This window comes from Sardina pilchardus, chromosome 19 (genome assembly GCF_963854185.1).
Source record: "Sardina pilchardus chromosome 19, fSarPil1.1, whole genome shotgun sequence".
Taxonomy (NCBI): Eukaryota; Metazoa; Chordata; class Actinopteri; order Clupeiformes; family Clupeidae; genus Sardina; species Sardina pilchardus.
The window spans coordinates 25731211-25861210 of record NC_085012.1 but is presented as its reverse complement, the minus strand read 5'-3'; the positions used below and the strand labels follow the sequence as shown (position 1 = coordinate 25861210).

Sequence of the window (130000 nt, the reverse complement as noted above, 5' to 3'; positions counted from 1 at the left end):
AGTCCCGAGCTTTTTGGCCAGCAGTTAGCCCTGTGAAGTGAAAAGCACTCCAGCGAGCTACTTTACCAAGCCCCCGTTCTCTCTGGCATTCATATTGTTCCTGAGAGGAAACTCTTTTCTCTCTCTGTGTGTGTGTGTGTGTGTGTGTGTGTGTGTGTGTGTGTGTGTGTGTGTGTGTGTGTGTGTGTGTTTGTGTATGTTTTGCTCACACATCACACGGAGAGACAAGATCCCCAAGCATAGGCAGTAAAACACTGCCATCTAAAGAGCGAAGCTTGATCACTCTGTGGGTGCACTGGTGAGGCATGTAAGGTTCAGTGAACCATACACACACACACACACACACACACACACACACACACACACACACACACACACACACACACACACACAGAGCAGCAGAGGATTTCAAAGCCTGAAAGACATGTCAGTCAGCCTATTTGGTCCTCTCTGAACACCAGTCAAGCTTTTTATGGACGGGTTCAAATTGCTCCTGTTGAAAATGTTTTTGTTTTATTCTGGCTGTTAACTCTAATTGTGCATGACTGTCATTTAAAACACAACAGCGAAGCCAGTCATCATGTGGACAGGCAAAGTGCGGACCAATTACTGTTGCCACCGACTCATTGGGGAATGAGTTAGCACGGCTCCGGATGGAGGCAGGACCAGGGAATGGAATCTGATACGCAGAAGCCATAGAGGTTTCACAGATTATTAAACATGTGTTCCGGGGGGGTTCCGATCGGGATGAACATTTAGCTTCTGGTGTTCTGGCATCCTTTCTTATGTGGGTGAGAGGGCTGAACGGTTTGGAGTTGAGACGCTTTGATAGTCGATAGGCGAAAGGCTGAAGAAGTCGAGGCCGTTGCTCCGGGAGACGCGCAATTTGATGCATCTGACGAAGTGTTGCTCATTAATTAGTTTGGTTTATTTGCTCTGCCGCTGCCTTTACAGGCTGACGGAGCCTTAATGTTGCATCTGTAGATTAACACTCACCAGATGGTGTTTGGTGCGGGGAGAGAGAGAGAGGGAGAGAGAGAGTGAGAGATAGGGAGAGATGGAGAGAGAGAGAGAGTGGTGGGTTTAAATGTGTCCCTGAATTAATCAGAAAGATATATCCGTCTACGACACACACAGCCTCCTCTTGGCTCTGCTCACCTAAATCAGTTGGAGGGTGCAGACATTTCCTGAATCCTGTTGCAGTGGGAACCCTCCCCCCCTCTCCTGTCCAAATCCATACTCTTTCCGATAGGCTTGCAGATTCTGGAGCAGAAGCTGAACCAAAGAACTACCCTTGGAAGAAAACAGAATGACTACTGATGTACCCTACACACACACACACACACACACACACACACACACACACACACACACACACACACATACATACACACATACACATACACAGTTGATGTTCCGATTTCTTCCTTCAACTACTTTCTCTCCTGTGCCTCCTATCTCCAACAATCTGACAGTATGAGAAACGGTAGATGCTATTGGATTATAGTGTGTGCTGTAATTAGTAGATTCTTCTATTATTAAACCCGCACAAGCATATTATTCACTCGTGTGCATACACTGGGCATTCCTTTAATCAATATTGATGTGGTGAGACCAGATGCACGTGCAATGCCCTAGTGAATGGATTGACTCAAAGAGGAAGGCACACTCGCAGCTCCACAGCAATGTTAATGCCGTTATAACCTGAAATCGGTTCATATTGAACTGGCCCATTGAGGTTGAGCGATGCAGTGGTGTGTATGGGCGTGTCTGTCTATATCTCTCATGCCGTCTCGACCGATTGATCAGATCTGGACAAAGGAAAAGCCTCCGATTCATGGATCACACACAGGAGAAGCTGCCGTATAGTGAAGAGAATGGAGAGAGAGATGGAGTGTAAGAGAGAGAGAGAGACTTAGATGGAGAGATGAGAGGGTACGTAAGGAGACGGAGACGGAAAGACGGGGTGGGGAGAGACTCAGAGGAGGCTGGTGGGAAAAGAGAGGGGGAGGAGAGAGAGAAGAGAGAGAGAGAGAGAGATGCTGCAGTGGCTGGGGCAGTGGTCTAGTGGGGGCCCAGGCCATGGGGGCTTTGGGGGCCTGGGGCTACACTGTGCACCATGCTGATAGAGCTCCTGCTTGCTTCAAACACTCCAGCCAGGGAGCGAGGGAGAGGAGCGGAGGGGAGGGGAGAGGAGAGGAGAGGAGGGGAGAGGAGAGGAGAGGAGGGGAGGGGCTGATCCGTTTAGGCATTTAGGGGATTGGCAAGAGTGTTCTCTCTTGCTCTCCCCCTCAATCACTGTGTCTCCATCCCTCCCTCCCTCTCTCCTCTCTTCAGCTCTCTTGCTTGTTCTCCCTAAGTCTCTCTCTCTCCCTTTCCCTCCCTCCCTCTCTCTCCCTCTCTCCCTCTTTCCTTTCCTCCCTCTCTCTCCCTCTCTCCTTTCCTCCCTCTCTCTCCATCTCGGCCTGGCTGTATGACTGTCCTTCCCCCAGCTTTGCCAGCCTCTGCCGGGGTAAACAAATGTGTGTGTGTGTGTGTGCATGTGTGTGTGTGTGTGTGTGCATGTGTGTGTGTGCCTGTGTGCGTGTGTGTGCGTGTGTGCATGTGTGTGCGTGTGTGTGTGTGTGTGTGCATGTGCGTGCGCGTGTGTGTGTGCGTGTGTGTGCGAAGGGGTGGTGGTGTTCTCCTGAGCCACAGTGGCAGCGTGGCAGACAGGTGTTTACAGCAGGAGATTTGTGTCTCCTCCGCAGCCCACAGCCTCTCAGGCAGACGAGGGGAAAAAGAGCCACTGCTCACAGCCCTCTCAGCAGCCACCGCTCCTCAGGATTAGGACTGTGCATCCTGGGAGAGAGAACGGTGCTCACAGCATACAGTACATACTCAACCAGTCCGTGCTACGCACACTCTGCATACTACCCATCAATACTACTGCACTGTTGTCAGTAGCAGAGGGAGTGGTGCGCAAAGCATACTCAACAGTAGTATATTTGGGAAGTAATACTGAAATGTATTAACACTTTAACAATTTATCAGGTATTTTCTATTTTAAGGAGGGCTCTGCATGCATGTTTTGCATCTGTAATTATTTATAATAACATTAAATTGCACATGAGTCAGTGCCTTGCCAGTGTTTTCGTAAAGGACCATCAACCTCCTTTGTAATGAGAAAACACTGGCTCATTATGATTGCTCTATCTGCTATCAGTATTAATAGAGTATACAGTCATTATGTTTGTTGTAGCAACAGCCAATATCTACGTACACACAGTATTAACATAAATGTCTTGTTTGTGACCTGCACATGACTAGCCAAGGACTATAAGAGCATGGCCCTCTGTGATAGGGTTTAAATAAGCATTTGATAAAGTTGATGTCTATAAGCACTTCCTGAGTGCAAGGCACTGCTTGGGGGAGTTTGCCTGTGTTGAGTGAGACTGATTGGAGCTGATGGAATCACCTTCAAGCTCACACACCTACCGCACAGCACTAATGAGGACTAATGGATCCACACACACACACACACACACACACACACACACACACACACACACACACACACACACGCACACTTCTGTCACCTGCACACACCAGCATGGCCGTGAGAGAGAGCGGGTGAGAGAGAGAGAAGAAAGGGGGGAGGAAGAGGGAGAGATAGGAAAGGTGAGAAGAAAAGAAGAAGGGAAAGGGAAGGTGAAAAGGAAGAATTGATGGAGAGAGAAAAGAGAAGGAGCAGAGTGAGAGAGTGAGAAGAGTTGTGGGAGAGCATATGTTTTCTTCAGAGTCTAGGCAAAGAAAGAGAGAGAGAGAGACAAGAAAAAAACCTCTTCCCAGTGTGTGTGTGTGTGTCTGTGTCTGTGTGTGTGTGTGTGTGTGTGTGTGTGTGTGTGCGTGTGCGTGTGTGTGCGCGCCAAGGCCGGCTGTCCCATCACTAATGCCAGCCACTTACTGTCTATTATGTGGGTGACGTGCAGCCAGTGCCCCCGCCTCGCCCCGGGAGATGGTGAGCCTCAAGGAGCGCAAGACCGACTACGAGTCCACTGGCACCAACGCCAGTTACCATGGAAACAAAGGCGAGCACACATCCAGGAAAGACGCCATGGCGGGTAAGCAGCACACGTGTTTGTGTGTGTGTGTGTGTGTGTGTGTGTGGTGTGTGTGTGGGGGGGGGGAGTCATGTGAAGTGTCCTATAGTTGGATCTCAATCTGTCATCAGCCTGTTCCCTTCCTCTTCAGATCTCACACAGCCAGTGCACAGCATAGGGAACTTCACACACAGCTATTGTGAGATAGGGTGTGTGTACTGTAGATGTCGATGCTGGCGTTTGTGACATTGATCATTCACGGCCGATACTTTATTTCTCCGATGCCGAGCGACAGGTTTTCATATTGATGAATTTAAACAAGCCAAAAATAAAAAGTGTGTGTATTAACCCAGGCAGCAGGTGACCTTTTCAGTCAAACTTATTGTCTGCTCGTATATGTTCCCTTCAAACCAACTGACAGCTCGCTCAAGTTCACGCTGTGAACACTGTGACATATTAATTCCCAGAGAAGGCTGTGGCATTTGCTCTCTTCTTTGTTTTTGAGCGTTCACACAGATCTTTCTCTTTCTCTTTTTCCCTCTCTGTCTCTCCTCTTTTCCTCTCTCTCTCTCTCTCTCTTTCTTTCTCTTTCTCTTCTCATCTCACAGTGCAAATCTCCTGTGGAACTTCCACGCTGTACCAGAACGCCTACACAGCTTCTAATGAAGAGATCAAACACAACCAGGTGAGGGGAACAAACAAGCCTTTTATTTCAGCTCGTCCTGACTCCCCACCAAAAACAACGATCACGATCACGATCTCTACACGTCTTGTACTTTTTTTTAAGGCCTGTCTGTGCCCAGCACAGAGGCATTGGAGAATGCATCGAGTTCACATCAATCATCGACTTTTTCGTGTCAAGTTCCGGAAGTATTTTGGGTGATTGTTATCACCCTGCTGAGAAGAATTCATAAAAAAGTTGAAAAAAATGAATACTCAGCAGATGCTATGCACCGTTTATGGCACATTATAAATCCTGTGCTGTTTGTGAGGATTTGCATTTTGTGCGTCGAGGGAGCCCGTAAAAAAGTCCTCGTTAGTAGATAATAAGTGGGCCAACTGTCTGTCTCTGTCTGTTAGTTAAAGGAAAGGGTCAGATGTTGCTCACAAGACTTTATAGATTCAATTACACCAATGAATTCATGGCTCCATATGCCTCCATTCGTTTTTATGAAACATCTGGTGCCAACTCAGTCAAGCTCTCCCTGATTTTTACGTTTTTGGAGCCTGTTTGATTTTGAGTAAGTCTCCACTATCACCCCCCACCCCCTTCCTGCCCCCCACACACACACACACGCACAGAAACACACACACAGACACTCTGTGTTTGGCAACAGTCTAATTCAAGCCCTATAATGACTAACTGATTCAACTAAGATGGCTGTTTCTCTTGGCAGCTGCAGGAGGAGGGAGAGAGGGAGAGAGAGAGAGAGAGGAAGGGAGGAAGGGAGGAAGGGAGGAAGGGAGGGAGGGAGAGAGGAGTGAGGGGTCTTCTCTGATAAGCCCAAGTCTGGCATAGACTCATCTCACAGCTGCCACTGATGCCTCGAGCCCGTCTTGCACTTAACACACATGCACACATACAGCCATCGGATTCTGCTTCCTTTTAGTGGTCTAATTCTGAAAGTTCATTGCGGGTGCTCCAAGTGTCTTAAAAAAAAATGCATTTGCTTAACCAATCAAAAGTGCCCTCTCATTTTTTTGTATATTGATATATGCAAATGCAGCAGATTCTTGTCAGCTTTGAGCATTGATGTATAGTCTTTTAAGTACTCATGGCTACATTGCTATGGCTACTTCCCATACACACCAGAGCCATAGCCGACATTAGAATAGAAACAGACCCACACATTTGACCTCTGACCTCTATGTGTCTCCAGGTTACCGCTGCGCAACCTGCCCCTCAGGAGAGCGTTGTCCGCAAGGACTACGAGACGCTCCCGCCCTTCCAAAACTCCACGCGGAGCTTCGAGGAGGCGTTCCTGGAGGACCAGGTGCACCGCGCCGCACCTGCCGCGGATCTCAGTATGCACCTGGGCCTCAAGTCGACCGGGAACTATGTGGACTTCTACTCCGCCGCCCGGCCCTATAGCGAACTCAACTACGAGACGAGTCACTACCCGGCCTCGCCAGACTCCTGGGTCTAGGGTCTTGGGAGGTTGTGCGTGGGTTTTGTGTGTATGTGTATGTAGTGTGTTTGTGTGGCCAGGGTCGGGGGAATGGTTGTTGAGGGTTCGTGGGTGAGGGACACAAGACTGTCAGCTGAATGGCCGGTCTTGACAGGTGGGGGAAGGGAGGGGGGGTGGCTGACTGTGCATGTGCATGCCACAAAACATCTTTTGTTGAGTTCAGTTTGTTCAAAGCTGGTTTTCCTGGGGTTTGGGCTTCGAGCTACGGTTTAGGAGTCAAGTGATATCAGTGAGTCGAGAATGTGCATGAAGGCAAATAAAGATTTCCAAGAGAGGTGGGGAAAGAGATGAGCAAATGAGAGATAAGAAAAGGCACTTAGCATGAGAGTAGAGTCGTGAGGACATCCCGTTAGCGTAATGAGGATGGAGAGAGGATGACATGATGCTAGTACTGCGGCAGAATAAGCGAGACGAAGCACAAGAGAATGAGTTGTTTACAAGCTTGGTGGGAACAGCTTTTCACCGTTTCTTTCTTTTTTTTGTACACCATTCCTTTGAGAGGTGAATTAAGGCTTCATCTTAAACTGACGGAATGTCAATCTGTACAAGAAGGTTATTCCCCAAGCCTTTTTGCTCTATATTTTTGTCTTTTTAATTTTTGATTTGTACTTTTTTAATTTGTCGATGTAAAGTATTTGGTGTACATTGCAGAGATACAAGTGCATTGTGTATATTACACGGATGCCACTGTCATCCGGTGGCTTTGGACATTGTTTATGGTACAAAAGTAAAGAAAAAAAAGACTTCAGAATATGTATCAATCATCAATGTCCCCTTTCCAGACAAAAAGTATGTTTTAACAGCAAGAAGGACATGCATAGCAGTATTGTTTGTTCTGATAATGTGAGTTTGTGGCAACTAAACAAATGCTTGAAGCAGTTCAGAGACAGTCCAAACAGCATCATTCCACCCTCTTTGTCAATGAAGTGCTTTTTCACTGCCTAAAAAATTAGATGTAGATATTTGAAATAGATCCTATTGATTTTCACTTATATCAGATCTTTTTTTTTTCTTTCTCTATCAAATGATAGTCTTAAAAGATAATGAATACAAATGTTGGTCATCCATATTGGCATAAAAAAAACCTGTCTGTTCCACCAGTATCTCAGTTTTTATGTGCTTACACAAGACAACGACTGACATTGTGCCAAATTTTTTTAAACATCTGGATGAGGACTTTGGAGAGTTGTCGGGGTGATCTGACATTTCCTTTCCACAACTAGGTATACAGTAACCTCTGCACACTGTCACTTCTTTTATTGGTTTAAAATTGTGTTTTAATGCTAAGTATCAGTATGTCTACGCAAACAAAAGGAGAAAAAAAGACAATAACCAGGAGGGCAAAATCTTTAAGAGCTCGATTCCCTCTGAAAGATGTACAGATCTGTCTCTTGTTGTTAGTAAGTGTGTGCTGTATGTTGAAACGTTTTGGAAGAGGTGTCCTTCCCAACAGCCGACTTCTACTGTTTGATTTTCCATGACAAAAACAAAGTGAGGTATTAGACTGCAATGTTAATAGAAAATGAGAATTATATATATAAATACATGCAAATATAAATATATAAATATATTATACAAAATTATACATATATAATTTTTATGTGCAGATGTCAGTGTCACCAGAAGCAAACGAGAAGAAGTAAAAAGAGACTTGTGTAAATGCACTCTGTTTATCTCAATCATTCCAAGCGGGAATAGAAAACCAACACTTGAAGATGTTGACCTCCTGGGTTGAGCTGTGCTGCTTTTTTTGTTGAGCTTCATAGATAATCACTCTGGATTTGGACTCTGTTCTGATGCCAGGACAATAAATAATTCTCAGAAATCTGCATAGCTGTCCTGAGCTGATTGCCATCATACAGAAAACAAAAAATGTGTGAGAATCAACACAACATGTATTGTAAATCTGAACTACAGATATGGGTTACACTTGTAAGAGGATGCGTTACACTTGATATTGTCAACAGAGATAACCGGTATTGGGGTTAACTGCCTCACACCTTTTATGTCTACAGTGTACTATTGGAACCAATCCAAAAGAAACATTTGTGAGTTAATGGTGAGCTTAATGATGAGATGCTTAGCAGTGGCTTGGCACAGAATGTGTATAGCTAAAGAGCCATTTCAAATGCTGTGTTTTTCATGAGAACGCATCATGAATCGCCACTATGTATTTCATTTTTACTTACATGACTTAATTTGTCTTTAAACATCAAAACATTATCACATCTGAAAATATAGCATATGGTCGTATGCTAAATGTTCTAGCTATTTGTTGCAGGATTGATCAACCTGATTCCATCGTTTGAATGGTCCACTGTTTTTATCTTGTTTCTGGTTGGATGAAATAAAGAGGGTAACCTGTAGATATACACACTCTCCCCACCTGGTCTTACTCTTTCTCAAAATGGTCAACAGGAATTGATCATGTCATAAAGTGTGGTTTTACTGTTCTTCTACGGTAAAGCATTTACATATTTAGTTGGCCATTCTAAGGCCTTGGTTCTGAAGCATGCTAGCTCACAAATCCAGCTTGTTGGCACTCTCCATATAAGGATTCCATTCTCTGAACCTGGAAGGAAACGCTTTCAGATTCAACCAGCCTGCCAGCTGACAGTGATCCATCCTGCAACATGAAGATACATTGTTATCCACTCTTCACTCTAAGCACTCCTGATAACTCCCATGCTGCACACACTGTTCACTTATGACTGCAGGGTCACACACATCTCCAGAACCATCATCAAGTTCACTGATTACACCACCATAATGGTCTGCATCACACACGGAGAAGTCTGCCTACAGAGCAGTGGGGGCAATGTTAAGATCATGGTGTCAAGGCAACAAGCTGCAGCTCAATGTTAGTAAAAACTAAGGAGCTGATGGTGGACTACAGGAGGCTGCAGGAGCAATGACATCAGGCACAGCAGTGGAGAGAGTTCCTTGGGATTAACATCAGCGAGGATCTGAGCTGGTCCCACCAGATAGGTGTAGTCACAAAGGCCGCAAGACCAAGGCTCTATTTTCTTCAGCAGCTGTGGTGGTTTGGTTAGGACAGCAGTATGCTGAACAACTTCTACTGAGAGCATCCTGACTGGCAGCATCACAGTATGGTGCAGCAACACCACAAAGCTTTGCAGAGGGTGGTCAGGTCAGCTCAGTACATCACAAGGACTGAGCTACTAACCATCCAGGACCTGTACAGCCAGACGATATAAGAGTATTCAGACCTGTACCACCCGATTCAGAAACAATTATCATCAGGATAATTAGCTGTCATTGACACTTATTCTGACAATATTTCACTATTAAAACAAAATAATACATATTCCATATAATCACCCAACACACTTTAGTGTGTACAGTGGCTTAGTGCCTGCTTATACCCTCTTATATTTTTCTTTTTGCATTAAGACTTATATGACTATTTTTAATATTGTTACTCATTATTTCTATTTAACTAACTCTGTGAAGTTGAGCTGGTGTCTGAGAATTTCATTACTGGTGTATTGATGTGACATCTGTATTAAGTATGCGACAACTTGAACTTGAACTATACCAGCACGGGCTCCACATTCCCTGAAAGGACCAGGGCACAGTGAGGAGGAGCGTGCCACTGTGCCCAACCCTACGGCCGATTTGTGTGAAAGTGGGCATGCTCGGTCCTCTAGCCATACCACTCTCTCACCTAGTCTCTGAAAGTGTTGCCCGCTGCATCTTGATGACACTGGGGAGCGGATGCCTGCAGCCAAACCACACACACACACAGTCGCACAGTATGGTACTGTAGCATTTTATTGGCCCTGGTGTTCAACCTCTGAAAAGGTATATTGTAAAAAGGGATATCTCAGAATTGCCTTTCCATTTAAGGGCATTTGGATTTCTCCCCTACTGCCTCGATCTCTCAGCATACAGTCTTATACTGTTCAAGCTCAGCTAAGAAGCTCGGCATAAGTAACAAAAGACTTTTCAACTGGTATCTACAACATGACATTTCATTTGTTTATACAGTAACTCATTAAACTGATCATTTTAAGAAAGTGTTCTGGGAAGATGGCAGATTTCAATGTCGGTTAACCGCATGAATAGACTTCTGCATTGAACAGGTGTGAATAGAATCTAGAATGTTGCAAATGAATGAATGTCATCTTTTTTTAAAATCTTCAATCAAAAGTACTATGCGGAAAATCCATCTTGTGGATTTGTTCCCATGCCAGAAAAAAATTAAATTGGACAAATGATTTTGAAATAATTTAGCTTGTCAGCTCAGAACTTTGGGAGCACTAACTCAATACTTATTTTTAATTTGTGCCATACAATTGACATAAACACCCAGCTGTTTACTGCAGTGCCAATGTGTGTGTCTTAGTAGATTTTGAGTGGAGAGGTTGATGAATAGAACAGAGAGACCAAAAGCGACACAGGGAAAGACTATCTCTCTAAGCTTGAAGGGGAGATTTCTCACACCTGTCTCATGCCTAACTGCAGTTTTTCAGTTTGCCTGCCATGCAGACTCTCATTCAGTGGCCAAGTAGTGGTACAATTGCACTGGATCTATGTTCCTAATCACCCAATTCCTGCCACTGCCTTGGATGATTATGTATGGTGGTTTTAGTGAAGTTACTTTTTCTGTCGAAGGAACTTTGTGTGGTGTGTGTATGAGAGAATAATCTAATGTGGCATGAAAATGGGTCTTCGGTTTAACAAATGTGATCCATTTGAACTTTGCACAAATAGAGCAGGAAGAGGAACTTTCTTCTCCCTCCTCTCTGGCTAACAGCATGGCTGCATGGCTCATCACAGCTCGGGCCGAGCTGGGGATTTGGCGCCTGATCAATTTCCGATTAGACAACGCACGAATGTAATTCGGCCAAGACACTTCAGACCTCCAAAACAGAATTATTCATGGGGGGAGAACAATCTCATTTGGAGATTTGCTGGAGACATCACATGCCTTATGGCTGTCAGTGTTTGAGATTCGAAGTAATTGTGCGTGTTTGATATTCATTATCATTGTGTAATATCCACGACTATGCTGAGACAAAGAGAAGGCACAACAAGGCTTGCATTTCTAAACATGGCAGGTTGGGGAAAAGGATGGTAATTTCAAGCATCCCTTAATATACTGTATTTATGTTTTTATATTCACATCATGTTACATTAGACATAATTATTCAGAATTTGTGAAACACAAAACATTCCTTTCACAGTTGTGATATCTTTGCTCAGTCTCATGATCTTTCTGACATACATGAGTGCAAGCATGTGAGCGCGCACACACGCACACACACACACACACACACACACACACACACACACACACACACACACACACAAACACACAGAGACACAGACTACGTGGCCTGTCATAATAATCTCTGCTGCTGTGCCATCAGCTCCATGGGAAAAGTCAAAGTCAGAAGTCAAAATCTTGGGCCTGTCAATATGGCGTTACATAACCCTAGCCAGCCCAGGTCATGTGACAGCACGGCAGAGTGGAGGATAGGAGTGCTGTGTGTAAGGGAGGTGTCACCTGTCTGAGTGAGTCAGGGCTTCTGTCACTGTCAGCCTGCCTGCCTGCCTGGGTCATCTTGAGCAGACATGACTTTGATGTCCCCATGCTGTTTTCTTGCACATCACCAGATCCTTAACTGACCCCAGAATGGATGCTTCTTCAGCCATGTCTGCTCAAGAGGTTGAACCTAAGGATGAGAGACATCTCAGCCAGTACCTTGAGATGAGATTAAGACAACTGTCAGTGTGAAGAATGAGTTCACTTCAGGTCCAATTAGTGGCAAAAAGAAATCAACAAAAATTTTTTTTTGATGTCTTGAATTCTCTAAAGAATTGAAAAGAATGTTTGGTTCTCTTGGAATCATGCGGTCATACAGTGGAATTATAAGTGCATGTTCATTAAGGGACAAGCCTCCCCTCTAGTGGTCACATGTCACCCGAGCACAAACCACTTCCATCCGTCTTTATTCGCAGTGCTGTGCACGTTTCCATGACAATCTACCCAGTAAAACAGTGTGACTTTCTTTCACGCTTGTCTGCAGAGGGAAAAAAGACACTGCATGTTAACCAATGCACTTAAACATGGCTGTCTATTGATGTTTACCAATTCATTAGTTTTGTTCCCAGGAACGGGTGAGATGCACAGGCATCTATTGAATTTCTGACTACATTAATTAGATTATTGGTGGGCAACCCAATACATTGGTGAAATTGAGCAGCAGAAAGCAATTGTACAATTCACTTCACCTTCTGATGGCTTAGGACCGAGGGGGGGGGGGGGGGGGGGGGGGGTGTTTTCAGTCTCTTTTTTTGAGCACACACCCTAGAGGTATGTTATTGAGTTCCGCTCACCTGTTAATGTGTAGCTGATGTGAAGCGGTATCAAGGCAATGAGTGAAAATTCTCAATTCATTCATTGTGTTGGCACATCATTTACATGCCATCACTAACTAACATTGACAGCTTGCCAGGATATAACACTAAAGACAGAACGAAGCTTTTTCCCCGTGTGCAAAGAGAACATTTCTCTAGAAAATCAATTGGAGGTCCAAAACAACCACTTGCATTTAGTACTCTACCAAAGCACACAAAGCGCTTTGCATTGAAGGAAGAACCTCAATAGACTGATTATCAATGCATTTTCATATAGCCTAATTTTTATTTTGATAGGCTACTAGATCTGATTATCTATAAAGACTTTAAAATGAAAGCAGTGACTCTGACCATTAAGTGTAATTTCAGCAAAAGCTGAGTTTATTTAGCTTCTTTTAAGAAGTCTCCTCAACATCTGTCTGAGGGGAATGCAGGTAGTAGTCTCCTCCTGAGCAACTGGGCAGTCCTGGGTGGCGGTGGGTGCCGTCCTCTTTGCACACCTGAACCTGCTCCAGACCCTTCTCCAGAATGGCTTGGAGGTCCCCTCGGTCCTTCCCAGGGAAGTGGGGGTCTCAGGCACAGTGAGGGTGTCAGGTGTGTCAGGTGCATCAAAAGTGAAGGACATTGTCTCTTCATGCACCATCTGGATGCCGTTGTTGAAGCTTATGATCAACAACAGCGACTGATCACCTGTTGAAACATCAGTCTGCACAGTGAGGCCACAGGCAGAGCCCTCCAAATCAAGTGCCGCAGCGCGGTCCGAGGTCTGAGCTCCAGCGAGACAGACATCATCCATCAAGACGTTGTCGTGATCCTGCAGGACTTGGGATGTCGCCTCAGTGTTGGCAAGGGGCTCATCCTCCACCTGCTCTGCCTCCGGTTGGGCAGCCTCCTCTGGCATTAAGGCGTCCTCCTCAGTGATAAAGAGGAGAACGGGGGTTACCTCACCAGACCTGGGCGCAGGGATTGGGCTGAGGGCCTGGGAGGTGATCTCCTGTGTCTCGGCCCAACAAAGGCGGGGGCTAGGAGATTTGCTCGCTGGCATTGGTGACTTGTCACCAGCACTACTGTCTTGGTCGATGTGTTCCATCGTTTCTCCAATAAAATATCCGTATAGCAACTTCAAGAAGAAGTGACAAACATCACGTCGGGCAGCTCTATTTATAGCCCATCGCTATTGTGACGCAATCATATCGAAGTGTAGAATTATGGATGTATTATTGCGTCATTGAGCCTATAGGCCTACACGTCCCAAACACCCTTGAGCAGATCCCAAATAAGTTTGATTAAAAGCATCAAGAAATCATCAAACAAATCAATTATTCCAGTAAAACATTTTTTCAGAGTTCATACGGATCCATTATGTAAAATGGACCGATTATGTCCGCTGGCTGTTCCTATGAGCCTGTGCAGTCTAGGCTAGGCTACTATTAACGGCCAGGCCGCCATAAAGCTTGACGATGTAATCTGGAAATTTGTGCAAATAAACACAACTGGGTCATTCCGTGTCAAATCAGATAAGATTGTTGCTGCACCGTCTCAGATTTTGTTCAAACTTTGTGTATATCATCAATGGGTCCTAAAACCAAGGCCTGTGAAATATTTCTGTGGAAATCATCTGTCTTCATATCTTTTTTAGACCTTGAAATTCTTTCATTTTTACAGCTTGAAAAACACATGCCATGTCTGGGCATTAATATCTTGACAAATATGTTCCCTAGCCTCCCCAAATTTTCTAGGGTGGAAGATCAACTCATAATAAGCATGTGTAAACAATTTAAAGTCTGTACTAAATGTCTCTTGACTCTCGAAAGGGCCCTCAATTTTGGAAAAACGTGCATTAAGAGTGATATTAAGGGTATTAAAAAACTGTTTATCTTTTTCACTTGGTATCAGTCACTATTTCCTCTTCAAATACGGCAGTTAATTCATGTTTTCCCACAATTTGAAGTCTCCACAACAAATAACCATGACAATAATAACAATAAAACAAGGCATGTTTGTATTTTGTGTCATTTTCATGTAACTGAAATGCTATGTGGGATAGGTAGTAGGATCATGAAAATCTATGTGGAAATAGAAAAGTATATGGACATGTAGTGTGTAAAGTTCTAATATTGCATCGAAGCCCCGTTCACAGAATAAATGCATGTAGTTACAGGTGTTTTGGTAACACCAGAATAAACATTTACAATAAAAAAAGTGAAGTTTGGCACCCCCCTCTGGCGAAACAGTAGCATTTTGCTACTTTTACAAGGCATTAACTCTGGTAGCTATTTGAATGGAATGGAAAGGCTGTATTTTACTTCCCGTATTCAAAAAGAAGCAGAAATTCCTAATACCTTGAAATTGAAAAGGATGCCAAATACACCGAATTATATACTTGAAATTATGTTTTAACCATTAATCTAAAATAGGCCTATCATTAGTTGGTGGCTTTTTTGCTATCCTTTTCAATATCAAGGTATTAGGAATTTCTGCTTCTTTTTGAATACGAGAAGTAAAATATAGCCTTTCCATTCCATTCAAATAGCTACCAGAGTTAATGCCTTGTAAAAGTAGCAAAATGCTACGGTTTTGCCAGAGGGGGGTGCCAAACTTCACTTTTTTTTTATTGTAAATGTTTATTCTGGTGTTACCAAAACACCTCTAACTACATGCATTTATTCTGTGAACGGGGCTTCGATGCAATATTAGAACTTTACACACTACATGTCCATATATTTTTCTATTTCCACATAGATTTTCATGATCCTACTACCTACCCCACATAGCTTTTCAGCTGCATGAAAATGACACAAAAATGCAAACATGCCTTGTTTTATCCTTATTATTGTCAAATTCATTTGATTTGGAGACTTCACATTTTGGGACAACATTAACAAAGGATTATATTTCTATAGAAAAGACTCATTGATGGCAGGTGTGTCCCAATAAAAAAGTTTTGAGACCCTCAATATCACTTTTTTTGCATGTTTTTTCAGAAACTAGGGACTTCTGTACAACCAATGAGACTGTGGTACAAACATTTAATCATTGAATCTTACTGAGAACATGCTTGTCTTCCATTCTATAAAGTTTAGTCAGGCTAGGAATGATACTTTTTAAGATATGAGTACCTTAACATGGCCTCCAAGATAAGGTCATTTAGAGAGTGTAAAAAGGCAAGGGCAAAAAGACAATGAAAACAATAGAATTGAGCACAAATATTTTACAGATTTTAGTTATGGAACCTAAACATTGTGTAGACAAACTTTGAAGAAAATCCGAGTCGGTGCTGCAACCATTTTCCTGGATTTTGTCTGATTTGACACGGAATGACCCAACTGTCAGGGCCTCTGAAGTGTGAAGCTCATCTGATATCCTTGCATTTAAGATATCATGTAGCTCAGGGACCTAACACATAATCTGACAAAATAATGTCTCTAATAGCTTAGCCTACTGGACAAACACTGGATTGAATAAATGCAGGCCAGTTGAGAAATTAACTCTGTGTAGGACCCAGTGCTGTAGGCTGGCTGGGATGGGCCAAATTTGGCATTTAATAATTTAGCATATGCTGAGCAAGAATAAACCATTGCGTGTGCATCTCAAAATTACTCAGAAAGTCTAAAGGGATAGGCCTATTTCTGTTGACTATATCCTGAACAAATCAAATTAAATAATGTCTGCGAAATAAAATGGGTTAAAATCATAGACTGTAAAGGTTAAAATGCGATTTCTTCAGTTAGGCTACTCTGCCATGTGCAGTTTAGAAGCCTGGCCCCGTGCCCCGTGCTGACGAAAAAGGCTGCCTCATGTGCTGTGTAAAACTTGAACTTGAACTTTAAGTCGATAATTGGAACATAACAAGGCTAACAAATAAGATAATGTAATTACTTCTTCATTCAATGAGACTTCGAAACTGCAATATTCATAGAGGCTATTTCTTTTAGTTCATGAAATTTAATCCAAGCCACGATTCCCTAAGAATTAACGTCACATTTCAAGAAGCCTTCCTATTTGTTAGGGAAAGGATCTGTCGTCATCACGTACCGTTGCCAAACAATGAGCAGGAAAAAGCCACGTTGACGACGAAGTGGAGTGAAGTCAGCATTAACGTTACCTTTTGCTTGAAAAACGGGAGTATTTCCCTTGAAATATATAGCCTTGGCTTTCTTCTTAACTAACTAGAGTAAGAATAGAGATGTCTTCACCTCCTAAAGAGAAAATCGAAACCAAAGCTGGACATCTCCCTGCTGGTATTTCCTTGTATTTTTTTCATTACTGATGAGAAATCACTACTAGTGTAAACATCACGATGGTCATTCGATAACAGCTGGCAATTTAAAGCTAACTAGCTAGATTGGTAGTAAGCTAACTGCATGTAGGTATGTCTTAATCAGTTGAAGTGGCTGTGTGTCTTGTCAGTAGAAGTGTAACATGCAGTCCACCAGGGTCTTAACGTTACTGGTTATGCCATCTATTTGTCAGTATAATTTCATGCACAGTTACATGTAGCTGGCTAACTCAAGCTAACATAGCTGGCTAGCCAACAACTGTTTCATCTTAATCTACAGCGTGCAAGGTTAGAATACAGTTTTGACATATAGCTGCTAGATTGCTATTCAGCGGAGTGAGTGCAGTTCGGGTTTTAACCCGAGTTAGCAATATAATATACTGTCAGAGGTAAATGAGAGTGTAGACGCCAATGAAAATAAACAGATTATCAATGGAGTTGTGCCATGTTGAAAATAAGCATAGACAATCTTCATTGCTTGCGTTTCTGTACATTAAGTTCGTTATTGGGTTAGTTAAGATCTATTACCGTTTCTCCTTGACTGGATAAGAAATCAGATAACGGTATGAGTACGTGGTCTAAGCATAACTAGGTCACAACAGCATACTGGGCAGGTGGAGGAGGCGGCCTGAACTTTGGCATCAGGTGTAAGTTACCTTGTATGGCACGTTGACTGCACACTTTGACCAAACACATATCTAGTTACGTTGTTTTACAAGATCAAGAAAATACTATTACACTTTCATTGTAATAGCATTAGAGAAGCCCCTCATGTGTTTCAAAGTGCATTAGAGTGGTAGAGCTCTTGTGTTTGTGCATGGATTAGGCTAGGGTTTAACGTCAATAAGATATCCAACACCAATAAGACAAAGCTAAAACCTTCTAATCACATTATTTTCATCTCACAGTGAAAGTGGGAGGTATGAGGGTGGTTCAGAAGCACCAGCCAGCTGCTGGTGAACCAGCTCCACCAGAGAAGAGGGAGGACGACGACGAGGAAGAATACGTCAGCAGCAGGTAGGAATGCTGACGCTGGCCTGACCATGTGGAACTGCACACTGTAGAGCTCTCCTCTTCCATTCATCTCTCTCTCTCTCTCTCTCTCTCTCTCTCTCTCTCTCTCTCTCTCTCTCTCTCTCTCTCTCTCTCTCTCTCTCTCTCACTCACTCACTCACTCACTGGCACACTTCTGCTCATTCTTTTACTCACTCTTTCTGCCTGTCTTCTAATTATATAGCAGTAGTTCATTCTGTGTCAAATCAGATGAGGCTGTTTTTGCCCATCTCAGATTTTGTTCAGACCTTGTTTATTTCATGAGTGGGTTCCAAAGCCTGTGAAATATTTCTGTTCAAATCTATATCTAGCCAGGCCAAGCTTTGTAGGACAAACATGTTCTCAGTATGACCAAACCATTCAAAGTTTGTATGGCAAGCTCATAGAATTTCTACCAGACCCTGTATTCAGAAAGAAAGTGACATTAAGGGTATCACCAACTTGTTTTTTATGGTATCAATATTTTTGCTTTAAATATGTATTTTTAATTCACATGACAATATCTGAGCTCTCTCGAATTGTTTCCCAACTTTTTGTGAACTAAGCTTATTTGCCATCAACTCAGAGTTAAATGAGAAATAGTCCAGTCTGACAGCCTGGCTAAGTGATCTAACCCACTTGTAAATTGATCTGGATTAAAGTGTTTACTGGATAAGTCTTGTGAATGAGATGATAATATGTTATGTATACCAAACCATCTTTCCAGCCAATGGCATGTTTAAGTTCAGTCTGCTCAGCTGGCATTGCATACCGTATTTGGACATCTTCCAAGGCAGTGTGCTTTACAGATGAGCCCCACCACCAGGCAGTCAGGGCTAGCACGGCTGCCTCTGCATTGACAGTGACAGGTGCGCTAGGCGCGTCCGCCACCAGAATGGCTAATGTGCTCTCCAGCAGTAGCACAGTGAGAGCGGAGGGCTACGCTGAGACAGTGAAACAGGTGAGCTTTTCCCAGGGGCCCCTGTTGTCACGTGGGCCAGCAGAAGCACTAGGTGCCGAGCTCAAAGGAGCGCCCATCTGGTGCGCTTTGCGCAGCTCTCACCAGCGTTGTCGCAGCTTTCTCTGGAGTTGGGTGGGGCGGAGTGGGTGGTGTTTCCCCCCCCTCCGTCTTTCTTTCTGAAACAGGAGTGTTGCTGATGGTCCCGCCACATTGAGACATGAAAAGCCCCATCTGGCTTTCACACTTCCCTGTAGAGGGATGGTATGATGATTGTGGTGGTCGTCTAACCCAGTGGAGTTGCACAAACTTTACTCTCCAAAATGGTTGCCGTTTTGGCTGGATCCCCAGAAAGTTGCATTGCAGTCTAGTGCGTTTTTTTTTTTTTTTTAAGAAGTAGAGCTGTGGAGTGAGTGAGTAAGAACTTCTGCTTTATTTTCCTGAAGGAAAGTCTAAACCATGCACCATGTTTTGGTTATGGTCATGGGTGTGTCCCTTTGTGGATGAGCAGAAAGAAAGGCTTCCTTCTTCTCTTTTATTCTCTTCTCGTCTCTTCTTTTCTCTTCTCTTATCTTCTCTTCTCTTTTCTTCTCCTCTCTTCTCATATCCTCTCTTGTCTTATAGAATAGGAATCAGCATTTTCTAGGACGATACGGTATTCTGTATTCTTTTCTTACTACAGCAGTCTACAAAATGTCACACTACCTGTTTTTTTATATTGCTCTCAGTTCTTTTCTGTTTTATTGCTCTGTGCTCCAAAAAGTCCATGGCAGCACTTTCCCTCTCCCGCTAAGGTTGGCTGGGCTATATAGCTACAGTATATGTCGATGCTGACCTGGTGTTTACACAAGTGTAAAAGTCAAGTATATGTTTGTGTGTATGTGTGTGTGTTTGTGTGTGAGGTTGGTGGGGTGTCCACAGGATGAGCCTTTTTCAGGAGAGGTGGTTACAGCTTTAACCCCCACACACCGCCACCCATCCACCCCCACCCCACGTTAGCCACCCCTCCCTCTCACCTAGGCCTCCAGCAAGGCTTTAATATCCCATCAGTTGGAGCGGACAGCTGATTGCTGATGGCGATCTCCCGCAGAGTGCTGCCGCAGGTGCAGGGCCTTATCAGTGTGTGTGTGTGTGTGTGTGGGCCGCTCGCCTGCTCGCCCGTCCCATCCACTTTCGGCTCGCTCCGTACCGCTCTGCACCGCTCCGCTCCTCTCCACGTGGTGCCGGCATCACAGCGGCGGGAGATCGCGATAGCTATCTCTGGCTGAGCTAAGAGAGGTGACGCTTTAGCCTCTTTTTTTTCCACCCTCCATCTCTTTCTCTCTCTCTCTCTCTCTCTCTCTCTCTCTCTCTCTCTCTCTCTCTCTCTCTCTCTCTCTCTCTCTCTCTCTCTCTCTCTCTCTCTCTCTCTCTCTCTCTCTCTCTCTCTCTCTCCTTGGTCTCTCCTGTAGATGGTGACGAGTTTAAAGCAAGCCTCAAACTCAAGGTGTGCAGGATTAACCCCATAGGGGGAAAGGCTTCATCTTAAAAGCCCAAACCCACCACACACACACACACACACACACACACACACCTTAAGTGTGTGGTTTAGTGTATGTGGGGCTTGTGCTTGAAAAGTTGGAGAGGTAGAGGTAGTGACATGCTAAAGGTCAACAGCCTAATGCTACACTATTCTGTTCTCGTTTAGATTCTAAACACTCTTGTTATGTTTGCACCTATCATCTACACTAGTCCAGCGTTTTCAACCTCCTGAAATGAAACAATTTGAGAACTCTGTCACGGGTGTATTCATTTGAAAACTCTGGCTTTGGGTTTTAATGTGGACAGGTAATAAATGTGCAACATCTGAAAACTATGACGCAAGTTCCCTTCCTGATTGGACCATGTCAGTCCGATCTGTGGTGCAGTTAAATTCATTTGCGACATTTGCGTAAATGGGTGATTTGCAGTCTTTTGATCTGCACTTCAAAAATGGAACAGTGTGGATGTTTTGATGCACTGGCACTAAATTGGTCTTCCTTTGGGTCAAAGTGAATTTTGGGGGCACTGTAACAATTGGCTGCTATACCCTTGACATTCCTTTATAGTAGTAGTATTTTAGTAAGATTTAGTAAGTGTTTTGCGCTTTCTAAACTGCCTGATTTTGGAATCACAGACACAAAGGGAAGCATAGTTGTGAGAGGGATATTATTAAAAAAGTAATATACACACAAAGTCTCTAATTTCCCATCCTAGTGATGTATCTGCCAAATACGCTAGGCTATTAGCCTGCCTGTTATTCACTCTGCTGGCTGGCTGATGGGGATGCAGACAGTTCTGAAATGATGTGGGTCAGGTGATGGAATGTTTTGCTTTTCTGAATTTCTGAATTGGATATATGGTGACCGTCTACCCTGTTGTCAAGGATGAAATTAAAAAATAATTTTGCAACAAAATAGAATGTTGCCTACTCCAGATTCCAGGGAGCAAACAGACAGGTAATTATTGTGTCATTTGGCAGGTATGAACTGAAATGATCATGTCACATCTGCCAAACAGCACAGCTGCAGCCAGGTTTCTCTCTCTCTCTCTCTCTCTCTCTCTCTCTCTCTCTCTCTCTCTCTCTCTCTCTCTCTCTCTCTCTCTCTCTCTCTCTCTCTTTCTCACTCTTTCTCACTGTCTCTCTCTCTCTCACACACTCTCTCTCTCACACACACACACACACACACACACACACACACACCATCATATGACAAATGCCCTATTTGCTATTGTCATGTCATGCCTAAAAAATTACTTTCTGGGAGGTTTGTCATGAAATGTGGGACAGGTAGAGCCATCTGCAGCAGCTCATCCAGCTCCCACCCCCATCATCTCCTGCTCCCGGCCCCCTCAGACCCACTGTCCTCCCGCTGAGGAGCCTGGTGTGAGCGCTAAGCAGGTGGCTTCAGCTAGAAAAATTGCACATTTGTTGCAGCTAGTCAAGCGGGCTCGTCTGGGGAGCGGCTGTCAAGTGCAATTTGGGCCGTGTGGATGGACGGGGATGGGGCCGGGGGAGGAGGGGTGGGGGGAGAGATGCCTCCTAAGAGAGAGGAGGCGATGTGATGTGCTGGGTGAACTCTACACGTGCCTACAGAAGTGGAATCCCTCCCCCCATTCCCCACCACCAGCACCCCCCCGCCACACACACACACACACACACACACACACACACACACACACACACACACACACACACACACACACACACACCATCCCCAGATTCAACCCCCATCCCCACCTGCCACCCCCTCCCCACGGGCCTCCGCCTCTTCTTCTCCATCTCCTGCCTGACTGCCGTGGTTCTCTCTGTGTCTGAGGCCGCGAGTGGGAGCTGATGGCACAGCGAGGTGGGCATCCGCTCATGTGATGAGTTGCCCTCGGGGGGAGGTAGGTAGGGCAGGTGACGTCGGGGGCAGAACGAGCCCACCTCATCGCGAGGCCGCACCGGACGCTCATTCTAGCTCGTTCCGAGCGGGGTTTTGCGGCCCGAAGGTGGCTGTCGGCGGGGATGTCAGCTGGGTGACGAGAGGGCCCAGCTCGCCCTCTTCCCTCTCATTTCGGCCCCTAATGGAGGTCAGGAATTGGGGTGTCGCAGGGAATCTCCCCTGTGTCGTACCACCCCCGCCACCCAATTAGAATCTCTCTGCCGGCGGCGAGTCTGGAGGAGGGAGGGACAGAAGACGTCTGCCAGCCGGAGCTGGCTGTCAAGCATACACTTTATCTCACAGGGAGGTTGAACCCCTTGTGCAGTGCCATGTTTCCTTCCTTTTTTTATATATATTTTCCAGATGGTCACCGAATCAATCTAGTGGACATTATTCTCCATCACCTTAGACATAGTGTGTGAGTGTGTGTGTGTGTGTGTGTGTGTGTGTGTGTGTGTGTGTGTGTGTGTGTGTGTGTGTGTGTGTGTGTGTGTGTGTGTGTGTGTGTGTGTGTGTGTGTGTGTGTGTGTGTGTGTGTGTGTGTGTGTGTGTGTGTGTGTGTGTGTGTGTGTGTGTGTGTGTGTGTGTGTGTGTGTGTGGCTAGGGGTGGTGTACGCCCTTGTTATGCCTTGACACACATTGTAGTCTGCCCATTTCCTCGTTAGATTGTGGAATAAAGTAGCCACCCTGCTGGTGTGACACAGTCACACAGCTCCAGCACCTGAAGTGCTCCCTGTATGTGAAGAGTTTGTGAATGGGCTGTATTTCAGCAGGGCCGCAGCAGTAGCTTGGAGCCTCCACTCCACACTGCTCTGTCATTCATGAGGAACAAAGGTCATGCTCACCGTTCGAGAACACTGGACTAGAGCACCCCGCGGTTCTACCTCAGACGCTAAACTGAAGACTTGATCCGTCACACGGGGCTTAGAGTGTGACAGGAAGGTGAAATGGAGAGCAGCAGAAGAAAAAAAAAAAACAGCGGTCCACAGCGAGTTGTTTTTTGGTGTCTTATTTTCAGACTGTCAAGCGGCAAGGAGCTGACGGTGCATAATTTTAGAATAATGTGTGAGTATGGTTTCAAATGTGCGCGTGGTTTCGTCGCTGCTGGCAACTCCCCACACAGCATCAAGCTTAGTTCATTAGCACAAGTGTCTTTTGCCTCTTTTTCATCTGTCAATCAAAGACACATTGCCTTTGTAGGAAACATATAGTCATTTGTCAGGACCTGTCAAAGCCGGTTTCTTACCTTGGCATACAAGCGAGGCTTCAGATGCGTTTTGGGTGATGTTGAGGTCTTTATTGCCTAATCTGGCTGGCACCTCACCAAGCCCTGCGCGTCCTCAGGTTAACCTGTCACACCCAGATAGAATTGCCGATAGCAAAAGCCGCTCTGGCCCGGTTGCGGCCCACATCCTGCAGCCTGCCGCACCACTCTGTGCTATATCACTATTCCACAGTGTGCTGTCGTTGAGGCAGCCGCCTTTGTGTGCACTCAGGTGAGCTCCAATTCAGCGCGGAGAGCCCAAATCCCTGAGATGTGAATGAGCCTGTTTTGATTATTTGTGCTTTCCTGGCAGTTGCACTTTGCAGCCTTTCTCACTTTCTCTCTCTCTCTCTCTCTCTCTCTCTCTCTCTCTCTCTCTCTCTCTCTCTCTCTTGTCTTTCTCTCGCTTCACTCTCACTGCCTCCACCTTTCTCTCTCTCCATCTCTCTCTCTCTCTTTATCCCTCTTTCTCTCAATCTTTCTTTCTCACCCTCTCTTTCTCTCCTTGTATTTATCTCACACACTCTCTCTCTCTCCCTCCTTCACTCCATCAGTAAATAAAAAGCAACGCCGAGCAGTTTCCATGGCGACAGATGGCTGCTGGAGGATGTCAGTGCTGCTTTGTTAATTGCCCTCAATCGTATCGCTCCCCTCAGCTCTGCCCAAGGGGTGCACGGGCATGCGTGGAAACTTACCCCCAACCCCACCCCACAGCGCACACACACACACACACACACACACACACACCACTTCCTCCTCTCCTCAGTTCCCCCATCTTTCCACCCCCCCTCCCTCCTCCTTACTCACATTCCCTCTTTCCCTCTCTCTCTCTCTCTCTCTCCCTCCTTCTTTCCTTCCCTCGCTTGGGTTACCCTGTGCTCCTCGTCGCTGGCGCTCCAAGATAGCGCTCGGAGGAGGAGAAGAAACGGCTTCTTTCAGACGGCTCGGCGAACGCTGCGAGGACTATTAATGACCGCCTCAGAGCCCGAGGCCACAACGCCTCCCGTTCAGCTCGATACACACCCGCTCCTTCGAACGCCGCCGCCGCCGCCGCGCCCTCACAAACGGGCTGAGCCGTGGGGACCTGGAGCCCTCGACGCCTTACAGCACAGCTCGGCTCAGCTCCGGCTCAGGTCCGGCTCAGCTCCGGCTCAGGCTCAGTGCCTGGCAGTCAGGCGAGGCGGAGTGGAGCAGGCCACTTTGATTTGAGTTCTCGGGTTTATTCGCCACATTTGAAAATACTACTTTCCTATACCCAGGAGTCGGGAGTGTGAGTCATGGTAATGTCCTTCAGCAGGCTGTGTGTGTGTGTGTGTGTGTGTGTGTGTGTGTGTGTGTGTGTGTGTGTGTGTGTGTGCGCGCCCCTGTGTGTGTGTGTGCCTGTGTGTGTGTGTGTGTGTGTGTGCCCCTGTGTGTGTGTGTGTGTGTGTGTGTGTGCCCCTGTGTGTGTGTGTGTGTGTGTGTGTGTGTGTGCCCCTGTGTGTGTGTGTGTGTGTGTGTGTTCACGTGTGTGTGTTTCAGCCTGCTTGTTTTCAGGCTTGCTACTGCCCTCTACAGGCATCCAGTAATACCGCGCCTTTCCAGAATCTCACAAATGGTGAATGCTGTGTCAGATTGAACTAAACGTCCCATACTTTAAGGTGAACTGTCCCATTCTTTAAAGTGAACTGTACATACTGTAGCCTTTATGTCCTTGTTTTCCCATCAGGCACATTCTCATTACCAACACACATAGCCTGTACATCTGTAATGAGTTGCAGTGCCACTCTACTACACACGCTACTATCCCACTGAACTGATAATGTAGAGGAAGTGTGAAATCACACTGTGTTATTCTAGGGATCTCAGGGGATTGAGACTGCATGCACTCACACTTATTCAACTCTTGCAGCAGAGAGAGAAAGGGAAGAGAAGGAGGGGATGGATGGATGGGGAGAGAGAGAGAGAGAGAGAGAGAGAGAAAGAAAGGGAGAGGGGAAAGGGGAAAAGAGTTCTGAGAGTGTTTGAAGAGCTAGCTGCAGTCTTGTCATGGATCTGCACGCGTGTGAAGCGCGACCTCTCTGTGACATGTCGGGACAGAACACACAAGTGACCGCTCCCGAGATCAGGATGGCACTACCCAGATGAAGCCAATCTGATATTTGTGTCTCCGGGGATAGGGGGCAACCTCTTTTGAGATGTACTGCGCAAACAGGAAAAAAAAGAGATGGAGGGTGAAATAGAGAGATGGAGAGAGGGAGAAAAAGAGAGAGATGGTGGGGGAAAAAGAAAAAGACGTTTAATCCAAGATTACCCGGCGCTCTCATTAAAAAAAAGCCTCGACTGCGCTCGGGAGACAGTTTCCATCAGCGAGAGTGGCACTCTGTGGCTCCTCGCGGGGATTATCCGCTCCTGCCAAGACTCTCCCGGCTATCTTTGGCCCAGCCGCACCTCGCCTCAGCACCGGGGAGCCGGCCAACACTGCCCCACGCTACCAGGAACGCCTCCGCACCCTGCCAACACACTGACCTGCTCATGTTTCCATTGTCCGCAGGATCAAGTAACAGCGCAGATGCAGCTAAAGGAATATTTTGGTTTGCCCTTGTCCCAATATTTAGCTGGAACATACAAGTCATAATTTTTGAGAGTTGTTTTCTCAAAGAGATAGGTGAAAATGACTACACTGATTATGAGTTAGTGAAGGATAGATTAATTTGAATATGCTGCCTTTAAAACAAAATGCTGGTAAAAGAACCCAGCAGATAATACGTTTCTAAATTAAAAAGCTATATGATTGACTTTCTGGAGGAAGAGGTGTTATATATCCACCTACACAGTTCTGTTGTTGGTTGCCTTTGTGGTTGCAAAATTAGCTCTCTTTTGAAGAATCTCTTCAATTCCACTTGAAGAAGTTTTCTTCTGCTAGACAAGCTCATTTTTCTTGTCAAGGTCAATTATCACTCTTGACCCGGCGCCCTCCTCAGCTGTTCAGCTGTGCCGTCGCTTCAAGGAGCGCTTTCTTTTGAAAATAGATGAGAGTCATTTCTGAACTTGACAGGGCCCAGCCGCCTGCAGGCAAATTTCGCTCTGAAAAACTCGGGTGGCAGCAAGCAACATGATGTCCCCCTGGATGTGTGTGTGTGTGTGATTTGTTTCTTTTTCTTTCTCTGTTTTTTTTTTTTCTTCGGGCCACTTTGTACCCTGCCTGAAGCCTGAAGCACCTGCTGGGCCATTTGTCCCAGCCTTCACAGTGGCTCTCTCTCCCTTTTTTCCGGACTCACACCTCATGAGTCCCCCCCCCCACGCATTGACAATAGCACCACTCCAGCCTGCGCTGAGCCAATTTGGATAAATACAAGCCGACATTGTCTCCCAACATGATGTATTTTAGTATCAATAAATGACCTCTGCTATCGCACCCCTGCCCCCTCCTCCCTCTCATAGCTCACAATTACCTTCTTTCAGGCCCGCAAATGGGATTCCTTGTCGATGTAGTTTTTGAAATTAAACCAATTACTCCCAATAACTCCGCTATCAGCCGCCGTCTGATGGATAGGCTGACATTTTCCGCTGGCGGAATACATTACTGATAACTTTAGCTGAGGGCGCTAGCCCGCTATCATTAGCATGCTGTCCAAATGTAATGTTATTTACCACTATGCATGCAAATAGGCTCTCCGTCCCATTCGCGCTGATGGATGGTGAGAGCCCCCCCACCGCTCTCCGCCGGCGCTGCGAAATGTTTGATTATGGTTTCACGCCGTGCTCTGGCAGCCATCTTAACATGATTTCTTGACCTTTGTGAGGAAGCCAGCCCTGCGAGCTCGCACTCTCTCTCTCTCTCTTTCCCTCTCTCTCACTCTCTCTCTCTCTCTCTCTTTCTCTCTCACACTCTCTCTCTCTCACTCTCTCTCTCTCTCGCTTTCTGTCTCTCTCTCTGTCTCTCTTTCTCTCTCTCTCTCTCCCTCTCTTTCTCTCTCTCTCTCTCCCTCTCTCTCTCCCCCTCTCTCTCCCTCCTGGCCAGTGGCTTTTAGTAACACCTCCATTCAGTGTGCTGTTGGTTGAGGCCATCATGCGGAGAATGGCTGTGCCGTGTAGCTGCCAAGTAGAGGCAGGCAGGATTGGCCCTCTTCCCCCTCAGCAGTCCTGAATCAATATGGAGCATTTGTGTCTGCAGCCCGTCTCTGTGTGCCCTAGTTTGTGTCCTCTCCTTTCACAAAGACGGGGCCGTGTCGTTTAGGCAGTTTGGTGGCCAATGGGGTCATACGTGTGTGTGTGTGTGTGTGTGTGTGTGTGTGTGTGTCTTTTACCTCCTCCCTCCTCGACTGTGGTGTGTATGTGTGTGTGTCTCTTCTACCTCCCTCCCTCCTCGACTGAGTGTGTGTGTGTGTGTGTGTGTGTGTGTGTGTCTTCTACCTCTCTCCCTCCTTGACTGGTGTGTGTGTGTGTTCTTGGCTGTCTGTGGCGGTTAGAGCCGAGGCAGCTACAGGAGCAGTACTTCAGTGGGACGTTTGTTCCCTCTCTCACTGGGCGCCGTCTTGCCACACACACACACACACACACACACACACACACACACACACACACTTCTCCACTTCCGCAGGCTTCTCTGAATATCTCTGAGCCTTCCTGACTGCAATTATATCAAAGAATGGCCCGGGGTGTCCTCCCTGTGAGTCGCTCCTCTGTGGCTGTCCTGGGTTTACACTTCCTGGCTTTGTTTATGGGGGTGGGGGGGGCTCAGTTCTACCTGTCCCCTAACTTACACCGCACACATGCATTTTTCATCAGGCTGAGGTGGCAGAGCCACACAGACGCGCTCTGAAACCTCTGTGCTTTCGTTGAGGAGTTTCAGGGCATAATGGCAGTTTGCACAGTAAATGCTGTATAATGGAGCAGAACAGCTTTGCCGCGGCTCTGATGTTTTCGTAAGGTTTGTGGGAAAACAGATCATTACTCCTTGTTGAAAAGCACCAATGTTGGAAAGTTTGTCACTGTGGAAGGAACAGATTTGTGTTATTATGTATCCACATATCATGTATTAATGATGCTCCTCTTTTTGTTTCTTCTTCCCTTCTCTCTCTCTCTCTCTCTCTCTCTCTCTGTAGTCCACCAAAGCCAACGGTTGTCATCTCAGGAGTAGTTGCCAAGGTAAGACCCACTCCCCCTAAAAACTTCCGATTTGTATTGTTGGCTAATGTGGTGGCCTGTTAAGCATGCTGTGAAGGGTGAGTTGTTTCATAGTCATTATTTCAGAGCGTCGTGTTACCCTCCGCCTGCTTCGAGTCAAGGATCAAAACATTGGGACGAGAAAGAAAACAATCATTTGTTACAGAAATGGAAGTGACTACCATTGCTTTGATCGATACACACAATATCAGCCCCAAGCAACGGAGCAAGAGGCCCCAGTCTGTTTGGTCATCAGTTTTTATCGTCACGTTTTCCACACGAGTCCATGTTTATAGGGCTGCAGGTTCCAGTGAAATGTGAAATATGGGCTCTGAGCGCGGTCTCCGCGGTGTCCGGGCCTGATGCCTGCAGCCGGCGTGATTCTCTGACCCGCTTCTCCTCTCACATCAGCTGGCTGATTACCCAGGTGGAAGAAAGAGAAAGCGATCAAAGGAGGAGGAAAATGACACGAAAGAAAGGATCGATGTTGATAAATAGTGTAGACAGAGAGAGAGAGAGAGAATGGAAGGATGAAAGAGAGATGTTCCTGACTGCTGGGGTGTAGGCAGAGGAGAAATGTGACCTGTTTAAACTGACTAAACCCAGAAAGTATTTCTCTTTATCTTCTGAGATGCATTTCTGTCTGAGTGACCTTGAGAAGGTTACATTGAGTCATCCACCCGTGAGTGTGTTCAATGAAGGGAGATAGACAGGGGAGAGAAACCGAGAGAAAAGATGGCGCCAGCCCGATTCTAACATTTGAGTTTTGTGCCTATTATTGCCATATATCCAGCAGTGTGTTATCACAGCAGAGGCAGTGCAGGCTTTGGTTAAAAAATCCGATATGGCAGCCGAGCCACTGTCCCCACATCAATACGAGTGGTCGTAACACAAACGCCTGCCCCAGGGATATTTCTGCGTGCGATGGAAATGAAATATTTTGTCCAACTGCCGCTGTGGCTGGTGGATTCCAAAATCTACCTAAATCTAAATCTTTTTTAAACAGCCACTAGAGCAAGGGTCTCCAACAGGTAGCTTGCGAGCTACCAGTAGCTCCTCACCTGTTTCTAAGTAGCTCTCCAAAGGTTTGAGGGAAATGTTCACAAAACCTAGTGAAACCAATAGAGACTATGTAGAAACATACTACTCTGCAACGGCTAATTGTACAGGGGAATGCTTTACTGTACACCTTTGTGTTCGGTAAGGTCTGCTGTTTATTCTGATATACAGTACGGTCTGTAATGTGTTGAGTGAAGAGTTCATGAGCTATTCTGCGTCCATCTGCGTCCGTCTGCCTCGTAGGTCTAAATAGCAGCATGTCATAGTTTTCTGTATAGTTGCCGTGGGTCGGATTAAAACGGGCCACTTCAAAAGAGAATTGCTCGTGTGAAAATATTAGCCTGTAAAGATACAACACAGGTCCACAGACCTTATGCTCATGCACTCCTCCTGAAATAATTGTAGCAGTGGCACATGAAGGCAGAGCAGCACTTACTTAATGGCAGCCTAGTGGCAGAAGGTGAAGCACTGCATTAGTGCTGTGGGCAGCAGCTCACTCAGTAGTAGTTATTGTAGATAACTTCAAATAAGTGCGATTTGCCCTGCTAGGCTGGTAACCTTACATGGTCCCAACAGATGCGTTCTTACTTTTAACCGTCAATACCAAATACCGGATCTGACTGTATATTTGTTTTATGCCAGCTCTATTTATTCACCAAATTCAGGTAGATACTACAGCGGGTATGGTGCTCTCATAGGTTGTGCTTGTGTTTGTGCGCGCGCGCGCCGCGCACTTATTGTTTTTGGCAGGTACTCGCGGAGGCTTATTGAACAGCTATAGTGCATGTTGAAGTAAGTTTCTCTTTTCCCATGTCACCTTGCATACGTGCCCTCATATGACTTGATAATCCTGTGTCAACATGCTGACACAAACTTCATATTTGTGTGTGTGTGTGTGTGTGAGACCTGTCTGAGCCTCCGCTCTCACGGCAGTGGTCATGGCTCAGGGCATATGGGGCTTCGTTCCTGACCTGACTGGTCCCACCCTCCACCCCCCCACCCCACTCTCCAGGGCGCAAAGGGTTGACCTTAATCCCCCTACCCAGACCTCTGGCTGGCGCCATCGCACGCACGCACGCACGCACGCACGCACGCACGCACGCACGCATCATTTTATTTCATTAGATTTTTCAGGGTTTTAATGGCTTGAGTGGATTGTGACGTAAGCTCCATTCATAAAGCAGGCCTAACCCATGCTCCCCGAGGAGAGGTGACGTAACACACACAGCTTTTTTTTTTTTGTTTTGTTTTATTTTTTTCCTGGGATGATGAAATACATGCGGACCAGAGACACGTTTCAGCCACACGTTTCATCCAAAGGTTATTGTCGGACAAGCCGTAGAACAGCTCAGCAGTGGTATCGTATGCTACAGTGGTTTTGCACTTTTAACATCTATCTTGTTTGATGACTGAAAATGTCTACAAAGATTTAAAATATATAAAAATAGCTTATATGACACACAATGCTGTTTGTGTGCTACAGTAAGTGTTGAATATCACTAAAGGTGCTGAGTTACTTATGAGTAAATACTTAAGATTACCTCATATAGGCCTTGCTGAAGGCATAGAATCATAACGAAGCCCACATGTTAAATATATCCGGCTGCATTTTTGAGATTATCTGTAATTGTCAGAAATCACCAAAAGATTTTTTTGTTGTTGCACGATCAGTGATCTGAGCTGAAATATCTCTTCAGTTCTCAGAAGCTGTCTGACTCACTTTACTACTCCACCCATCCTGTTTCAGCAAAGTGTGTGTGTGTGTGCGTGTGTGTGTCGGTGTCTGTGTGTGTGTGGATGTGGGTGTGGGTGTGTGTTTAAGTTGTTGTGCACCTCTGTGACAAGAGTGTGTGTGCTGTGAGCAGAGTGTGTCCCTACAGAAGGGAGGCGTACACTATGTGTGTGTAGTGTACCACACACTTGTATGCCTGTGTTCAGTGAGCTTTTGAAGGTGGTGGAGTGGAAATTGTCATGAAGGGAAACGTGTGTGTGTGTGTGTGTGTATATATATGTGTGTGTGTGTGTGTGTGTGTGTGTGTGTGTGTGTGTGTGTGTGTGTGTGTGTGTATATGTTTGTAAGATGAACAACTGAATGAATTTTCCGTATTAGAATACTTGTGAAGGAAAGTGTGTGTGTGTGTGTGTGTGTGTGTGTGTGTGTGTGCGCTGGTGTGTAGATGGTAGTGGGCCTCCCTTGCTCTCCTCCCTTCTTGGATTTGTTGTTTTATTTGTCTAAAGCCTCGTGAGTCACAGAGAGCTGAGGCGTGTCGAGTAGAGAAGAGGTGTGCTATTAATTAGACCAGGACTAATCTGCCGCTGCTGGGTCTGTGTTTACACACACACTCTCTCTCTCTCACACACAATCACACGCACACACACACACACACACACAGCCCTCCCACAGGAGAAGTTACAAGGGTAATAAGGAGTGAGAAACTGTGGAGAGGTAGTTGGGGTAAAGGGAAGATGAGAGAGGTAGAAAGAGATGTGGTGTGTGTGTGTGAGGGCGTGCGTGTCTGCAACAAAGAGAGAGAGTGTGTATGAGAAAAGAGAGAGAGAGAGAGAGAGAAAGAGAGAGAGAGAGAGAGAGAGGAAAGAGTGTAGCTGTTGAAGCTCACCTCCTCTCTGGCTGAGCTGGAGGGCAGGCCGCCTGGTCTTTGAAGGGAGCTAAATCGCCGGGCTCAAGGTTAACCGCGTCTTAACCGCTTGTGTAAGAGTGCCTCGGCCACCGCCGCACCAGCCTCGCTTCCCGCAGCTCTCTCTCTCTCTCTCTCTGTTTCTCTCTCTGTCTCTCTCCCCCTTTCTCTCTCTCTCTCTCTCTCTCTCTTTGCCTCTCTCTCCCGCAGCCCCATCAATCCGCAGCGCGCACATCAAAGAGCCCGGGACGTCTCTCGCCGGCGCGGGGAACTTCCTCCTCCAGAACCCTGGCGGGCGGCGCTTTGTAGTGGGCACACGGCCGCCGGGTCTCCCCCGGAGAGTGTGAGCGGAGGCCCAGGGGCTTCTCCAGAGCGCGGGGGGGTTGGGGGGTTGGGGGGGGGGGGGGGGTCTCAGGGTTGCACGCTCTCGCTTCACTCAGATCAGCTGGGTGCTGCAGAGACGCCGTCGTCAGAATAGGAATGATGGGTGTGCTGACCGCAGGGCAGAGGAGAAGAAGGACGTCACAGCAGGTGGCCAGCCCACGGACGCTACCGCCTTTAGATTTATAGCCATGCGCTTTGACTGGTGATTAACTAATGAAAGACACCTTAATTAATCCTGAGGGGAGTTTGGGCAATTTAATGATAATGAGTAGTAATAATTATGGGTTAGAGCTATTTGCTTTGACCAAATGGCCCATGTTTAGCCTGCGTGACTGTGAGTGCATTTGAATTTGCTCTTTACATCAGTCTGGCTGTCCTCCAGTTCACCAATCACAGAAAACCAATCACAATCACTTATCCGGCATGGGGCGGGCTTTGCACAATGACAGACAGAGGAGTACTGTTAGGAACACTGTTGAACACAACCAATGGCTGCTCTGACTGCATCAGTATTGAAATTGAGTATTTTACATCATTGAAAGCAGGAAGTTCTATTCATGGGTTTCATTGAAATCCGTATTTCTCCCATCTCAAGGCAAACTGAGGGAATGATGCACGACCATTCAAAAACATCACTGGTTTTCTAAAGATACAAAGCTTAATGCTAATCGGTGAAGTGTCCCTTCAAGTTTAAATTTCCCTGCTGGTTACACCCTTTGGAAATGGGAAGTTAACAAAGGATCCCCAAGCATTCTCTTCTTAGAATCGGTGTGGTGGCAGCCAGGCCGTCAGAGCTTCTACTGAACTCTTTAAATAGCCCCGATGACACCGGCATATTATGTTACTTTTATTAGCCTGAAAAAAACTGTCCGTGAGGTGTGTGTGTGTGTGTGTGTGTGTACAGTATGTGCATGGGGTGTGTGTGGGGAGGTGTTTTTAGTCTTTGATTTTCCTTCACTTTGATTTATAAAAGTAGGATCTCAAAGGCATTGCCCAACTGAGGATTCTGTTTCTACTGAGGACACAATTTCCAATTCTGGAGCTGCTCACTGAGAGGTAGAGAGGTAGAGAGGTGAAGGGGGATTAGAAAGGAGGAGATGGTGGAGAGCAGAGATACAGAGTAGAGAGAGAGAGAGAGAGAGAGAGAGAGAGAGAGAGAGATCAAGGCAGACAAAGAGGGGATAGAGAGGGAGAGTGATAAAGGGAAAGGGAGAAACTCAGCAGAATTCATCAGCAGATTCCACCAACTGGCAAGTTGCCCCTATGACCTCTGACCCCCATTACCGTGGCAACATCTGGCCTCAGCATCTGTCCAGCCCATAGTGAGTGTGTGTGTGTGTGTGTGTGTGTGTGTGTGTGGGCTCAGGGGGCATAAGCAGTGACATCCTTTTCCCCATAAGGACCTACATGTATACCAGGCCAGCAATATATGCAGATCACATCGCTAACTTTATTTATGCATTTAATCAACACTGCAGATGCTCATCAGCTGTATAACTCAGTTGGCTGGCCGTGTGCGTGCGTGCGTGCGTGCGTGCGTGCGTGTGTGTGTGTGTGTGTGTGTGTGTGTGTGTGTGTGTGTGTGTGTGTGTGGGCTCAGGGGGCATAAGCAGTGACATCCTTTTCCCCATAAGGACCTACATGTATACCAGGCCAGCAATATATGCAGATCACATCGCTAACTTTATTTATGCATTTAATCAACACTGCAGATGCTCATCAGCTGTATAACTCAGTTGGCTGGCCGTGTGCGTGCGTGCGTGCGTGCGTGCGTGCGTGCGTGCGTGCGTGCGTGCGTGCGTGCGTGCGTGCGTGCGTGCGTGCGTGCGTGCGTGCGTGCGTGCGTGCGTGCGTGCGTGCGTGCGTGCGTGCGTGCGTGCGTGCGTGCGTGCGTGCGTGCGTGTGTGTGTGTGTGTGTGTGCGCGTGTGTGCGTGTGTGCGTGCGCGCACTAGAGTCTGTTGGGTGGAGTCTGGTCTCCGCTCCTCCAGAACTGCTGCCATGCCTCCACCTCCTCCGTCCATTCAGTACATCTCGTCTTGCCCAGGAACTGCAGTAACTCAGCCGCCTTAGTCATCTGTATGCTGCCCAGCAAGTCAGGAAACGGCTCACACACACACACACACACACACACATACACACACACACACACAGGGCTGCAGCGCTCCAGTCTAGCCCCCCCCCCCCCCGTCATTGTCCTCTCTCATTAAAGCCCTGTAGGAGGGCTCCGTGTGATAATGCACTTGATAGGCCGCTGTGTGCTTTTCCATCTTACTCCAAACAGAAGATTGTGTCATCACTAACAGATTGGAATTGGGTGGGGAGCGGAGGAGCGGTGGTGGGGAGGGGGGAAGAGAGATGTGTATTTTTGGTGTTTTCCTGGGGGTAGTACGCGCGTCTCAGTGGACGTCAGCTGGGCTGGGATTTCCTCTTTGTTCTACTTTGGGAAGTGGCGCAGGCAGCCGGCGGAAAGTGGGTCGTGCTGGCCACAAACTTCCTTTTTTCACACTCATCTGCATGGAAATGTGCAGCGCATCTGAGCAAGAGAGGCACATTAATGCATGAATGGCTGTGTGTGTGTGTGTGTGTGTGTGTGTGTGTGTGTGTGCGCGTCCTAGAAACTATACAGATTTGTGTGTATTATGCTTGTTGGTTACAAAAGAGGTTCTCTTGTGTGTCAAATGCACATGAAAGAGTTTTTTTATTGTTTTGCTTTTGCGTGTGTGTGTGCTCCTTTGTGTCTTTATGTGTGAGTATGCCTGTGTGTGTGTGTGCTTGTGCGTGTTATGTGTGTGTTTGTGGCGGTCTTGTGTATGATGTGTGTTTGTGTGTGTGTTTGCTGCAGGGCGATAAGGACTTCACCCCGGCGGCAGCACAGGTGGCCCACCAGAAGCCCGTGCCAGGGGTGCAGAAGCTGCCCCAGTCTCACCACATCAACCAGCACATCCACCAGCCCCGCAAGTGAGCCCTCGCCCAGGAACGCCACGCCGCACCGCGCCGCACTGCACCGCGGGGCGGGACGGGACCACACCACACCAAAGCCCAGTCATATCAACCCACGCACCAAACCGACCAACGCACCAACCCAACCAAAACAACCCGACCAATGCATCAACCCAACCAAAACGACCCGACCAATGTGTCAACTCAACCCAACAGCTCGCCAGTCCTAACAACTCAGCCAGCTGACCAACCAACCCAACCAAACAACGTAACCAAAACACCAACCCCACCCCACTATTGACCGGTCCGAACAACCCAACCCGACCCAACTCTACCAAACAAGCCAAATCGCCCAACCCATTCATCCACCAAATAAAAAAAAAACCCAACCAGGTCCCCCGACTACCCAACCAACCAGTCAACTCCACCACCTGCCTGCCAGCAAGCGCTCAGGTGACCCAGGGACCACTGCGCCTCGCCAGGCATTCCTTATGATCACGCTCGTGCCCTACGCCCCGCCTACACACTAGCCTTCGTCCAATCACCATAGCCAGAACAGATACACTCTCTCCTGTCGCCGTGCAGTTGATGACCATGATGACGATGATGATGAAGATGATGATGATGAGAACACTAAAACTGTTCAGGGTTGAATATCAGAGTAATCTATTTAGATTTAAAATATTCTTGTAATGTTTAAGGGGATGTATTTAATGAGAAAATGAGAAGAGTTTTATTTTTATTCTTTTTTTTTTTTGTCCTGTTTGACACAAATTATTTTCTGGAATTGTGTAAATTGTATAAAACCTAAGTGATGTCATGTGAAAGGATTGTGATGTTAGAGGAGTTAGGCTTTAGTCTAGGTGTGGCTGTTGGAATAAAAAATAGAACATGATCAAGAAAAACAAAATGCCAATTTTGTGCACCTATGTCCCTTAACTACCAAGAGTGGTGCTTACAGCGCTTCTATGTGCTTAGTTCTCCCTGAGACTGAATGCAGATGATATTGCTATTCCTTCAGTATAATATATATTGTGTTGGATAAATACATCTGCTATTTGACGCCATATCAATGTCTCTTTGTTCTTTTCCAAATCTAGTGTAACAAACAAGACAGAAAAAACAAACAAAAAACAGAGAATGTGTCAGAAAGGAGAGTCTTAATGAAGAAACAAGACTTGGACAAGGTGTATGCAAACTTCTACTACTCCTAGTGCAGCCTGATTGGTTTATAGAGAGAGGAGGCCTGTTTAGTGGTTGAGTAAGCCCCTGGCCTACTTTCCTGTGCTGTGACATGGCATTGCACCATACCTGTCAGTTCATGTTCCTCTCCCAGTGCCCCTCCCCGCATCCCTTACTAGGCCCCCTACCCGTCTGTGGCGCGCTTGGCCAGGTGTTAGTGCCAGTCAGGATTTGCCCACCCTGGTTCTCACCGTCTCCTGGGCACTCTCAGGTGTGCTCGCCAGCTGTTCCCAGTCCCCGTGTGAATCCTTGACTTCTGAACACACACACACACACACACACACACACACACACACGGTCACACACACATAGATTACAGACCACAGCCTGTCATTAGCCTTACACAAGTCCAGACTGGTCAAACAACACAAAAACCAGGCCAAGTTAAATATTAGGCTTTTGGTAACTTTAAGGGATTATATTTTCCTCTCTCTCATACAACTCCACAGAAAAATTGTGAAAGAATCTCAGCAAAACTTTCAAGGTTGTGTGTGTGTGTGTGTGTGGCTTTATTTGCAGTAGTGCTTTCACAGTAAGCACGAGCTCTTTTGTTGCAGTTGGTGCTGACTCCAAAGTCAAGAGGCAAGCCTAAAATTACACACAGCCAGAGTCAGCACACAGTTGTAAAGCCGTTGTCAGGCTGACCTGCTTGTCAGGTCTCTGTGACCCCATTGACTCTGACTCCAGACCAGTGAATAACTAACTCACTGTGTCACCGCCGCCACAGTTGCCCATTAATCCACCGGCTGTTCCCCCTCCTCTCCAACAGAGGGTGCTCTTTGTGTCACCCGAGGCAGCACAATGGGCCGGCCTCAAAGGAAAGTGCTGACCCTGCAGCAGGAGACTGCAATCGGATGATGACAGTAAGCATCTGTCTGGCCTTTCAAACGACCTTCACAGACCCGCATGTGCTGCAAGAGCTTTGTTACCTTCTTAAGGGGGCTTACGTGTGCATTGTTGATGGGTATTCAAAAGAGGCCCCGAGACAACACAAAAAAATACAACACACTAACAATACAAAAAAACATTTTTTTTATTTTTAATGACATTGTTTTTTCACTGTTTTCATCTTTTGTTTTTCCATTTTCAGAAACAAAGTCTCGGGTACTGTTGGTTCCCTTTTTTGGTTTGTAACTTCAGTGTAAACATAAGGACTACTTTGATTGGCCGGTATAAGGGTGTCATTCTTTAGCTGTAGTGTAACTGTAGAGAACCCTAGTGTGTGTGTGTGTGTGTGTGTGTGTGTGTGTGAGTAGAGCTTTTGTACGTAATCTAGAGGCACAGTGGTGTGTGGAATGACATTATTGCTCTGTGAGTGGATGAGGGGGAAGACCTTGCCCTCGGCTCATCAAGATAAATTCAGTGACGACACATAGGAATGGAACGCAAACACTTTCCTGAGAGAGGAAGATATGGGTCTGGGGCAGAATGCCTATTGCAAGCAAGACTACAGTAAGTCTGTTCCAAAGGCAATTATGTTGTCAGGATAATCTTTTGTTATGCATAGACTCGGAACAACATTCTTAACACTGATAGTGCACTTTCTCACTTTCTCTTGGTATGGGCAATTCACATTGAAAAGTTCAATTAGAAAAGGAAAACAATTTCTACATTTCACCTCGGAATGGACATCTTTCTTTTAAAATGGCCAAGAAAACATTGATTTATTTCAGAGAGATATGCTTGATAGGAGGTGGGAAGAGCCCAACATGGCTGCAATTATGCCTAAGAATAACCACACGTTCAGAACTGAGCTACAACAAATGAATCAGTCCGTTCAGATTAGGCTCTGGCGCTTCCTTTGATGGACACAAATATCACAAACCACAAGCCTGGTAAAGTATGTGGGTAGTCATGGATGTCTTGTACTGTATGTAGCAAGACAGCAAGAGTTCTTGTCTGTTCTGTCTTGGAAATGCACAAACATTGGACTGCTACTTTGTCTTTATATTCACTGGTCTATTTCCATCTCAGTACGCTGGTGTGCAGTGCCAAACTGGTGCTTGATTCCACATACACTGGACTGCATTGAGCACATCTCTACCATAATATCGGCAAACTGACAAAATAAGTTGACAAAACTTTTGATAACATAAAACGTAAAATGAGGTATATTCTAACTGTAAAATGGTACATTCATAAAACGCTTTTAGTGCTGAGATGATGTCATGTAGTCATAATTACAAAAATAAGAACAAGAAATTGTTTCTTTGCTGTACAACTAGGAACGTACTAAGAGTTATAACTGGTAAGCCGTGTAAGACGCCAAGCTTAAAAAACACATTTCACTAGTGTTTTGTGTCACGCCAGCTTTCTAACTCTTTCCTCGTGCAGTGCAGTCTGATCGCTGTTGACTGCACTGTCTGGGTTTAGTAAATGAGGAAATGCACCAGACTGATCCTGGACCTGCACACCCACCACACCCACGAAGGCAACTCTCTACATCTCTCTCTGTTTCTCAGGACTTGTTAGTCAAACCCTGTAGTGAAATAAAAATAAAAAAAAGCTCTGCTCTCAGTGTTAAGTCTATTTCAAAAAATAAACATAAATACAAAAATAAATTATGTCAAACATTTCAAGTATTAAATACAATCTATCGTGAAAAGGCTCATCTGGGGGCGGAACCGGAGCTCAACCAGTCCTAGAACCAGGAAAGAACCTGGAACTCTAGAATCATGGAGGAACCTGGAGAACCGTGACGCTGGATGTCACTTCTTCTTTCTGGAGGGCGACGGTTTCCTGGAGGCCGCCTCCAGCCTCCTCTTCTCGGCCTCCTCGGCCTTCTTGCGCTCCTCCTTCATCTCCTTGTACCTCCACTTGGGGAGCTGCAGGAACTGCCCGTTGTCCTTGCTGCTGCTCCTCCGCCGGCTCTTCTCGGGCACGTAGTCGGACGCCGGCGCCTTGGAGACGCGCAGCTTGGGCACGCCCATGCCCGGCCGCACGCTGCTCCGCCGCACCATGTGCAGCGGCATCAGGCTGCCCCGCCGCAGGGCCTCGGTGGGCGAGACGGCGCCGGACGACGACGCCGCCACCGCCGTCTCCATCAGGAGCAGGTGCGGCTGCAGGCTGGTGCGGCGGTCGCGCGGCTTGCTGACCAGCACCACGCGCGAGTTCTGGAAGAGCCGCCGGTGGTTGTCCAGCCGCTCGGGCCCCAGGCCCTTGAGCTGCTCGGCCCGCTGCTTCTTGACGATCTCGGGCACGGAGAGGCGGCGCTTGCCCACGCAAGGCGGGCTGCCCGGGCACACGGTCTGGCACGCCGTGCTGATGAAGGGGCTGCAGAGCGAGGTGGTGATGCGCACCATGTGGTCCAGCGCGCCGTCCTCCACCGGGTCGGTGACGTTGGCCAGCGTGAAGGCGCCGCGGATGGAGTCGGACATGCGGCGCAGGCAGCCCTTGGGCTCCTGGGCCTTGGCCACCAGCACGGAGAGCAGCGGCCACTCGGGCAGGTAGGAGCCGCGCGCCTGCTCGGGGCACGGCCGGTTCAGCAGGCGCAGCATGGCGTAGGCCGTGTCGTAGCGGCCGGTGAACAGGGCCCACTCCCGCGGGGTCAGCTTGCGGCCGTGGTCACGGGCCTTCATGTCCGCTCCTGAGGAAAGACAAGAGGGAATAATCAACACATTTACACAACAGTTTACACTCCTGCATCTTATTTCCTTGGGTGCATACTGACTAATTTATTGGTGTGTTTTAGCTCCTTTATATAGTACTGTATAAACAACTAATAAAAAGTCTGTCTTAAAATAGATTATCTTAAAAAAAAAAAAAAAAGTAGCCACGTTGAGAAAGAATACAGAGATAATTGGCCATTTGGCCTTCATTTTCTTTTATCACACAAAAAGCCAAGGAAAATAAATAGCAAAACTCATGATAATGACTTTGCCTCAAACATTCGGTCTAGACCAGGACACCCATCGGAACGAAAACAGAAATAAAGTGTGACTGAAGTGAATTCTAATAAATCTTCCCTTCCTGCTTCCTACCCCCTTCATCCCCTAGTCTCACTTCCCCACCATATGGGTTTCCTGCACTCCTAAGTGTGTGTGTGTGTGTGTGTGTGTGTGTGTGTGTGAGTTCTCCTGGCGTGTGTGTGAATTCCTGCTGAGCACCTGCCAGCATGAGGGCGCGCACACACTCCACCCGTCCCTGCATGGCGGCCTTCATCAGCGCCGTGAAGCCGTGGACGTTCTTCCGCTCCAGGTCCACCCCCGGGAAGTAGTTGAGCAGGTAGTTAGTGATGGTGATGTGCCCTGGGGAAGTAGTTGAGCAGGTAGTTAGTGATGGTGATGTGCCCTGGGAACGCAACGGGAACGCAAGTGAAATCACACATCAACCAAGTCTTAAAGGAACTGGGTGCTGGGTCAAAAAAGCCCTCAAAGAATGAAGATATGAAATCAGCTGCACACCATTATAGCTCCCCTATGATTTGGTTGATCTATCTTTTTCCAGAGTGATGTTTCAAGCCCTTAACCCACTGGATGACGTCTGTTTATACACAACCACAAGTTAACATCACCTGGGTTACATGTCCAACTTTCTACATTGTTTACTGTTAAATGTAACTTGTAAAATGTACTGTATTGTTTTTATTTGTATGTCACTTTGGACAAAAGCATCTGCCAAATCCCATAACCATAACCATATGCTTTGAATGCTTCCTAGGAATCAAACTCATGTTGTCTTGATCTTGACACTGTTAACTTGTTCTACAGAAACCACATTGCTTTCCGTGCATGTATTCACTTAGTAGATGCTTCTATCAACGGTAGCCTACAGATACATTTTTATCAGCAGGTGTACGTGTTCCCTGAGGCTCAAAGCCATTATCCTGCTGTTGTGAACACCTTGCTGCAGGAGTCACTCTGCCAGCTGTCACACACAATCACGATCATCTGGTTTACATGTGCGGTACGCGTCATCATGGACTCATTTAGCACACACACATCTTATCCAAGGCCATCTACACTACAGCGTCTTCATGCAGGTGAGCTGGGGAAGACCCCGTCGCATAGCCACATTCCCCACATACTGTACCCTTTGCTTTTGTATCAAGTAGCAGCTAAATACAGTAAATCCCAAAAAGTGTACATGTCAGTAAGTGACTGTTGGCAGCAGGCCCACTCCATTTCCCTCACCACACTGGAAAGTACCGAGCTCTCCTTCTGAGTGCCGTTCAGCTGTGTCACCTGCCACACTACAGCTATCCTGGAATCCCAGCAGGGCACATGATTGCTTATGGAATGAACAGTGAATATTCGACTGTAGTGGTTTGCCAACTCATTTAAAAGAAGGGGAGGGGTGTGTGTGTGTGGGGGGGGGGGGGGGCACTCAAAGCTTGTTTATGCAGTGTAGCAATACTGTATTAGCCTGTTCATCCTGTTCTGTGGGGTGTAATATTGGTTTTAGTAAACTACACAAAGACACGCCGTTCGTTTTTAAAGGCACTTCATAAATACGAGAATGAACTGCAATTTAACGGCTTCCAAGTGGCTGAACAAGGAGGGAGGTGTTAGGGGTGTACACCAGCTCGTGACGCCATGGTGGGGAAGAGAGGGAGAGAGAGAGGAAGATAAGCATTTTTTTTCGTGCTTGTCATGGCATGATGAGGGGAGAGAGATGTTTGTGCCTGTTTGTGATGCTATGATAAAGGAGGAAGGGAGAGAGAAGAGAGAGATGTTTGTACCTGTTTGTGATGGCGAGGTAAGGGAGAGAGAGAGGGAGGGAGAGAGAGAGAGAGGGGTGTTTGTACCAGCTAGTCATGCCATGATGAGGGAGGAAAGGGGGGAGAGAGAAAAGAGAGAGAGAGAGAGAGAGAGGTGTGTGTATACCAGCTAGGGACGTCATGATGAGGGAGAGAGAGAGGGAGAGAGAGCAGAAAGAAAGAGAGAGGTGTTTGTACCTGCTTGTGCTGCCGTGATGAGCGCCGTGTTGCCCTCCTTGTCCTGCCAGTTCACGTCCACGTGCGGACACTGCGAGAGGTTGATGACCACGTCCACGTAGCCTTGGTAGCACGCCACCATCAGGCCCGTCTGCGGAGAGAGGAGTGGACAGAGACACGCTCACACAAGGGCCTCACTGTGCAGTGCTGGACCACACTGTGCTGGGCTGTGTGCTGCTGCACGCTGGCTTTTTCCACTACGCTACAGCCTTATGGAGACCTCAGGCTGCCTGGCCTGGCCTGGCCTGTGAGTAAAGGCAAAGCTGGACAGTCCAGTCTGTGGCCAGTGTGGACCCAAGGCCGATTATAGAATACACTTAATCCAGTACAAGAGAATAAGGATACTTATTGCAGTTCTCATTTCCAAGCACTATATTTTCAAGCAATATATATCGTATAATTTGCAGTATGTGAATAATTGTCGAGTCTATCTGAAAATAATTACATATGCGTATTGCAGTTCTCATCATACATGCATTATTACTGATAAGGTGTGGATGGAGGATTTAGTTGTGGAAGTAAATTACTGCGAGGTATCCTACAAGTGAAGGCCAACACAGCAGACTGCTGAAAAACTGTTTGACATCCTATATTTTCAGTCAAACTGTTCTGCCAAAAGACCTGTGCACTCTCAAAATCTCTCTCCCTTTAAAAAAATATACTCCATCCCTCCTTACCTCTCACTCCCCCCACCCCTCTCTCTCTCTCTCCCACTCTCTCTCTCTCTCTCTCTTTTTTATGTTAGCCACAGCAAACACCCCAGTGAGGGCCATGAAGGGCATGGACAGAGAGGACTCTGAAAAGGTGTTTGAGGGGTCTGGCCAAAGCCTCAGTGAAATCAGGAGTGTTTACTCAGGTCAGGGTGATACGTGAGCCTCCCGAAACGGGAATACGCCGTTCTGGCGGTGGGCGTGCACTGCGGGGCCATGCATTGCCTTTTAGAGACTGCAAACACTTTCAGTTTGACTTTCTGACAGTTATTTATGACTGTGCTCTGCTGAATGATGTATTTCTCTGTCTTCTAGTCATTATTCACCTTCGCTCTGGACCACCATTTGTTTTCAGTGTGCGGACAGCAGGGCATTTATCAAAATAGTTCCACACATATACAGCCCCCCAAACCCCCCGTCTGCAACACCTACAGATGTTGAGCATTATAACCACCTGTTTTGGTACATCATAGCAAGCCTAGATTCACCACAGTCCAAATGTTTTTCGTTTAGCGATCACATACTATTACTGCGATATGTGCGTTACTGTATGTCTGGGTCTGGGATACACCTAGCTTATGAAATGAGAGCATCTGTGCAGCAGCCAGTCCCTTATGAAAGTGCATTCTGTTCAGTGTGTGGATGCCGTGGCCAGAGACAGGTTGATTACACTGGCTCCTCCAGCATCTGGTCTCATGTCTAGGGTAATGACACCGCCGCGTCCCATATATCCCGCCCCACCACAGTCTGCCCCCCCCCCCCCCCCCCCTCCGTATGTGTGTTTCGTAACATCCCCCCCCCCCCCCCCCCTCCCTGTTGACCTCGTTGACCTGAGGCCAGGGGTGACTGAAGGTGAAGTTCAAAGCCGTACGGGCCGCACAGGTTGAGTGGTGTGGACCTAATGAGCTCCCGCTTAAACCCTCCACCACCGCGGCCCATCTGTTTGTTCCAGGGTCTGCAGAACGCCCCCCCCCCCCCCCCACACACACACACACACACACACACACACACACACACACCTCCCCTGCACTCGGGCCAAGTCACATGGCTCCCCAGCGGTACTTCACAAAGCCCATTACGGTATTGTTCTGCCCTCAGGACAACAGCAGGAGGCGGGACAGAGAGCCCAGTGAAGAGGAGCATCAGCTTTCAGTGATGATGGAGAGAGGCTGACGCAGGGCTTTACCATTCATTACATGAGGACCTGGGGGGGGGGGGGTTATCAATGGTATAATCCTTTTTCTTTGTTATGGTTCGCTTCTTACTGTAAAAGGTGTTGGCCTAAGGACATGCTTTATTGTTTCAGTTATTGTTTGCTATTTGTTAAATATTACAAATGCATTTGGCTAGTACATGTGTGTGTTTGTCAGTGTACAGTATGTGTGTGAGTGGGGGTTTGTTTACATTTGTGCCTTTGTTTACAATTGTATGTGTGTTTTCATGTGTTTGTGTGTTGCTAGTTTCTTAGTGTGTATGTGAAGAGGGGCTTGTGCATACATTTGTGTGTCTTTCATGTATGTGAGTGTGTATGTGTATGTGTGTGTGTGTGTGTGTGTGTTTGTGTTCTCTGTAGCTCTGTCCATGTGAGTTGTGTCCATCTGTTCCGTATGCACATGTGTGTGTGACAGGCCGGCCCTGTCCACCCTGCGGCTCTCCGCCTGTCTGTCCTGCTGTGCCACTCAGCTGCGTCCCCCGACCCAATGGAGCACCGCCCAGCCCCGTCCAGCCCAGCCCAGCCCAGCCCAGCACTGCTCAGTACAGCGTCACCAAACTCCCTCATCAGGCTGACACAAAGCTGGAGGCGTGCGGCTAAAAATAGCCCCAGACAAACGCCGCTCCACACAACACAACACAACACTACGCCACGCCGGCCGCGCCATGCTGCGCTGCACTGCGCTACCCTTCACTACCCCACTCTACTGCACACACACACACACACACACACTCAGAGAGAGACAGGTACTCTCTCTCTCTCTCTCTCTCACACACACACGCACACACACACACACACACACACACACACACACACACACACACACACACACACACACACACACACACACACACACACACACACACACACACACACACACACACACACACACACACACACACACACACACACACACACACACACAGGCCTGCAACAATCAACAAGGGAGCTCTGCCCTGAGCAAGAGGTTACAGTATGACAGACAAGATGGGAGCAAACACAAATCAAATTGGTGGACACATGTTTTGTGTCCTTGCCGTCCTTTGAATGAGTTACACCTTACTAGCACTGACACAACCATTTCTAATTGAATGACCGAGAGGAAAGCCTACAGAAAACAGGTCACGTACTATGTTCATTGTAGCAGTGTACCATCTAACACACACACAGAAACACACACACACACACACACACACACACACACACACACAGTGGCAGTGTACCATCTAACACTAATATTATCCTTGCCCTAACCTTGAACCTGAGAGCATACTAGAACACGTTATGATGTGAATACAAAGTAACTGTAACACTGAAAGGCACTTCTAGTAGCCTGGCAAGCCAAACTATACAGAAATGTATAGTCTGGGGTCGGACCATTCACAGAGCTGAAGCCTGTGGGTGGGATGAACAGTTGTCTTTCAAACTGCCTCTGCACGTAATAGGACAGCATTTTTGTGACCAATCGTAGCCGGTCGGCAAAACGGCAAATACATCCTTCTTTAAAACTAATGACTTGAGAGCTTCTTTCTGCTCAACCTTCCAAGAAAAGCCCAAGTCTAACTCTTCCAAAGCCGATTCAAACGAGCGCGCCTCATCCATCTTTCGTTTTTCTCTATGGTTGTGCACGGTCTCACACCCAACTCGAACGAGGACGCATGGTCCAGCCCCCTGGCGTCAATATCGAAAGCCGAAGGTGAGCTAAGGCGGGCTCAAGGTCTTCGTACACAGATAGAGCGTTCTGATTGGCTAGGCTGGCCTGGAGTCGAACGCAGGCTTGGCCTCAACGGTGCGACCCTAGACCATCCCGCTAGGCAAAAATATGTTTGCCCGCTAGGGTGCGTCTAGATTTCTAGGCTACACTTCTAGGCCAGATGCACACATACTCCCAAGTCTATAACATTTAGGACAAAGTCACTCACATGAATCCTGTTGCTTGTGTGTAACTAGGCATTTATGGTTAATCACATTGCAATGTGGAATTAATACACCATGCTAAATACAGCAGAAATAACGTTTTAACGTTACAACATATGTTCGTATCTTATAAAAGATAAGCACCACTTGCATCATCCTGGGCGCATTAAAATCATACAGTAGCATAACCTATTTTCCTTGTCCAGTCGACATGGTTTACAATGTTACATCAGACAATATAATATGGCTCTCTGCCATGGGGCACATTCTTGGCTGAAGAGCAGCGCTTCATCGAGTGTTTGTGTCGTACATTTCAATTTGGCAGACAGACTCTGAAAGGCTCTGTGTGTCCAGCAGTCCAACTGGTCATCTGGCCAAGTGTTTTGGACGAAGCCCTATCAAATCTGCTCAGCTGCATGTCGCTGTAGTGTGTGGGTGTTGATAGATGCTTTATGTTAGGGTAATCTGGGGCCAATTCAGCTCTTAAAATAGAACGGATAAGCCTTCATGAGCCACTGTCAGAGCAGAGTGCTCTCTCTCTCTCTCTCCCGCTTCCTCTCTCTCTTCCTCTCTCTCTCTCTCCTGCTTCCTCTCTCTCTCTTCCTCTCTCTCTCTCTCTCTCTCTCTCTCTCTCTCACACACACACACACACACACTTTCTCTCTCTTTCACTTTCTAGTCAAGCAGTCTGGCAAGGAAGTGAAAGGTTGTAAGGGCACATCTCTCACAATCATTCTTTTGAGAAGAGGAGACAATATCTTTATCTATCAATACACTTCCTGCTTAGCAAAGCAGTAGCCTATATTACTACTTTCAACTGCCAGTGCAAGTTAATTTCTTGGGGCACACTTGTGACATGTAACTTTACAGAATATGAGTAAGATAAGCTCAGTGGTAAACATATTTTAATGTACTGTACTGTATACAGACCTTATCAATTACCCATACAACATACAACCTGCCCATTCATAAAGCTTAAAGCAACATTAAAGCTCTTTTCCTGTCGCACACACGCTATTTGCTCACAAATAACAGAAAAGGTAGAATATGTTGCATGATTTTATGAAAGTATGATGTACTGGGACATTGAAGCAAGTCAAATTTGTAGTTTCTGATGTCTCATTTCATCGAAATACAGATACACTACCCACCTCGTAAAGTTACATACTGCGGTGAAAGCCGATAGAGGGCCGCGAAGTGAAAGCAGAAGTTGATGAGTTGATGAACCACTGAAATGATTTTGCAAACATTATTTTAAGGTCCGAAAAACTCTTTAGTGTTGCTTTAATTCTGAGATGCCCTAAATTCCCCTTACCTAACCTCCTCTGAAAACACTGGACTGGAACTACCATTATTGCTTCGCTATAAATGAAAGGCACAGCAATGACAAATGTAATGATTTATTCATAGATTAATGGATCATTCTTCTGCCAAGAGATATTCTTTCTTTCAGAACGGTTGCGAAGACACAGCAACTCTAACTTTTGCCTATCTAAGGTGTACTTCCAAATAACTCAAACACATAGCAGCCAAGATGAGAATAGAAAAATGACATCTGATCTGCCCCCACTTAAATTCAATGGGGCTTTAACAGTTATGGTCATAGTACAAAAAAAAGTTTTCACAGAGTGATTTTAGTCATATCACTAAAAGTTAAGGCATCATTCGGGTTTTGGTCATTGTGTATGCCTTTGACATTAGTGAGTAAATGATTGATGGACTGCTAAATGATTGAAAAGAGGATACAGGCAGAAAGAACTCACTGGATGGTTACGGTGATGCAATATGTGGTCATTCCTATGTAGGAAAACAACAGTCTGAATCTACTGCAATACATCTGTCCATGGTGCAAGCATGTGATTCCTGGCAAATGGCAAATATCTAATATTTACATTCCTGACACCTACATGAAATATAAGCTATTGAAGGGAAGGTGACTCATTTCCTTATGGGAATAGTGAGATAGCATAGCACTGAGTTCCAGGATACAAGTCATATTTTTAAATGAAACAAACAAACCCTGTGTACAATTACTGTTAACATGGCTGTTGCCACTGAATTAAAACACCTGCATAACATATGACTGATACCAGGGAGGGATATTCCTTTACTCATGGGAATTATGGGATAGCTATTTTGGCATACAAACAGCTTGAGCATAACTCATGAAGACGACTGTAACGCTACGTCCAGATCCAGAACTAATAGGGACTACTGACAAAATCTCACTGATCTTTTTATTTCTACAGAAAGATGAGACATTACTCTTAGCACTGACGCAAAATCCTGGATAATTTCTGGAGATGCACAGACCACACACTGGCCAATGACCTGAGGAAATACTGCCGTCTCAGTGGAGGCATTGTCTTGTGTTCTTGAGCGGAACGAAGAAGCTTTTGAGGCACCAAGGGGTCTGCCAGTTCACTCCTTAGTGTGTCCAGAGTTTTATTTATTCAGCAAAGGAAGGATTGACCTATGATGTGGAACTCAACAATCTAACAAATGAAACCATTATTTGCCTCCTTCTCCTTAAAAGCCTTCTGTATTCAACTTCAAAACAAAACCTTCCCTCTCCTATCTCACTCTGTTGAATGTAACTTTATTACGTGCTACACTAAATATGACTAATCCTTGATTAATTACATGATTTAATTAAGCTCTGCAAAACCATACCCAAGCAATTGAGATGATCAATCAAATAATTAACATTGCATTGTCTTTTTTTAGAATTGTGTTATATTACCAGAAAGCACTGAAAGGTCTTTTAAACAGCAGTCGGAAAGTCCCTCTTCATGGGTGACAAAGAAGTACAAAAGTATGGACCAAAGGCAGCTACAGGCAGAGTTATGGAGCCTGATATAGCTGCGCCACGTGGGACTGCTTCTGCCTTCAGGCGCCGTGTGAGATTGCCATTGACTGGGTCTACATTGGCTGCTGATGAGACCATCCATTTTAATTACGGGTGTGCAATACCCTCGACAGACACACCGGCCCCTCCATCAACTACATCAACTGTACCTAAGCTCAGTGGCTGGCTGGAGAGATACAGTAGCTTTCACTGACAATAGTATGGCACTAGAACCCTTGGTTTAAAAGGACATTTAGTTTTTGTGGTTGACTTCTTAAAACTGTGAATTTGTACAATTCAATCTCATACTACATTATCTATTACATAACAATGAACAATATAACACCATCAACTATTTCATTCAGGTGTTCTTGATGAAACCATTAATGTTACACTGTAAGAAGGCTACTAAACCTAACCTAAACAAGATGGCCTAGTCTGCATGTGTTATGCTGACACTACAGCAATACTATCATTGTTGATACTGTAGTTGGACTTGGAAGATATGTTGTAATGGACGTTCAACATCCATCTCTATACAATCCATTTAGTTCAGACGAACTGGCCTACTCCTTCAGCAAGTGTGTGCATACAGTAGTACATCATCATCCAGACTAAAACTTGAGCCGTAATCCACCAGGCACTGAGGGGCCCAAGATAAGATTAAGGGCATACCTTAGAACACATTCCTCTGGCCTGCCAGTGAGCCTACTGATGTAATGCAGCCCTCTGCCAAAAATGTATTTTATCATTAATCACATCAGCAATCAACGATGCACAACATGTGCCAATGTCAGCACTTCTAATTATTAAATCATATGTGTTTTTTTTGTTATACAATGTGGTCAGCCTATAGCGATAAGAGAATGCAGTATATCAAATGATTCAATGTTGCCATATTTGTCCTATAATAAATTAAATGTAGAACAGAAAGTGTTCTGTTGTAAAGCATACTGTAAGGTGTTGGCAAATTAGCTTGAGGGCTTCAATTGAAGTTGCTGAGATCACCTGAGGAGTAGCCTATACTTAAACATGGCTGGCACACAGAATCTTAAAACTCTCCTCCCCCTCAGCTAACACACACACACACACACACACACACACACACACACACACACACACACACACACACACACACACACACACACACACACACACACACACACACACACACACACACACACACACACACACACACACACACACACGTTCAACTCCACCCCTCTTGCTAACACACATACACACAAGGATTGCTTGTTCCTGAAACTGTGCACCTCTGTTTCCATCCTGTTATTAAAAGTAATGCTCCATCAAGCTTTGCTCCATAGGCTCACAGCCTCACACAGATATTCATACAGCCTTCTTCTCCTCACTCTACATAAATCAAAAGAATAGAAATAAAGTGAATGGGTCTACATACTTAAACAAAGTTGGACCAAAACGTGTATGTAACTCAAAAAAGAACTGACTGATTCAATGGTGCCTTACATAGCCTACACATGTCATGGTTATGAAGTTACATCAGTCTAATTTGAATGTACCTAGATTCAAAAATCCATGAGTTGTAAAAACTCCATGTCTGTGTAAGCTAGAACTGATCTAACAAGTTGCAAGTTCACCCTCCGTGGTTTGCGTTCCCTACTCCAGATGGTGTAGCAGCCTATTTGTGAGAAAGGCCAAACACACATTTGATGTCAGCTTGATCTCCCTAACTTGTGCGTTTGTGCGTTTGTGCGCTCATGGCACACTCATCATGCGCAATGGAACCAGAAGTATGTTATGTGCCTTTAAAATGTATCATTTCATCACACACTTTCATGCTCTCTGGCTGACATCAAGCAACCCTTGTGATAGCCTACTGTGCTGCTGATCACCTCAGAACACTTAGTGCAGGCTAAAAACTTGAATGAAACTACGTTTTCATTTCACTTTCGATTTCAGAAACGTCTAATCTGTACCGTGTCGCATGTCACACGTGTTGATGAAAGACATGTGAGTAGAGAAATGGTGATGTTTGCGGGTTATTCTGCAGAACGTCTGTGTTTTAACTGCTTTTGAACTCACTCACCCGATTGTTCTGGTCAGTCTCTTTGGCATCTTCCTCTATCACCCCTTGTCGTATCATAAGTTTGACCATGCCAGCGTTGTTGGTACAACATGCCTTAAACAACGATAGGGGTTCCGGACTCTCAGGGGATCCTTCATCATAGTCGCCGTCCAGTGGGTAAAACGAGTCATCCGAGGCGATGCTTCTGGTGTCAGGTAATTCCGAGAACTCATCATACTCCTCAAAATCCCCATCGTCATAACCTTCGGATTCATAAGAACCGAGATGGTCATTTTCTGACAAAACTACTTGCGCGTCTGCTTCGGGATGTACTTGAGCTACGCCGACAGTTCTACCCAGCTGAATTTGTTTGCTTCTAAGCGGAGAAGATCCCCCTCCATCCCTGTCCTCTGTTATCAGCACCATTTAACCCTTTGGGAAAAGCCTGAGGGAATAAAAACGTGCGCTTGCTCCAAATACGATTCTGACTGTTCTTCCAACATGAAGGTCCCAAGACAACTCTATTATGCCAATAAAGAGAGAGCGAGAAAAACTTTGTGAAACTTATGCTACTCCAGCCATGCTAATTCTATTACTGGACCACAGAGACGACGTCGTATTTCCGAAATCGTGGACATTTGGGGGGACAGTCATTGTTTAGCTTCACACCATATAAACTATTAAAAATACACTGTACATGTAAAAAGCCTGATGTTCCAAAACGCCAATAGCACGTACTGCTCCATACCGGGAAACAAAGTATCTCAACAATCCCAGAGTAATGTGAAATTCCAAGAGAAAATCGACACAAGTCTCCACATCAGGCGCAGTGGTTAGAAAAGTTTCTTCCGAACTGTGCCGCTCTTCTGGAATGTCATCTTCAAGGACAAACTCGGCGAACCTTCTCCGCGCGCTGGCTGGGACGTTCCATGGACAAGCTATCGGGCAAGTGGGTTAGTAAGAGTGATGTACAGTCTCCGCTGGAGAAGTAGGCGTTTTCTAAAATGTAGCGCCATAATCCGATTAAATCCCCCCTCCCTCAATCCCCCCTCTCTTGCTCATTCACTCACTCAGCCTGTCCCGTCCCCAGACAAGATTACGCTGCCCGACTAAATGTTAATATGGACAATGGTCTAGCCTGCTCAACCCGCGTCTTCGTCTACTGCCACATGCTGTTGAAATCATCACTTCCTTTTCATCATTTGCCGTTGGTTACCACTTTTAGCGTATCGGTCGGTGTCAGGTTTGATTCGTGCGCCTCTTTTGATTTGAAGTGAGAAACTAAAGGCGTTTCGTTATTGCTGATGGGGAAATCTTCAGCATTGGGAACCCCCCGACATATCTCTGAATTCGTTTCCTAGTAGCCTAGGCCTAACCAAAAACAAAACACTTGCAAATGTCCCGAGGACATATTTGTTTAACTGATATATAACATGATCCCTTTGCAATATGCTGACATGCACTTTAAGAGATCTAGTTTCACAAGATAATCCTAGGCGATGATCTGATTTTGTCCATGTTTTTCATATTGTTATTGTTCCAATAGGACATAATGTCACAGCCCTATTGTATATTTATAAATCTATTGTGAGGTGCATTTGACCTAAATATGCTGATGGCACAATCTGTTTCTTGGAAAGGGATAATGAGAAGAAATCATTGTAGCCTATCACCCTAACATCCTTACTTTCTATGTGCTTTTATGAACTACATTCTGTCTCAGCAGCCATTTCAGAGGCAATCACATGATTGCTGTTGTGGAAGTCCAGTGTCTCAGGTCTGGATAACAATATGACTGGTTTTAGGTAGGCTAATGACTGATAGATGGCCACACAGTTTCCTCATCCTGGTTTCCCATACTGTAATTCTCTCTCTGTCTGTCTGTCTGTCTGTCTCTCTCTCAAATTCAAATTCAAATTCTCTCTCTCTCTCTGTCCCTCTCTCACAAACACACACACTCACACAAACAAACAAACAAACAAACACACACACACACACACACACACACACACACACACACACACACACACACACACAATTATCAGTGTTGAGAAGTAACAGTACGTATTTATAAATATGAAGTCACAATCAAATGGAAGTGGAATAGGTCCCAACACTGACTATGTGTCTCTTCTATTTGTTAAGAGACCATACAGACAAATGTCTCCAAATGCACAAAAGCCACAACTGCCTATTGCTCAGTGAGTCAATTGCATCTCTCCCACACATGCTTCTATTTATCCATCTATCCATCTAAATGAACATTTGTTCCTTTCTTCCAAATGGCTATAAGGCCACTGAATAGGCTGACTGATAAAAAAAAAACCTTGCCCATGCATGCAGCTGTAGTTCAAGCCATTCAATGTATGAGATTTATGACTTGTCTGTTAGATGAAGTAATATATGTATTCATGACTGATCATACAACACAGACAGTGACCCAATCCTCTTCTTGTAACCCCCAAGCCCACCCTTTGCCACCAGACCCCCATTACCTCAGTGTACAGCGGACAGATAAGGCTTGTAATTGCTGTGGATAATTAGCTATCTGCTCAGTGGCAGAACAGCTGTGAACTTGACTGCAGCTGTGAATAGTTTGCTTGCTCGCTTGCTCACTCATTCTAACTCCCTTACTCATTCTCTCACTCTTTCACCAACTCACTCACTTTCATGCACTCATAAATGCCCCTCAGTCACATGAGCACAGAACAATAACTCATTCCGTCATTCATAGTGTGATCGTTCACACACTCACTCTATCTCACTGTCATCCGCTCATTCTCTCACGCACACACTCTAACTCATTCAGTCATCCCTCATTCTCTCACTCACTCAAATGCCCCTTAGTCACAGCAGCACAGAATGATAAAGATCTAAGAGTGCAGTGAATTCAGCATCAGGCTTCAGATTTCAATACATTTATTGCGCATTTTGTGATTTAACTAACTCACTATTTGTATGTGTGGGTGTTAGTGTGGGTGCGTGTGTGCATGTATGTGTGTTTGTCTGCACATACATGAAGGTCTTGAGTGTTGAAAACACAGCATGTCAAGAGGGAAGAGTGAAGACATTTAGTAACTGGAGTTGACTGTGCTGTCAGTCCAGCCAAGGCCACTCTCAGGGCTATCGGGAAGAGGATCTCTGCAGCGTTATAACCAGCCTCAATGAGAACCTTGAGCCTCATGGCCAAATTAAAGGCGTGGTTTGTCAGCTGGGAGGAAGTAGTTCTGGGTGTACAGTGTCAGGGCTAGCTCGTAAATTAGCCCAAAGTCTATAGCAAACTGTACCATTAAACATTGGTTCAACAAGATGTGTATTCATGATTGAAAAGAAAGACGACAGTTTGATATTGTTCAATTCCTGACGAGGATTGTGACATAATGATGTAAATGATTACAGCAACATTTTTTAAAAAACATTCATGCTGAGCAATTAGGTCTGTCCACTAGCTGGATAGCCTACTGTGCTAAATGATCAGTCCTGTATGTTCTGGCCAAATGTTCTGTAAGCCTCTGGAGTGTCTAGGCCTGTTACTTGACTTATCAATCAAATGTGTGCTATACGTCCATAGAAACCCCATCTTCTCAGGGAACTAATCTCCAACAGCCCTATGTTCCTACTGTATATGGTTCTCCTTAATACGGCCTATATGGCAGAATTACTCGCAAACTGGCACTGAGGTGCTTTTTTTCTCCCTTTTTCTTATGAGCTCGGATGGAATAATGTCAGTTATTAAACTGGCATCACAGTGTGCAGCAGCCTGATTTCAGTTTTGAAACTTCATTTCATTTTGTAATTAATTTAGTGTGTTATTTCCAGGATGTCAATTTCCTCTGTGTGAATGCCTATCGTGTTTCACAAATTCGCAAGCAGTTTCATCTTTTCGAATTTTCTCCAGTTTCATTTCATTTAATTATCAACAAGACCCATGGCAAGTGCAGCCTGTCGGGTATGAAAGTTAATTTGTGTGCCCTGGCCACAAACATTTACTGCGGCCACTAATGTCTATGCCCCATTATCAGATTAAATATGGCATCCTTGATGCAAGGACTTTCTATGGCTGAAAAAAAAGGAAAACCAGTGCGCAGGGCATTTCAAGTCTAATTAATGCCACTTGGCACCGCGGGTCAATCAGCTAATTACAAAGTACTCGGAGAACAAAAGAGGAGATGTACTGTTGCGGATGACCTTCTCGGAAAAACCTAAACAAACATAGGAGGCCCTTTTGAATAAAAAATAATTTGGCAGCTTCAGCCAGCCCTCCAAGCTGCAATTAATGCGACCTAATCATTTCCCCCTCTCCTTTCTTCTAATCTAGCTGGGACCCCGCGTTAACCTCCTATTCAGCAAATCAAAGTGAGATTGTGTGTTTATGTGCAGTGGTTGTCAATATTTTTCAATCTGTCTGATTATGTGTTGTGATTAAACACAGCTAACATGAGGCTCTTGATATGTGGAGTTCTGGGGGGGGATTTGCTGAAGTGGATTTGCATCTGATTCCAGTATCTGCCTGGCAGCTCATGGGAGAGCTGAATTTCCCCAAATGCAAAACAAGACGAAAAGAAAACAAAAATGAATAGAAGTCACTTGTGTCATTGTTGTTAAGAAATACCCATAACCTCGATTGTGGTAAAACGAGAGAGAAAGAGAGAGAGAAAGCAAAAGAGAGAGAGAGAAAGCAAAACAGAAAGGGAGGGGAAGTTGGACTTACTGCAAAAACAAGAAGAGAACTACAACATCAGTAATTAGCAGACCATATTTTAATTCACAAAGTGGAAAAAAGGGGCATTTATCACAATGCCCACAACATGAAACATAATGCATCTTGTACACATTCAGTTCCACCCCTGAGCTCTGCCGTGGCCTCAGGCCGCCAAACATTACACCCAGTGACCATCTGCAACCAATCAGGACCAGGCTCTACTCAGCGCTTTCACCACAGAGACTTGTAAAGTCCGAGGGCAGAACCATGCCTCCTCTGTGTCCCCTGAAAGAGGAGGGGGAGAATTAAACAAATGTGGCAAATTGGTATCATGTGTACCCTGATACAGAGGAAATGGCTCTCATGTCATGTTTTGTTCCATCTCCTGACTCTACAACACTGCATGAATATTCATTGATTGTCTTGTACTGCACCACGTTAAGCACATACCATAAACTCCAAAGGGCTTTGAGGGGGTCTTATCCCACCTACTTCCTATCATGACGTATTTGTCCTGGTCTGATTTTCTCCTCAGCTGCTCTTACACACAACCTTCGCTGCAGGCATCCGGTAACTATCAGCCATGCATTCCCAGGAGAGTGATGTTCTTTACAATATCTGTCGAGCCTCCTGCCAAGATTTTATATCTAGGTGACAACTGAGAATAACACTGAGAGTAGACGGGCAGATTTCCATAAAGTAACACCCTTCTGTCAGGAGATGTAGGAAGTGCAGACTGCTGCTCAATGATGTAAGTGCAGGCCAATCCATCCAACAGAAAATATGCTATCATTTACATTAACAACAAGGAGCACTGGTGATTGTAGGAAGAGCTGCATGGTGTGTACACAAAAAAGTGGTCGGTTTGGTTATTTCTTTGTTTGTATGTATGTGTGTGTGTGTGTGCTATAGGGGTGGAGAGTGGCCTAAACTTGACCCCCCACTACAAATACAGGAAACACAAAATCTCTTGACCTCATTTCCTTTCACGTCGCTCCTCACACACAACAAAACGAAACAAAACAAAACATGCCATCTGCTTATTGTTACCACCTCCACTTACAGCTACCCACCATGTGTGGACAGACTGTGATATTGTGGAATTACAAATATTTTATTACTTAACATGTGTGAACTGCATATATATACAGTAGGCTATATACCGTGTATATATAAATAAAAAACAAATACTAACGTTACACATACAATTATCTTGGGTTTACCATTTACATGTCGTCAGTTGCAAGATCATTCTCACAACGTGAAGGTTTAGGTCTTGAGTTGTATACTGCCACGGTTGACATACCAGTGCAAAATGCAGAGAGGGGAAACTTGGTGATTTAATGGCTACAAGACAAATAGCCATCTAAGATTTAAACTCTTGACATCTAAAGGGAGTCAAGCAAAAACATGAGATGCTGACTCCTTAACACGGAGTTGTGAGCCTGCCAATCAGAGAGGAGCTTGCGGAACACTAAACTGGCAAAGTCCCATCAGGGATTACAGAGATGAGGCAGCACGAATCCAAGCAACTCATGGAACACAGCAAAGTCAATGGAGATGAGAGTGCTGAGCGTCAAGAAGACTGATTGCAACAGAAACCTTATGGTCTGAGTCTGGTGCTTGCGCACGGAGCGTGAAGTTTGTGTTCACCACCCTGAGTTATGTCATGACGCCATCGGTGGTTTTTGTGTGTGTGTGTGTGTGTGTGTGTGTGTGTGTGTGTGTGTGTGAGGGACGCTGTTGCCAGCATCTGTTTTACATTTCAGTTTCAAAAGAGTGACCAGAACATGAGCTCGACACGCGCGGTCAAGAGGTGACAGATCTCACAGGCAACATTAAGGGAGAGCATGGGAACTGTGTCCATCCCGTGAGACCAGCAACCTACAACACATCATCTCATTACTCTGTGTCAACAGAACATTAGCATACGAGACAGGGAGACTGAGTGCTGAGATGCTTCAAAACTGTAAAAACAAATGGAAGAACACATGGGTAGTTTCACGATCAGGGTGAGCCCTTGACATTATAGTAACATACATGTGTACAGTATGTACCTCAAAACATGCCATCATATTGGATAGTGCCATGTTATGATTAATGACGACTTTTTGAAAAATTTTAATTTGTCACACAATTTCCAAAAAAAGTGCATAAATGCCATTTGCAACATTTTCTTTTCCATCTAAAAATGAATGTTTGATTTTAAAACTACACCACTTTACCACATATTTACAAAAATGCATCGTGGGCAGAAAACTGGACCACACAAGAACATTCTGTAAACCGACTATAATGTCATAAAAGGACAGGATTATCATAGTTAAGCGGAAATGGAGGGTATTTGAAATATAGGCCAAATATCCATCAAGCGTTAGGAATATAGCTGACTTGGTTGAACTTATAAAGGACAGAAAATACCCACATATGACCAAGGGATGTTAGTGTCAGTGTGTATCTGCATCAATTAGCCTGATTAATACATTTCGTTTAATGATCAGCTATACACTTAATCATTATTATCAAACTGTGCAATAAGTAACAGTGACAAAATGTATTCTTATCTAGTAATGAAAATACCTCTTGTTTTATTTCACCCACTTTATATAACTTTGCATAGTGTGCTAACTCATCTCATTGTGCCTCTTAGGTCTCTCCTCCTGGTCCTCTCCTCCTCCTGGTCAACTGGCTACACTAGGCCTAGACTTTTTGGGGTTGCAGAAATTGGACAATTGAATCATGCCTTCCTGTTTGGCTCTGAAAGTCATGTAAAAACAAAACATGAAAGCATGAATTACACAATTCTTGGAAATGTCTTACAAAAGCTGTCTTTCGTTTATCTTGGAGAGCTCATTTTGGCTAAAGCTTGTGAAGCAAAGTGCTTTGAAGAGAGAGCCTTAACTAAGAATCATAGCTTTTGCCGGTAAGAAAAGATTCCATGAAAAACACATACATGTTTCCAATGATGACAAGCATGATAACTGTTCTGATTACTGATAACTACACAGTTGCATGATAATTAAACTATCCTAAGAGCAAATGGTGAATCTCAATCTGCATTCTCTGACTTATGTCGCTGTCTCTCTTTCTTTCTTTCTTTCTCTCTCTCTCTCTTTCAGAATTAGCATTCTTACAGCCATGCACAGCTGTGCTTGATGGTTAATGAGGTGTGGCTTTAGAACTGACCTTTGTGGCCACAGAATATGCAAATGACAACACGCCTGCGTCTATTCTCAGATATTCTGCAAGGTGCGTTGTCAAATTCATTTGACATTTTTCACAGTCAAGCAGAAATTAATCTCGACTGACTGACATTTAAGAGAGGGCTCTCAAACAGGCACTGGAATGATTGAAATTCATATATTGTTCTAGTTCCAACTGATACAGAATCACAGTAACTCTACTGAACCTTCCCAAGACAGCACCTATGACAGCAGGAATGGCTGTTACTTAGAAGGAATGTTGTTATTAAAATTGTATGTATGTATGTGTGTGTGAGTGTGTGTGTGAGTGTGTGTGTGTGTGTGTGTGTGTGTGTGTGTGTGTGTGTGTGTGTGTGTGTGTGTGTGTGTGTGTGTGTGTGTGTGGGCAAGCATGTAAATGAGTTTAGAGGACATAAGTAACCCTCTGTGTGTGTGTGTGTGTGTGTGTGTGTGTGTGTGTGTGTGTGTGTGTGTGTTTACTTACGCAACTTCCTGTAGATTCTGTATGAAGCTGTTGATCTGGTCCTCTGAGAGATCTCCATCCAGGCGGGCCAAATATGTGTACAGACTCACAAACGTCTCATAGGGAATATGAGCTGCACTGCCCTCTGGGTCGTCAGTGAGGATCTCACACGCACACTTCAGAGCACTTATGATGGTCTATAGGAGCAGAAAAAAAAACATGTCTACACCATTTTTGGATAGAAGTACGGCTATACATCCAAATGGCATAGCATCTGTAGCATGACAATGCACAGCAGTTATGCTACATATTTATTGATTCATGGATATGATGTATTCCATGATACATTTAGGTTACATAAAATTAAAAGAATTCAACGGTGAAACATGCATGAGTCTACAGCCAAGAACATAAAAAGCTGGTGTTGAATATCAGTGGGATTCTGAGCAATTAAAGGCTCAATGCTGCCACCTAGATGTTACAAGGGGAACTGCATACTGGTACAAAATTGCCACTAGAGATATTCAGGGATTTCTAACCCATAACCCCTTCTTTGTCACATTCAAAGACTCCCCACAATCTGCTATCTCTCTACTCTGTGATAAAGTGTAAAAATATATATACAGCCCTGGCCCAAAAAATCACCCCCAAGTATAACATTAACCTAAAGGGGAGTTTGTAGAAGGGATTGGTTTGTTAGATTTCTAGTGTTTTGCCGACATCGTTCAAATAGCAACGGACATGATGTCCAGAATCACTGATGCTTTTAAAAGGAGAACAATAGTTGTTAAAGTTACATTTGCCAAATATCCTACTTACCCCACCCAGTGTACTGCATCCAAGAGCAAAGAACTCCATCCAGTCAACCATATCACCAAAATTGCCCAGAGAAAGGAGTGAATCTAGATGGTCTGAGGACAGGCAGAGCCCTCTCCACTTCTCCTGTAACTCTGATTTGCTCACAGACTTTTGGGGGGAAAGCTTTTAAAAGAAAATATCACACAAATATCTTTATTAAACAGCTTGTAATGGCGCACAGAGTACATTAACACATATTCTCTTCACATAGAGAACCATGTATTGCATTATGTATTTAAACATGTCCCGCTTACTTGTTTGTGAAGGACTTTGAGAAGAGCTGGGGAGAGTCCGGAGGTTTGTGTTGTTGCTGAAGATGGTTGGCCTACTTCTAACCTCTCTTTGACTGGAAGAATTTCACCTTTTGATAATGCTGAAAAGTAACTATAGCAAGGAGAATCTCCATCAGTGATGCAATTTGTTGTCTTATTGACTGAAGTTCATTTACAAAATGCAAAGGCTATGAATATTTGTGTTATAGTGAAACGGTTGTCAGTTGTATATGCCCTAATGGTACTTACGCAGCAGACCATTTAAGCACATCATCTGGCTGTGTTCTTATAGCTGCTTTAGTAAACTGTTTTAAAATATCAGGCAATTCTGGAGGAATGTTAATTTGTTGAGCACAGTACATGGTATCAGGAGGCGGCATTGTGGCACAGTTATTTTACAGTGCAATGGTCCTGAAACAACAAACAAAATGAAACAATACAACATAATAGTCAAGGGTGAGTGTTACTTTTGTAGAGGATGCATTAACACAGTGTCTGAAGCTCTTTACATTTTGAATTCACTACCAAAAAGTAGTTGTTTCCCCAATATATCAGTATGTCAAAAATGAACCTTTGTTAACTGTCTAACATACTTTCCTCAATATCCTGTGCTGTCTCAATTTGGAGAAATAGCAGTAGCAAAGCTCTTTAGCAAGAATGTGGCTAGCTTGCCAGTCTGCCAGACACACTGCCATTCAAGGTAATTGCCTTCCATTGCAAGCAGACACGTGTTTTAAGCTTACTATTAAACGTTCCATGTAGACTTACCGTGAATAGGAAAGGACTGAAGATCTTAGAGCAAGAAAATGGCAGCAAATATATTTAAAATCGTGAAACAAATGGAAATAGAATTTAAGAATCAAAAATCAACCTACTAGCCGACTTATCAATTTCCTAGCAACCATTGTTTGACCTTACGTCACGTAGCAACCAGACATATGTCTAGTCACGTGTAAGGTTGCCAAATATTTAAATTCAGCACTAAAACGAGTTCAAGATTCATAAATGGATTACAACAGATAACTCATTGAAGGATCTTTGTCTCAAGTGTAAGTAACGTCATGCAAAAAAATCTAAATGCAACACATAAATGCAAAACCTGGCAACCCATTCTAGCGTTTGTCATTGAACCTGTAGTAGTAACAGCTTCATTTGTCCACGACTCCACGTTAGTTGGTTAGTTGTGATAGTAGCAGAAGTTGATGTCAATGTCAGTGTACGGTAGATTAACAATTTCAACATTGTAGATTGCATTTGTTGTTGCTCAACGGTCACGCGATCCGGTATTTACAGTAAACAAAGTGAAAGGAAGTTTGAGTAAGTTTCTCTGCCTCAACTAAGCTAGTGTTATTTCCGTATAGTGCAATTTTAGCAGAGGCTAACGTAACGCTCTACGATATCAGTTTGTTGATAACCTAAACCCTCTTTATTTTCTCATGTCATAACGTTATCATAACTTATTCGTACTTCAAGTCACGTCAGTGCGCTTGTGAACACGAAGTTGCCTGGAAATTAGTCTGTTGAAGCAGAAGTAGCCTGTACGCTAACCTGGAAGTACATTACAGTGTCTTACTGAAATGGATGTGCAAGCATATTTAAAACGCATTGGCTACTCTGGGCCCGTCGTGCCAACTTTGGAAACTTTGCAGGAGATACACCGCTGCCATATGCTCGCTGTGCCTTTTGAGAGCCTCACCATTCATAGTGGTGGACAAATTAAATTGGAACTTCCCTGGCTCTATGAAAAAATAGTCTTGCTGCGTCGAGGAGGCTTTTGCTACGAAAACAACGGACTGTTTTCCTGGCTTTTGTCTCAGTTGGGGTTCCAAGTCACTATCCTCGCAGCCCATGTGAGAAACCGATTTACATGTTTGTACGGCCCCCCTTTTGATCACTTTGTCATAATGGTGACCCTTCAGGGACACAGGTGGCTGTGTGATGTGGGCTTCGGCGCCTGCTATGAGCTACCCATCTCTCTTGAAACACCCAGTCCTCAAAAGCAGGTTCACGGAGTCTTTCAGTTGAGACATGAAGGAGATATGATCTTTCTGGAGAGCAGTGCAGAAGCACAAGGTGAAGTAAAAGAAGCAACTCCGGGAGGTGGAAGAAGTTGGACACCGCTCTACAAGTTCACCCTCCAGCCTCGACAATTCGAGGATTTCAGAAATATGTGTGAATATCACCAGACCTCCCCCAGCTCTCTCTTCTACTGCAAGTCTCTCTGCTCTCTCCTCTTGCCCCATGGCAGGATCACATACATGGGTCACAAACTAATGGTCACCACTTACCCCACAGAAGAGGGATGCCCAGTGGTAAAGACCACACAAGATCTAACTGATGATGAGATACCACACTTATTAAAAGACAAATTTGGCATTGAGCTTTCTTCTCCACTCATTCCAAAGGATGCAGATATTGTGCCACCCTCAGTCAAGTATTAACAGTGACTGTTCAGAGCTTAACCAAATATACATTAACTGTATCAGGACATGCCATGGTACAGACAAGACATTATTGGGATTGATGCGCAGAGTTCTTCATTTTAACAAGACATTGCTTTGGTAGGCAGTGCCATCACTCCAGTTCTGACTATGGAGGCTCTTAGCAAACATCAGCTGGAATGAAGCTGTGTTTGAACTGAATTTAATTATACAAACTGAATTAGTTTTGATTGGTGTTACTTAACAGACTATTTGAACTCCTAAAAGAATGTAGTGTAGGCTGGGTGAACCCTGCCTGACCTGCCGGTGAATTTGGATTTCGCACCCGGTAGCTCAGGCTGGAAACCTGCACATCTATCTCCCCTGCTTCCTGTCCACAACCTTTGGGTCCAATCACAAACTAGCTTATCCTGAAGACGCACCCGGGTTTTTTCTCTCTCCTACTTGATTTTTTTAGAAATTAAATGAACAATTGTATTCACTTTCACCTGACTCACTGTCTTTTGTATCATGAAACTTTCAAGTAAAATATATGTGTATGATGGTGGCAAACAGTATATTAGCCCTTTAACACAAAATAGTGACAATTTGCTTTAATAAATTAATATACATTTTTAGAAATGTACAATGGTTGTTCTATTAATCCATGTGTGTGAGGTATTTACATATGTACAGTCCTCAGTACGTTGCAAGGCAATAACAACACACACACACACAATGCGCACACACACGTTCACACACCCACATACAACTGTCACGACACAACCAAATGGCAAATTAGCTGTACAATTTCATGATTGACATCTTATGCATGCTAGTCTTGGGGTGGGTAGACTGGTGGTGGGGGAGCAGCACTAACTCTTGCCTTTCTCTCATAATTCACCAGACGCTGCCCCACAAGATACCTGCAATGAAACAAACACACAAACAAACAAAAACAAAAATGAACGTTAAAGAATACAGAGAGCATGACGTATTGCACATTATGTTCACATGAACTGACACAAATTGCTCGACTCACTTGTCATTTTTGATGTGTTCGTAAAGCCGCTTGAACTGGCGGATTTGGAAGGTGAGGATCCCCAGCAACGTGACCACCATGAGGAGGAAGGGGTAGATCCTCCTCTGGACCAGGATACGCATCTCAGGGGTCACTCCTGCACAGCAATAAACCCTCCACTCAGACCTCATACAGCTTACATACTCATAGACACTCCAGATTATTCGCTTATTCGTTATATAACATTTGTCCAAGGACAGGTTTTTGGGTGTGTTATATTATTAGTTCTCCCTACAACTTCAGCGCACCTTTCTAACAGGGTGTAGATTTTGGTCTAACTTTTTGCCTGCAGCCCCTTAGCTGTGACTCAACAACTCTCTCACTCAGATGTCACACAGCTAATGAGCTCTGTGCACTAGCGTAATGATAAACTTGTTTTTGTCTTGAAGTTGGAAAAACAGTCTTCTGTTTGTTGACATCACGGTCAACAAGCGCCTGAAGACAAGCTCTTTTTGTACCAAACATAAGAAATCCAATGTATGCGAGTCTTGTAAGCTTCTTAAAATGGCGGGCGGCTTCAAGATGATATGAACATGATTTTAGCTTCCACCTTTATCCTGAAAATGTCAGCCTATGTACACAATGGCTGCACAAAATAAAGAGGGTAGGGTTTTTGGTGCTTGAGCACACATTTTGATACAACTGAAGCACTCATCTTCAATATTGTGTTACACATAGCCATATTGTTACAGCTGAAGAGAATTTTTGACTGTGATTTAAAAGTTACCAAACGTACCAATGAGGGGAGTAATCCCAACAGCAATCAAATAGGGCACAGCAAGAGACAGCAGCAAAACTGAAATGACTGGAGCCGCCAGCTTCCGGATTATGAAATGTAGATCAATGTTACGAATCCCATTGGCATACACCTTTGTAAACACAAAACACACAAAACGAATTAACAAACGACTGAAATACAGGGTGGCATTTATACAATTAGTGACTCAGGTAATTGATTAGACTCATGGTGGACTCAGGTGGCGTTATATCACAAGAGACCACAGTGTGGGGTCAGTTAACAAGGTTATGTTTTTGAAGCTGCTTGTCTGTTTGTCTATGAGCAGGATCACATTAAATCAACTATCCCGATTGTGATTAAAACTTGATGGAGAGTTAGCATGTAGCATGGGCTAGAGACAAGAAAAACATCAATATTTGGAGTGGCTGTGAGTCTGACTTGGCAATGTTGTAAAATTTGGAATTGGCGGACATCTGCGCCAGTGGCTCTTAATCCTCCTGTATGACCTGCCTTCAGGATAGTGTCTGGACATTTCAAATGCCATTAGCAGTGTAATCGCTACCACCCACCGATGGACATGTGCTAATATACATCTGTCTATGCAAGACCCGGGCAGTGTTTGATGTGATTCAGGAAGACCTCCCAGCAAAAGCTCACGGGTGTCCAACTGTGAGCCACAGTTAATCCCAATCTTCCTCTCTACTAAATGTGTTGGCACAGGGACCGGAGGTTAATGACCAGCAGAGGTGTCTGTTTGAACCCACCTGCTCGATCACAGTTTTCAGCCACCACTGGGGGCCCATCAGGGTAATGGCAGCTATTATTTTGGCGTGGAGCACCCCGAGGGCCCAATCCTGTAGCATACAAGAGCAAAGCAGTCAAGCAAAGGTATATTACAAAGCAATACAGGGAGTCTTTAGAACACACCGGCCCTTCATTTCATTGGCTTGTTAAGACTCGTAAGAAGCAACATATAAAGCAATAAGGCAGGTCCGTCACACATTAACTAAATGGTATTTGGGAGCACTGTGTGGACTTACTCACGTTTGAGCTGAGCAGCTTGCTCATGGTGTTTTTATCAGCAAAAATATTTTACCATGTTATTGAATCAATGCATGCCAGACTTTGCTTGTGGCCAGATGGCCCTCAAAGAAATTAGGGCCGGCCATCTCTTTGCTTTGTTTAGGTGAGTTAAGGGTTGGCTTTTTAACCTGACCATCTGGACGGAACATTGGAAAAGGCGATACAAAGTTGATTCAAGTCTATATAAAAGTGACTTTAGCTTTCACCTTTGTCCTGAAAACACCAGCCTACATGCACTCCGTAGCTAGCGCAGCTAACGCTGACCTTTAGAGTCCAGTTTAAATATTTTCATGGACAACATACAGTACAACTTGCAGGAATAATACCGTTCAATGCCCTGCCATATTAAACAAAGATTTCTTAAAAAAGAACAGCTTATTGGTATTTTCCGCTAGTTGCTTAGACAGCTTTCACTAGCTGTTACACAGACCAAGCAATACTGCTCTGTAATAACTAGTCAGTCATGTTGCGACCATGGTTGAAGTCTAACCTAGTTACTAAATGCTATGAAAAGAAAGGTCAATGTGGAGACGAGCCAAGTTGGAAGACCTAGCACGTCATCTGTTCAGTTGGCTTTATGGTATGGACGTTGCACATACAGACTTTGACTTCAGCACCGTAGACTGGTGTTCGTGTGTGCAAGTGAACAGATAAGCAAAGGCATATACACACACAGACAGATAAGTACATACATAATACATACATGCATGCGCGCGCACACACACACACACACACACACACACACACACACAACCACAGATCTACACTCTCAGACGCACACACACCTGCCAGGGGTAGAAGAGAGGCGTTTGATCCAGTGGAACCCGAAGTGGGGCTACAATCACCAGCTGAAAGAGCAGCCCCAGCAGCAGGGGAATGACCCCAGCCACCAGCACGGCCACAACCACAGTTTTCACGATCTGCAAGGGCAACACATAGAAATAAGAGAAGAAGTGTTCATTACAACTTACAGAGACAAATTGAGTAGTTCTATTTCATTTTAAATTTTAACACAGCTCATTTAAAATATTCTGGAAGATATTAAATACATCTACTGCAGTGATTTTACTAGTAAAGACCATGCTATGCTTCTATTCAAGCAAAGAGTTAAAAAAAAATTAACGAATTTAAACCGAATTAAGATGTAAACGTAAATGGCCGGTTACCATGAGGGACCACTCGTGGGCCTTCTGCAGGATGACCCGACGGCCCTGCGGCATCCAGGCCAGCAGGAGGGTGATGCCGCGGATGGACAGCCAGCACACGTACAGGCCGCACGCCGCCGTGTACAGCTCGTGGATCTTCGAGCTGCCCGTCCAAAAGGACATCAGGTAGCGCCCGGCAAAGACTGACCCATGTGAGACGGAGAGAGACAGACGGATTGAGTTGAGACCATGGTCATTTGAAGCTTTTAGCGCAAACAACAGTAATCACTGATTCCTCATTAGTGTCATCATTGCTACTGTACAGAGTTAAAGAAGTGTTATTAAACAGTATGATACTCAAGCAGTAACAGCCAGGCTATATCCAAAGCGCATCTGCAGCACTACATTCACACAACGTTTAAAATTGCTTCAGAGGACTAGTCTAATTCTTTCGAATGTGCGCAAGACTCATGTCTGGTGAAGCACGTTCCATTGACTCTAGTGGAATGAATCTAGTTGTTGCAGCATATACTCCATGAATGGTATGCTTCAGTTGTGTGTCCAGTGTAGCCCCTATAAGGCTTTATATTAGAGCACAGTGTTCTGACTTTTTATGTCTACACAGTTATATTCATGGGTTTCATCAGGTCCCTATCCACAGGTGAATAAAATCAAGCACCTTGATTATCAATGCAGACTGCATGGTGCTTGATTAATACACCTGTGGAAAGGGACCTGATGAAACCCATGAATAGGCTAAGCCTATGTCAATTATTATGAGGCATACTTCCAAACCATTTATGAATGCTATATGGGTATAAACCTTTTGGTCGTCAGGTAACATTTCAGAATATTTCATACAAACATTTGGGATATTGTCTTTCGCGAAACACTAAAATACAGAAAAACAGGAGGTTGGCTGCTGTGTAGAGTAACTGTGAGGACAGCTCACCTGGTAAGGTGAGGCAGACCAGACTGGCTACTAACAGTGTGATGCACATCAGTGCAATCAGAAGGCCAATCTGGAAACAGAAGACAGGAAAATGAAACATGCGGCATCTAATCATCTCTATAAATACAGCGGATATCCTCACACAACGCATTCTATAATCCTTCAGCACATTATGGAGGCATGTTACACGTGTGCTTTTACCCGGAGCCATAGAGAAAGAGTTGCGACGCTCTTTGTTGTTGCAATCAATAGTTCCAAAGAACCTGTGCTGAATGGCTATATCGGAGGAGAGTGGGATGGATTTATGGATGCCGCATAATCTAATAGCTCACTGGCTACCAGGGGGTCAGGATTTGACTGATTAGCTTCGCCGATTAGCAAGGCACTTCCTCGTCGCATTTTCCAGAAATACATGCTGATCAGATGCTGATTGGTGGCTGTTCCCATAGGCTGTTCCACTCTCAGCTCATGCACGAGCTTATACTGCAGTCATGCAGCTCGGAACCTCGGAGGACCTGCCTTTAAAAAGTCCCGACCTCCGAAAAAATTGTGTTCATGAGATCAGTTCGGAAAATAAATACAGGAAACGCATAAATACGTTATTACAACTGCTTAGTATGGTTGAGCAAGAAGAAAATTGTCTTGGGCGAGTGTTTCTGTCTGTGTTGTTAATTTAGTGACAAATTACCTTGCCTATTTGTAATGACAGTGAAATTCACCTCTTGTGTTGTTGCAAGGGAGGCTGTCGTGGTTGGAGAATATGATAGTGACGTCAAGTCGGACACCTCGGGGCACAAAACTTCCGCACGAGTCTCCGAGCAAAAAATCCAACCCGACCTAGCGTTCATGTCATTTTTCTGCTATCGGAGGTCAGAAATTTCCGAAGGTCCGATGTGCATGAACGCACTATTAGTGTGGGCACGAGCTCTCCTTCTGTACCTTACGTCAATCAGTAACCTGCCACTTAATTGGCTAAGCAAAACGGCACTGGAAACAAGCCCCTTGAAACGCCATGTTGAAACCTGAAAAACTCGTTCAATTTTGGCATTTTTCACTAGCCTAGCATTCCCATTGAAATGAATGGGGGTGGGACTTGTTCACTTTCTCCAGTTCCTATAATACCTCCATGCTGGCTACCGACTACGTGATTTGGCAGTTTTCAGCTCAAAAGTTGTCTCCATAACCCGGAAAATGGCTCTGCTCAGACAGGCTGGCTCACTAGATAGCACCAGGGCTTGCTTCTCTGTTGGTTGTTGAAAGGCACTACATTGCAGAGTGTAGTGGTGAGAGCAGCCTTACTCTGAAAGGGAAGCGGAGGGGCCGGTGGTAGGGCTGGAAGCCCACGGGCCCCCCCTGCTGCAGGATGGCCTGGTGGGCCGCGTGGAGCCCCTCGCCCACCACGGGGATGGCGTTGGCGTTGTTGTTGTTGCGCGGAGCCTGGTTGTTGTTGTTGCCGCCGCCGGCGGCGGGAGCAGGCTGCTGGTCGGCGTCCGTCTCTTCCTGGTCTCCCAGTAAGTACGAATGGAGGTCTCTGGGGTGAGCATAGGTCAACAGCATTCAGACACATTGACCTCTTATAAACACAATGATGTAGAAATAAACAACATCGCTGCTTTTAAATGAAGCCTTCCACCCCTAGCCTCTAGCAATAGAACTGTTTTGGCATAGCACACTCACTTGTTTAACAATAAATAAACTACACAAAATAAAAATGCCTTTTGTGTGCATACACAACACATCGCCACAAAAACTACAAACACCTTCTTTACACTTTATGATCATTTCATTTAGAGGAGCAACTGCCCTTAGAGTTGAACTGCCACACGACAATAAAAATACGGCATTAATGCACTTGTTTCAAATGTTATTTGTTTAATACGTCTATTCATGGGTTTCATCAGGTCCCTTTGCACAGGTGTATTAATCAAGCACCATGCAGTCTGCATTGATAATCAAGGTGCTTGATTGTATACACCTGTGGAAAGGGACCTGATAAAATCCATGAATATGCACACTTATCCCATGAGACGTGTGAGGAGGACGTACAGCAGGTATCCGGCGGTGACGGTCCAGGCGCGGACCAGGCCCTTGAGCCACTGGCGCGTGTGTCCCTGCTCCAGCAGCGCCGGCAGCACCACCTGCAGCAGCAGCAGCTCCAGAGACAGCTCGCTCACGGGGGCGTCACTGCAGCGGGCCACATGGGGGGGGGAGCACAGTTAAAGGAACACGCGTCTAACCCATCACAGACAGCACGCAGAGAGCCTCTTGGACTCTGGACAACAGAGTGGGGTTGTGGTTGGATAGATAGATGATCCATGATAGAGATCCGATCCATGATAGGGAACTGCTTTATTTGGCTAGGCAAATTTAACTCAATTTTTTTTTATTACTAACATCAAAGTGACTTGATACTAAATCAACGTTATGAATGATTTTTAATGTGTTACTCAGTTCCACACAGCCAACACGGAGGGGAAACATTCTTCTGGTCTTTTTTTGTGTGAGACAAGCTTAGAAGAGAAGATTACTTTACCTGTACAGCATAACATTGTAAGGTAGAAAGCTTGGGAGAATGAGTTTGATCATTCTGATGGGCAGCCACAGCATAAGAAGCACGATAGAACCAAACACCACCTACAAAACAGTACAGACAGACAAACAAACAAACAAAAAGGCCTGTGAAAATGTGCAGCCAAAGCAAAAACAAGGTATGTGATCAAGCAGCGATCTGATCACTCGGCGGTCTGATGCAGCACCTACCACGGAGAGAATAAACCTCCTGAGATGTCTGTAAATTGGCAGATGAATCATCTCCTGGACTGGATTGAAGTCAGGATCGTTCAGATTTCTTAGAAACCACAAGACACCAGGTCTCAAAACCTGAAACAGACAAAAGAGGTATCATGATTAAACACATTTTCACATACACATTAAAATGAGAATTCCTTCTAAAACCCATAACAGACATGGGGCTCTATTTTGACGATCAGATGCGGCACAAATTTATTCCTATAATCTTACACTCAGCTTTGCCTCCAGGTGTGTAGCAGCAGGTGTGGTCTGGCACATGATCCAAAAATCGCTATCTTACAGCCTCTAAAAACCATTAAGCTACTGACCAAGAAAAACCTGGTCTATAGTTAAAAGGTGCATCTAAAGCATTTTAGATTGCCAAGATAGAGCCCATGAAGTTCTCAAATGAAACGATATGCTCACCTCTCGCAACAGAAGGATAAACGAAGCAAAATAGAAGACGTAAACCATCCCCACAAGCCAGTGCAAGAACATGGTCGTCCCAGGGGCCGACTTGAAGCTCAGCTCCCTGTCTTTCAGCGAGGCATCAAACATTTCCTGCAAAAAAAACACCCAGCATCATTACATCTGAGACTGACATCAGGCTGGCATGTACAACCATACCATAACTAAAGACACGCAATGCAAGTGGATGTAATACATAGCATAATTCACAAACATTGATGATTCAAAGTGCTTTACAAATAACTACACAGAAACAACAGAGAAAAGTAAGAGATCAAAAGAAATCGACATGCATCATAATAACAGTTACCGGTAAATTAAATCTAAAAATAAACAGCTTAAAAAGTAGGACCAGACATGACTCATACCAATGAGCAAATGTCCAGCCACCATCCACAAATGAGGGGGAAAACACCAATCTCAACTACAACCAGCAGGGACACCTGTGGGAGGCAGAACACAGCACATGGTCACGTTGGCTGTACTGACCAGAGCGGAACTGACGAGAACACATAGTTAGCATTTCTATGGCTGGACCAACCGGTGCAAACATAATGCAATACGGGAAATAAAATGTGTTTTACCTTTACCACTATGTAGCAAACTCCTAAGAGACGTCGGGATCTCTGGAACCTCACCAGTGCTGCTAAGCCCTGGGCATCGGTCGTTCAGGAAAGTGAGTGTCAACATTTCATAATAAATACATCAGACAATCAATCAATCTGAGAAACAATTTACAATCCACAGTGGTCACTTCATTGTGAAAAGTTGAAGGATACATGGCACAGAATTAAGGTCATGGCCAGCAGGATGTAGCCAACGATGGTGGTTATGAGACCTTCAAAATGTGAGGCCTGGACCTGAATCAGAGGGAAATAAAACCATACACGAACACTGTTTTTCCCCCATTATGTGTAAATGTCAGCAACAAAATCCTGATGAGAGCATTTCCTTGCCTCTAAAATGTCATGGTTGACTGAATTTACATGCTGACAGACCAACAATAATTGAAACTGTATACTCACGTATTCCTCAAAGCCAAGACCCACAACGGAAAAGTGTCCAATATGATATGGGCAAAATGCTGGGAAAACAAATATATACAGTTGAGACAAATATCAAATACGGTTTACATGAACAGTGTTGAAAGCCACTCGTCTATAGAAGAAATGTAGAAAACGATTTGACTACATACCGAACACCAGGATGAAGAGTGTGTTCAGTGACACCACCCAAAAGACATGCTCCTGAGAATTACAGAAGCACACAGGCCCCAATTAGAAACACTGTGAACAATTGTACAAGTAGCACAACAGTGCCCATATTTAAATATGCGGTTTCATGATGAAGTATAAAAGCATCCGAATCTGCATACCAAAAACACTAGGGACCCATCAAGTCCAAGCATCTGGAGAAAAAGAGGTGCATTTTAGGAAGTTACATTTTCTAAAAAGCATTTAAAGCTTTTAAAAAGTGTTTGGTTTTAATAGTGTACATATGCCATTGCAGAGGACACAATGCAAATAAATACAAATGACAGGTCTGCATTCTGCCCTGCATTTCACAGTGGACAACAGTGAGTATGTCCTGCTCCGTAAGCAAATGAGTTGGCACACTCACCCTTTCCCAGGTCAGTTCCTCTGCCGCCCGATCCCACTCCAGGGCATTCCAGTTCATGTCATCTGTGTAGACAAGATCATGTCAGCAAGATCAGGCTATGTTTACATAATCATGATGACAACTTCTCTTGCACTGCTCACTCCTATGAGTACAATATACACAACCAGGGGTGTAAAGGTACACATATTCGAACCAAACCGTTTTGGTACAGAACGTTCAGTACAGATGTGTACCGAATGTACCAAACGCAGCTTTTAACAGTAATCAACAGTACTTTTTTGCTTGTGGACCATGTTTCAAATTCGAGTTCCCACACAAACACATTAAAGGAACAATTCAACGTTTTTTCATATTAACCTATGTTATTCGCTTAATTAAGACGACTTGATACATACCTCTCACGTTTCAATGCGTGCACTCACTGGCTCTGGCGCGCGGCGCAACTTTGATAGCACTTAGCTAGCCCAATGCATTCATTAGGATCCAAACAGAGATGAAGTTAGAAGTGACCAAACACCTCCTTGTTTTCCCTATTAAAATACAGTTACACGAGTAGTCACACGACCAAGTATGGTGAGACAAAATAAAACGTGGTGCATTTCTAAGCAGGTAAAAGGGATAACTATATTGTGTGGCGGAATAATATTGGGAGCACTTAGACTCTGCGCAGTAATATCCACACTCCAAAGTGAAACTGAAAGTGCAAGAGTGAGGATATTACTGTGCCACACAATATAGTTATCCCTCTTACCTGCTTAGAAATGCACCACGTTTTATTTTGTCTCACCATACTTGGTCGTGAGACTACTCGTGTAACTGTATTTTAATTGGGAAAACATGGAGGTGTTTGGTCGCTTCTAACTTCATCTCTGTTTGGATCCTAATGAATGCATTGGGCTAGCTAAGTGCTATCAAAGTTGCGCCGCGCGCCAGAGCCAGTGAGTGCACGCATTGAAACGAGAGGTATGCATCAACTCGTCTTAATTAGGGGAATAACATAGTTTAATATGAAAAAACGGTGAAGTGTTCCTTTAAGTAGCGGACCAGATGTCAGTTTCGTCAATGAACATCAAAAACCTTTAAAAATACTATTCCCATTGTGCATCAAAAATATTGTTAATGACTTTTAGGTTAGCAGTACCTATGTAAATGCTTTATTAACCGAACCGTGACTTCAAAACCAAGGTACAAACCAAATTGTGCCCTATAAAAAAACATTTTGCAACTAATTCAATGTGTCCTGAATCTGCATTGAATCTATTCAATAAGTACCTGCCAATTTGACAATTTGTATAAAATGTAAGCTTATTTCTTTCATATTATATTTTCATTTCATAATAGCAGATCAGTAGTCCCTTTGCTTCAAATATAAGCCTTGGGCTAGAACTACCTTGGCCTCCGTTGTTGGCCTCAGCATCTTCGGCCCCTGCCTCCTCTTCATCCTCATTGTCAGCCTCCAGGTCTTCGGCTGGGTCCTCCTGCTGCTCGGGGTCGTCTGCTGCCTGCTCTTCGTCCGCATCCTCCTCTTCCTCGGGGGGATGCTCCGCAGGGGCCTCCTCAGCCTGTGGGTCTGGGTCACCAGGGCCTGGTGCTGCAGCCGGGGCCTGACCAGACCAGGACAAGCAGGGGTTCATATGTCACAGCATCATAATGCAGAGACACACACACAACCACACACACAACACACACAACACACACAACACACACAACACACACAACACACACACACACACACACACACACACACACACACACACACACACACACACACACACACACACACACACACACCATGTCCTATTCACATACAAACACCATGACGCACTCATACACATGCTTAGTCACAAGCAATAAGCACACACAAACACATAAGGGATGAAGAGATTAACAACATATTTCATGCTTAAGCTCAGTTATAAATAGTAGTAATGACTTAATCTTTAGTGCTTTGAGGTCAGCGTTTTTCAACCATTCTCTAACGTTAGATGTACCCCATTCATGCAATCTAATCTTTGCCAATTTCTCCCCCTTGCATTCAGAGTGTTACTAGCAGACACCGCTGGTATTTCAAGTGTTTGGTGTAGTGTCTGTTTCGGAGTGTTGCACTGCATAGCCACAAATGCCTGCAAGGAAATGCAGGCTATATTAATCATCAGAAGCCCTGAGTTTACCCAGATCTATCTATAAATTGCAGGAATGTGTGTCAGTGTGTGCTAAGCGCAAAGCTATCGAACCGTTCATCCATTCGATTTCAAACTTGGCAGGTAACTTGCTACGGCTACGAGTAAGTGCAGTGCCAAGTTTGAAGTTGTTTGGATAGGAAATAACAGAGACACAGAGGGCAAGCAGCGTTTTAGCAGCACTGAATCAGGACACAGCACGGGTCAAGATGCAAGATGTTTGAATGATTATCATGTCTGACCTCAACATTTCAGATTCCCTGTATGCAGCCTGTATGCAGTTTGCTTGCATGCATACAATGACTCCGCAGATTTTTTTCAACATCACGGCAACGAGCACGAGTATGCAGTGGCTATTCAAAATGACGTCAAAATTATGTGCAATAAACTTGAAACGCTTGAAACAGCCGAGGCTACTTTGGACTTGAGCCTCTGAATAAACAAACGACAATTCCAACGGCAAGGTCCCAAACTGAAACGAGCAATAGAACAATGCGCTTAAATTGAACATGCCACACAGCTAGACAATGAGTGGCAGACATGTAACATGCTACCAAAGACTGTTTCGATCCTTGTAAATCTCATATGATGATACATCTTTCTACAAGTGGTTTGCCTTCTATATCATTAAGTTATTCAATAGGCTAAACATATGGCCTTACATCAAACATTTAGGCTTCTGTAATTTCGATCAACTACGGACAACGACTGGCAGACAGAGCGTGATGTCACTCACTTATAGGCTTCCAGAGATTGTTGAGTCACATCGTAGGGAATTTCAAGTGATGCACTGTTTCACAAAATGGTTTGTCTTGACATACAGCTTTAACCTTTAACAGCTTTTAGGCTTATGTCATTTTGATCTATACAAATGTCACATGCAGCCATGCCCCCCCCCCCCCCCCCCCCCCCCCAATCATCCTATCTTTAAAGCAGGCATTGCTGCGGGCATGTAATTGGGCTACGGGTTTTCTAAAGGAATGGCATGTTTGAACAGGCACACTAGTACTTTCTAATGAGGCACAGCACTCAGAAAATCCTCCATAGAAAGGATTTAGTTTGTAAAGCCAATATTGCAGCGGCCTACACATATCCCGTCCCTTTCCGCATGTGAACACATCGTGCCAATCATGTGATGCATTGTGAATTCATTGCACCAATCATGTGTTGTGATCTTGTCGCTGGGGTGACAAGTTGGTGTTGGTGTTGTGAAGACTTGCGCACGCACAGTTCTGCTTGAAAAAGATACCCGATAAGTGCCCAAAATGTGTTGCAATGTGGCTGCCGACTGGAGGGGATTGCCTAAAAGGGCTTTTGTTTACCTCATTGGCTTGTGCGGCCATGTTGGCTGCTGCCTGTAGATTCTGCTCCAGCCACTGGGGGGCGCCACCGTGTATGATCTGCTCCCTCAACCACACCAGGCTGATGAAGGCGCACAGGGTGCATGTCACCACAAAACAACCCTGCAAGCAATCCGCCAGCAAGTTCTCCCTGGACAAAATCAACCCAACGCACACACAGACACACACACGCAAAGAGAGAGAGAGACACACACACACACGTCATTAAGTTGTGTCAGCACCTCCACTTCCCTACAGGATCCTCCACTAGCTATGTAAGGCGGGGACTAATCACACACTTGGGCGCTGAACAGGGACCAGGTCACATCACCACAGGGACCACATTTCAGCTGTTTGGACTGAGACACACAATTACAGTACGGACACCAGTCAACAGAGGAGCAGGTGGATCTATAATTGTTTGTTCATTACAGTTGAGCTGGCAAGGAAAAAGTGTGTTCACATGGGCCTCAGGCATCAACATTGATGGCTATGCATTAATGCCTCAATGCAGCTCAAAGCATCAGGATATTTTTGTAACACTAGTGCTTTATTTAGTATGAATGTTTTCCAGACCCAGATGTGAGTTTTTGAGTAAAAATCTGAGACTACAGACAGATACAAACACTGACAGTCTTTTGACTATCTTTTGACTTTTATGACTAGTGAATGCTTGTGTGTATGAATGTGCGTGTGTGAATATGCACTTGTGCGCTGCCGACTATGGCAATGACCAGACCAGCTGGTGACCAGGGCATGACTTACGTGGACAGCATATCAAGAGGCAGGGTGAGGAGAGAGCTCACAGAGCCTGTAAACAGACACTTGTATATTCGACCTGGAAGACAGACCATCAAAGACATGGAAACATGAGTGTCAGTGTCAACTGTCAGAGGCATCAAGGCCAAGTTTCTGGCCACTTTTGCCCTTCTTTAGTGCTTTTTCTGCACTGGTGAATATTGCTTTTTTTGTATTGTTGATACATTTTTAAGTGTGCTGTATTATGTTTGTACTTACATGCTGTGAGAGGCACAACTCCCAGCCATGCAAACGCAACAAGTGTGTAGTGAAACCAGTAGCGTATAGCCGTGCCAATACTTGTGACCAGTCCTGCAAATATGTCCTGCACCGGAAGCCGTGATGGCATGTCTGGCGAGTAGACTTTAAAAGGAAAACATGGTCCGTTTGTGGGTTAGATTGTAATTGAATCGTACTATAAATGCAAATATTATTACAGTCTAGAACTCTGCCATAGATATCATGCATGCTGTGATCGTGTCATAAGAAAACAATACATTGACATCTTATTAATACTTACTTGGTGTGAAAGCAAATCTGTGCTTGCATAATTCACAATATTCTTTCCTACTGTGCTTCAGCCACTGAACCAAGCTGTTGAAAGAGTTACAAAAGTTACTACCATAACAATCACCAGTAACTGTAACAACCATAAATAATCCATCTATTGTTAATCTTCACAGTGAGTGTGAATGTCTGGATTCTGGATGTTTAAGCATAACAAAATATGCCAACACACGTACCATTCTTGATGAATGAATTTAATACTGCCAGTGCAGACACATGGATGGTACAGAGGTTTGTCAGGGGTTCCCTCGGAGCGGCACACCCGGCATATATCAGCTATTGGAGAAGACAGTAGAGATTGGTCAGTTTTCAACAGAGTCTAAACTCTGTTATTGTAGAGGGAAATGACGGGGAGAATCAATTCTTCAACAGTTGAAAGGCAAATCATTGGCTGATCACGCGAGAGTGACCTCTTATTTTAGCAAATAGACAACCACAATAACTTTGCGTTAACATCACGTGTGCCTTTGATACTGTGCACACTGTGCATTCGTTATGGCATTGAAGCAGTTTACAGGGACTGGGACATTCAATTCTATTCTATTGTATCTGTTTACTCCTGAGTACCGCATCTCCAACAGTTCACCAAACAGACCGTTCCTGGTAAAATATGCTAACGTTGGGATTATTTAGACGATATCTTCGGGTTGTCAACTCTTGACATACATTAATCTAACGTTAAGCATCCTAGATTTCTCGCTAGCTGACATTTCACTAATGTCAGTTCTCGATAGGTTTCAACAAGTTGAAAAGCTAACGTAACGTCAGCTAACATTTAGCTAGTCACTGCAGTGATACCAATTCCACCACTCTGGCTAAGGAAGGCAAAGAACCATGTTTACAATTGAGATTACGTGCGTTCATTATTGGCTAAAAACAGTAAATATGCCGTGCCATTATTGTACGAGTTTGCTGAGGTCAAGGTGTAACATTAGCAAGCTAGCATTAGCCAACAGTTAACTGTTAACGTTACCTTCCTCTGCCGTGTCCATCTTGCACGATAACGCCCTCCTCTCGATACTGTTTGGTGTTGCGTCAAATCAGAAATCCATCAGTAGTAATAATATCTGTATATGAGTAAATGAGGGTGTTATCCAAGTCATGAATCAAGTGAAAAGTCTCCACAATATGTGCGGTTGATAATTAATCCTCTCTAACCAAATCACATCTGTCAGGGTGGATCCATCGCACAGCACTGAATGCTGCTCACAAATGTAAGTCAGTGTCGGCAGTTTAGTACAACATACGGCAGTAACAGCACATTGCGACAGTTTCTATCAGTTGTTGGTTTGTCTGTGAACAAAACGTTTCGTGGATGGAAATCAATGTAACCTAACGTTTAAATTAAGTTATTTAGTATTACATAATGATTATCCATATGTTACAGTTGTGCTAATTTGGACCAGGCATTTTGTGTTGGGTATAATGCTAAACCAAGACTAGTTTAAAGAGAGCTTAGCGTTAGGCCTACTTTTGAATAAATCAATGCCGTGTGCACCTAGTGTAGGCAACGATGAGTTTCAGCAGGCCATATGGGGTGCTATAATTTTTATTTCAATAACATTTGCATATTAAGAGCGTTAAAGTCTATTGAAGAGCTAGCAAGCTTACATTTGCACTAGGTGTACAGGATAACGATATCATCGCCTATACAGAAAGTTGAAATTTCTGAAGTAGGCACGCAATATGACCTTGCGTGATTTTATTGCAGTACAGTGTAAATTATAGAATCATGGTGCAAACAGTTGAAGTAGCTTTCAAAATAGTAGAGGGAAGGAAACTACAGCAGATTGTAATACCCAAGTTTTCCGAATGATGCACGTGGCGCCGTGGCTTAGATGGTTAAAGCGCCTGTCTAGTAAACAGGAGATCCTGGGTTCGAATCCCAGCGGTGCCTTTTACTGGAGCCCTTGCAATTCATTGCACTTTGTTGGCATGACTGCATTCAACGATATTGGCAAAGAATTACAAACAGTAAAATAATGAATGGCAGTAGTAAAGGAGAGGTTATAATAATAACATATAATTGTCAATAATAATGATAGCAGGCTAGTAATAATTATAATAATAATAATAATAATAATATGAAAGAAAAAAATGAAATAAGAGGACAACTAAAGCATGAAAAGGAGGAATACATTCCCAAAGTATGAAACAAATGGATGAAATAAGAGGGGTCTTAAGGCATATTTGTTTAATATGCACTTAGTCTTTTGAGCGTTTGTTATGTGTTATGGTTTGTATAATTGTTTTGTTATAGTTTGTCCATTGATAGAATTTGACATTTATTTTGCTATTGTCCTTAAATTTAGCCATACCATGCCATAGTTATTGTTATTATATGATTAATTGAGTGACTTATTTGATTGATATTCTCATTTTCATTGTTTAATTTCTCATTAGGTTAGTGCTTAAAATGATTGTTTTACAGTTTTATTGATAATATTGCTATTCTCCCTATTTTGTAATTGTTTACTGTTAATTTGATTGTTACTTATTTGTATGTCGCTTTGGACAAAGGCGTCTGCTAAATAACTATAACCATAACCATAACCATAACCAAATATTGTTGCTGATTTAAGGACTTCATTGCTTAAGAGCTGTAAGATTAATAACAAATGAAGGAAACCTGAATACATCTTAAGAACTTGCAGTAGAATAAATAGAAGCAGCAAAATATGAAGGCCTCAGCATCAAAGATCGCGCGTAGCGCTCTATGATCTTTGCTCAGCATGGCACAGACAAACACATACCACCTCAAACCGTGAGGCCACACCATTCTTGTTTGTTTTAGCCTTTTCATCCATTTGTTTCATTCTTTGGGAATTCATTCCTCCTTTTCATTTTTTCTTTCATTATCATTATTATATACTATTATCATCATTTTATTGATAATCATGTGTTATTATTATTAACATTATTACTCCTATTCATTATTTTACTCTTTGTAATGCTTTGGCAATACTGTTATGGTTATGCTATTTGGCAGACGCCTTTGTCCAAAGCGACATACAAATAAAAACAATACAATAATTATTTGAGTGCACAATTTCAAAAAGTTAAAAATGCACAGTCATGCCAACAAAGCACAATGAATGTCCTTCAACACGACTCAGCAATGTCAACAATGTCCTTAAACATGAGTCTTTAATCAGGGTGTCAACCTTGCCCAACATTCAAATCAGGAGGCATGTTCCTCTCTTTCATTCAATCGGTAACTAAACAGATTAATACATTGAGTAGTAAGAGGCATCACCGTGGACGTGAGAGGTTAGTATATATGCTGCACATACATTGTTATATAGAAACTCAAAGTAGGTATGATAACTACAGAATATACTGTATTATGCAAATGAGAGAACACAGTGCTAGTGACCAAAGGACAGGCCAAACTCGTTACTCCAATCAACATATCTCTCAAGGGGTTCTTCGACTCTTTGTCATGGTGAAAAAGACCATGCACTCTCAAAAATAGGGGTACGGTTGGGGTACAGTTTTGTTCTTTCAGGTACAATTTTGACCCTGTGCCTTAGAAGATGTGGTGAACAATGGAAGGGGCATTGTTCGAACTTCACAGGGGAAACTTTTGACAATTTAGCCTACCAAAACAAGTTGCCATAATGAGAAAGGAAATATATAATAATGAGAAAACTTGACAATTCATAACCAAAACATTTCTCTCAGATGGCAAACGAAGCAAAGCCATGTCCATGCGACATTGGAGACCGGATGGAATAGCGGACTGGGTCAGGAGATACAGATTGAGCATGTGAAGGCTTATGTTGTTAAACCAGATGTCAAAACAGACAAGGCGGAGATTGTGATTCAGGATATCTTTGGATGACAATACCCAACACAAGATCATGGCTGACATGCTCTCCACCAATGGATATAAGTTTCCAGTCATTACATGATTTCCTGACATTTAAATGTTCTCTGAACTGATATATTTGCTTCTTTCAGAGCCATTGTCCCAGACTTCTTTTTGGGTAAAGAGCCTTGGAGTCCGAATCATGAAGTTGAATTTAACAAGACGTTTCTGGAATGGCTGGAGGAGAGAAAGCCAACAAGCATCAACAAGTAAATATAAATGTCTCGTTAGACATGTTATACATGTTAGACATGTTAGTTACATGTTAGATAAATGACAAGTTATGCATCTCTGTAATGTACATATCAACATCTGTAGTTTTAAAACAAGCTCTGTAAATAAACAACTCACTTTTGAGCCACTATCCTCTTCAGAGAAGTTGATGCAGTGATGAAATACCTGAGGGAGCAATGTGGAGCAACCAGGATTGGATCAGTAGGCTTCTGCTGGGGAGGTGTGGCTACACATTACGTGGCTCTGCAGTACCCATCAGAGCTGTGGTGTCTACTATGGCAAGTTCTCATTATGTGCATGTCATTTTCTGCACGTTTTGCAGTTTATCAGATGCAATACACATGGGAGGCTCAGGCCCCTGACAATGCCATAGCCCCAAATGCAAAATTCTTATATGTGGTCTAGTGCAGTGGTTCTTAAATGTTTTGTCTGGTGACACCTTAAAAAACACTGGAATGGCTCGTGACCCCCCTCAATTCAACCGACAACAAATATTCACTCTTGAAAATGGTGTTGGTGAAAGAAAAAAAAAAAACAGAAAATGTCTTCACTCATCTATGCTATGTCAACACCAAAGGCTTTAATGTCAGCCTTTGACAAATTTGATTTATTATTGTCCAATGGATAACTAGCACTCATCTAATGTACAACTGATGCTCCTGTGGCAAAATAAGGCTGCAGTGTTCTGTCACTGGAAAGCTCCAGAACTGCATCTTCAAGCTGAACATTGTAGCTGGTAGAGATCTCAATTTGCATTAACAGGGCATCCACTTTTGGAGAAATATTATGGGAATACTGTGATCAGTAAGCCTGCATCTAAGGCTACTGAATTTCCCAGTTTTTAAACATCTTGGTCTAAACTCCATGTTGGTTTAATTTAGACTATATAATTGTGCGACACTCTCCCTTTTGGCAACCCCCAGTTTAAGAACCACTGATCTAGAGAGGATTCTGAGCATCATGTTCTGAATTTGTAAGTAGAACTTCAGTGAGACATAGGATTAACTAGTTCAGGCGCTTTAAAACAGGAATCATCCGTGACACAGAGGACCGATACGAACTGAAGAGTCCCACTCTTTTCATTTTCGCCGAGAATGATAAGTTCCACTTGATCAGGTAGGCATGCACTCTAAAAACGGCTGGGTTGAAATCAACCCAATATCAACCCATGTGCTGGGTCATATATGGACCGACTCAACGTTGGGTTGTGTCACCCAATGGGTTGGGTTACATATAACAACATGCTGGGTTGTATCTTTAACCCAGGAGCTGGGTAGAAATAACTACATTGCCGAGTTAAAACTACTATATTAATGGGTAACAATTTTAACCCAAAAGCAAGGTAGATATAACTACATTGCTGAGTTAAAACTACTAAAGTAATAGGTTATGTTCAATTGTTGATATGTTTATCTTCATTCAATAATTTTCAGATTGCAAAGTTTTCAAGTTTCGATTTAAAATTGATAAAAGTGATATAACTGATTCAAGTTAAAGGTATACTAAGCAGGATTGGCGATTTCATCGCCGGTTTCGCTTTCACTTTTCATTTTCGCTCGTTTTATGCTTGCATATTTCTCTGCAGAGCTTCCCCTACAGCTTTAGCGTGTATATTTGACAAAACTCCTCAATCGGTCAGTCTGCCGTGCCTTTTCATGAGACTTTACATGACACTTCCTGGAGTAGAGCATGGGTGCGTGCCCGGTGTCTCCTGCAGTTGCAAGTGTGGTTTTACCGCTACAGACCACTAGAGCGGCCAAAAAAAACACTGTTCGACCGGTAATGACCCATTTAATCATATATAACAGTATGGAACGAATTGATTAACTGAAAAACGTTGCATAGTATACCTTTAAGTACTGTAATCTAGAGCTCATGCTGTCAGGAAATCTCAAATCCCTCGTCATGCAGTGTCCTGGGAAGAATCATCCACCGATACGATGTCCAAGCCCTGGCTGTCCTGCAGTTTCTCAACTGCACAAACAAATCACTTTCTGTTTTGTATACATTCAAAATGTATGCATACACATGTGGGGTACAGACGACAAAACAATTCACAGGGGCCTTGAAGAACAGCTTCTGAGTGGATTTTGCCTCCAACATACTCTGGTTTAGCCTTATAAGTTACTCACATTCAAGATCTAGCTAAGACACCTGACCACCCACCTGAATCAAGGTGGGGCCTTGACAACCTCCCTCCTCCAGACTCCCTGTGTTGTGGGAAATGCAGATGGTGTCTCATGGGAACCTCCTCCAGCAACCCCGGACACGGCATTGGGTATGGAGTGAATACAGGCATGTAACCATCCTAAAGGTGAAACACAAGGAGTCAAATAGAGTCAACTACAATCAAGCAGAGGACCTTTGCTAAAGACATGAAGCACAGGTATGTACTGTTGGAATAGAATCAAACACGCACACACAATACATTAAAATGAAATCAAGAATTAGCAAGTTAATTGCTTCTTAGATAATCACATACTTACAAATGACTAGCTGAAAACTGAAAACTTGCCTGAGGTGAGATGGGATCTGCATAAGCCAAGCCAGACTGAGGTTGGCGAAAGGTGAATGGGTCCTTGAATGACACATGTGGCTGAAGGTTGACTAAAATGGCAGGACCTGCATATCCGTTTGGGTAAGAATATACATGTAGGGGTACGGCCATCCTTTCGCCCATGTAGACATTATTTTGGACCCTCTCTTCCACCGTTTCACCGCAGTCTAGAAGAGGAAAGGTGCACATGAAAAGGGGGGTTTCAACATAGTCGGTGAAGGTAATTTAATTCCCCAATGAAATTAACGACATAATTATATGCAAACTCATATTTGGTAACTTCATGTAGCCTCTTCAGTCCACGCCTCCACGGCGGGAATGTTAGTTTTCTACTTGCTAGTATTTGCAACATGCAGTCATGCAACTGCAAGGGTTGCAACAGTAGCCTACGTTGATCAAAACCAATCGCTCTGATGGCGCACATCTGGATTAACAAAGTATGCAGAGGCTAACATTATTAGTTCCTGGCTAGAATGCTAATCACCACTTACTTCTATTCATTGTGAGGATATCCCGCGCTCCATAAACTGGACCAGGAGGTCGGCCTTCCCTCACTCCAACATCAATTGCACCACCAGTAGTCTGCCTGGTAAAATGGTCCTTTGAAGCATGAGGAGCTACCTCCAATTCCACGAACGTTTTGCTGTCTTCAGGATCTCCTGCTGGCATGCGAGTGGCACCGTCTGACCTGAGGCTGGCGTTCGAAGCCTCCTGTAACGTTTCATGGGTCAATTTGTCTCTATCCAGCACATCGCCATTAACTGTAGCAGTGCTAGCTTGATTGGCTACAACCGCCAAAGTTTCCTTGATCGCAATCTCATCTCTTTGACTTTTCTTGAGTCGTCGCTGTGTTGCCATTATCTTCGTCCTCTCGGTTATAAGGGAGCATTTCCAGCACTTGCATGAAAAAAACTGGCATTTACCTGAATGTCCTTTCAGCGGCACCACGAACCCATGATTTCTGCACCTTGCACACTTTGGGTTGCGCGGCACTTTCTGAACACTGCTAGTTTTTTCCATTGAAGCATATGCCATCATGAATGCAGATTTTTTTGTGTGTGTAGCAGTGTTTTAAAATGATAATAAAGGCACTGTTACAATTGTTCTTTTTGAAATCAGCAACAGTTCAAACTGTGAAAATTAAACAATGAGATGTCCAGATGTTTCTCCAAGCACAAGGTACCCTCCTAAACATGGCAGGTAGGTATATGTGAGTGGAATGGATGGTGAGCAGGGTGTGTAAGCCCACACGTGACATGAAACTTTGTATCATTTTTGTCTGTGTGAATAGCTCTGGACATCATTCCCACAGTCACAATATATTGATATTTGAACAAGTTTGGACATGTCCAACTCAGAGTGGGTAGGACATCACATTCTGTCACTGATAGCTGACATATTTACCCAGTTTCCAAAACTATGTTAAATTAAAATAAAGTTGAGAATGGTGCAAAGACTACATACTTAATGTGGAAACAAAACAAGGAAACCATTGCTTTATTGGGAAATATATGTGAATTCTGAATTTGAAGCCAGCCACATGTTTCAAAGAAGGTGAAGGCATGTTTATCACCATGTTGCACCTATTCTTAAACAGTCTCAAAACCTAAGTAGACCAGCTGTTGACATTTTGAGAGTGATGTCCTATTCCTGCCCAATATATCATTGTTTCAATTGACTGACATCTTGATAAAAATAAACAAAAAGTCTTCTTACAATGGCTCAAATGTCCTTGTCTACAATTGTATACATGTAGGTGAAGGTGCTGAAAACTTGCAAGACAAGTGCAAAGTTAATTTCCAAGTGAAGATTTTCCCTGGACAGACACATGGATTTGTGCATTGCAAGAGAGAGGACATCAACCCAGCTGACAAACCATTCATTCAGGAGGCTCGAGTATTCATATGGAATTGTATGTAGTCCATCATGCCTATTATTGTATTGTTATTCATTACATAAATTATGCATGGAGGTTAGAAACAAATAAAAAATGATTTCGGTCCCACTACAGCTGTTCAGAACAATGTATCAAAGGGCAAACATACTGAAAGACTGGACACATTTCTCCTGATACAAGTGCACATACTGTAAGGTGATTCACAGATCATTGCAAGAAGTGTTCAATCTTCAGGGCCCTATCTTGGCGATCAGAAACAGACGTTGAGCGCATTGTTCAAAAGGTTTGTTCTTCTGTTTCTTAATCAGCCATGGGTGTGTTTTGGGCGTAACTAACATCTTTTAATGTTCTGGCAGCCAAATGTGCTTGTTTTCATGATGAGACACCAAAAATAAGTTAAACTCTCATTACTGTAAATTAAGATGATTTGACGAGAGTGAAAGTGTCTTGGTACTGAAAATAATATCAACTAGATTTTTTTATTTATCTTGATATAAGATTAATGGCTCTTGGTTAGATGTCATTATAAAAAATGTTTTTGCTGTGAAGCGATCTCCCGTAGCCTCCTTGCACAGAGCAAGATGTAACATGCACTAATGTACTCTGCTATGTGCATAACTCCCTGGTGGTCTAGTGGTTAGGATTCGGCGCTCTCACCGCCGCGGCCCGGGTTCGATTCCCGGTCAGGGAAAGGTGCTTTTTACAGGTGTTGGCCTTCACACATAACACGAAACCTACCGAAAAGGATTGCTTCCTTCGAGCCGGAGTCGAACCAGCGACCTAAGGATGGCTAGTTTTACACCTACAGTCCTCCGCTCTACCAACTGAGCTATCGAAGGTGCTGAATCAGCTCTGTGATAAAAAAGCAGGTGGACATATAGAGACACATGGAAAGTGATCCTAAAAACACTGCAAAAAAGAAAACATAACCAAGTGTTATTAATCTTATATTAAGAAGTACCTAACTCTCTAAAAAGATATTAAGATTCTAACCTGCACTCTCTAAAAAGATCCTTTTGACTTAACTAATTTGTTTTGCTTATTTTAATGATTAAAATAATTATATTACTATTTCCATCAGCAAGCATTACAACTTCAAACAGTATTTTGACAGTCAGCGGCGCATTTGAAGGAATCTGTTTGCAGGTGAGACGTCTGTGCATGGAACACAGGGATTCAACTAAACCCTGCTAAAACTAAAACCTGTTTGTGACTAGCAGTAATAGGCTAGTGAAAGGACTGTTTCATGCACAACACACATTCAAAGACGGAACTACCTGAAATGTCGACAAGTAAAGGCAAGTAAAGGCAGTCAGTGCTGAGTAGCTTTCCTTCACGAGTTTGGGTCAGACTTCAGTCACAGTCTGGACGGGGTTCAGGCCACTGTTCTCAGCCAGTGCCATGGGAATGACCTCAAGGGCATCAGCAAACGCCCTCATGGCGTACTGCTCCAGAGAGGGACACTGCAGGGCACAACAAACAGTGCACAACACACATGGCAACAGCAGAGTGTGAAATCAGTAGCTTAATCAGCATAGAGTGTGAACTAAATCAGTGGCTTAATCAGAGTGTGAACTAACTCAGTGCATTTGTCCTCTCTAGCAATTTAACAAAATAGAGGAGTAAATAAAATAGATGCACATAACCCGTATTTTAAGTTAATTCATTACAGTGCTGCTTGAATGTGAACCTCTTGAACAGTCTGGAGTTATCTGTTGTTTTCTCATGACTTTCTTTATATCATCAACAGTTTTTAAATATGAAATGCAGGTGTGTATATTTTTCAAATGCATGGACCTGCTAAGTGTGAATTTTGTGAGAAACCAAACAATTAAGAAACATGAAATGAATGTACAAAAGTAAATGAACCAGCAGCATTGGTGAAGTCAAATAGTTGATTAATGTCAAACATATTTGGGTGCCGAAATAATCAAGAAAGCACTACTGAGACCGACTTCCTTAGTATAGGAACTGCAAGGCATACCACAGGTCAACAATGCCAAAAGGAAAGGAGATATCCGTGGACATAAGGAAAAGAGTGACAGCCCATCAGTCTGGGGAAAGCAGACCATTCTCTCTAAAAGATTCTAGCTCCATTTATCCACTGACAGTTCATTTGCAAATTCAACATCACAGCAACATTTAAATGGCTGTCCATAAAAAGTATGAACAGGATGCAGCAAAAAGGTAATACATTGGGTAAAGGCCAACCAACACATCACCTCTAGCAGATCTGGATTAAATCTACATCTGTTTACAAGCAGACAGAACTGGAGCAGACACGATGCTCATGGGAGAATTGCTAGAGAAAAGCCCCTACTCTCAAGAAAGAAACCAATCTTCAACTTTCAGAGGCCTTCTGGAAGTCCATTCTCTGGACAGGTGAGTCCAAAATACAATTATCAGGCATGCAAACTGGTCAGGGGTGAAAAAGGTGAGACTCTTCTCCGAACCCCAGACCCCGACCCCGCCCCCCCCCCCCCCCCCCCCCACGGAAAAAAAAAATGGAAAAAAATCTTCCAAAGTGTGAGGGACCCGCTTTCTTTTCTGATGATTTCATAGGCCTAATGGACACAGGGACACTTCACCGATTAGCATTAAGCTTTGTATCTTTAGAAAACTAGTCATGTTTTTGAATGGTCATGCATTATTCCCTCAGTTTGCCTTGAGATGGGAGAAATACTGATTTCAATGTTGGACTTTATGCTTTCAATGATGTAAAAATCATCATTTTACATCATTGAAAGCAGGAAGTCCTATTCATGGGTTTCACTAAAATCCGTATTTCTCCCATCTCAAGGCAAACTGAGGGAATGATGCATGACCATTAAAAAACATGACTGGTTTTCTAAAGATACAAAGCTTAATGCTAATCGGTGAAGTGTCCCTTTAAACTATAAGTCTGAATATTTGTTGGACCAAACCAGGTAATCAATAAACTTGCTTGAGACACACTATTTCAAACTAGGCCTAATATTATTATATAAAATAGGGTAGATAGGCTTTATTTTTTCAAATTGTTTTTAAATGTTTTCATATGCAGCCTAGGCTACTTGTGGTTTATATTGTGCTAGTGTTTAACCAACCAATAAAGTTATGTGAACTGTCTTCATATTACATGTTAAACTGTAGGCTATCTGTAGGCACAGACTAGGCTACTGATCAGGGTCCTGTAACTCGACAATCAAATGTAAATTTACGTTACGCATGGCTTACGAACTCGTAATGATCCGGGTGTAACTGAAACTTGTCGCAAGTCACACACACTCAAACGGTTACGTGCGTTACGTGTGGTCTGAAGCAGTCGCAACTTTTTTTGGCTACGTTACTATAGCGAATAATTTGAGTTGCATATCTTTTGCGTAGGCTTTGCGTAAGGTCTATGCGCAGTGTGCTTAAAGACAGCATTAGCATGTCAATCAACTACGTCTCCGGACAAAACAAACCAGACCAGTTTATGAGCATTTAATTCAACAGTCACATTAGCCTTTGATATACTGATAAAGTCTGCCTATTTGCTTCACCTTTTGCCGATCTAGATGGTTCAAACTGCACGTATTCTTCATCAAAAGAACTCGTTATGTCTACATTTTTGTCTAATTTCGCTGACTTTCATAACATTAGAAGAAAACAACCTATGCCCGTTGCTTCACTCAGCGTCTTTTTCTAATATAAGTTGAAAGTTTCAACTAGCCCACCTGTGAAATCCCGGCCTCGGCATCTCTCCTCCATCTGTCCAGAATCACTATTCCACCTGAGACGCATCTATCTGCGCTCACAACAGGGAGGCTATATTGGCGTGCGCGTTCTATTCGTTGCGTCTTTGTCAATTAGCTACCACTAATGTTTATTAAACGCATAAGGGCTACATTCACGCATCCCTTGCTGATCAGACACGTTCTGGAAACACCTCAAGATGCGTTAGCGTCTGCGCATGATTTTTAAACTCAGTTGTAAATTCAATTCACCTTGACCCCCCCCCCCCCCTCTAAATATTTTCTCATCGGATCTGCACGAATCATGTAAGTCACCTATTTTTGATTCAAAACGGCGAATTTCGCCGAAAGGTGAGGAGTTTGCATGCCTGAATTATGGTCACAATCCATATCGTCATGTTTGGAGGAAACAGTGAAGCATGGGTAGACATGTGGAGGTGTGGGGCTGCTTTTCTGCCTCTGGACCTCTGGACAACTCCATATTTCTTCATTAGCAGTAGGCCTATATTGGCTACACTTCAGTGAGTGGTGAGGAAATGGTAGGTAGTATGCTTATTATTTTGTTTATCTGCACTCCTATATCACATTAACAGAAAATAAAATAGCCAAGTGCCAGTTGAAAGTGGACATAATTGATTTAAGCGCATATGAGATCCTGGTTTCGAATCTCTGTGCATTTCGCTTGAAGGATATCTCCTGTTGCTGGTTGTTGGGGACTTCGAGTGCTTCACGTGAGGATTGCAAATTGTAAGTTTGATATCCTTCCTCGATGGATCAGGACGCATTGAAACACAGACTGAATATTGAAATGATTCAATGTGTCATTAAAGGGGCGTCAACCTTGATGATTTACAGCAGCGAAGTCCAAAAGAGGCATGTTCCTCGCTTTCATTCAGCCAGTAACCAACCCGAGAGGCAGCTACTGCTTACATCGAGAAGTGAAACAGCATCTAAGTCGAAGTGAGAGGTTAGTAGATGCTGCACATTGTTTAGCCTACGTTGTTGTATCTGAAGTAGCATGCCAAAGACGTGCCGATAAATTAGTTATGTCAGCTGTTTAGGCATGTTTCACACGTTCAAAGCTTCTAAGTTATGTAAAAGATCACGTGGTGAAGTATTGTGGCGCAAGGGGGCGTTCGAACGTTACGAGTTACGAGGAAAACTGTACTAGGAAAACAAATGACCATTTGAGCAAGGAAATAATAATAATATTAAAAACTTGAGTTAACTACAACAAATACTATTGTTAATTCATTGTACCAAAACATTTCTCTCAGATGGCAAACGAAGCAAAGCCATGTCCATGCGACATTGGAGACCGGATGGAATACGGGGGACTGGGTCAGGAGATACAGATTGAGCATGTGAAGGCCTATGTTGTAAAACCAGCTGTCAACACAGACAAGGCGGTGATTGTGATTCAGGATATCTTTGGATGGCAACTACCCAACACAAGATACATGGCTGACATGCTCTCCACCAATGGATATATGTAAGTTTCCAGTCATTATTATTTCCTGACATTTAAATGTCCTTTGCACTGATAGATACTTGCTTCTTTCAGAGCCATTGTCCCAGACTTCTTTTTGGGTAAAGAGCCTTGGAGTCCATCTCATGACTGGTCAAAGTTTCAGGAATGGCTGGAGGATAAAAAGCCAACAAACATCAACAAGTAGGCTGAAGTACTCCACAGCAATGTCTCCACAGACATGTTTTAATACCTCTGTTTCTGATTGAATGAAACTACATTTGTAGTTTTAAAAACCAGCTCTTACAAACAACTCACTTCACTTTAGCCTAGAGAAGTTCTTAACACAATGACCCCCTGAAGGACCACTATACTCCCCTCCCCTCTTCAGAGAAGTTGAAGCAGTGATGAAATACCTGAAGGAGAAATGTGGAGCAACCAGGATTGGATCAGTAGGCTTCTGCTGGGGAGGTGTGGCTACACATTACTTGGCTCTGCAGTACCCCGACATCCGGGCTGGAGTATCTGTCTATGGCAAGTTCACAATGTGTGCATGAAATATTCTGGACAGTTTTCTGCAGCTTATCTTCGATGCAATACACATGGGTGGCCCCCAACAACGCCATAGTCCTAGTTATAGTAAATTCTTAGTTTGTGGTCTAGAATAGATGATTCTGAACATCATGTTCTGAAGTTGAAAGTAGAACTTCGTAGGAGTCACTATACTTCTGGTGCTTTAAAACAGGAATCGTCCGAGAAAGAGAGGACCGATACCAGTTGAAGAGTCCCACTCTTTTCATTTTCGCTGAGAATGATGCGGTCATCCCACTTGATCAGGTAGGGCATGTCTGTGTTTACTTCATTGTTTCAAGTGACTGATCTCTCCACAAAAATATAAAAACAAAAAGTCTTTTCACAATGGTTCAAATGTCCTTGTCTAAAATTGTGTTTGTGTAGGTGAAGGTGTTAGAGGAACTCTTGCAAGAGAAGTGCAAAGTTAATTTCCAGGTGAAGATTTTCCCTGGACAGACGCATGGATTTGTGCATCGCAAGAGAGAGGACATCAACCCAGCTGACAAACCATTCATTCAGGAGGCTAGAACAGACATGTTAAACTGGCTGAAAAAGTACATGTAGAACTGCACTACAAGTAAAAGTTAACCACAAGACCAAGTTAGCATTGAATGCATTACAAATGTATAGTTGATGCATACATAGGACCAAATGCTGTGTTCTAAAGTGCTAGTCTAAATGACTAAATATTATGCCAAATCCTTAGTGTCTTCTCTACCTTTAGTGGTAGTCATATGCAATTGTATGTTGTCCATCATAATTATTCCAATGTTCAATAGGCATTAAGTTGATAATTACATTAACGTACGCATGATAGTTAGAAACCAATAAGAATTCAGACGTACAAAACGTGACAGATGAAGACTTTAATGACTTCGGTCCCACTACAGTTGTTAAGAGCAACGTATCAAAGGATAAATAACATACTGAAAGACTGGACACATTTCTCCCGATACAAGTGCACAAGGTGATTCACTACACATCTTTGTGAGAAAGCGCTCAATCCTCAGACTCGCCCGGGCTTCTGATGTCATCGATCTTCAGGATCATCTTCACCACCTGGGTTGCCAGGGAGATCTGCTGCTTCTTGCCAATCAGTGTCTCGATCACATGCTGCTGCTTCATGTCTGAGAAAAACAATGAGGTGGCACATGTAAAAACTATACATTTAAAGCAATAAGAATGCATATTAAACTGCATGGCAGCTCTTTAAATGTCATTGAAATCAAACGGCTACTAAAAATTTACATATTGCCAATAAACTGACAAATTCCATAAAGTTTGTTTTTTGCCCTCACATTAACTGAGCATGTGTGGGAGATCCAAAACAGTAAATAATATTAGAAGTTGAAATAAATAGATAGATACTTTATTCATCCCCAAGGGGAAATTACAGTGTTTCAGATATAATGGAAAGTCTCATGGACAACACACAGCATAAGACAAATCTGCCTGAAACTTACCATTGGTAGACATGTGGAGGCAGTCAATGCCGAGCGCGGAGTTGTTTTCCTTCACTTGTTTGGCTCGGACTTCAGTCATAGTCTGGATGGGGTTCAGGCCACTGTTCTCAGCCAGTGCCATTGGAATGACCTCAAGAGCATCAGCAAACGCCCTCATGGCGTACTGCTCCAGAGAGGGGCACTGCAGACAACAATGAGCATGCTCAGTGAAACATGTCAATCGCATAGAGCCTGAGCTGATCATCAGTAAACAACATTTATAACAAGAGTCAGTAACTTAACATTTTCTTGAAAATGTAACAAAATACATAACTCAATCATACATACACACACAAATCTATCATACATATTCACACACTATGAGCTTGACAATTTACACTGCAATTTTCTCTTTGCAATATGTATATAATATAATATTATATAGATGTACAAGTAATTTCCCCACACACAACAGCAATAACAGATATTTCAAATGTAAATTAAAAACAAATTGATTCACTACATATGTGCAATGTGCACAGGTTAGCCTTACCTTATCAGCTGCCTCGTTGACAGCAAGAGAACAGGCGATCTCTGAGGCACCACCACCATACACGATACGATTATCCCGGACCAAGTTACGGATCACACACAGGGCATCGTGAAGAGCACGCTTGGCCTCCTCAATAATCTGCAATCACAGCAGAACAGGTTATGAGTATGTGACAGACTAATGACATGGGTTCCACATCAATTTGGAACAGTCTGATTCAAACTTCTTTGGCCTGAGGTCCAGTCATGTCAGGCCTAGGGCAAACCCACACATTTCCCAGCATACCCACCCAAGTCTAAGGGTAGGCCAAGAAAACTATCTATATGGATAAATTAAATCATTATTAGGCTATACACTTATTGTAGATATAGGGACAAGACATCAATCAATGTGTTCTCAGTGAAATCATGCTAAAATGTCAAATTGCCAATACGATTACAATGGTTTGATTCCAGTTTGATGATCAATTGTGGCGCAACTTATCAGATGAATGACAAAACATCAGCATCATTTTGACTACACAGACCAGCAGCCCCCTCGACCGCATAATTAGAAGAACACTTATCTACAATATCCACCATTACTTGGCCCTCTTACCATTTTGTTTCCTCCACGGATGAAAATCGTAACAGCTCTGGAGTTCTTGCACTCCTCAATGACCAGCATCCTATCTTTGGTGGTACCAAAGCAGATCTCCTTGACCACGCCGGCGGAGCCCAGCTTCTCTGGGGTCAGCTCACAGAAACGTGGCACGATACGCCCACCGGTGGCAATGGCGATGAGCTGGACAGAAACATTTAAGTTTAAAATAATTGAACATTTTACACAATTAAAAACTCAAAACATTAAATAAAAGCAATAGCAAAAAAAGAGAGCTGCATATATTGCCATTTCTGTATGATTATGACTTGATTAAGGACGACCTGCTCTAACAATACTAGATGTTTGGCCCTGGCCCACCAACCTCAATTTCAGGTCCGCCCACCCAGCGGATGGCCGGGAGCTCACTCTGCAGCAGCAAGTGGTTTGCCTCATCATCGAATCCCCACTGGCAGATGGCAAGATTGGCCCCAGTGTTCTTGATCTGTGTAATCAGTAAGGCACAGTTAATAACTGTATTTATTTAGATTACAGAGATACCAAGACTGAATATAGCACTCTAAAATATCTGGTACAAAGCTTCATAAGAGCAAAAACACACACATGAACATAATGTATCACTGACTATGATGAGTAATTCCACATTCATGCTTGCAAATTTCTACAAAACTTACAGTAAATATGTGCTTATCAATGATGTCTCATCTATAAATGTATCCAAGTTCCCAACACTGACCTGATGGATCATCTCCTTGAACTTGTCCTTCTCGTACTTCTGAAGAGCTTTGTAGTCCTCCACAGAGGTCACATCAAGCTTATGCTTGGTCTTGGGCTTAGGGGGCTCAAACGGACAGGTCAGGATGGCGATTTTTGTGTCCTTTAAGACCTAGAAAAGGGCAGAAAGCATTAGCACTGTGCGTGGTCTGATTGCATTCAATGAGCATGAATCAAAAATACTACATAACTTCTAGACTTTTTTAAAAAAAATAGGAACTGCCGATCAAGTCGATGGTTGGACATCTGATAACATCTGGCTGGAACATCTGTAGCTCTAAATAGTGCAGTGTGCACTGTTCCACCAATACTTATGGTCCTTTGTTGACTGGTTTAGAGCTGGGTAATGTGTGGAACTGATGTCAGAACAATCAGGAAAATGATTGCTCTAAGTGGCTGTTTAGATTGCCAAAAGGCAAAGTGATATTTCCATAGAGGAGATACAATCCTGGTAGTTAAGTCTTGGCCTCTGAATGACTGGATTCAATAGCACAGTTTCACCCCCCCCCCCCCCCCCCCATTTCACTTTGTGCTTAAAGAATCTTTTATATAGAAAAGTTTCACTTTTTGATAAATTATGGGAGGAGGGAGGGGTGCTTTTTCCATGATATTCTACTATTTTTCAGATACACCTGTAATTATCAAAGCTCAAACAGCAAGAATCAGCCTGTATACCTTGGGCATCTGCGGGTGGCTGAACTCCTTGTCCACAATCACGCCCTTGATGAGCTGGGTGTCCTCCAGCTTGCCTCCGACTTTGCCCTCCACCTTGATGAGCTCAAAGTCGACGTCTTTCCTCCCCATGTCTGCCACCGTCAGGATGGCATTGACAGCAATTTCTGCCATCTGTCTGTGACAACGGTTAATCCTGATGGACAGACAGAAAAGAAATTACATGGATTGAAATTGTGACATAGTAATTCACTCGGGATGAATAACTGACAGCAGAACTGTCTGGACATTCAAAGCACAGAGTCATTCTAATTTCTTGTGTGATCCTGAATTCTCTCAAACTATCCACTTTTTTGCCAATTTCTCTCAAATTGGGAGAGTTCTTTACAGAATCTACTAAAGAACAGAGAATATCTTTAAATGTACAAACATGACATTCTGATGGTCAATCTAAGGATGCTCAGACTCACACTTTGGACCCTAGCGTCGTCATGGCCGTCTGAATGAGGGACTCTGTGTTGTTGGGGTCGACGGGGAAGCTGTCGCTGATCTTGTCAAGCTGTGCGATGGCAATCTGTGCGGCGCGGTCGTAGCCATCGGCAATCCTAATGGGGTGAATGCCACGATCCAGCAGCTGTTCGGCCTCCTCCAGAAGAGCACCAGCCAGTACTGAAGGAAGGTAGAAACATAAAAATGTAGACCTGTAATATCCTTACATGACACTGACAGCTGTTGCACATCTGTATCAGATGTTTGTTTAAACCCATTCGAGGCAGCTTTTTGCAACTGACTGATACATCGATGCATATTTGCCTACTTCAGTAGTACAACAACTCTTAAGAAGGCCTAAAACTTGAATTGTATACATAAGACAAATTATTATACATAATACTAGACAAAATCTGATGCAACCACACCAGGGGCACACTTCTTTGAGACTGTGCTTGGAGAGAGACAAAGGGGTGAAAGATGTGTCTGCTTTAACTTACCAACAACACCTGTGGTTCCATCTCCAATTTCATCATCTTGAGACTTGGAGAGCTCTACCATGAGTTTGGCAATCTGATGATCAACATCCATCATACTGAGGATGGTGGCACCATCGTTTGTTACTGTTACCTCTCCGTCCCTGTCAACCATCATCTTATCAAGTCCTGAAAACCAGAAATGAATAATATTTAGAAGGTATGAAAAAAAAACTTACTAGGCCGAAAAGAGTGAAAATGAGTTGCAATGCAATGCAGAAAATAGAATGCAGAAGTTATTACCATTTGGGCCAAGTGATGTTCTCAGCGTTGTGGCTACTGCCTTAGCAGCCATGATGTGAGACTGCAATGAAATTTAATCAAATTTAATTTTGATTAGAATATTACAAGAACATAACGCAGAATATAGTGGATTAACTCATAATTAGCACAACGTAAATGTTGTCAATGAACCCCTTAATGACACAAATGTAAATAATTCATGTGACGACGGCAGCCTACTCACTAGATCAGTATGTTATAATGTCAATGTAAGTTACGCAGTGGTGTGATTTTTCATCAAAGTCATTTACATCAATAGATGCAGCGAATCAAAAAGAACAAAGGGTATGATAGGCCGTGTAGTCGTAAAACAGAAACAACTGCCACTTCAGACGTTAGCAACTTTCGCCAAACCATTTATCTTCTGAGATTCCCCCCGTGTCTAGCTAACGTTACATCCTCTTGTCTAAGCACATGGGCAAACGGCAGCATCAAGCTAACGTTAATTAACGCACACTAGAGTTAGCCTAGGATTATGAAAAGATGCCAACTACTTCACTGATCAGGATATGCTTAATTGCAGAACTACGAACATTGCGTTAAGTTCATGCTTAGATTGTTCTTATTTTAGTAGACTGCGTTTGCTAGGAGGCTAATCTTGTTAGCTAATATGCTAACAAATTTGCTAAACCGATACACCCATTCATGGTGATGTTAGCAACGCTGGCTAACATACACAGTCATTGTGCTTAGCCTACCTTCAGCGCATCCAGGCCCGACAAGCGAGTTTTCGTGTCTTGGTCTTTAATAATGATGAAAGGCCGGCCATATTCATCGAATGCGAGAGTGCCCAACGCGGACATCTTTGCAGGAGAAGTACGAGGTCCAACTACTTGTAAAAATGATTATTTCAGTGTTGTGAGTTGATGCTGCAGAAGAGACCTGGCCTCGCGGATCTGCCGGCGAGTTCTGGAAGGATCATGGGGCGGGGTGGCCGAAACCATGTAATGTGACCGGTGACATTTTATGCTTTATATCTGAATATCTTGACTTATATAGTGTAATATGAAAAAAATAAATGTAATGTAAATAAATTGTATAAATATTTTAAATGTATAAATATGTTAACGTAACAGCTCCTAGCCTTTGGACTGAATTAAAATTGTGCATACTGACTGACTGGAAGAAATGGTATAGCCTAATCTCGCGTTATCATGCCTCAAGTCTCGCTATCTTGTCATAATTCGTGCACAGCATGTGGATGTCAGAAACGTCTTGGGTAGTACATTCTATGAGTACATTTGAAACATGGTTTATAGTATTTTAAGTGACATGCAGTGCTTGCTTCACAATGCTATTAATAAGCCTGTTCGTGTAACTTTTCGGTGAGACATCGACAAGCAGCCTTTGTCAACGAATAACTTGATTCTACCTCACTGACTTGTATGAAGTTATCGAACCTAAAATCCTCTTAACACAGACACTTCAAGCCACATCAATATTTATTTTACGTCTCTTCATCTGATGATTTTGATGGATCATCATCCGCAGATCTTTAGAAATGGGGCACTAGTAACAGTTATGGGTCTTCCATCTAGAGTCACGGTTCTTGGTTTTAAGATCTACAGAGAGTTGCTTCCTGATATGATGTAATGTCCGGTCAATGAATCTTCGTGGGCTCACTCATGTGCTGTGCTTGTATCGCCACACATTACTACATGTTTTACAGTCTTCGATATATTACTCATCCTCGTCGCTGCATGCGTTGGCTTGGTAAGTTGAAATCGTTTTCACAATCCACGGTTTTTCAATTGTAGCAGTAGTATAAATGGGCATAGCCTATGTGGTGATGATAATTGTTGTTCTAGCCACTGGCTGGCTGGCTGACTGAATGGTTCACAAGTTGTCAAAGGAACAACCTCATCTCACCTCTCATTCGCAGGACCTATGTCATGCCGTGTGAGTTGAAGCGTAGGTTCGTACTTCTTTATGGATCGCAGCGTGGACAAGCACAGTCTATCGCCGAGGAACTTTCTGATCAGGCATCAGAGCATGGATTAGTAGCTGAGTTGTTTTGTTTGAGTAAGAAAGAGAAGGTAACATTTTAAGCATATGTGTTTTGGTTGGATATACGGCATAGAAATGAATGGAGTGATTTGTAGTGAACTTAGATATAATCAGTCATTTTAATGCTGTGTTACTAATATCTTACTAAACAGATAATCCTATAATATTTAATTTCCCAGTACAACTTGGAGAAGGAAACTGCTCCAGTAGTTTTCATTGTTTCTACTACTGGAGATGGGGAGCCTCCAGACACTGCCTTGTCATTTGTGAAGACGATCAAGAATAAGAGTCTGCCTCGAGACTACTTTGCTCATCTTAACTATGCAATCTTAGGTAAGGTACCATGAAAATATGTATTTTTGCTCTTCTCATTGAATATGATGAATGTACGGTATGTGATTCTTCTTTTGTCCTATCTAGCTTTGGGAGACACAAATTATGCGAACTTCTGTAACTGTGGGAAGACCATTGATGGCCGTCTTCAGGAACTAGGAGCAAAGCATTTCTACTCCACAGGATATGCTGATGATGGTGTTGGGTATGCAGCCTGTTGTTGTCATTCTGTTGCCTTTAGACAATTGAATTTACCTTTTTTGATTATGATGGGGGTCTTATTTCATTTAATTCACTACAGACTAATTCTATAGCCATCAACTGAATTCGCACACCAATATGAATGTTAATAATTAATATAACATTATCTAGAAGAGTTATGTCCTAACTATATGTTGAAATCAGATGAGATTGCAACCACATTTTGTTTCGTGCCAGGCTTGAAATAGTCATTGATCCTTGGATTGAAGGAGTGTGGGAGGCAATCAAGAAGTCTGTAGCAGAGATGGCCACATCAGGACAACAGGACACTGGTTCTGCTCGGAGTTTGCACACCACTGATCTTACTGCTGCTGCTGCTGCTGCTAGCCAGGAGAGCACACAGGCATCTGGATTAGATGTAGGTGTAGCCTCGCTAACACTCAAGGACAAGCCAGCCCAGGCATCCGAGGGGCCAAAGGTGGAGACGGGAGAGCCTAAACCTGCTGTGCTGGAGGCGTCGTTGACACAGTCTATGCCGCCACTGTCAGAATCCGCGCTGAACGTGCCTTCTCTTCCCCCTCCATTCCTCAATGTGTCTCTGGAGGATGCACCTGCCCAGGAGGTAGTCTGTCTTTCTGTTGTAATCAGTGCTGGATGTCTAGACACTGTGCCTGTAGATATGTCTTGATGACATGAGCATTAATTACATATGTGCATTGTTGTGGTTGTGAACAGCTGTTCATTTGAATGTTTTTGTTCAGTATGAAGCATAACCATTTTTCATTTTCCATGTTAGGCGGCATTCACACCAAGAACGATAACGATAAGTATAACCATAACGATAAAAGTGTTCACACTGACCAACGATAAAAAGTCTCTCCTCATGTGAATGAATGTGATGGCTAAAATGTGATTGGCTATGATTGGCTGTTAGCTTTTTATCGTTCTCAAAATCGGTCTGTGAGTGATCCCCAACGTTATCATTGTTCATGTTGTTATGATTATAGTGTATGTGTGAACATCGTCGTTCATTTGAACAACAGCGATATTTGTTTAAAGTTATCGTTACTGGTGTGAATGGCCCTTTATTCTCGCAATCCCAGTATTCAGGATTCCAGAATCAAGAATTTGCATTGTTTTTTATTGAAGATGACATGCAGTAGAGTGTAGTGCACTGTTCTAGACTGATATGCAGTCTGATAAGACAGACTAGATTGATAAGACAGTCCTTCTCCTCTTATTCTACAGTTGTCTGGCCCAGTGTGTCAGGACCACCATCAACAAGTGTCCATTTCAAAGACAGTCCAGCTTACTCGGGACGATGCAGTCAAAGTAGCCCTCATGTTAGAGCTGGACATTTCAGTAAGTTATCATTACATCCCACAGATTTGTCAGATTTCAATTCTGTTTACACTATTTAAAAGCATGCAAAGAAATGGAGATGTAATGTAGCTCCGTTGTGTGTGCAGGGGAAGGACATGCCCTATCAGCCAGGAGACTCCTTCGACGTCTTGTGTCCCAATGATGCCAGCGAGGTGCTGACGCTCCTCCAGACACTGAGGCTGGAGCAGCAGAGCCATCACCGCGTTCAGCTGGAGCTCAGGAAAGACACCAAGAAGAAAGGTAACAATTCTGCACCCACCAGACCCAATGGGACCAGTCAATTCTCTAAGCATTGAAGTGCATATCTGCCCCCTCTTTTACTACTACCTCCTCTTCTACCACTTCTCCTTCTACGATACTTTGACTAGTACTTAATATGTACTGTAGTAGGTATTCCTATCCTCTAGTACTAGTATCGACAGATGCAGTGGCAATTCCTAGCTATAGTCTCCTCTACACTGAACCTTTAATGTTATTCTATTGCTTTAGCTGTAGCTCTGTACCATACATGTTGAAATGATTAAATGTAGTTTGCTGCATGTAGGTGTTGGAAACATAATGATTTGAGAAATGCAACAAAATGACAGTGAAAACTGTGAATGCAGTGCAAGTCAATGGAAGAGTGCAGTGTGGCTGCATTCAAGACAACTCAAATCCAAAAGAATCACACATAGCCCCTTTAAAAGATTGTTTGCAGTGTGACACATTATCATTTGTATTTGAGAGAGATTGAGTCTGTATTTACAGTGTGTTTTCAAGAATACACTAAACACAACTCACAGTGGAGAATTAAGCCTCTTGAAAAAGAAGATGCAGCACTGTGCAGACTCACAAGCCTACCAGCCTCGAGCTAACTTAAACAGACTGCTCCCCATTAGAATGTGCATGACCAGACAGGGAGAGAGTGGCCACTTATGAAAGGCACTTTCCTGGCTGAACTCACTGTCCTGTCATCTGAGGTGACTAGAGTGGAGGATTTGCACACTGCCAAGTCACCAAATCACAAAAGGAGTATGTCCACCTCCAGCTTTCCTCAGGTGTTTGGGCAAATGTTCTTTTTACTAAGCCTGAGGAAGGCCACCGGCCGGAACATGTATTAATCTTTTTCTGCAACATCATGTGACGGTGGACAGACCCTCTGTCTTCGTTCATTCACCTCAGATGGCATGAGTGAGGAAGTTCAGCCAGGATTCAAAATGCCTTTGGTATGATTCTGTGCTTATTTTTGCACCAGCACCTGTGTGTGGGATCCCTCACAGAGCTTTTATGTCGCTCTGCTAGTATCAGATCCCCTGGAGTTGAGCTTGTGTTCTCTGTCCCCACAGCTGCCCAGCTTCCCCCATACGTTCCAGTAGGCTGCACCCTGCTGTATCTGTTCACCTGGTGTTTGGAGATCAGGAGTGTTCCTAAGAAGGTATGATTTTGTTTAGAAATTACCATTGTTATAATGGCTCTCTCACTGCATCAAAATAGAACAGCGTGTCTGTAACTATGAACTTTGGCCAATGTGGATGTCCAAATATAAAATCAGTTTAGTTCTCAGAGTGTCCCACCATATTGCGTGTGCGTGTGCATGTGCGTGCGCATGCGTGTGCATGCGTGTGTGCGTGCACGTGCGTTAAAAAGAGAGATCCCTCTCATGAAGCCCTTGGAACTTATGAATGGTTTCCACCATAGATATATATAGGTATATATATGTCTATGGTTTCCACCCTGTTACAGTTTTTCCCAATTGCTAAAACACTAATCCCTATACCCCATATTTCCACATAACACCGTGTCCTAACTGCAAGCGACACGACCAAATGCGTGCGACAAAATCAATTCCATCCCTGTATTTTCAATTGGAATGTCCTGACTGAATGCGATGCGACCGAACGCGACAAGTTGCTTTGCTACGCGACTTCTTCAACCCTCTTTTGTCGCGCTGTCCGTTTCTATTTTAGTCGCGTCGCGCTGCCTTGACATTAACTTCTTCACGACGTAACAAAGGTTCATTAAAGAATGTTAACGCATACAATGTGGACACAAACTATCCGATAGTCGCGCAGTCGCTTACAATTAGGACACGGTGTAACACAATATGCATGTTTCTTAGAGTCTTTTTTGCAAAACTCTAAACACTTTCTCATGCAATAAAACACATTTTGCATTGTGATGCACTTGTGATGCATGATGATGGCAAGTGGCAAAAGTTAAACACAAAGAAAGCACAGATGTCATATGTTAACCATATGTCAAAATTGATCACATTACTGCCCCAGCCGTGGCACAACTGGCTGGGGCACCTGCACCGCACGCCGGCGACCCGGGTTCGATTCCCGCCCCGTGGTCCTTTCCGGATCCCACCCCGACTCTCTCACCCATTCGCTTCCTGTCTCTCTCTACTGTCCTGTAAACATTAAAGGCACAAAAGCCCAAAAATATACTTTAAAAAAAAAAAAAAAAAAAAATTGATCACATTACTTAATTCGGATTTTTCCATTTCTTTCCAACTTGACCGAAGTCATCCATACATTTGTGCAGACATCACAGCAGCACTATTGTCAAGCAGCATAGTGTATATTCTTCTTATTCGTTCGTAATGGAGGCTGATATTGTTATGCCAGTCTCTCTACTGTATTCAAAACTGCAGGTGTCAGTGTACAGCTTCATATAAATATTCATATAGATACATCGATATTATGAGACGCAGCTGCCATTGAAACTTTCGTTCTCGACAGTGAGTTTTTAAATTATTAATCTGCACACCTCAAGCATGCCTTGACTCTTTATAGACAAACCAAATGTAATGACTCCATTTTAATGTAGGCCATTTGCCATTCAGTTCAGCAAGTTTTGAAAATCAGACTGGTTTGTGTTCTTTCTGGATTTAAATGGCATTCAGAAGGTCAATGAAGAAGGTCTATGTTCAGCGTTTTCGAGGTGGTGGCTCAGTTCGGTTCTTTTTCAAATAAATCACGCCTCTTTCATAAGGAAGCCTTCATTTTGAACTTGTGCACTGTAGGTGTGATAGAGGCGGGAATGGGAGAATGCGTATACCTGACGTTTTGTCAGTATAGTTTGAGGGTTTGTGTTCACAGCTTTGAGAAAAGAATTGAAGGTTTCAAAAAAATGTGTTTTAGCAATTGTGAAGAACTGTAAGTCAGTGATGTGTTTAGGAGTTGTTGAGCGTGGATGTTTGGACGTCGGTATCCATGCCTCTGCTCCACCTGTATCCCCTTGGCCCCTGTGTCCCCCAGGCCTTCCTGAGGGCGCTAGTGGAGTGCACCGGCGCGGCCCCCGAGAAGAGACGCCTGCAGGAGCTGTGCAGCAAGCAGGGCGCGGCCGACTACAGCCGCTTCATCAGGGACACCAGCGTCTGTCTGCTGGACCTCCTGCTGGCCTTCCCATCATGCCACCCGCCCCTGAGCCTACTCATAGGTCAGTGAGATTACAGCGCCATCGTAGCCTGGCTAGCGCCTACCACTTCTCAAATGAGACGTGGTCTGGCAACCAGGCGTTCATTTTCTCGTATTTGAAAAAATGCCCAGATCCGTACATTGAGCGCCACGGATGTTTATCAAATGCGTCTGCATAGCTCATCATCGTCCTGCTTTCCCCCCTGTTCTGTGATTGGTCCCCTATCTCAGGCAAAAATTAGGGCGGTAGTTGCCAGACTGCCTTAGCAGCGTGAATGAAATCACTCCGCAAGGCAGGATCGAAACACCCAGGCTAGCACCATTGGCATCCAGTGTGAAAATAACACTCAGTGGAGCACATAGGGGCATGAAAGATATGGCTTTTTTTTCTTTCCTGTCCTTGAGAACTTGAGAGATGTTTTGGTAATGAAACTTGAGGTCAAACGAAACCCTGATACCCTCCTCAAAACAGATAACATGTTATCATAAATTAGATTGTAATTAAAAAAAAAGTGGGTCTTTAGTTAGAGACATTAATTCAGAGAGGAAATAATGTAACATTCGTTCTAGAAATATTACAGATGTTTAAAATGCAACATGTTGTCATACCACTAGGGGACAGTAAACATCCGGAAATGAAAGATTGAATTTGAAGGCTCAGAATCCAATGTACAGTAGGAGAATAACTTCTGTGTGTTTAAACACAATTATTGCCTTTTCTCGTATAACTCTGAATGTTCACAACGAGACCTCTAAAGGGTAAGCCTTGCATATTTTGCATGATAGGGTTTTTTTTGTATGTGTGTGCGGTCCTGAAAAATGCTGCGTTAAGAGCATCTCCAATGTCAAAGTTATTTTTGGGTCTGCCGAGCAGTGACCCTGACTGGGCTGAGCAGAGTGGAGGGTCAAGATGAAAATTGGCAATCAGTGTATTTCCCCAAATCTGCAAAATATGCAAAGCAGAGTCTGGTGGAGCAGCTGTCTCTAATAGCCCATAGCAGTTATGGACCCTGAGGGAAAGGTGCATTCCCGCACAAGTTCATCACATCGTGCACTCAGATGATTGATGCCGAGTCGACACTGATGCAGCCTGTGTCCCAGTTTATGCTTTCTATGCATGAAGACCTGTTCGCATGCTAACGTTAGCGGCAATGCTATGTAAATATCGGTAGATATTGTGAACACAATTAGGCAGTTGTTATAGAAACATTTGTGTTTTATTAATACACAGTCAGAAAGAGCTTTTGTGAAAAAATCTGGAGGTATTTGTATAGCTGAAAACATTTTGTTCATAGCCACACGATTTAAGCCAGAGAAATAAAAGTAATCCATTGAAAAGATGAAATAAAGAAGGGGAGTAGAGAGGGAAGCTTTAAAGATTCCAAAAAAAAATCGTTTGACTAAGAGTTTGAACACCTGTAAAATGAGTTTATTTTGTTGTCGAGCTTCTGTAAGAAGCAGTCTGCCATTTTAATGTCACTTTTTCGACAGCAATAAGACGAGCGCTTTATGACTGCGGTTCATGAGCTGCTTTATTCCGGCACGCTGCGCGCGGTGTCATCCTGCGTCTCTCCCTGTCTCCCTGTGCGCCCCCTCGCCGAGGCAGTGAAATTAATGGAGCTTGGTGTCGACTCCATGACTGACACTGAGGACATGTTCAGTGCATATGGATGGCCTGAGACTCCTTGTTTGCCTGGTCAGCACGCCATCTGCCACGGCGCAGGTTCCGTCCCTAAATCAAATGGAAGTGTCTTGATTGAATTCTCAAACGGCTTGAATGGCTCGTTGATCTTGATTAGTGGCATCGTTCTGTCTCTCGATCTCGCACTTTCTCTCTCTCTTGCTCTCTCTCAATCACTCACTCAGTGTGTCACTTACTCTCTCTCTCTCTTTCTCTCCCTATATCACATATACACACACACACACACACACACACACACACACACAAATACACACAGGTCTGTCACAATAGCTATTTTTGTTGAATGAGATTTTGACTTAAAAAATATTGTCTATCTTATGCTATTAATATAGCCTAATGTTAATGTAACCACATTTTAACTTTTAAGTTGGTTATTGTCATGTGTGTTTTTAGACAAAGTCAGAGCACAACATATGCTATTTTTGAACATGAAGTGGATACCTCTGAGAACTCTGGGGTCACATTTGAGGACCATGATAACTTTTGCAGATCTCGATTACATAATTATCGTGATGTGTGTGTATGTGTACACACACACACACACACACATACACTTCACTCATCTCTCTTACACATCTATATAGCGACAAAAAAGTTATACTGTACATTTTTATATAAATATTGTTGTAGAATTATGGAAAATAACTGACATGTTGGTGATATACAGACAACTGTATATCCTGACAAAAATGTCAACTCTCACCTTTTTCAGATACATGCTGTAAATAAGCGACATAACAGTTTGGCCAGTTCCTTCCCAGTTTGGAAGAGAAATGAGACACAGAGGGAGGTCGTGCACTCAGGTAGTGATAGAGGTAGGCTCTGTCCCTCTGGTGGGGGCATTTTAGAAACGGGGGATTTCAAAAGCTAGACTAGTGAATTAATGAGTGCCCAATACATTAGAAAGAGTGACGATAGCGAAGAAGAGAAATGGACTACTCGCTCTCAGAGGGAATTGAATACCACGTGAATGGTACGGAACTCCTACTCTTCATGAATATATGTATTTATTGGTGTATTAAGTGTGCCTAGTCTATTGTAACCTCTGTGTTGTGTGCTGTGTTTGTTTTTTTCCCTCTTCCTCATGCAGAACACTTGCCGAAGCTGCAGCCAAGGTCCTACTCAGCAGCGAGGTAAAATGTTACATTTGCTGCATCAACACTTTGTTTTCTAATGAAAAATCCCCCCTGAAGGCTTTTCCCTGCTGAGACTCATTTATATACCACAGTGTCTTGTGTTTATGGTCCACAATGCACTCCTGCAGAGGAAAAGATTTCATAGTTTCAGACTGTGATGCATATGTTGAGTGCTGGAAGCACACATTAACATAGCGAGCATGGAAATGACCAAGAGGTGGAGCAGGGCAGTTTAAATCTCCCCAGTATTCTTATTGGCCTACTGACCTTGGTTGCAATCTGTTCAATATGTAGAGTATGATGAACATATATGATTATCAGAGGCCATACATGCATTAGGACTTCTAAATTATTAATGGCATGGCCAGCAGGGGTCCCTAGAGAGCTGATGTTGCAGCTAGCAGACGATGTACCAAATAGAAAACTGACGTAAACTAACGGCATCTATTTGTACATAGAGATTTTATTACCAGAACAAACTGTGTGTATGTGGGTCCTAAAGGCCTACTGAATGTGATGAAATAATATGTTGTGCCATAAAATATCTGCTTAGCCTTAGGCTTCTTTCTCTATTTTGCATGTAACATGTGTTTATGTCTAGGAGAGACAACAAACCAGTACACACACACACACACACACACACACACACAGCGACCAGACCAGTTGGGAGTCCATGTGTTCCAGTCTCTTACTTGTAATGCATAGCAGGGAGTGTACAGTGATTGAACTCCAGGTTATAAAATGAATCAATTCTCATGAAAAAAAGTATTTGTATTCATGGGATTAATGAAGACAAAACATAAGCAAAAGTAACAGTTTGTGTTGGTCTCACTGCAACTGTCACTGCATAATTCATACCTATGGTTGACGGCAACGGAACATCTCTCTCATGCCTGCCCCCTCTCACCCTCTGTCTCAGCTCTGCCCAGAGGCATCCAGGCAAGCTGCACTTTGTGTTCAACATCGTAGAGTTCCCAGCATGCCCTGAGCGGCCGGCGGCCAGGAGAGGTGTGTGCACGGGCTGGCTGTCCAGCCTGGTCTCCGCCATTGTCCAGTCGGACAGCGCCGTGCAGGGTCCAGTAGAAACCACCGCTAGTGCCTCACTGCCTATGGTTAGTATGGGAAGCTGTACATCCACAGATGAGTCACAGGGCATCGCTGCTCACGAGGAGTAGAGAATCAGCACACTCTGCGCCTCTCCTGCAGCCTGGTTTTCTGAATGTGCTTTTGCTCCAGAGCTAGCTTGCTATTCGATACTTATTATTATTATTATTATTATTATTATTATTATTAACAGCAAGCAACCCTTGTCTAAGACCATTGTAGTGGTGCATCATTGGGGCAAACATTTTAACAGCATGCCTTTTCTGTTTATCTGTTTGTTTGTTTGTGTGTGTGTGTTACCCAAGATATACGTGGGTCTGCGCCCAGGTAACGCTTTCCGCCTGCCCTCTGACCTCTCCGTTCCCATGGTAATGGTGGGTCCTGGCACAGGCGTGGCTCCCTTCATCGGCTTCCTCCAGCAAAGGTGAGGCTGCAAGGGCAGACTGGTGTCAATCACCATCATAATAAAGCTTGGTACAGACTTTTATTATTCTGTTGATAAAAGATGTGTTATTAAAACAAAGACATGATATGCAGTAATAATAATGATATTCTAAATATAAGTATATAAAGAAGGTTATATTGATTAATAGAGGAATTTGGAAACAATAAAAGTTTTTTTCTGAACTTCTGACTTCCATGGGAGAACAGTGCAAAAAGTTAGAAAGTCCTGAAACTCCGATTTATCATAATGTCTCCGAGTGTGTTGTTCGCGTCTCTGACATTCCAAGTCCGTGCAGGTATGGAAATGCCCTTTGAAGCCTCGCTTCTTGATTACGACTGTTCCAAGCCATTACGAGGCGAAGCGAGCAAGCGAACGAGTGGGGTTGAGGGAGCGCGATCGATTTGACTGGGAGGAGGAAAAAAGGGGCGGGGGGGGGCAAAGCCAGCACGAGAGAGCGAGAGAGCGAGAGAGCGACGCGGCCGCTGTTTTTCACGAGCGCAAATCATAAATCATGCGAGTTAAATGCCGGGGAGGCAGAAATGCGCTATTGACCGGCCGCCTCCCACATCATCAGCGCAACCTGCCAGAGCTCCCACAGACCCCTGCATCAGATTGGCCGGGGGTGGAGGAGTGTGTGTGTGTGTGTGTGTGTGTGTGTGTGTGTGTGTGTGTGTGTGTGTGTGTGTGTGTGTGTGCGTGTGCGCATGCGAACGAGGCGGAGGAGCTATTCACTGAGGCCCCTGTCAAATTTGAGAGGATGATTCAGAGGCCCAGGGCCAGAGGCACAGGAGCTCACGGCAGGCTGGGGCAGCCGCATATGAATGAAGCTGTCCGCCCGCAGACACACATGTCCATCTGGATGACGGGCAGTGGACACGCCACAGAGACGGGAGGGGGGGGGGGTGGGGGGGGGGGGGGGGGTGGAGGGGGGGGGGAGGGGGGGGGGGTGTTGTGATCCACGTACTGTACCTCTTGTACCGCCCTCTACCTTGGAGAGAAGGAAAGGAGTGGAGAAAAGAGAGAGAACATGAATCAGAAAGAGGGGGAGAGAGAGAGAGATAGGTGATGGGGTAAAAGGGAGAAAGAGAAGAGAGGAGCTGACAGAGCAACAGAAAGCAGAAAAAGACTGAAGCAGAAAAACAACAACACCACTCACGACACACTCATTCTTTCTTCTATCACTTTCTCTCAAACACACACACCATGAGCACTCTCTTTCTCTCAATCACTCTCTCTCAATCACGCTCTCTGCATCTGTCTCTCTCGCTTACACACACTCTCACACACACACACACACACACACACACACACACAACACACACACACAGAAGACACCACAGATGGTGCCATGGTACTAATCAGTGGAGCTTGTGTCAAACCTGAATGGCGAGTTGATGTAGATGAATGTCTGTGGCTCTATATGGATTGGGGGGGCAGAGAAGAAGTGCAGCACAGAGCAATGAAGAGAGATGTGTGTGTGTGTGTGTGTGTGTGTGTGTGTGTGTGTGTGTGTGTGTGTGTGTGTGTGTGTGTGTGTGTGTGTGTGTTGTGTGTGTGTGTTGTGTGTGTGGGTGTGTGTGTGTGTGTGTGTGTGTGTGTGTGTGTGTGTGGTGTGTGTGTGCTCTCTCGGTGTGTGTGTGTGTGTGTGTGTGTGTGTGTGTGTGTGTGTGTGTGTGTGTGTGTGTGTGTGTGTGTGTGTGTGTGTGTGTGTGTGTGTGTGTGTGTGTGTGTGTGTGAGAGAGAGAGAGAGCACACCTGTGTGCTGTGACAGCCCTGATGAATGGGCGACGTCAGGCGCTGACAAAGTTGCGTGGCGCCGCTGCAGCCTCCACACTGTCAAGGTCGTGGCAGCGCTCCGCCAATCGCTGGCGCATCGTCCCGTCCGTCGGCCGGCGGCACTGGAAGCCGGTTTTAATCACAGCGGCTCCACCTCCTTCTCCTCTCCGCCCCGCGCCGGACAGCAACACAACAACACGGTCACTCGTCACGCCGAGCACCGCGGCTCTGGAATCCCTCTCAGCCGCCTCCGTTTCCCCCCACTGTGTTTGCGAGACCTCCGCGGCCCTTAAGGTGTAATTGAATTGCGGCCGTTGTTGTATTGTATGGCGCTTTACAATGAGTGATGGTTGTTTTGCGGTCTGGGGGGGGAAACCTGCTTTATGAGTCTTGCTCCACCTCTTGTGATTGTAATGGATGCCCACTTTGCCCAGTTCAAACGAATAACAGTCCACCACGTCAGTGTGCCGCATACATTCCAGAGCTACATATTCATTCATCCATCAGCTTGCACTAAGCCCCAGCACTACCACTGTAGCCACAGAAAGAGTATCGCTCTCGTACCTCAGCGTTCGAGTGTGTCTTCTTGGACGATAGAAAAAACATTTTGAAGTTGTTTATTTCTCAAAAGCAGGCCACTAGCCCCCCAGAGGGCTTAGGAGGAGTGTTCCAGGCCGAAAGCCCGCCGCTCCCACCCCTTGTGTGTCCTAGCTGGCTGCAGCTCAGCAGCGTCTCGCTGGGGCGCAGCGTCTCGTATGTAGGAGGTGCAGATGGGCCTTCAGCTTGAGATTCTGCCAGCGATGCCATCATGGCCGCCGCCTCCTGTGTGCTGTTTTTTTTTTATCAGACTGGTTAACGATCACAATCGCGGTTCTGTCAGCAGGACGCTGTGGCGGAGGTCACGCGGAAATGAATGATTTCTTTCAGGGAGCACACAGCGAGAGACCTTCAGGCAGGTCAGTGAGTCAGTCAGTACCTACCCACCTACCTGCCCACATGCACAGCTGCCCCGAAGAGAGGAAACCGTAAGAAAAGACGGAAACTCGAGAGGGAAAGATTGTTAAAGGCCACCAACAATGAACCAGTTCTGTCACACGCAAGCGTTTCAAGGTTGAAGATGATGGAAAAGTCAGTCACAGCTCACTCGCTTGCTTGCTCCAGCTTGCCTAGATCAATAATGGCATATAGAAACCACCTCACAGGTTATCACCTATCTTATAACGTGCTACATAAGTGTAGCCATGCAGTATTTTTCAGTACTCCGTTGCAGTGTATCAGTGCTCTGAAGGTGCACAGTGTACGCGTTCCCGGGATGGCACTGACGGGTGATGCCATGTGTGGTGAGGCATCCTCATTCCAAGCCAAACCCAGGACGGAGGGAGAGGATCGATGGCGAGGCGATTCCTTTCCAGTGCTGCCATTCTGTGGAAGGGTTCACTGTTTGTTTACCTGTCAGAGGAGGCACAGAACACATCCAGCCAAGAGGCAAGGTCTTATCCTGGCCAAACAGGACCTATGCTTGAGCCCTCTGCCTGTGTGTGTGTGTGTGTGTGTGTGTGTGTGTGTGTGTGTGTGTGTGTGTGTGTGTGTGTGTGTGTGTGTGTGTGTGTGTGTGTGTGTGTGTGTGTGTGTGTGTGTGTGTGTGTGTGTGTGTGTGTGTGTGTGTGTGTGTGTGTGTGTGTGTGTGTGTGTGTGTGTGTGTGTGTGTGTGTGTGTGTGTGTGTGTGTGTTGAAAGGGTTGTATTTTACAGGGAGCAGCTGGCTCCAAGCTATTTGTATTCAGTATGGAGTCGCTTTTGGTGTGTGTGTGTGTGTGTGTGTGTGCGCGCACATATACGGTATGTGTGCGCCTCAGTGGGTGGTATAGCAAAATGGAATCCAGGTTTTTCATATTGGTATTGATCCCTTCGGGGCTAAAGCCCACCGAAGCTAGTTTATTGAAGGCCATTTCCAGATTGGATGCTAGGCGTCCAGATGCTAATCGTGCTGCTATGGGCAGAGCCAGTGTCAGACACGAGCAGCCGATGCCAGAGCCGGTAGAGCACCGCTCAGATCATGCTTTTTGAACCGCTCTTTTGTGTTGTCAGCTCTGTGTTCACTGTCAGAGGGATTTCACATGTAGGGAATGGGATGTGACGCATAGACCTTAGCCAATAAGACAGACACTGTGGGATACTCGGTCCAGATCTCTCCAGGAGCTGTCCAGAGACTGTATGGAAAGCGATGGAATGCTAAATGCTAAAGGCACATCAATGGAGTGCCCTTTTTTTCTCTCTGGTAATCAGAGGCTTATGCCGATTCCCAAAAGCTAAAGGGAAACTGTCAGACAGCCTAAAATAGACGCTGCATGGATTTCACATAGGAACTGTAAGGGAGAGAAACCACTACAGACTATCTAGAGGAATAGTAGAAAGATGAATCATATTCAAACAAAGATTATAACCTGGATTATCAATACTCCCAATTCTATTTCGATTCAATTCTCTCTCCATCTCTCTGGTGAATTAACAGCTGATTGTGATGTGTCGTGCATGATATATCCAGGGATCGAGACAACAGATTGCAAACACCAGACTAGTTGCTGTGAGTCCTTGGTGGTCACTGTGTATGTGTGTGTGTGTGTGTGTGTGTGTGTGGTGCAGAGTGCTGTGTGTGTGTGTGTGTGTGTGTGTGTGTGTGTGTGTGTGTGTTTGTGTGTGTGTGTGTGTGTGTGTGTGTGAGTATCGGATGAGTATCAGGCCTGTTTGTGTGTGTATGTGTGAGAGTGATGTAGAGTGGTGTGTGTGTGAGAGTGTGTCGTGGCTCGTCAATATGCTAATTGCAATTAGGGAGAGCAATCTGTGCTCTCATCAAACCGGATTAGTATGGGCTTCTGTCAGACCCCTATCAGACACACACTCTCAGAGGCCAGTTATTATTGGTGTCCATGATTAGAGGAACGCTCCTCCGCCTTTTGTTCCCGGGTGGAAGGAAATCTCTGGGATTTGATTTAACTTTGCTGACGCTCCACTTTGAATCTAGCGTCTCATGGAGGAGATTTGGAACAAGAAGTGTCAGGCTTTGGCTGGCTGTGTGTGTGTGTATGTGTGTGTATGTGTGTGTCTGTGTGTGTCTGTGTGTGTGTGTGTGTGTGTTTCTGTGTGTGTGTCTGTGAGTGACAGTCTGAGTGATTGAGGTGAGAGAGAGACTCTGATGTTGCGGCCGGTGCAAACTCATTCCAGGGTCAGAGGTCGGCGTGTACCAATAGCATATCGGGTCAGTCCCGTCCTGCCCCCTGATCAGAGCCGAGCTGGCACCTCAAACAGGTGCGTCATTCCGATAGTGGACAGCACTCCGCCCGCCCCCACGTCCACTCCGAGATCTGGGATCCCCGCCAGGCTCGCCCACCGCATGGGAAATCACCTTAATTGAATCCGTCCACACAGACTTTAGGTGTGGAGCTCGCCTGGTGAAAGTATTGCACAGTTTTCCTAAGTTTGCCGGGGAAAGTAATCAAGTATAATCTCCAGAGTGTGAGCATCCACACTGCAGGCCGTCGCTGTACGTTTTGGTGCATTCGTGAATTACCATACTGCTTTTCACTGTTAAAATAGCTTTTTTCTAGTGATATGCGTTTCAAATCATTTGGGGAAAGACTGCTGCTGTCAGGAAAATATTTCTATGCATCCTGCTGTGTGTGTGTGTGTGTGTGTGTGTGTCCTCATTTCATTTACCTGTCCATTTGTCCTGTCTTTTCAGGGAGAAGGAGAGGGTGAATAATCCAGACGGTTGTTTTGGGGAAACATGGCTGTTCTTTGGCTGCCGCCACAAAGATCGAGACTTTCTGTTCAGGTTTGTGTATTCAACACACACACACACACACACACACACACACACACACACACACACACACACACACACACACACACACACACACACACAAATGAATTGCATATGATCACTTTGTTCTCTGGACACAGTGGACCTCCCTGAGTGTAGATGACAAGCAGCAGCAGGCCGTGCTGGTGGCGTTCCCTCATGTGGGAAGCATGTAGAGGGGCCTCCTGGAGCACGCTGGGCCCCCTGGCCCCCTGGCCCCCTCACACTGCCCTGGCCCCTCTCATAGCACCGGCCCCTCTCACTGCCCCGGCCCGTCCTTGAAGCTGATGATGGAGATGGCCATGAGATTAAAGCGCTCCCCTCGGAGAACGTGGCACACACACACATACTCACACACATGAAACAAGCACTCGCACATACACACACACACACACACACACACACACACACTCATAAAACAAGCATACACACACACACACACACACACACACAAAATAAGACATTACATGCGGTGATGTGGTGCTGGGCGGCCGTGTGGGCCCTGGGCCCATAACTCACGCCGGCGCAGGACTGAGTAATGACACGACTACACGGGCAGTGGGGCAGGAGGGGCGGGTGGGGCGGGGGCCGTGCGCTACACGCTAATCCACCGACACCAGCAAGTCATCATCCGCACGCCTCATGACTCAAGGCCAGGTCCCAGGCCCACTGCCACAGCTGCTCGCCCCGACCAAGCGCGCGGAGGGAAGGAGGACATGTTTGGGGCTGGGGGGTGTCTTTATTGGGTTGGGGGTTGAGCTCCCTTGACACGAGAGCTGCTTACTTTGTTTGATGGTGTTTTTTTTCTCTGTCTTGGATTTTTGGTCTTATGTAGTTTATACTAGAAGATAGGTTTTTTTGTCTTTTTTTCATGCTAGAAAAGTGCTAGTGCATGCTAGTTTTCTTCACTGTGTGTGTGTGTGTGTGTGTGTGTGTGTGTGTGTGTGTGTGTGTGTGTGTGTGTGTGTGTTGGGGTGGTGGGCAGAGAAGGACTGCCTTGTATCTACAGCACACAGGCTTAAAAGAGGAATGCAAGAACATTTTAGTCTTTGATGTTAAGAGAGAAAAACAGTCCGCCCATTTTTTGACGGGCAAAATTCTTCACTGACAGCCAACCCGGGTAGACAACAGGTCATAATTCCTAATCAGACTCAACACTTAACATATGTGTGTGTGATGTTGGGGGAGGGCGTGTGTGTGTGTGTGTGTGTGTAGAGGGGAGATCCATCTACTTTGTGTCAGTAAAACACAAACAGACATCCAAAGCCTTTCTGCTGCCAGATCGTCTTTGCGGCTCCGTGTACAGATGGATGGGTGGGGCACCTGAAGGAGAGGAACGGGAGCTTTGGGGAGCCGCAGCAGAGTGCAGCCATTTGGTCACGGAGTGCTGCGGATCACTTGATGGTGGTTTTGTTTGTGAATACCCAGCCGTAAATACCCGTACCGTTTGAGCCCAGCGCTGAACAGGGAGCTCAAGAGGAGGCTGGGCACCTCAAGTCATATACATAGTAAACTTTCATTTGAATGATTAGCCCTGAACGGCATGAGACAACAGAAGCAGGTGTGTGTGTGTGTGTGTGTGTGTGTGTGTGTGTGTGTGTGTGTGTGTGTGTGTGTGTGTGTGTGTGTGTGTGTGTGTGTGTGTGTGTGTGTGTGTGTGTGTGTGTGTGTGTGTGTGTGTGTGTGTGTGTGTGTGTGTGTGTGTGTGTGTGTGTGTGTGTGTGTGTGTGTGTGTGTGTGTGTGTGTGTGTGTGTGTGTGTGTGTGTGTGTGTTCGTTTGTGTGTGTGTGTGTGCCCCCCAAACTCATAAACAGTTCTGTAATTGAAACTCACAAACACCACTTTGCTTCAGCTCAGCTTGATTACTTCTGCAAGCTTCAGTAGGAACAGAGAGTGAGCGAATGCTCCTTCGCCAAAAGCTTGGCAACCGCTCCTCTCGCTCCCAGACCACTGGCTCAACTAAAAAAAGAGTGGATGATGCATTGTGAAGAGATGAGCCAAGTGAGTCATTTAACCTTGCCCTCTAAATCTATACTGCTTTGTCATCTGAGATGAACAAAGATATGCCAGCTATGGCTATTCATGTCAAACTTAATACAAAACCCTTTTTTGTAAACCTGCATCAAAGAATGCTCTTCCTTATGGTGTGTGGAAAGTTAGACTTTAAAAATGCTGTGTTCTGTTGTGTGTTTGTTTGTTGTGTGTCATAAATATTAAGAGTGACTGTGTGTCTGTGGTATTAATATTGACAAATTAAATTAAACTATTTAGCATGTAGTCAGCAACTTTTGTACAAGCTATGTCTCTCAAATATGATGTTAACCTATCTACAGTATAATTGAATTTAAGCATGGGTGTATTTCTTGGTGTCCGTGGGCAGTCAGTCAACACATACTGTGTGACGACACAAAAAGAATATGAAGAGTATAGAGTAAGAATATAAGAGAATATGCCTTAGAATGAGTAAGGACCCAAAATGCTTCTTTGCGGTAACCCAGTAACACACACACACACACACACACACACACACACAGGACAGTAAGTCACCTTGACCTCAGAATCCTCAGCTCTCCATCCCCATTGTTTGTAAGACAATAGGCTGCTGTTTGCTGCTCTCTCCTCAGAGAGGAGCTGGAGCGGTTTGTGGCCAGCGGCACCCTGACCCACCTGAAAGTCAGCTTCTCCAGAGACGCCGCCGAGGGGGGTCAGTCCCAGTCCAGCCCCAGATATGTCCAGCACAACCTGCTCCTTCACGCCAAAGAGGTCGCCAGCATCCTTCTCAAAGAGAAGGGCTACTTCTATGTCTGCGGGTGAGTCAGCCAGGACCAATTGAGGGAATGTACTAAAGAGCTCTGGTGATTAGGCCTGCAGCATCACTGTCCCTGATGCTGTTTCCTTTTCAATTTCCACTGTTGTTGTGAGTTGAGGGATTTTGATTATGTATGTCGGCTAGGTAGCCATCTCAAAGTAATTTCCGGCCCCGGGGTTTGGCTTTGTTCAAGCACTGTTGACATTGATTCTTGCCAGAGCTTAAGCTGATGTGTGTAAAGTGAGTGACTGTGCCTATTGTGACAATCCCTGAATACACCGGAGTCGATTATCCAAGGGGCTTGTATTGAAGCAAAAATCTCAGTTCACTGAAGATCCACTACTGTAGGGCTTTACCCCTACCTAAAGTGTGTGTGTGTGTGTGTGCGTGTGTGCGCGTGTCGTCTTGTCTTGCAGGGATGCTAAAAACATGGCCAAAGATGTCAACGACGCCCTGGTAGACATGATCGTGGCCGAGACGCAGGTGGACAAACTGGAGGCCATGAAGACTCTAGCCGCTCTGAGGGAGGAGAAGCGTTACCTGCAGGACATATGGACCTGAGCCGCGTCCAGGGGGGGCCGTGTCCAGAGACACCCCCCCACGGTGCTGACCTAAGACTGCCTGCACGGATGAGCAGTTTTAAAGAGGCCAGATGTCAGTCACTGTCTCCTCTCCTCACCTCCTGCCTTTTCAAAGACTGCACATACTGTAGGACTTAGACAGATGCATCAGTTGAGCGGTTTGAAATAATGATCTCCAGCAAACTGGACTCGAAACTTGAAGAATTTTACTCAAGAATGTGTTTGTGCCAGGAGCCATGTGCATGTGCATATCGCACACAGGTACGCACACACACACACACACACACACACACACACACACACACACACACACACACACACACACACACACAAACTTGTGCCTTGCATCCATAAACTGTAATGTATGACACAGCAGTCGTGGTGAGGAGACTATTCTCCAGGCCAGAGGCTTCAGTGTGGAAGTGAAAAGGACATTGGTATTGATTAGTAGGCTACAGTTGATACAGTATGTCACTGCCTCACATGCAATATATAATGTCCTCACCAGTAAACTAAATCATGGCAGGCCATCACAGTTAAGCGAAGTATTTGCAGAATATCTGTGCAATAAACGCCCCAAAATCTCTAATAAACTGTACCTTTCAACAGGCAGGCTGTGAAGAATTTCTTCATGTGTCAAAGAATGTTAATAAGGGAAAAAAAACATCTCAAATGGCAGAATTGGTAGATTTGTGTTTCTCCCTCCCTCCTCATATGAGGTTTTGACATCTCGTGGTGTAGGCCTACTCCAGAGGTGGAGGATTCTGGTTCTATCTTGACGGTGCTTTTCGTGTTCATTTCACAGTGTCAAGAATCCACATGAAACACGACATAAATCTATTTATTCCCTAAAAATGCGGCCCCTTCTTAGGCGAATAATTTCCTCATCTGTCATTTCCTTTTTCCTGTTTCTTCAGAGTGCTACTTTTGCTTCTTTACTTGCCGTCCATCAGAGCATTGATCTCCGAGATGTGTTGGTTGTGGTGTTTGTTTGGTGCTGCTGTCTATATTTGAACTGAAAGCAAAATTAAGTTCAAACACTCGACTTCGGCTTTGATTAAATCAATCTTTTGATAGAGCTTTGATATGTGCAATTAATGGTGCAGGGGATCGTAAATCCCACTTCATTCACACAACACACCAGAAACGAGCCGTCATCCAAAAAGGCCTCTCGGCTGCTCTGAATGCAGAACAATACTCGTCGGCTCTGCATGCAGACGACTGCTCAGCCCGCCGGTTCACACGTCCACCAGCGGTGTCTAGCCGGGCGCGGAGCACGTTGAAAGGGCCCTCGACGGGGGGATGATTCACTGCGACAGCTTTTCAGTGGGTCAGAGCCGTAATGAGAGGTGTTCATCATGAACAAATAAGCATCTAATCCCTAACCCCCGCAGAGGCAAGCGAGTTCACCAGCGCAGGTCTGCGGCATGCTACTCATATCACTGCCATGTTACAACCCCCATTAGCATCGTGAGGGACAGGAGGGGTGCTAGAGTTTTTTGTTTTTTTTCTACTCTGTCAGCCCGCTCTAACAAGATGTTTTCTCATTATGTTAATTAAGGACATCCGTTTGACACAACACATTGTTTTCGGTTGAATAATTGAAATGGAAATAAAACTTGACTGCACTAAAGTGATGCATTGGGCATTGTAAACGTATACATCTTTGTATAGGTGTACTATGTCTAATATGTCTTACTGCATATAATACATATGCATATGAATATTATATATATCTGAAATGTGTGGTTTTTAGTAGCAGGTACTTTTATCCAAAGTGGAATGGACTTAATTCCACAGTCAGCAATTGTCAGGCACCAACGCCACTTTATAAAAATGTCTACCTGCATAACTGTCATGGCAGACACACCATAGGAAGATTGATTGAAATAAATGATGTTTCCATTTTTTAATTCATTCATTTGTTCAAGGTGACTGTTGTTTCTGTTATCATAGACACACAGATACTCTAATGAGACCGTTGAAGGAGGATCACTTGAATATAATAGTAATAATGCCCCAGACTGAATGATGTGGTCAAGGCTGGACAAATGTCATACTTCATATAAAAAATTGAACATCTTTCTTACCAATCAAGCCTTTTGTGTACCATCCAAGCTTGCACAGGAGACCACAGGAGCCAAGTCTGATAAGGAAGAAAATCTTCCGCTTATAAATTATTCAGCAACAAATAAATATATTGTACTGATTGCAGCTACAATAAGCCCACAGTCAGCACAAGCCCTGCAATGAAACCTGACCTGTGACCAATATATGCTGGGACCCACAAAAAAACACAACCATAAGAAATGGCTGCCCACTCAAGCCTTGCCTTGGTAGACAGATATAAAACCCCATTTTTATCACATAAGATGGAGCAAGCGGTGGGTAGGGATAGGCACCAGTGCCTGAGGCATCCACACTCAGAACCACAGAACTTGCCACGATAAATTACAATAGCGGTTATGAAAGGATTGCCAGTCGCAAGTAACATTCGGAAATGCCCTCTCCTTTTACGTTCTACATTACAATTGCCCACTTTTTTATTCTCCCTGTGAGTGCTGGGCCCTTTTTAGTGGGTACATTTGCTTTGTGGTCCTCCCCCTCCAGAGTAGCCACACTGTCACTGCTGCACACAAAGCAGAACGTTAAGATAATGGATGCCAAACATTAAGAGGACAGAATTCAATTACTGATTTTGATGAATTGAGCTGAATTTCTATTGACTGAATGTTAAAAGCTTCGGAAACCAGTTTTGTTAGAATCATAAACTGTACAGTTAGAACAGTCAACACCATTACATGTTATAATGCAATTACACACAAAACTCAAACACAAAGTATATTTGTCCGTGACTCTCTCGGACATCATGCTGGATGTATCATACGTTTCGATGACACACAGGTACATTATGTATACATAGATACATTTCCATTTGCTGCATGAGAGCCTTCATCTGGTGAGTAGATTTGACTCTCCTGGCTCCTATGAGAGACAGCACTGTGTGTGCGCAGCCATGGAGCCTATAATGGATGCCAAACATTAAGGATGGATTAAGTGTTAAATTACAGTTCCCTAATTAAAAGGGTTCAAGGTGCCTTTCTTGGCTGCGTGAAGACGTGCTGTAGCAGTAATCTAAATGAATCAAATCACCTCAGCCTCACAAGCTGGAGCCGCTATACGGCCGCTGTTGTTTGGGTGATAGATTCTCCTGGTGGGAAGGCTGCAAATGAACCAGAGAGATCTATGCGGAGGATAATGACAGTCATTAGACAAAAGCCTTAGCTCAGGAGTTGTAAGCGCATGTGTAGGATTGAAATGAACACATAGTAGCACTGTAGTCCTTATGGCAGTGTGGTTACACAAGGAATGGATGATACAATTGACCTTACCCACCATGCTGATGCATATTTACAGCAATTGCATATTTTAACCCTTACCTCTTGTAGCCCATCTTGAAACAAAATGTCAATATACAACAATGGGCTATAAGGAATATATTAGCTAAATGTGCAGTCCTTAATATTGTCTATATATTGTCCTATAGGCAAAATACACTTTCAGGCCAATCAGCGTGCTGAATTCCAGAGCATACAATTGAACCATGCAAGTTGATTGGCTGTTGAGCTCAAACATTAACAAGCTTTTAGCAGCATGGTGGACTCTACTTTTTGCATAGATGGATTAAGGATGAAGTGCATTATCTAATGACAGTTCATTTAATGTGGGGCTGACGCTGTGGCTTTTGATGTTAAATAGCCTGCTGAATGATGACACTGAAGACATTTGGTCAAGGGCAATGTGCCGTGTTGTCTTTTGGCCTGAACAGCAAGGCTGTTTGAGTATTGAGCTGTGCTGCTGCCAATTAATCTGGTGACAGCTGGAATATATTTACACATTAAGTGCACATATGTGTATCATAATATATGATATCATATTATTTTCTTTAGAAAGCAACAAGATATCACACGTTTCCTAATGGAAACAAAAAGATCCACACTTTTCTTGATAGACTGATACGTGTGATGATCTTGGTTTGGAGTGTTATTAATTACAATGTTCAGAGCGGCTGAGAAGCATATGTACTGAGTCTAGATACATCACAGCTGTGGCGTGAATGCTCCACATAGCTCTCGCTTGTCTACTGCAGCTTCAAACGTGTGCATGCACTGGTAATTAAGCACAAAAGTTACAAAGGCAAACACTGACACTGCAAACGTCAGTCTATGAGTTATCACAAAGTGTTCACAAATGCACTTGATTCATGTGGGACTACTGGGAATTTAAGAAGTAATAAATCATAATATGCAGCTAGATTGTCCCCAGGATAAATCTGGGGTAAATTTGAGTGAGTGGGTTCGGGTTAAGGTGAAACTAAAACTTAAGCACACCATTAACTTGTGATCTCAAGTTAATAGTCATTAGAGACAGCAGTTGATGAGTTATCCCTTTTCGATGGGTTGTTTGTGGGCGAGGAACTGACCAGAGTAAAGTTCTGTGCTTTTATTTCCTCTGGCTGTCCTTATCATAAAAGTCTTGGCTTGTTGTGGAGTTGCCTTTAGGCAAGCTGTCTGCCCTGAGAACATCTATTCCCATCACCACGGCAACATTTCCAAGGTGCAAATGGAAAATGTACCAACTTGCTGAAAAGCAGAGGGTGAGAGGCTTAAAGTGCAATGGGCTGAAGAAAAAAAAAACTTTTCCTGATCACTATCCAGACAGAGAATAGCACACAAACAAGCTCTGAGCCAAACACAACTGGACACAAACAAAACTCTTACGCCAAAGTCCACCCTATCTTTGGGCCATTACTGAACCTATCTCATTCAGTTTAGCAAACATACCTCTCTGCTAGGTCTCCATCTGGTTCTTACTGTGTGTATGTGACAAATAAAAGTCCCCTGCCAGAGCTATCTCATCTCTAGCAAACAATCACATCAGCACATATTTCAGTCGTTCATCAAACTTGGCCATGTGCAAAACTGATTTGTTGATGTCTTTTAATTTGTCTCAGAGCTTTACTGTAATCACCTCCAAAGGAGCCAAACTGGTTACGAGCCTTCATTACAGTATATTGCATGACTGGCTCCTTGACGAATCCTGGTGTCAGTTTTATGTAAGCCTGTTGAGCTCTGCACCCTCTGCATCCTCTGGTTTGTCAGTAGTTTTCCACTCTTCTCTGAGTGAAACACACTGTGCTTAAAGGACAACTCTGGCTGATGACAATAGGACCCTGTTGTTGGAAGTCGAGTCATTCTGCTTGTGTGGGCAGAATTTAGACTTTGTGCCACTAAATGCTGATCGGGATCCTTACAGTTCACCACTGTGTGTGTTTAACACAGTAATTGTGAAGAAACAGCATCAATCAAGATCACAGAACAAACCTATTAATTTAGTTAACCTTTATTCCACCTTTATTCAAAGTTGTCTCTCTGAAATGATATTAAATAGATTACAAGTCTCAAAGAGCATGACCTACAGAGCCCCAATAAGTCAGGACGTCGAGGCTCTGAAGGTCTGAGAGATGCTCTTGGCCTCGCCTTCACCTTGCCTGGACTTGAAGACTAACGCATTGTGTGGAACACCTGCCACCTTCCTATCCAGGTAACCTATTTTCCCATACCTCCACACAGAGGGAACGCAGTCCGAAAATAGAGCTGTGTTGGGGATGCATAAACGAGACACGAGGCACCACCACCACCACCACCATCAGCAACGGGGTGACTTTGCCTCACAATGAAGCCGTGGTTTCGGGGACATCGTTCCCAAACCCCCAGACAATGGCTGTCCCCCAGGGGCTGTCCTAACAAATGAGACATAGGCCTGCAGAGACATCATTTCAGTCTGTCAGTTTCAAATGGCTCTAGGTATGGTATATTAGAGGGGGAAAAAACACACACGTACTGTACTGTATGTTAATTAATGTGCATTAATTATTAATGACTGTCTGATGGCCATGAGGAGAGAGCAGGTGATCATATTTCTGTCCATTCTTATGCAGCAAAGCATGCCTTTTATGAAGTGAATACATCCCTCAAATAAACACACACTTACATGGCCAACAAACACCCACACACATGCCGTGAACGACTATAAATACGGCATGCACTAACAAGCATACACATACACAAAAACACACACATACCACAAACACACACACACACACTCTTGTGCACATACAGCTCATTCATTTGAGTGCTCTGTGTGAATGGACAATGAGGAAAATCCCAGCTCAGCAAACACGAGGCTCATTGTGTGGAGACGTCGCAGACCCACTCAATCCTTGTTAGTCAGACAAAAGCCAAACAAATTGTTTACCTCTAAAACACTTCCAGTGACAGATTCAGAGTCCCTTGGATTTATGATCTCTGCAGCTCAGACAGCCGTAATGGCTTATGCAAATGATTGATTAATTGGATTTGTGGAAGAGGTGTGGCAAATGTGCTAAGCAACGAAGAATGCACTGTGACTGATCAAGTAGAGACAGCGTGTGTGTGTGTGTGTGTATGTGTGTGTTTGTTTGTTTGTGTATGCGTGTGTGTTTGTGAGAGTGCTTTTTCTGTGTACGCTTGTTTGCACGAGCGTGACTGATTCTGTTACCTACTGCTGGGAGGTCCAGGGTGTCTGTATGTGTGTGTGTGTGTCTGTGTGTGTGTGTATGTGTGTGTGTGTGTGTGTGTGTGTGTGTGTGTGTGTGTGTGTGTGTGTGTGTGTGTGTGTGTGTGTGTGTGTGTGTGTGTGTGTGTGTGTGTGTGTGTGTGTGTGTGTGCGTGTGTGTGTATGTATGTGTTCATGGCTGATTTGTGGTTGTTCATGGCTGATTCCTGTTACCTGTCACCAGGAGGGCTGAGTGCAAGAGACTGTGACTCTATGCTACCTGTCATTTGAAAACAGGGGGTGTGTTAAACACAGAACACAACTCACATCCGCTCTCCAGCCTCGCTGTTGCCACGCCAACAGTGCCTCTCCATCCACCGCCCACTCCTCCCTCCACCTCATTGTCTTCATCCTGTTGCTCCAGAGTCCACTCCTCCTCGCCTCTCCTGTTTCTCCTCTTCTCCTTCTCCTCTTCCTCACTTCTCTATTTTTCTCCTCTCCTCCTCCTGTTTTCCTCCTCTCATTTCTTCCTCTTCTCTTCTGTTTCTACTCTCCTCACATCTTATCTTTTTCCTCCTCCTCTGCTTCTCCTCTGTTTCTCCTCTCCTCCTCTCCTCTTCTCTTGTCTGTTTCTCCTCTCATTCTCCTCCTCTCAAAGCTGTCCCTTCCCATCACACTTTAAGTGTTTGAGTCCCTGCCATGTAGGCCTACCCCCGCTGACATGGTCTGGCTGAAAGGCTGTCAGTGACTCACAGGAAGCTCTTCCTCCACCTCCAACCGCCTCTGTGAAGTAGGAGATGGGCTGTGTTTAAGGTGGGGGGGTGTAGAGGATGGAGTATTGTCCAAATGGGGGGTGGATCGTTACACTGACCACAGGGCTGGTGTTCCTAAAAATCAAAATGAGTGCATAAAGATGAGCATTCTCTCTCTCTCTCTCTCTCTCTCTCTTTACTTTGAGGAATGAATGAAGAGCCATGTAGACTTTGTCTGACAATGCATCATCTGGGGAAACTTTATCCAGGGCAGATATTGCCTTATTTTCTTTTTTCTTTTCAATATTTTTCTTCCATAGTCCGAGCCACCATGACCAGACCAGATGATGGATTTAAAAAGCACAAACTTAAAAAAGAAGAAGAAAAAAATCCTTTTAGCCTGTTCATGTCACATGTCACACTGTCAGAAAATGCTGCCTTAGTAAAACAGAGCTGGTAAAAGCGGAGAAAAATAAACACATTTCCACGGTTTCCCACATTTCCACTCAAAACCTAACACGAGCCAACGTGAGGCGACAAATTGCACATCACTGCGTGAGTAAAAATGAAGGCCGCCAGAGTAATGTCATGGTCAAAATGTCACAGAAAATCACTGCATGGAAAAACAATGGCCTTTGTCTCCAACTCCAAATCCTACTGACTAATGCAAGGTAATTATCACCAGCCTGACAGATGGGCTTTCTCCTCACCAAACATCAAGCCACTGGGCTATTGTTGTATGCCGTGGCATGGCCGTGATGATAATGCAGACTTTAATTAATGTGCGTTAATTATTAATCGGTGTCTGATGGGCACGGGGAGAGAGCAGGTAATCATATTTCTGTCCATTATTGTGCAGCATAGCATGCCTTTCATGAAGTGATAATACATTATCCGAAATGCTGAGACCGCTTGTTCATCCGTTTATGCCTGGCAAAATGATTTGTGAAAGGGAGAGCTCTGAAAACAGTGAGCACATTGTGGGGGGGAAAAATCGATTTCACCCTCTCCATCAACTGAGACCACAGTCCAAATGGCACCCGGCCAACCCACCTACCCGTGCTGAATTTAAAAAAAATCTTCAATTTAGCCTACTTTAAGAAGAAGACGAAGAAGAAGAAACAATGACCCCCCAAAAATAAATGACAATACATTGATGAATCACACACACATTCTTTCTTTACTTATTCTATTTCACTTATACAACCTATCCTTATTCTGCTATTACTTCGGCAAAGGAGGTTATGTTGTCTGTCGGCTCTGTTTGTCTCTGTTTGTTTGTCTATCTGTTTGTCTATCTGTCAGTGGGATTGCAAATCACTACAGTCTGCATTTTTGATGTAGCATGGGCCAAGGAAAATCACATTTGAATTCAAAGTTGGTCCAGATCAAGGGCCCATTATTTTTCACTTTCCTTAACATTGCAAGATAGGGAACATTGGCTTTGGCTACAAGTGTTCTTGTTCATAATGTCTTTTTACTGTCCTTGCCGTTTCCTTGAATAGCCATGTCCATAAAATGTAATCTATCATAGAATAAATAACATTGAGGTTCTTCACTGAAACTAACTGGATCTGAAATTTATGAAGGAAAAAACATTGCTGACCAAGTTGTTAATGTAAGTGAAACTATGACATACATATCACAAGCAATGCTAACTGAACAACAGGATAATGTATGTTACAATAATTGTTAATTTCAGATATAATAGAATAGAATAGAATAGAAGCTTTATTTGTCATTGCATTGATACAGTGCATGAACACAACGAAATTCAAGGTGCTACACCCGATCGGTTCTTACTTTAAAAGAATAAATATAATAAATAAGTATAATAAATAAGTACCAAAACATGAGACATTATACAATTTACCCCCCCCCCCCCCTTTCCCCAGCATTTACTACAGATATTTCTATCACTCACACATTTCAGATCAGTAGTAATGATGTACAGCTCCCCTGGTTCAAAGAGTAGATCTTTCTTTTTGTTAGTTTTCCAAAGAGGAATGATCTCTCGGGATACAGAGAGCACTCATCTCACCACACATCTATAGCTCAAACCCCTTTAGTACAGGCAATGTGGGTCCATTCAGTGTGCTATCCTCTAGCCATTAGCTCAAGGTTAACTCAGGTGGCAACTAATGGAGCAAAATGGAGTAAGAAGTACTTATTCCACTGACTAGCATCGTGGAAGCTTATCTATCCAGGGTGGAACTGGATGCTAGACATGTAATAAGAGCACCTCAGTATGGCTGGCATTATCCTTCCTAATCGGTTTCAGCAGTTAGCACAATGGTCAGACACAGGTGAATTTCTCTCTTTCTCTGGTAATGGGTTGATTTAAAATACCCACTTAGTGTAGAAACAGAGGGAAGGACAGTCTCTAAGCCCAAGCAGCAGATACTACACAACACATGTGTAAGGAGAGCACCTTCCACATATTGGCAACCCTGGTACGATTGAGTTAAAAAGAGGAATAAAAAATGATCTGTTCTCAATTCACAGTCTCACATGACAGTAATGAGCAATCTTGGATTTGATTCGGCTTCCCTTTTTACCCATAAAACAGCTCTCAGTTTTCTGCTATGCAGTTACAATAACAATAACAACTTTCAAGTCATGTTGATTTCATGGTAACCTTCCCAGGAGATTTAGTTCTAGTAACGGATCAACAAGATAATGTTGTTGTTTACTTTTTGGTTGAATCTAAATAAATATTACAGTTCAGTCCTTGGGAATTGTATCCTCACAGTAAAAGGTAAACAGCACAGCTTTAATTCAGACCCTAATATGCAAATCATCACCTTTCACTGATTATTCACAAGGTTACCTCCAACTTTGGCTGAACATGAACATGAACATGAACATGAACAGGAACAGGAACGCTCTCAGGTACTTTTAACTACCGCTAGATGTAGGCCTACTAGTCCAGAGCCATAATATCGTGACAGCTTATGATTCTTATCTCAAACATTCTGATGTGATCATGCCTTTGGTTGAGCATGGACTGGTGTCATATCATGTGCTCTAAGGCCCTTGTTCCTAGGGCCCTTGGAACAAAAACAGCCCAACATCACAGACCCTGCCACATCAGCACATGTGGCTCTCTTCAGTACATCCCTCACCCCTCTATGTTTGCCAAACTCACCTTGTTTGTTGCTACATTTTCATTTCATCTGACCATATAGAACCCTATTACAAGCAAAGTCCCGATAAAGCATTTAGCATCTCCAATCAAGCCTTGTGTATTTGTAATTAATTGTAATTGCGTGCGAGTGTGTGTGTGTGTGTGTGTGTGTGCGTCTGTGTGTTCTCTTCAGGTGTTAATTTGAGCAGAACATTCCCCTACAGTATGTCCAGCATAGTTGCAGAGAACAATGTGGTAAATGTAACAATTAAAATAGTTATTTAATGATCAGCTGATGTAGTTATTTCCCCCTACTTCTGTCTTTTACGGGGGATGTTTTCTATGGATGCAGGCATGTAGCATGGGTGGTAGAAGCCTCCAAGCAGTTTCAATCATCTTGGGACAACACAGTGAATCTGAAATCTTGCAAACTCTGAGTCCTTCATTGTATTGTCAGCTGTCCTCCGTTAAATACATGGAGTCAATGTCAAAAAGAAATCTTGATTCCTTTCGTCCTCACCACATATTCTGTGTAAAATATATTGAGTAATACACTATTATGATAGAGGCTATGTGGTATAAGAGTGTACTGAAGGCAGCTTTTGTGAAAAAAATGAAAAATGAATAAGAAATAAAAGCCATTTAGAAGAATGAAGGTTAAACGCAAAAGTGAAAGAACAGCAGTTGGTGTATACTGTAGTGAAGAAGACCTTGCTGGAAATCTTC

General features: G+C 44.2%; 9 protein-coding genes, 1 long non-coding RNA gene and 1 other non-coding gene across 13 annotated transcripts in view; 6 read left to right on the top strand and 5 right to left on the bottom strand.

Moving 5' to 3' along the window:
• Positions 1 to 6323, top strand: part of ctnnd2a (catenin (cadherin-associated protein), delta 2a) — a 272898-nt gene extending 266575 nt beyond the window's left edge. The window contains exons 19-21 of the mRNA XM_062521339.1: positions 3972 to 4103; positions 4691 to 4767; positions 5963 to 6323. Coding sequence (XP_062377323.1) covers positions 3972 to 4103; positions 4691 to 4767; positions 5963 to 6229 — 476 coding nt within the window. The 3' untranslated portion in view covers positions 6230 to 6323. The remainder of the gene's footprint in view (positions 1 to 3971; positions 4104 to 4690; positions 4768 to 5962) is intronic.
• A 10362-nt stretch (positions 6324 to 16685) lies between these two features.
• dap (death-associated protein) lies at positions 16686 to 36872 on the top strand. The gene is made up of 4 exons (XM_062520806.1): positions 16686 to 16899; positions 17846 to 17954; positions 28725 to 28767; positions 35708 to 36872. The coding sequence occupies exons 1-4, from the start codon at positions 16845 to 16847 to the stop codon at positions 35825 to 35827; spliced, it is 327 nt and encodes a 108-aa protein (XP_062376790.1). The 5' UTR covers positions 16686 to 16844; the 3' UTR covers positions 35828 to 36872.
• A 1190-nt stretch (positions 36873 to 38062) lies between these two features.
• ankrd33ba (ankyrin repeat domain 33ba) lies at positions 38063 to 52664 on the bottom strand. The gene is made up of 4 exons (XM_062520805.1): positions 51739 to 52664; positions 42944 to 43073; positions 41154 to 41294; positions 38063 to 40633 (listed from the first exon to the last, which is right to left on the bottom strand). Exons 1-4 carry the CDS (start codon positions 52141 to 52143, stop codon positions 39756 to 39758), a joined length of 1554 nt encoding a protein of 517 aa, XP_062376789.1. The 5' UTR covers positions 52144 to 52664; the 3' UTR covers positions 38063 to 39755.
• Positions 52665 to 56480: 3816 nt separating this feature from the next.
• On the bottom strand, positions 56481 to 62105 carry ropn1l (rhophilin associated tail protein 1-like). 3 transcript variants are annotated; one of them, XR_009936329.1, is made up of 7 exons: positions 61984 to 62105; positions 61465 to 61626; positions 61198 to 61327; positions 60905 to 61066; positions 60107 to 60282; positions 59021 to 59176; positions 56650 to 56704 (listed from the first exon to the last, which is right to left on the bottom strand). XR_009936329.1 is itself a non-coding variant. In XM_062520777.1 (6 exons), exons 2-6 carry the CDS (start codon positions 61593 to 61595, stop codon positions 56638 to 56640), a joined length of 657 nt encoding a protein of 218 aa, XP_062376761.1. In that variant the 5' UTR covers positions 61596 to 61626; positions 61984 to 62105; the 3' UTR covers positions 56481 to 56637. The 3 variants fall into 3 exon arrangements, 2 of the variants coding, with proteins under 2 accessions (XP_062376761.1, XP_062376760.1); XM_062520777.1 differs by lacking the exon at positions 59021 to 59176 and having other exon boundaries at positions 56481 to 56695; XM_062520776.1 differs by lacking the exon at positions 59021 to 59176 and having other exon boundaries at positions 56482 to 56704.
• Positions 62106 to 62367: 262 nt separating this feature from the next.
• Positions 62368 to 64241, top strand: LOC134065740 (arylamine N-acetyltransferase, pineal gland isozyme NAT-3-like). Its single transcript, XM_062520775.1, has one exon. It carries the CDS (start codon positions 62793 to 62795, stop codon positions 63654 to 63656), a length of 864 nt encoding a protein of 287 aa, XP_062376759.1. The 5' UTR covers positions 62368 to 62792; the 3' UTR covers positions 63657 to 64241.
• Positions 64235 to 79621, bottom strand: LOC134065739 (E3 ubiquitin-protein ligase MARCHF6-like). Its single transcript, XM_062520774.1, has 27 exons — positions 79557 to 79621; positions 79372 to 79465; positions 78575 to 78674; positions 78352 to 78425; positions 78051 to 78194; positions 77799 to 77871; positions 77016 to 77184; positions 74904 to 75117; positions 73514 to 73575; positions 73269 to 73301; positions 73089 to 73140; positions 72919 to 72977; positions 72673 to 72753; positions 72478 to 72546; positions 72262 to 72336; positions 71852 to 71986; positions 71396 to 71515; positions 71169 to 71269; positions 70682 to 70819; positions 69935 to 70166; positions 68636 to 68705; positions 67705 to 67886; positions 67324 to 67458; positions 66220 to 66309; positions 65453 to 65585; positions 64678 to 64813; positions 64235 to 64561 (listed from the first exon to the last, which is right to left on the bottom strand). Exons 2-27 carry the CDS (start codon positions 79388 to 79390, stop codon positions 64471 to 64473), a joined length of 2787 nt encoding a protein of 928 aa, XP_062376758.1. The 5' UTR covers positions 79391 to 79465; positions 79557 to 79621; the 3' UTR covers positions 64235 to 64470.
• A 600-nt stretch (positions 79622 to 80221) lies between these two features.
• Positions 80222 to 80295, top strand: trnat-agu (transfer RNA threonine (anticodon AGU)). Its single transcript has one exon. It is a non-coding gene; the product is annotated as a tRNA-Thr (tRNA).
• A 1153-nt stretch (positions 80296 to 81448) lies between these two features.
• On the bottom strand, positions 81449 to 84807 carry LOC134065980 (uncharacterized). Its single transcript, XR_009936345.1, has 4 exons — positions 84670 to 84807; positions 84354 to 84477; positions 82621 to 82668; positions 81449 to 82446 (listed from the first exon to the last, which is right to left on the bottom strand). It is a non-coding gene; the product is annotated as an uncharacterized LOC134065980 (long non-coding RNA).
• Positions 84808 to 91503: 6696 nt separating this feature from the next.
• On the top strand, positions 91504 to 93993 carry cmbl (carboxymethylenebutenolidase homolog (Pseudomonas)). Its single transcript, XM_062520731.1, has 6 exons — positions 91504 to 91640; positions 91951 to 92165; positions 92238 to 92345; positions 92533 to 92675; positions 92887 to 92978; positions 93099 to 93993. The coding sequence occupies exons 2-6, from the start codon at positions 91951 to 91953 to the stop codon at positions 93276 to 93278; spliced, it is 738 nt and encodes a 245-aa protein (XP_062376715.1). The 5' UTR covers positions 91504 to 91640; the 3' UTR covers positions 93279 to 93993.
• cct5 (chaperonin containing TCP1, subunit 5 (epsilon)) lies at positions 93566 to 98990 on the bottom strand. The gene is made up of 11 exons (XM_062520730.1): positions 98761 to 98990; positions 98024 to 98084; positions 97745 to 97909; positions 97226 to 97424; positions 96759 to 96951; positions 96046 to 96195; positions 95674 to 95793; positions 95307 to 95492; positions 94710 to 94847; positions 94178 to 94358; positions 93566 to 93841 (listed from the first exon to the last, which is right to left on the bottom strand). The coding sequence occupies exons 1-11, from the start codon at positions 98863 to 98865 to the stop codon at positions 93714 to 93716; spliced, it is 1626 nt and encodes a 541-aa protein (XP_062376714.1). The 5' UTR covers positions 98866 to 98990; the 3' UTR covers positions 93566 to 93713.
• Positions 98991 to 99323: 333 nt separating this feature from the next.
• mtrr (5-methyltetrahydrofolate-homocysteine methyltransferase reductase) lies at positions 99324 to 120715 on the top strand. Its single transcript, XM_062521236.1, has 15 exons — positions 99324 to 99775; positions 99945 to 100098; positions 100249 to 100402; positions 100490 to 100607; positions 100841 to 101225; positions 101852 to 101965; positions 102073 to 102226; positions 103312 to 103400; positions 105229 to 105409; positions 108180 to 108222; positions 109145 to 109337; positions 109635 to 109753; positions 115289 to 115381; positions 118033 to 118218; positions 118634 to 120715. The coding sequence occupies exons 1-15, from the start codon at positions 99666 to 99668 to the stop codon at positions 118776 to 118778; spliced, it is 2238 nt and encodes a 745-aa protein (XP_062377220.1). The 5' UTR covers positions 99324 to 99665; the 3' UTR covers positions 118779 to 120715.
• The last annotated feature ends 9285 nt before the right edge of the window (positions 120716 to 130000 follow it).

Coding starts and splice junctions, on each gene's coding strand:
- dap (XM_062520806.1), top strand. CDS start 16,845: ATGTCTTCACCTCCTAAAGAGAAAATCGAAACCAAAGCTGGACATCTC. Junction 17,955..28,724: donor GAAGAATACGTCAGCAGCAG/GTAGGAATGCTG, acceptor CTCTCTCTGTAG/TCCACCAAAGCCAACGGTTG. Junction 28,768..35,707: donor TCTCAGGAGTAGTTGCCAAG/GTAAGACCCACT, acceptor TGTTTGCTGCAG/GGCGATAAGGACTTCACCCC.
- ankrd33ba (XM_062520805.1), bottom strand. CDS start 52,143: ATGGTGCTGATAACAGAGGACAGGGATGGAGGGGGATCTTCTCCGCTT. Junction 41,295..42,943: donor CATCACGGCAGCACAAGCAG/GTACAAACACCT, acceptor CTACTTCCCCAG/GGCACATCACCATCACTAAC. Junction 40,634..41,153: donor GCGCGCCCTCATGCTGGCAG/GTGCTCAGCAGG, acceptor GTCTTTCCTCAG/GAGCGGACATGAAGGCCCGT.
- ropn1l (XM_062520776.1), bottom strand. CDS start 61,595: ATGCCGCCTCCTGATACCATGTACTGTGCTCAACAAATTAACATTCCT. Junction 61,067..61,197: donor TCAAAGTCCTTCACAAACAA/GTAAGCGGGACA, acceptor TTCTTTTAAAAG/CTTTCCCCCCAAAAGTCTGT. Junction 56,705..60,106: donor CAGAATCTACAGGAAGTTGC/GTAAGTAAACAC, acceptor CTCCTCTTTCAG/GGGACACAGAGGAGGCATGG.
- LOC134065740 (XM_062520775.1), top strand. CDS start 62,793: ATGGATGTGCAAGCATATTTAAAACGCATTGGCTACTCTGGGCCCGTC.
- LOC134065739 (XM_062520774.1), bottom strand. Junction 72,754..72,918: donor GTCTTGGCTTTGAGGAATAC/GTGAGTATACAG, acceptor CCTCTGATTCAG/GTCCAGGCCTCACATTTTGA. Junction 72,547..72,672: donor TGACCTTAATTCTGTGCCAT/GTATCCTTCAAC, acceptor ACCGATGCCCAG/GGCTTAGCAGCACTGGTGAG.
- cmbl (XM_062520731.1), top strand. CDS start 91,951: ATGGCAAACGAAGCAAAGCCATGTCCATGCGACATTGGAGACCGGATG. Junction 92,166..92,237: donor CTCTCCACCAATGGATATAT/GTAAGTTTCCAG, acceptor TGCTTCTTTCAG/AGCCATTGTCCCAGACTTCT. Junction 92,979..93,098: donor CGGTCATCCCACTTGATCAG/GTAGGGCATGTC, acceptor GTGTTTGTGTAG/GTGAAGGTGTTAGAGGAACT.
- cct5 (XM_062520730.1), bottom strand. CDS start 98,865: ATGTCCGCGTTGGGCACTCTCGCATTCGATGAATATGGCCGGCCTTTC. Junction 94,359..94,709: donor TCAACGAGGCAGCTGATAAG/GTAAGGCTAACC, acceptor TGTTGTCTGCAG/TGCCCCTCTCTGGAGCAGTA. Junction 93,842..94,177: donor CCTCCACATGTCTACCAATG/GTAAGTTTCAGG, acceptor TGTTTTTCTCAG/ACATGAAGCAGCAGCATGTG.
- mtrr (XM_062521236.1), top strand. CDS start 99,666: ATGAATCTTCGTGGGCTCACTCATGTGCTGTGCTTGTATCGCCACACA. Junction 100,403..100,489: donor TCTTAACTATGCAATCTTAG/GTAAGGTACCAT, acceptor TGTCCTATCTAG/CTTTGGGAGACACAAATTAT. Junction 103,401..105,228: donor TCAGGAGTGTTCCTAAGAAG/GTATGATTTTGT, acceptor TGTGTCCCCCAG/GCCTTCCTGAGGGCGCTAGT.